Raw genomic sequence first — 128,508 nt, forward strand, 5'->3', positions numbered from 1 at the left:
TCAAGGGCAGGTTTAATTCCTGGCTCCAGTTGGGGCATGTGCAGGAGGCAGCAAATTGATGTGTCTCTCTCACATCGATGTTTCTCTCTCTCTCTCTCTCTCTCCCCCCCTCCCCCTGTTCCACTCTCTCTAAAAATTAATGGCAAAAATATCCTCAGGTGAGGATTAACAAAAACAAACAAACAAACAAACAAAAACATATCATTTTACAACATAATATACTAGAGGCCCGATGCATGAAATTCGTGCAAGAGTAGGCCTTCCTTCCCCCCTGCTGCTGGCACCAGCTTCCTCTGGCACCCAGGACCCAGGCTTCCTTCTGGCCGCCAGCAGGCACCAGGGACCTGGGCTTCCCTCGTAGCCCCAGCTTCATCCAGAAGGATGTCTGGTCTAATTAGAATATTACTCTTTTATTATTATAGATGTTTTACTGATCATAATTATGGCTTATTGTCTATTCTACCACATTCCATCATACCACTCCCTCCACAGTAAGTGTAAGCTCCATGGGGATAGGATCTTTTTGTGTTCACTGATGTATCTATTATTTAAAATAGTGCCTCCCACATAGTAAGCAATTAATAAATATACATTGAATGAATTAATTCATTAATGCCTGTCAAATTTACAACACACACACACACACACACACTCACAAGAGGGTAAAAAGACCAGATTGCTCTCAGGGCAGGGGATTGGGAAGGAACAAGCTGGTATTTTGGCCATCTATCCTATATGATAAAGAGGTAATATGCAAATTGACCCTCATGCCCTCACAAGATGGCTGCCTATGACCAGGCCAGCAGGGGGGTTAGTGAGGGACGACCAAATGACTGAACAGCAGGTTGCGTGGGGCGACCAGGCTGGTGGCGGGGGAGGGGGAGAGTTGGCACCGGGCCTCTAGTTAGGTAATAAGTACTGTACTTGATATTTTACATGCTATCTCACACGGTCTACCCAACAACTTGCATGGTAGGTAATACTATCCTCTCTTTACAGATACAGATTGCCCCAAGGTTCCTAGGCTAGTAAATGGTAAAGTTCAGTTTTAAATCCATGTTTGACTTGAAAACGCTTTATTCTTTCTAGAACCACTAGACTGATTTGCCTCAGGTTAGAAGTACACCAGGTAAGAGTGTTTAGCAAAGCAGATGCTAAAAAAATAAAGCAGGCACATAGTTGCCACCATACTCCGCTAAACACAACTAATTTTCAAAGATTTAGCTATAATTCTTATAGTATATAATGATTCAGGTCATCATAGCTCCATTACTTCTTTTTCTACTGCAATTTAAGATTTATTATAAAGTTACAGTAATGAAGACAGTGTTGTATTGTATAAAAATAAAACAAATAGATCAATTTACTATAGTCCAGAAATAGATCTACACACATATAAACAAATGACTATACAAAATTAGTTGAAGACATAAGTGTAAAACATGAACCTATAAAAGATCTAAAAGAAAACATAGAAGACAATCCTTGTGACCTTGGGTTAGGCAATTATTTCTTAGATATAGGAACAAAAGCACAATCCGCAGAAGAAAACATTGGTACATTAAGTCTCATTAAAATTAAGAACTGCTGTGTTTGGAAGATAATTAAAAATTAAAAGAAAAATTCATGGTTTGGAAGAAAATTATTTTTAACTTAAATTGTTGACACTGTTACAGATGGTCCCACACTCCCTCCCCCCTCCCCCACTTTGCCCACCTCCACCCAGCCTATCCCCCTTCCCTCGGGCCATCACTACACTGTTGTCTGTGTCCATGGGCTATGCACATATGTTCTTTCCCTAATTCCTTCACCTTCTCCCTTCTGACAGCTGTCAGTCTGTTCCATGTGGCTTATTGTCTATTCTACCACATTCCATCATACCATATGGAATTCTTCCTGGGGAGGAGTGAAAAATTATGAGGCACACTACATCATGGTTCTTTAATACCCTCTATTAAAACTTAAGATCTTTCATTAACTAGAGAGTAATTCTTCAAAACTATAGTCATAACTGACAAAAGTTAATTGGAAGTCCTATCTTACATACTCTCTTCCTTTATGGGAATTGTTTTTTAAAAATGTATCTTTATTGTTGTATTTCAGATGTCCTTTTCCCTCCCTCCCCCATTGACCCTCTCCACCCTGCTCCCACCCCCTCCCTAGGCCTTCAGTGCACTATTGTCTGTGTCCATGGGTGATGCATATAAGTTCTCTGATTAGTCTCTTCCTGCCCCTGACCTCTTCCCTCTGAGATTTGTCAGTCTATTCCATGCTTCTATGTCTCTGGATCTATTTTATTTGTCAGTTTATTTTGTTCATTAGATTCCACATATGAGTGAAATCATGTGATACTTGTCTTTCTTTGACTGGCTTATATCGCTTAGCATAATACCTTCCAGGTCCCTCCATGCTGTCTCAAAGGGTATAAGATCCTTCTTCTTTACTGCTGCATAGTATTCCATAGTGTAAATGTACCACAGCTTTTTTATCCACTCATCTGCTGATGAGCACTTGGGCTGTTTCCAGATCTTAGCATTTGTAAATAACATAGCTATGAACATAGGGGTGCATATGTTCTTTCTGACTGGTATTTCAGGATTCTTAGGACATATTCCTAGAAGTGGGATCACAGGTTCAAATGGCAGCTTCATTTCTAAATTTTTGAGGAAACTCCATACTGTTTTCCATAATGGCTGCCCCAATCTGCATTCCCACTAGCAGTGTACTAGGTTCCCTTTCTCCACATCCTTTCCAGCACTTGTCATTTGTTTATTTATTTATTTTTGATATGTTGATGGCAGTCATTCTGACAGGTATGAGGTGATATACCTCATTGTCTTTGAATTTGTATCTCTCAGATGATCAGTGACTAAGCATTTTTTCATCTATCTCTTGGCTAATTCTATGTCTATGTTGGAGAAGTGTCTGTTTAGGTCCTTTGCCCACTTTTTAATTGGATTGTGTTCCTTTTGTTAAGTTGTATGAGTTCTTTATATATTTTGGAAATTAACCCCTGATCAGATGTATCATTGCCAAATATGTTCTCCCATGAGAATTGTTTTATGGCAAAATCAAGACTCCTGTTAAAGAAGAGAAGGCCAGAAAGATTGTACCTTGACAGTTCCTCTTCGGCTTCAAGGGCAAACGACACAGAGGGAGCCAGGCATCTGGCAGCCACTGGAAATGGGTCGTGTAAAGAGCAGTAACATACTCTCTGTCCCCTTCCATGAGAGGAACACATTCTGTGAGTTGACTTAATGCCCTGGCAAGAACAATGGCCTTACTGCTCAGTGAATTCCTGACTGACAGTGGAGGTTGCTATTTCAAAGCAGAAGAGCAATGAAGGGACTGATGCAAAGAAAGAACTTCTCTTAATTTTCTTTTTAAAATGTCAGAGAATAGAAAAATATTCCAATTAGCAAAAAGAATAAGTGATACATTTTAAGAATTTTTATCTTTCTAGTTAGTCAACATGGCTTACTGGCTTTACCTGGAATCTCAATTCTCAAGCATAATATTTACACATTTAGGAACTGGCTAAAATCATAATTATTTAATATATAAGAAGTGTCTTATTTTCCTCAACATATTTATTATAGAAAATTATGTAATTATATTGGGTTGTCCTTTGGTGTAATACCACTGCAAATATTTTTGAAAAAAAAATTGTTAAATAATAAACCTTTTTCAAACGAGAACTCTGTGCCTCTTGACTAGACTCTCTTTTCAGCCATTGTCTTGAAAAGTCAGTACATGAGAATCTATCTTCATTATGTTTTATTGATTGCTTTTTAAAATTATAAAAATCATAGAATTCTGTCCCTGGTCAACTCAGTCTGGCTAGAAGTTTATCAATTTTATTAAAAAAATATATTTTATTGATTTTTTACAGAGAGGAAGAGAGAGGGATAGAGAGTTAGAAACATCGATGAGAGAGAAACATCGATCAGTTGCCTCTTGCACACCCCCCACTGGGGATATGCCCGCAACCAAGGCACATGCCCTTGACCGGGATCGAACCTGGGACCCTTGAGTCCGCAGGCCGACGCTCTATCCACTGAGCCAAACCGGTTTCGGCGAAGTTTATCAATTTTATTAGTCTTCTCCAAGAATATGCTTTTGTGTTCATTGACTTTCTCTCTTGTTTTTCTGTTTTCTATTTCATTGATCTCTGCTCTGCTCTGTGTTTCCTTTTTTCTGCCTACTTTGCATTTTATTTTTTTTTTTTAGATATATTTTTTATTGATTTTTTACAGAGAGGAAGGGAGAGGGAATAGAGAGCTAGAAACATCGATGAGAGAGAAACATCGACCAGCTGCCTTCTGCACACCCCCCATCGGGGATGTGCCCGCAACCAACGTACATGCCCTTGACCGGAATCGAACCTGGGACCCTTCAGTCCGCAGACCGACGCTCTATCCACTGAGCCAAACCGGTTTCGGCCTACTTTGCATTTTATTTGCTCTTCTTTTTCTAGTTTCTTAAGAAGAAAGCAGAGGTCCTTGGATTTGAGATCTTTCTTCTTTCCTACCATAGGCATTTAGTGCTATGTATAACTTTCTCCCTACGTGCTACCTTAGCAGTGTGTTGGGCGGCCCTAAGCCCACCCCTGGGTCCAGTGATTCACTAGAAGGATCCACAGGACTCCGCATATAGCCGTACTCAGTGTTATGATTTATTACAGCAGGAGGATAGCACAGTCAGCACAGGGGTACGTGGGGTGAGATCCACAGGAAGCCAGGCGCAAGCTTCTGAGAGTCCTCTCCCCGTGGAGTCATGAAGATATGCCTAATTCCCCAACAAGAAGTTATAACAAAACATGTGAAATGTTGCCAAATAGGGAAGCAGTTAGAGGAAACACCCGGCTTTTTACTGGGGGTTGGCCAAGCAGGCACCCTTTGCCTGGCATATACCCAAATTCCACAGTGACCCACTCATAGTAGTTAGGGAGGTGGGAAACACCCCTCCCCTACTCTGCCCCCAAAATCTAATTTCCCAGATTCTAGCCAAGGATAGCAGTGTCAGGCTTGCTATGTTAATTTCTTTTTGCACGAATTCTAATATGTTGTGCTTTCATTTTCATTCAGTTAAAAATACTTTCTATTTTCCCTTTCGAATACTTCCTTAACCTATGGGTTATTTATATTCAAAATTATTAAGGATTGTTCCAGAGATCTTTTTGCTATTAATTTCTCATTTATTTATATTGTTGCCAGAGAGCATATTTTGTATGACTTTAATTCTTTTAAATGTACTGAGTCTTGTTTTATGACCCAGATGATGGTCTTTCTCAGTAAATGCTCCTTGTGTACTTGATAAGAATGTGCATTCTGCTCTCATTGGCTAGAATGTTCTATAAATGTCAATATGGTTAAATTAGTGAATTATGTTTAAGGCTACTCTTATCCTTACTGATTTTCTATGCAGTTATTCTATCAATTATTGAAATCTCCTACTATAACTGTGGATTTGTCCATTAAGCATCACTAAATGTTAGTACCAAAGCAATTTTTCTTTACGCAATCTAATTAGTTCTACTATAAAAGCTCTGCATCCACGATTTTCCCTTCTGCATGATTATTTGACCTACAGTTAACTTTCTAACCTTGTTTCCTCCTGGAAACTTGACTAGCTGGTAAGTTGATTTGGTAACTATGAAATATTTTTAGGTGAAAAATAACCCTGATTGCTCCTGGACTGGAACAAACCATGAATAAACTAGAAATACCCAATAATGACAGCACAGTTTTGGCTGTAAGGGCACAATTAGGTCAGACTGACAACTCCAACTTTTGCTATTTATTTATTTATTTATTTATTTTTTATTTTTTTATATATATTTTATTGATTTTTACAGGGAGGAAGGGAGAGGGATAGAGAGCTAGAAACGTCGATGAGAGAGAAACATCGACCAGCTGCCTCCTGCACACCCCCCACCGGGGATGTGCCCGCAACCAAGGCACATGCCCTTGACCGGAATCGAACCTGGGACCTTCCAGTCCGCAGGCCGACGCTCTATCCACTGAGCCAAACCGGTTTCGGCCAACTTTTGCTATTTAAATAAAGGAGCATATTTGGGTTCCCTTCAGCACCCAGATCAATGCATTAGGAATACCAATGAACTCTTGGCAAAAAACTTCAGGCAGAATTAGTAGTTACCTGAGCCCTTTAAAACTAATCTTTTGTTGCCGGGTGACCCCCAGTCCTGTTGTGCTTTCCCCATGGCATTTATCATTATCTGGCAGTCGCATTTATGTATGTGTTTACTTTACTGTCTGTCTTCCCCTCTACAGCGTAAGCTCCATGAGGACAAGGACTTTGTTCTTTGTTGTCAGTCCACAGCTCCCCTCCCAGTACTTACAACACTAACTGCTGCACAGTAGAAGCTCAGCAAGTATTTGTTGGATGAAGCTCCTACTAATGCATGGGTATCATCTGACTAAAATTTACTGAGCACCTACTATGTGTCAAGCCCTATGCTAGTCAGGAGTGATGGCAGAGTAGTTATTGTCCATGACTGTATGAAGCTAAAAAAAATCACAGATAAAATTTCAGATAACTTTCAACTAAACAGAAATTTTCTTTATTAAAGTGTATAATTTCTTCTACATGATTCTACATAATTTAATTCATTTAGTAACACTTTATAACAAAAGTTTATCTTTAAAATGCTATACACTTATCCCAGCATCCCAAATACTTCACAAACTACAATTACTTTATAAAAAAACATCCCTGTTCCTCCTAACTAATCTCCACTTTCAAACTTCTCTCAGGTGCACTCCTTTGGTACTTTACCACAAGTTTTCTCTTTAATTAAAAAGACTGCTGCCCTGGGTGGTTTGGCTCAGTGGACAGAGCGTCAGCCTGCGGACCAAAGGGTCAAGGACGTGCACCTTGGTTGCAGGATACTCTCCAGCTGGGCCCTGGTCGGAGCACGTGCAGGAAGCAACCAATTGATGTGTTTCTCTCTCATCAATGTTTCTCTCTTGTCTTTTCCTCTCTCTTCCAATCTCCCTAAAAATCAAAGGAAAAAATATCCTCGGGTGAGGATTAACAACAGCAACAAGAAAAAAAGGCTGCTAATTTAGTCTGCTTTTTAAGAAAAAAGCTGAGCGTTTCTTTCCTGACTATGATATGGTCATTGAGATAATCAGACCTTTTGAAGAATCACACACCAGTTCCCCTGGTCATAGTAGCTTTGCAGAATGCTGACATTATTCAAAGTCTGGCAGGCAGCTTCCAATTCTCCCTCACAGAACACATGGTAGTAACGATGAAGCACAGGGCCTGGGTCATGGGTTCCTGCTGGACCAAACGGCTCCGTAGGTTTTTCTTTACTTGCATTTCCCTTAAGGTGCCAGGGAACCAGTAAGTCTTGAGAATGAAAAGAAGTCCTGTTAGTGTGAATAGGCAGCGTGGAATTAGCAACTTCCCTTGAATTACATCTTCCTTTCTGAAAGTCATTAATGGAGGGGACGGAACATGCTGAATCTTGATGGTCCGTGTCAGGCATTGGCTCCGCAAACAGCTCCTGCGCTGATGGGTCACTGCTGATCTCTTGACTTCCTTGATTAGATCTGTTTTCTCTGAGATACTTAGACTTCTTGTTCTTATACTCTTGTTCCATCGCCCACACATAAATGAGTGCCTTCCCACCAGGTCTCAAGAGTCGGGCAAGTTCTTGAAGAGCTGCCATTCTGCGCTCCTAGCAAAAAACATGTTGCCATTTATCAACCAGGAGGAGACAGAGAGAAAACAAAAATACAACTGACTGTAGGACTGCTCTCAATTAAGATAAATGGCCCAGAAAAACCTAACAAAATATCTTCTATAAAACAAAAAAGGGGGGAAAAAGGTAAGGGGAATTTTGTTCTGTTATTGAGTGGTTAAAAAATAGTGTTGAAGAAGGAAAAGGAAATTTTCATTTCTGTTAATAAAATAGAGGCATAGAGTGTTTTCCATTTTGTTTTGTTTTGAATTCAGCTAAGGTTTAAGGTATACTAACTAAAATTGCTGGAGACTCCAGCACAGGGTGATCTATAGAGTTACTGCTTAGATTAGGGGAGAAATCACTGACACCCAAGAAAGGGGATTTTTTTCCTATAAAAAATAAAAAATTCGCTTATTTTAAAATTAGAAATATGTGACTAATTAAAGACATAAGTGACATACTACTACCAGTTACGTACCTTACTTTATATATATATATTTTTGTTGGTTTCAGAGAGGAAGGAAGAGGGAGAGAGATAGAAACATCAATGATGAGAGAGAATCATTGATCGGCTGCCTCCTGCATGCCCCCTACTGGGGATCGAGCCCACAACCCAGGTATGTGCCCTTGACTGAAATCGAACCTGGGACCCTTCAGTCTGCAGGCCGATGCTCTTATCCACTGAGCCAAACCAGCTAGGGCAAGTACCTTATTTTTTAAAAAAGAATAGGGAAAAAAATAGAATGGGAAGGAAGTGCAATTCTGATGTCAGGGATGAGTGAGAGTTGAGAAAGAAAAATGGAAACAGAAATAGAGAGGAAGCTCAGAGGCTGGGGAGAGAGTCTACTCAAGAGGCACAGAGTTCTCTTAAAATCTTACAGCTAAACTTTAAAGATGAGCAGGCTGCTGTGGACTGAGGCCGCTGGGGTCTGAAGGATCATAAGATTGCTGGGCAAAAATCTGCTCTAAAGGACAATGACTGGGTAGCTTTTGGGGAAGATCACACCCCAAAACCGAAGGCCATTGCTAATTCCTTGAACTCCTGAAATGAGACCCTCACCTCCAGGTTGGCCACTCTACCTCAGAATCTACCTGCTAACACTTGCTACAAGGCCAAGGTAGCGAAGGCTGGCTTGGTAGGTGACTTTGAAAAGCTTAATGCCCTGAAGGTTCCTGTGCCAGAGGACAAATATAGTACCCTGGTGGATGGTGAAGAAAGAGCAGATGTGAAAAGTTGTGTTGAGTTTTGGTCTCTCTTAACGGCCAGGATTGAGCAATATGGGAAAGAGCTGGAGAAGATGAAGAACATAATTCCATTTGATCAGATGACCACTGAGGATTTGAAAACTAGACAAGAAGAGGCATCCCTACTGGCCTCCCAAGCCAATTGAGAATTTACAAACTTAAGTCTAGGAGACAGTACTGGCTCTCATATACAAACTCGGACATTAAAAATGATCAGATGGTGAAAAAAATTTAAAGATGAGTAAGTCTCAAGGTAGGAAAAAGGCAGAAACATGCAGCAATAACAACATACAGTCCATTAGGCTTCTGTTTAACTAAGTACAACTCCCATGTAACTCATCTCCCTTCCACAGGCTCTCTTAACAAGTGGTGCAAAATGTGACAAGAGAATGGAAAGAAAAGAAAAGCTAATACAAGTCCCAACTAGTAAAATCAATAAACATTTCCTGCCACTTTAGTTACAAGTTCTGGGAGAGAGAAAGACAGTACTTACTGCTGTCGCAAAATGGTGAATAACAGCAATGGAGATGCAGGCATCACAAGACCCACTGCGGACTGGCACTGACAATGCATCACAGACAAAGGCCTGAAACTGCTTCTCTCGACAAATGTCCACAAGGTTTTGGCTACGATCACAGCCAATCTATAATAGAGAAAGTCACAACATCTTACTTAAATGGCATGAGAAATTAAAAGCAATGGATTTACTCCTTACCGTAAAGTTATGAGACAGATTTCATATGGTGAAATGGTCTAAGACCATGATATTATCAATTTTTACAGTCAGTACAAAGTCAGAACATATAATTCACTGGACAGCATTTATTACCTTAACAAGTATCAAACAGAACTCAAATTAGTGAATGTAAACAAATGACTAGAATAAAAATGACAGCAGTGGGTATGTGAGACCCTAATGGATACCTAAGTGATCACCATTCAGAATCTAGATCTCTTTGTAATATCACACACTTGAAAATGAAAACTATCCCATAAACATAGACATTCAGTCTTTTGAGGGAGCTACAATAAGAGGATCTAAGGTATCTGTCATTACTAATAAACTATACTCCGATGGTCCAGAGTAGAAAAGTAGCTGATTTTTTTTTCCTGCTTTATACTTACTTGTGCAATCAGAAAATAAAATCCCCAAATAATAAAAAAGTAATTTATTTCATTTTTTTAGTTATTGATTTTGTTCTGCTAAACACCTAATCCGAATATATAAAAAGCCAGGGTCCATAACATCCAAAACAACTGAAGGCTTGACTGAACACCGAATGTCAGTCCTGCAGTCATTGCTGCCGCCGGTGTGGGTGCATTGACCCAGCACTGACTGTTGAGGGGGCTGTGGATCAGGCCCGGAGAGAGGCCCAGAGAAGCAGGGTCTGATCCACAGCCTCTGTGGCAGCTGTTGATCAGCCGTTGCCTCTCTCTTTCTCTCCAGGCTTCACCAGCAGCCACACCTCTGTTTCTCTCTGGGCCTCCATGGGGGTTGCTGATCAGCCCCACCTCTCTGGTCAGGCCCGGAGATAGGCCCGGAGATGCTGACTGGCATAGAAACCAACCAATCAGAACCAAATCCAGGTGAACTGTGAGGAGCCAATGACTGCCTAGGAGGCGGAGCTTTTGACGCTGACTGGCATAGATACTGACCAATCAGAACCAAATTGGCCAGCAGGAGAGGGCAGTTGGGGGCAAGATCAGGTCGGCAGGGGAGGGCAGTTAGGGGTGATCAGGCAGGGAGGGGAGAGCAGTTGGGGGCGAGATCAGGTCGGCAGGGGAGAGCAGTTAGTGGCGATCAGGCAGGCAGGCAGAGGCAATTAGGGGCAATCAGGCAGGCAGGCAGGTGAGCGGTTAGGAGCCAGCGGTCCCAGATTGTGAGAGGGATTTCTGATTGGAGAGGGTGCAGGGTGGGCTGAGGGAACCCCCCACCCCATGCACGAATTTCATGCTCCAGGCCACTAGTCTATATATAAGAATGAAGTGCTGAATTCAAAATTTATAAAATGATATTTAATTAAACTTTTCAGTATAACCAAACCATCCCATGGGAATGACAACACTGAAGGCAGCTAGCAGCATCCTTTCATCCTCCCCAGCAGGTGAGGTCTAACATACTTAGTGCATGTTCTGTGGGAAGTGTTTTGGGGTTGGGACTGGCTATTTTCTCTCTATTTTTGTTATTGTTGGACAGAGCTTTACTGTTTAGTACTAACAATCTTGTGTGTGCTGGTGTGGTGTGTGGAAGAGAGAGGAAGAGAGAGAGAGAGGGGGGAGGGGGAGAGAATGCCTGAGCACATGTAAACTGAGGAAAGAATGGAAGGATTTAAGAAATTTTAAAACACTAATTAATAATTATGCCCAAATATTTCTTCTTAACCCAACCTCTACATTAGAGAAAACAGAAGTAGCCACCTCAAGTTTCTAGTTCTTCACTTGAATTTGTGATGTAGTATTCGGGTTCCCTCAATCCTTCACAGAATAAAGAATATGAATCTTCATGTCAAAGCAATTCTTACTGAGTTAAATCACACTGCCATAAGAGTCATACTTAATATGAATATGCTCAATATCTAAATGGCATTAAACAGCTACTTACTCTAACTCAGAGCTGCATTCGTTTCTGAGGTATAATACCAGGTACCAAGCTAAAGTATAGCAATTTCCCTCGGATGTTTTAAGATGAAAAAGTACTAAGGGCCCATTAATGACAACAGTGGCATGATTCCCAACTAATTGCTCCCTTTACCAGTGTAAGGTATATAACTGGCTTATTACTTTTATTTACTTCCATCCATATTTTGTGCCACTGAGCCAATAGTCACATCATCAAGGTAACACTACTAATCCAGTAACATGTACATTAGATTTTGGTGCTTGCTAGCTTTTGTGACAATAAAATTCAGTTCATGGGAACAGAAGTTTCAAGTATGCCCAATTCTGACAGATGGCTGTACTTTGCTAAAAGTCAAACAGGAAGAAATCCAACTTGCCTATAAAACAAGTCCCCAGGGATAGAGCTGCATAGTTACTCAAAGGAGGAAAGTTACTATTGAGAACCACAGATAAAACAGAACTAGGAGAACAGCAGCCAAACAAAATCAGAGAAAATGTCCTTTCTCTTCACCCCTTTTTGCCAACAGGAGAGCAGGGGCAATTTTAGTCGTAAAGCACCAGGTCTACTGAAGGTCCCACTGACTGATGACCTGGCCATGCCTGGCTCTGGGCTTTCATTTATTTTTTATTTATTTCAGAGAGGAATGATGAAAGAGAATCATTGATTGGCTGCCTTCTGCATGTCCCCTACTAGGGATTGAGCCCACAACCTGGGCATGTGCCCTTGACCCAAGTCGAACCCAGGCCCATTCAGTCTGTAGGCCGACGTTCTATCCACTGAGCCAAACTGGCTAGGGCCATCTCCCACTTATTTTAACTGAGTCTTCCATATACAATAGTTAAAGCATTGCTATTTTCTTCTCTTCCCTGTTTTTAAATTACAAGTGTTTTTTTTGTGTGTGTGTGTTTTTACCAAGGACAATACCAGGTACTTTAACACATTAAGTGCCATGTCAGTCACTGGTGACTGACACTATACTTTCCATCCGGACCTCGTCAGTCATTGGTGCCGCCAGCAAAATGGTGAAATTGGGTATCGCGGGCTAAAGGAAAACAGGCTTGGCACTTAACGTGTTAAATCTCCCTAATAATACTGTATAATGTCAAGAGGACAGAAAATGTCTTATTTAATTATTTATTTATTTATTTAAAATATTTTTTTTTTTATTGATTTCAGAGAGGAAGGGAGAGAAACAGAGAGATAGAAACATCGATGAGAGAGAATCATTGATTGGCTGCCTTCTGCACACCCCCTACTTGGGGGTGGAGATCGAGCCCACAACCTGGGCATGTGCCCTTAGTCAGAATTGAACCTGGGACCCTTTAGTCCACAGGCTGACGCTCTATCCACTGAACCAAACCAGCTAGGGCAAAAATGTCTTATTTACAAATATTCACAGATATAATAAGACTCACACTTCTGTGTGTTGGATGGAGATCAATGACATAAAAACTCAGAGAGATGGGCTTTAAATGGATAATTATACTCCTATATAATTTATGTAAAACATAGACATGTAATTCTGAAAATACAGGTAAAAATCCTATATAATAAAAGCCTAATATGCAAATCAACCGAACAGTGGAATGATCTGTCACTATGACGTGCACTGACCACCAGGGGACAGACACTCAACGCAGGAGCTGCCCCCTGGTGGTCAGTGCGCTCTCACATGGGGAGCGCCACTCAGCTAGAAGCCGGGCTCACAGCTGGCAAGCGCAGTGGCGGTGGCGGGAGCCACTCCTGCCTCCGTGGCAGCGCTAAGGATCAGCGCTAAGGAGGAAGGGGTCCCAGACTGCGAGAGGGCACAGGCCGGGCTGAGGGACCCACAACCCCTAGTGCATGAATTTTGTGCATGGGGCCTCTAGTGAAAAGATAATTAACCGAGTAATCAAAGGTGCAAACTAAAAAAGTTTCCATTTCTCTCCCATCAAAGTATAAAAACATTTAAAACCTAGGTGATAACAATGTGATAAAAATTACTCTCATAAAGTGTTGGTGACAATACAAATTGGCTCACCCAATTTTAAAAAGCAATTTGGCAGCCATATTTAAAGGAAGATAGAAAATCTTCACAACTTTCAACTCAGTAATTATTCTTCTAAAAATTTATCCTAAGAAAACAATCCAAAATATGGACAAAGCTAAACAGGCTAGTATAATTGCCTTTTACTGAATACCATTATGTATTAAAGCAGTTTCTTTGTAGTAATGTACTAATCCTCATAACACATTTTGAGTTAGGTTTTATTACCACCATATTACAGATGCGGAGGCGTCATCTCAAAGAACGCAAGTACTTTGTTCCAAGTTGAACAGTAGTTAAGTGGTAGAGCAGGAATTTAAACCTAAGTCTTTCTCACTCCAAAAATCCATATTCTTCCTTTTTGTCACATTCATTTTCTGAATTGTCGCTATATTATTTTTATTCCTTAAAAGTTATATTTTTAAACTATTAACAAATATGCAATTATAGGAAATCAGACTGGTAGCCTAAAGTATAGAGAAAAATGCAAAGACAGTAAAGTACAGTAAAAAGAGCATACTAAAATACAGATTTAATTCTGGCTTTAGCAATAGCTGGCTGAACCACACAGGAAAGCTACTTAATTATCTGAGAGCCTCTTTTTCCTCATCATAAAAATACCTACTTCTCAGGGTTAATATGAGAATCAAATAACAATGATGTATAATATTTCACTAACCATAAAGTGCTATGCAAATGTTACTTATTATTAGTATATGAAGAAGGGGTGGCCCCAAACCCTGTCCTGCAGTCTAGATATGAAGAGAAATCCATGAACCCAAAGGTTCCTTACTCTGAGTGAAGGCCCACCCACTTGCGGTTGTCGCATCTCCTTCAAGGTTGCAGAGCACAGCACTGTGCATATTGCGATTTCATGTAAGAAACTGAAGATAAACTTACATTCAACAATTAACAAATAGGCTTCTGTTATTTGCTGAGTAAGTGGATAGTAAAACAGACACGATTCCTGTCAATCTGAGGTCACAGCCTGCGTGTTCTCTGTCACCACAGCTAGCCTTTAGTCTGTCTTGGCACAGCACCACGGAGTATGGCCTTGGGAGTCGGAGACGATTTTCTAATATTTGCCCTGATACCATTTAACCTTGGGCATGTCAAACCTGAACATCAGTTTTCCTACCTGTAGAATGGAGGCAATAACACCAACCTCAGGGACTATCTATGTGAGAAAACACAGCACAGCACTAGCACACAGCAGGTACTTGACATTGTTAGCTTCCTTTCTGTCCTTTCCTTTACTGGGGTAGTCAACAATTAAAACACACACACACAAGCACACAACAGAAATGTACAATATTAACACATCTCCAATTCTTACAATTATAAATAGATTCCTGACATTATCATTATGTTTATAATGTCAACTATTTACAGCAACCAAGAAAGTCCATACCACATATTAAGTAACTGTCTAAGAAACACATTTAGACTGAATGTGTTTTGAGATCAATGCACAGAAAAATCACTTAGAGGATGAGGCGGATTACAGACATCTCATCTATTATGGGTGCTACTATAAAGGGAGTAAGTGCCTTGAAAGTATAAAATCTTTGCTTATAAAATTTATCTCTGAAAATAAAGCCAAAAGTTAGTTAGATAGAAATGAAGGGTAACTGAGGAAGTCTAAAAAAGAAATGGTTCTTAGTCAGAATGTAAAAATTTTGAATTAAAGAGAAGAGTAAGCTCAGGCATGGTTGAGATCAGATAAGAACAAATTCAACACATATACTTCTTACAGAAATGGAAAGCAGTTCATCAAACTATTTCCATGAAAGCCCAACCTGGTATTTTAAAAATGCATTGTTAAAGAAATCTTACCTAATAAAAGAGAAACATGCAAATTAACCATCACTCCACTACGCCCACAGCCAATCAGAGTGAGTATGCAAATTAACCCAACAAAGATGGAGGTTAATTTGTATATGCAGGCACGGAGCAGCCGGGAGAGGCATGATACCTGCTATGAGGGGAAGCGGGGTGGCGGAGGGAACTACTGGAGCCGTGCTTCGGACAGAAGGGAGGACTTGCTGGCTTCCCCGGACTTGCAGGCTCCGGGCGGGCCGGGAGCGGGGACATGCCGGCTCCTGGGTGGCCAGGGAACGGGGACTTGCCGGTTCCTGGGTGGCCAGGGAGCGGGGACTTGCTGGCTCCCGGGTGGCCAGGGAGCTGGGACTTGCCGGCTCCCGGGCGGGCTGGGAGTGGGGACATGTCGGCTCCCTGGTGGCCAGGGAGCGGGGACTTGACAGCTCCCGGGCGGCTGGGAGTGAAGCCCCGGGAAAGAAGGCCTATTCTTGCACAAATATCGTGCAATGGGCCTCTAGTTATATATAAAGTAAATTTGTAATTTTTTCGATTCTATGATTATCCTACATTTGAATACCCAGAATGACTGTCTCAGGTAACATCCCCTGAATATCAAATGCACATATTTTCACATTTGAAGATGGCTGTTCAAAATACTCAGGTATTATGGCTACATCCAAGTTGAAGCCTCAGCAGCTTAAAAAAGCAGGCTTCACGCCCTGGTTGATTTGGTTTTGTGGTCAGTGTCCACCCTCAGGCGGGTTCAATCCCTGGACAAGGTCACATACCTCAGTTGCAGGTTCGAGCCCCAATTGGGGCACATGTGGGAGGCAACCAATCAATGCATCTCTCTTGCAGGAGGTAACCAATTGATCTCTGTCTCTCACTCTCTCTCTCACCCCTCTTCTTCACCCCCTCTTCCCTCCCTTCCACTCTCTAAAAATCAATGGGAAAAATATCCTCAGGTGAGGATTAAAAAATAAACAAGCTTCATATACAATTCAATTTCTGGTAAAATAAAAATGAGAACTACAAACAGACAAGCAGGCTCCAGGAACAATAGACAGAAAGGAATACATGCAGACAGGAGGGGATACATGACTAAGGTTGCAGGGCTAGACCCAAGATATGCACCCACATCTTGCCTGATGCCAGAGTTTTCTGTTTTTAGTAGCTGTAACTTCCTTTTCTATGGACCACTTTTTTTTTCTTTTTTGCTGTGCTAGGAAGTAGGAAGTTCTCCCTGCACCAGAGCATTGTTGCAAATACTCATGTATACTCTTCTCTGTGAGGACTGGTTATAATTTTTCTGCAACCTAAAAAAAATCATTGTATCACGGGGAAGAAGGTGATAATAACCTTACAAATAAAGTGGAAAGAAAGCCAGAAGCAACAATTACTTGCCATATATAACTCCTTGTTTACGCCAAGATACTTTCCATTTCCACATCCAACATCGGCCACTAAGGAACCACTTGGCAAGGCTTTCAAAAACTCCACAATGTGTGGCCAAGGAGTATGTCTCGTGCTGCTGAAGTGCCCAGCGATCTCGTCATACACTTGATGGACATATTTTTGCTCCAACTGTGAGGCTTCTTTATCACTCTCTGGAAATGATGGAGGAGGTTCCTTCATTTGGCTGTCACAGACCAAAGGGTAACCTAATGAAAAAATAAGGTAATATAAACCGTTTCTTTTTATCCAAATGATTCATAAGATTTTTATGCTTCCTTAAAAGGAAAAAGCAAATCAGTTCAAATTTGGTGACAAGGGATAAGAAGCCTCTGATTTATCAGTTAAAAAACAAGGAAGAAAACCCATTTGCAACAAGACATGACTGCAATTCTGCATGTCTTAAAATGAAGATGCCTATTTCACCTTTGGATTAAGGGTCCTCATTCAGGAAAGCATCTTGATGGGCCAGGCCTAAGCAGAAGATATTTAGCTATATTAACAAGATTTAGGGTGAAAGTGATAGAAGTTCTGGGGGCACTAAGACTCTTAGAAGAATGAAACCTAGAAGCAAAATGTCATTAGGTAATAATCACAAGTATTTAATAAACACTATCAGAAGCAGTTTATATATGTCTCGTCTCAATTCTCACACTATAAAATAGCTACTATTACACCCATTTTATAGATGAGAAGCTGAAGCACAGAATGTTAAATAATAATCCCAAAGTGACAAAGACAGTAGGTCATACAGCCAGGAATTGAACCCAGGCAGCGGAGACTCTATAGAGTCCATATTCTAAATGACTACACTTCTTCAACAGAATCGCCTTCTTCAATAGAATGAGCAAAACCAAGTAGAGGACGTGACAGAGGAAATTTAGGATACAATGTCTCAAATTAATTTTGAAGTTGTGCTCTGTCCTCTGCAATAGTCTAATACTCATTTTAAATCCTTGCCCATTCTGTACTATGCTATAATTCTCCTTTGTCTTCAGCCAAAGTTTGTGACACACATCTTTTATAGGGTAGTATTCTAGAGAGTGAAAGAAGGAGACAAGACTAAGACAATAATTAGAAATAGCATTGGACTATAGCACTGATGGCTTCAGAAACCTTCCCTGGATATAACTAGCGTATGCCAAACCTTGAGAAAGCCTAAAATGGGGGTGAGAGCATCCAGTCCTTACCAATGTGTCAAGGGAAGCTCTAAACATTTTAAGTGGACATTTAAGAAAAGGGTGGCCCCAGAAAGCTCGAGGACTACAAAACATATATGTGGAAACAGGTTACATTATGTTGGTTACATCAGAATTGCAATCACTCTACAATATACATTATAGTTATTCTAAATTGGTTTTAGTAAAATTTTACTCTCTTGGAAATTATGAAGATCTAAGTTGTCGAAAGGGAATAGCAACCCTTATCTTTAAAAATCTATAAATTTGTACCAAAAAGTATCCAAAAGATGGCCTTGAACTTTAAAAAAAAAAAAAATCTGTGAACTGACTATACAATCAGAACTTTTTATAGGATCCCTTACATTGAATTAATGCCCACAACAAAGAAACATTTGCATAAGAAAACTAGCTTGTCTGTCTAACTAGACTTCAAGTTCCTTTAGAACAAGTGCCATAGCAGACATTTCAAGTTTTCTAACAGGAAACTTGTAGTTATAATAAAGGTTTTTCATTTTAAATGTTTTTAAGATTATGACTAGATCCAAAAGCAAATCCTAGATAACTCCCATAATTAAAACCCGCAGGATATAAATAAGATCTTACATCACTGTCTTTAAAAAATTATTTGTAAAATGAATAAGGTTTTTAGCTATTGACTCTAAGAAATATAGGTCATGGCATACTTGTAAAGACAGCTCAAAATAGCATCCTCTTGACAAAGTTTCTGAGTACTTTTTTAAAAAAATATGTTTTTATTGATTTTAGAGAGGAAAGGAGAGGGAGAGAGAGATAGAAACATCAATGATGAGAGAGAATCACTGATTGGCTGCCTCCTGTACACTCCCCACTGGGGATGGAACCTGCAACCTGGGCATGTGCCCTGACCAGGAATCGGACTGTGACCTCCTGGTTCCTAGGTCGATGCTCAACCAGTGAGCCATGCTGGCCGGGCTTTTTGAGTACTTCTTTTATTCTTTAATAGATTTCCAAATTGACATAAACCACTGTTCGTCCTCCTAGTTATCTCCAATTTCTCATATCCAATTTCCCCTTTGGATTGATGAGGAGTAATTTAAAAGCTTCACAAGCTGTTTCCAACAAAACCTAATTTTATGGTATTTTAATGTGCTATAATTGTAGCACGCTTAACTGTGACTTCAATAAAAAATATTTATTTGGCATCCAACTATGCTCAAGTACTATTTGTACAAAATAAACATGAATTAGGTGGAGTCCCTATGTTCAAAGAATATAAACTCATTTTAATGAGGGTGGTCAAGAAAAATATATGTAAATATATTTTATATTTAAAAATGTCTGTAAATAGTAAGCAAAATGTTGGAAATGCCATTAATAAGGTTAAAGCAAAGCTCTCCTTGGCTCTGTTTGGACTTTAAGAAATTTTCATACTAGATTTATTCCATTTTACAATAAAATCAAAATTATATACTTACTACAGTCACAAGGTGTTTGCCTCACTTTCCTAAATGTAAATGATGTCCGTATTCCCCTCTTGCTTAAAGTTAAGTCTCCAACATCACCAGTGATAATTCCACTTTTGTGACCCTTGGATGCTTGAACAGTATCAAATTTTCTTGGTGTTATTCTAAAAACAACAGTCGAAATAATTTATTTAACATGGCATTCATAAAAACATTTCAGGTCCTTTAAAAACATTAAGGAAAATCTAGAAGAATGTATTGCAAATATCTGTGGATTCCCTGAATTGTTAAGCAGAAGTAGAAAAAACAAAGAAATAGAAGTCTATGTCTTTTAAGAGGTTATCTTCAAGGTAATCATATTAAAAGAATGTACAGCCTTGGCTGGTGTGGCTCAGTTGGTTAGAGCATTGTATCATGCACAGAAGGGTCATGAGTTCATTTCTCAGTCAGGACACATATCCAGGTTGCAGGTTCGATCCCTGGTCAGGGCACGTATGGAAGGCAATCTATCAATGTTTCTCTCTCACTGATGTTTCTTTCTCTTTCTCTCTTTCCCTTCATCTCTCTCTAAAATCAATAAAAAAAACATATCCTTGGGTGAGGTTTAAAAAAATAAAAATAAGAGTTCCAAAATGGTGGTGGAGTAAGTGGAAGCTACACTGGTCACTCTCCCTGGACCAAACTGGAATTACAACTAAAATATAGAAAAACCACTCTGAATAATCAACTGAAGACTAGCTGGAGAGAACCATGATAATCAGGGATGGAAAGTGGAGACTGCATAGGGACTAGTAGGAAGTGTAGAAGCATGAAAGGGCTGGCCAGGCTCACACAGCAGCTGAAGTTCCAGAGGGATATCTCAGCTGTGGGGGCCTCCCACTGAGAACTCTGGGGTCTAAACCTCAAGCTGGGCTCCCCAGCCCAGAGCACCAGAACTGAGAAAGGTGCCCAATAACATCTGGCTGTGAAAAGCAACAGAGTTGCTGTCTGCCAGGGAGAGACAGCTGGTAATGCAGGCACCCTCTTAAAGGGCCAATGCACAAAATTACATGTGCAGTCACTCATCTTGGGCTCTAGCAGAGGGAGAGCTGTGTGAGCAAAACCCAGAATTGAGGGCTGGTTAGAAAGGCAGCCACCCCAGTTTCCTTTGCCGAGTCATTCCCTCACACTGCAGAGGGCATATTTCTCCAGCAGACCTTTACCATCCAGGCAGCTTTAGACTGGGGGGGGAAAGCAATTGCCCCACCCTGTTGGAAAACTCATCCCACCCTGTAGTTGATAACCTGAGGCAAATGAAAACTGAAGGAAAAAAAAAAGAAAAAGAATCAGTCTGCAGGGAGAGATGGATCTCTGGAGTCCTTGCCTGATCTCCTTCTGGGTCTGGGCTAGGAAAGGCAGACACTGGTGCACATCTTGGCCTTTCCCAAAGGCACCCAGCCCCGGCAGAGGGAGCCACAAGCCGTGGATTGCTGATAGCTCCTAAAAGGGTAATCAGGGCCAGTCACAAACAGTGTCTGACATTGTCCTGCACTAGAGATTAGGAGTTGTGGTTGTTCTGGTCATTCTGCCATTTCAGTCGCTGGGCTTTTATTATATAGGATAATACTGTATTGTATATTTGAATGTTGCTAAGAAAATAAATCTTAAAAGTTCTCATCACAAGAAAAAAAAACTGTAACTGGTGGTATTAAATAGACTTACTGTGATGGTCATTTCACAATACACACAGAAATAATCATTATGTTGTGCATCTGAAACTAATACAATGTTATATGTGTGTGTTTGTGTGAGAGTTAATTCTCAATTTAAGAATCAGAATTCCCAGGCTGATAGTTTTTAAACCACGCCACAACTACCTAATTAATTCAGAGTAGTGAAAAGAAGTATTTTACAGGTCTTGATGTTATTTTAAAAAGCATTTTTTTTTCATTTTCCAAAAAATTAAGTGTTGAATATTGACCTTGTATACTACCACCATGCTATGTTCACTTATTAGTTCTAGCACTTGTTTTGCAGATTTCCTATACCTACTAGAGGCCCAGTGCACGAAATTTGTGCATGGAGGGTGGGGGTAACTCAACCCGGCCTGCACCCTCTGGCAATTAGGGATCACTCGCCTGCCTACCTGTCTGATCACCCCTAACTACTCTGCCTGCCTGCCTCATCACCCCTAACTGCTCACCTGCCTGCCTGATTGCCCCTAACTGCCTCTGCCTGCCTGCCTGATTGCCTCTAACTGCCTCTGCCTGCCTGCATTATCGCCCCTAACCACTCTGCCTGCCTGCCTGATCACCCCTAACCACTCGCCTGCCTGCCTCATCACTCCTAACCACCTCTGCCTGCCCTAACCACCTCTACCTTGGCCCCCGCCACGGAAGCTTTGTCCGAAAGGATGTCTGGAAGGTCGTTTGGCTGTCCGGTCTAATTAGCACATTATGCTTTTATTATTATAGATAATCATGAAGAGTTTTACTTCTTCCTTTCAAATCCATATTACTTTTATTTCTTTTTCTTGACTTATGCTGGCTAAGACATCCAACATAATATTAAATAGAAGTGGTGAGAGCAGACATTCCTGCTCACTTCAATATTTTAGGAAAAAGCATTCAATATTGCACCATGAAGTCTGATGTTAGCTGTGGGTTTTTCACAGACGCCCTTTTATCAGATTGAAGAAGTTTCCTTCTTATCCTAGTCTGCCAACTTTCTATCATGAAGGATGCTGAGTTCTGTCAAAACATTTTCTGCATCAATCAAGATGATTATATATTTTTCTCCTTTGTTCTTTTAATGTGGTAAATTACATTGTTTGGTTTCCAGTTGTTAAAGCAATATTGCAATCCTGGGATAACCTCCACTGAGTCTTGATATATTTTCCATATATCATAGGACTGCATTTTCTAATATTTTGTTAAATAATTTCTGCCTCTCTGAGAGAAACTGGTCTACAATTTTTTGTTGTTGTAATGTCCCTGACATGTTTGGTGTCAGGGTAATGCCGACCTCATAAAACAAGTTGTGAGAATGGCTTTTTTAAAAGAACTTGCACTAAAGTAATTTTTTAAGAAGTAAAATCAAGCAATTATTGTCTGAAATTATATGCTTGATAGCTTAAAATGATTAATACTACAGTGCTGAACAAAGTAAAGATATTTCAGAACAATGAGTATTTTGAACCTCTTATTACCAAACAAATTTCTCTCTTTGGGACTAGTTCTCTATGATGGTTCTCTGAAGTCAATTATTTCACTTGCCTAGAGTTAAAGGTCAAGATGTATGAAACTACTCTGACACCAATCTCAGATGTTTAGGAATACGTAAATCCATGTTGAGAATAATGAATTCTTGCCCATCGGGCTTGGCTCAGTGGTTGAACATCGACCTATGAACCAGGAGGTCACAGTTTGATTCCCAGTCAGGGCACATGCTCGGGCTGCGGGCTAGATCCCCAGTAGGAGGTGTGCAGAAGGCAGCCGATCAATAATTCTCTCTCATCAATGATTCTCTCTCATCATTGTTTCTCTCTCCCTTTCCCTTCCTCTCTGAAATCAATAAATACATTAAAATAACAATAATAATAATAATGAATTCTTTACACATCTCTGAACATCTTTTATTCCTCCCTGCACTCAAATTATAATCTAGTTAGGAAAATATTAAATAGATAAAAACATTTCTTATAAATTAAATGACAGTTTCACATAAAAGACATTGTATGAGAAATTAGTCTTAGGAGTTAAGAAACAGGAGAAATTATTTCAGGCTAATGTAGTCAGAAAAAGTTTTATAAATTAAAAAGAAAGTAAAAGTTGAGCTGTATAGTATCTTTAAAAAAAGTAAATGGAAAGGAAAAGGAAATTTACTGCATTAAGAGCTGTCAAAAGTATGAAGGCTAGAGGCACCTGTAAATTCAGAGGAAAGGGAGCAAACGAGGTTAGCTATCACATGGTTAAGAGGAAAGACTCTGAAGCCAGGCTGCCTGGCCTCCGATCTTGGTTCTGCCACTTACTGGTTTGTGACTTTGTACAAGTTATGTAACCTCTTTATGCACCAATTTCCTTTAAAAATGGGGACAAGTCATGGAAGAAACTTTCTACTCTGTGAGTTAAATGAGTTAATGTATGTAAAGCTTTTACAATACCTTGCACAAAGAAAATGCTCCAAAAATAACTTAAATTCATGAAATAATGCCTCCCAAGGCCAGTCAAATAACATAAACGAGTGAAGCAGATGGATCTATTTAGAAATACATTGTTTGCCATTAAACACATAGGGATAGTCTTCATTTCAAAAAACCAAAGTGTTCTTTTTTTCTTAAAATACACAATCCCGCTCATTCTAGCTTTTCTTTTCCTACTTTTAATACCAACATGAGTTCAAGAAATATTTAATTTTCCATTTAACTCTGACATAAGATAAAAACAATAGTACAAGCACAGTGATAAGTGACAAATTATACTGAGCCTTAGTTCAGGGAGTCATAGAAAGTGGTAGGAACTGTAGAGAACTTGAAAATGTTGGCCTCATCAAAGAGACCATAGATAGTCTTGGCTACTGCTGCCCAATGATACTGTGGCCGTGTTGTCAGACCTCCCCAATTTTCAAAAGAAGCAAGACATTCAGATTTTTATGTAAAACTGTTCCTGATTTTTACATGTAGGCAATTTTTTACAAATGCTCCATGTGGACCACCACTGCCCCTGCCAAAAAGTCTGACTGCTGCGTCTGACCCATGCGTTTCCCGTTTTCCACCTTTGATTTAGGGCACAGCGGCTAGAAATCTAAACTAGAACTAGATCAAATTAAAAGTGTTTGGAATATTACAGGGCCATGTTAACCAACGTTCTTCAGTTCATATCCATCAACAGTGCTTTCTAGTGTTTTTTATAGTACAGAGATAAAAATATTCTTTTAAAAAAGATTTTTCTTGATTTCAGAGAGGAAGGAAGAGGGAGAGAGAGAGAGAGATAGAAACATCAATGATGAGAGAGAATCATTGATCGGCTGCCTCCTGCATGCCCTCTACTGGGGATCGAGCCTGCAACCCAGGCATGTGCCCTTCACCGGATTCGAACCTGCGACCCTCAGTCTGCAGGCCGATGCTCTATCCACCGAGCCAAGCGGCTAGGGCGATATAAAAATATTCTTATCGCCCTGGCCGGCTTGGCTCAGGGGATACAGCGTCAGCCTGTGAACTGAAGGGTCCCGGGTTCGATTCCGGCTAGGGGCACATGCCTGGGTTGCGGGCTTGATCCCCAGTATGGGGCGTGCAGAAGGCAGCCGATCAATGATTCTCTCTCATTATTGATGTTTCTATCTCTCTCTCCCTTTTCCCTTCCTCTCTGAAATCAATAAAGAAATATATTAAAAAAATATATATATATATTCTTATCAAAATTTATTTCCTATAGTTCATACATACAAGGTGAGGCAAAAGTATGTTTACAGTTGTTTATATGGAAAATAACACAATAATTAATAAATAATACTACAAGAATAAACTGTTTCGTATACTCACAACTGTAAACATACTTTTGCCCCCCCTGTATTTTTAAGTGTATTAAATGTGTTTACAATTTATTCTCCCTTCCACACAGAGACTCTGGTGAAGAGCTCAATAATTGGTATATCATTTGTATGGTCAGTCGCTCTCTGTTCCTATCTCTCTATCTATGCCCCATTCCCCTTACACTCCTCCTCCTCCTTGCTCTCTTCTTAAACACACACACACACACACACACACACACACACACACATGCTTACACACTCACATTACAGGCATTGAGTATCAATGGAATACTGAGGGTTTTTACCCCCTGAAACTAATGTAGAGAATTTTGATTCAAGTGAGAGATTTAAAAATAAATATTACCTGCAATTCAATCTTATAGAGATACTACTCACAACATGCTTTAAACAGGAGAATAATGTGATCAAAATGAGGTTTAGGAAAACTAATCTGTACCATTACCCAGAATAAACTAAAATATTTTCAAAACATAGGCCTAAAAAAAATAATTGGTTATTTTGTATTTGCTATAATACCATTACTCTTAAGTTTAAATGTTACTATGCTTGATCCTAAAAAGAAAAAATATATATATTCTCTTTTAAATGGCCATGAACAAGAGTGAGGCAGATGCACAAGCCTCAGTGCACAAAATTTGTTTTTATGGTTCACATTTAGGTTCAAATTCATTTACATGCTCATTTCCCAGAATTCTTATAAATACATCAGGTTATAAGCAGAGAATTCAGCAGTATTTACAGCAGCAAGAGAAAAGCAGCTAGTAAGAAGAAGAAAAAAGATCAAATATATCAACAATAAAATGGCAATAAATACATATCTATCAACAGTTGAATCTAAAAATCAAAATAAACAAACAAGGAATCTAATGAACAAAATAAAATAGAACCAGAGGCATGGAAACATGGAACAGACTGACAAATCTCACAGGGAAGTGGGGAGGGGAGGGCAGGAAGAGGTTAACCAAATAACCTATGTGCATATATGCATTACCTATGGTCACAGACAATAGGATGGGGAAGGCCTGGGGTGGGGTGGGGTGGGAACCTGGTGGAGTGGGCAGTGGGGGGAAAATAAAGGGACATCTGTAATACTTTCAACAAAAAGGATTTTAAAACGAAAATAAAGTATATGTAAATTTTAGCAGTGCGATGCTTCCTTCTCAAAAGGCTGAAGATGCATTTCTGCCAAAAGTGCATAATCCATTTCTTTCGGATTAGATTCAATCAAATAAACTCAAATTCAGGGGCACTCTAAAAAACACTGGCCTCCTTAAAAGTGTCAATGTCATGAGAGACAAAGAACAGTTGAGGAATTATTTCAAATTAGAGAAGACTAAAGAGAACTGACAACCAAAGGTAATGCAGGATCATGGACAGAATCCTAGAAGAGAGGGAAAACTAACTATGCACTGCCAACAATGATTCTCTGCTTGACCAAAATTTAATCAGACTCCTCTGAGCCTGACTAGGCTCCATATTTGGGCATGTCCTCCAAGAGCCCAATTTTAACGAGATTCCTGCTAAGTCGTTTTAGCCAGAATCCCCCATCTTTGATGGCTGATCATCCTTGATGTCTGACCAATGTCCTCATTTCCCATTACCCCCCACTAACTGGTCACCCTGACTTGCCTTCAGCACGAATCCTATGGTTTTTTGGACAGAATCCCCCCTTCCATCCACCAAGCCGCATCCCCAACCCTGGGCTTCCTGGCTATAAACCCCACTCTTCCTTGTTGTATTTAGATTTGAGTCTAGTTCTCTTCTCTCATGTTGCAATAGTGTCTGAGTAAAATCTGGTTTTAACTCCTGATAGTCTCTGGTTTGTCTGTGACTATAAAGTACAACTAGCAAAAGTTAAAAATTGATTGCCTAAGAGTATTTTTATCAATATTGAATTTCCTGAATTTGAAGATTGCACTGCAGTTTTATAGAACAGGGGTTAGCAAACTTTTCCTGTAACAGGGCCAGACAGTAAATATTTAGGCACAGAGGTCCACATACATTTTCTGTTGCATATTCTTTGTTTCTGTTTTGGTTAATTACAACCCTTTAAAATGTAAAAGCTGTTGTTAGCTACTAGTACAGAGCTGTATAAAAACAGACTAAGGTCTGAATTTGGCCTATGAACCATAGTCTGTCAACCTCTGATACAGAAAATGTCCTGCTCTTAGGAAATATGCAATGAAGTAACTTTCCTTCATAAGATTCAGCAACAGTAATAATAATGATAACATGTGAGAGACAAAAAAAACACATGGCAAAATGTTCACATTTGATAAACCTAGGTGAAAGGTGAAGATAGTTCACAGGACTAGGCTTGCAATTTTCTTTAAATTTTAATTCTTTTCAAAGAAAAGGTTAATATTATAAAAAGCGATTTAAAAAGTTTTAAACCCAGAGGACTCAATGCGCAGGCCTGGGGCATGGTTCTGGTGGCTCACAGGAAAGAATGAGAACTCTCACAAAGCAAAGGGTATCTGTGGTCAAGGTCATTCCAATACGTACCCATGGGTCCAAAGGTATCTAGATTCTCCTGTCATCACCAGCAAACTCCGACGAGGCAACATGACTGGCACTGTGACACCATCTGGGTGCTTAAAATCCATGACGATCTTGAAGTAAAGGAAAAAGCATAAAGATTAACCCCAAGATGCACTCCACGGAGAAGAATGATTCACTGATTCTGACTATCTTTCTAGGCTAACAGAGATTAAAACGTGACAATGCTTAGAGAATTTATGAGCACTCAAACTTTGGTGCACATAAAACTCAACTGAATGACTAAAAAACATACTTCGTCCATAGAGACACTCAGCAGGTCTAGGGTGAGAGGCTCAGGAGTTGGCATTTCTAGCAAGCACCCCAGGAAATTATGATGCAGGTGGTCCGAGGACCATACATACTACACAAGACACTAGGCTAAGTGGTGCAATGCAACGACTGTGGAGCTGAACCTTCATATCTGGGTTCTTCCATTTACTAACCAGGTAACCTAAGAGACAAGCAAGCCCTTTAATCCCTCTGTGCCTCAATTTTTAATAAATTATAGAATAAATTAAATATATAATAATATAAATATAAATATACTGGCATACAGTAAATGCAAAAAATACTGGCCATTATTATTTTTAGTGACCATTATTATTAATAGAATTATAATAATTAATAATCCAAGGAGAAATCAGTAATAGTTACAGATTCTCATATAATCCATTTTGCCCTTAAAGTCATGCACCATTTTGAATATTAGAGGCTAATTTACAAGAGATAATCAAAGAACACATGAACATTTTCAATCACTCTTCACAGGTGTGCTCAAGTATTATTATGAATAGCAACTTATAAAGAGACAATACTCAAGAAAATGTTTTGTCTCAGCACCCAACACCAAACGAATTCAGTCTTAATATAGCAGCAGCTGATAACTGTGAATTTAAAAGGCATGCCACAGGGTATAAATATGTTATTAAGTGAATAAATCAATCCATTTGAAAAATATCAGTGGGATGAAGAGAATTTAGCACAGTACTTTTGTTAAAGGCAAACATAACACAATACCTTCCATGAAGTAAGCATTCAATAACTGTTAGCTAGCATCTATAATAATAAAAGTGTAATATGCTAATTAGACCTGGCAGCTGAACGACCTTCCAAATGACATTCCTGACGAAGCTGGGGCTGCGAGGGCCAAGCCACTTGCACGAATTTCGTGCATTGGGCCTCTAGTTAATAATAATAATGCTGTATCAAATTAGATAATGCACATGAATTTTTTTTGAAATATAAAGAATTATACAGGTCTAAGCTGTTTAATACTTTTCTTATCTGACCTTCCAAGGGGAGGAGGAGGGTGGGGAGAAAAAGGGGACATCTGTAATATTTTCAACAATATAAATAAATTTTTTAAAAAAGAGAAGAAAGCAAGATGATACACTTTAATTTTCCAACAATTATCTGTTCCAAATTACCACAAATAGTCTTACTCTAACAGTATTCTATTTATAAATGTTGTAGCTGAAGTCTAAAGTTTATACTGATGCCTGCAACTTGCCCAAGTGTATGAACAAAAGAAGATAAATATTGCTAAGACAGATATTTGATAAAGCATAAATGTTAAAATGTTAAGTGTAGGATCCTGGTGGTAGATATATTCTGTATGAAAATTTTCATAATGAAAAGTTGGGAATAAAAATCAAATGTGGTCCAATTTTTAAAATCATTTTTTAAAAGAATAATTTATTGATTTTTAGAGAGAGGAAGGGAGAAAAGAAACACTGATGTGAGAATGGAACATCAATTGGCTGCCTCCTGCACACCTCATCTCTACTAGGGAATGAGCTCCAAAGGGGGCATGTATCCTGACCAGGAATCAAACCAGCAACTTCTCAATGCACAGGACACACCAATCAGGGCCTGTGGCCCATTTTTAAATCAATATATATAGGTCTCAATTTTCTGAATAGATGCTGAGGTCCACACATAGGAAAGAATAATGAGCATATTTATTAATTATTTTATGAAAGATATTTGTTTGTAGCTTAAAGGGATGAAAATTGTTGATGAGAAAAATATTCTGAAAGACTAGACTCTAATTCATTCAGTATACAAATACAGGGCAAAAGTAGGCTTAGAGTTGTGAATATGTGAAACACAGAGTTTATTCTTGTATTATTATTATTTCTTAATTATTGTATTATTTATTTGTATTACAACTGTAAACCTACTTTTGCCCATGCTGTCTGTATATATTGTGTGAGGCATCAAAGGCTGCAATAGTGAATAAGAGACATGTTTTCTGCCCACCTAGAGATTACAGTTTTTGGCTAATTAATAGTCAACATGTTTTGCAGATACACAATACCTACATATTTGTTAAATTCAAATACATTCTCTCCTATCAACAGAGAGTAGTGATTTCAAAATAGGAAAATCTCAATTTCAATAAATGATCAGAACTGACACGGAAGTGTGAACACGACACTAATTAATTTGGAAACACTTTACTTACCGTTTACCAGTTTACCGACAGGATATCACAATGGATAAAATAAACATCCAGATGGACGAGGTGCACAGGGCAAGGTATGTGGGAAGGAGCACAGAGCTTCCATGCTGCTCTGAGCACACCACTCTCCCAGCACCTCCAAGTGGTCATCACCTGGAAGCTCTCCAAACCCCATACTATTGGGATGTTTGTGGAGGCTTCATCACGTTAACCAATTATTAGCTCCATTTCCAGCCCCTCTTCCCTATCTGAAAAATGAGGGCAGGGCTGAAAATTCTAAGCTGCTAATCACTGCTTGGATTTTCTGGTGACCAGCCGCCAGCCAGAAGCCCAACAAGAGTCATTTCATTACAAAAAGGACATTGCTGTTACCCAGGAAATTCAAGGGGACTTAGGAATTCCGTGTTAGGAACCAGAGTGAAAGACAAAAATATTAGAACAAATGATGCTCCTAGGCTCTAATCACTTAGGAAATCATATGGTTTTAGAAGATCTGTGCCAAGAACCTGGACAAAGACTAATATATATTTTTTCTATTATCTCACAGCTATATAATGTGAGAGTATAATTTTTAATTTAGAAAATAAGTTTTACTTATGAAATTACATGTATATTTTCTATGAAAGTTTTCTTAAAACATCCCATCACAAAAATAAAGAATTATCAGTATCATCATACTTAAAGTATCTGTATCTTAAATAATGATAGTGAAAAAATAAACAAAACAAAAAAGAAGATTGAAAGAAAATTCACTAAAGATTCACAATCGGTAATGCTCTGCTGCAACTGCTGACTCATTCCGCCATGTGCTAGCCCTGCTCCACAGGAGTTTTTTCCAATTATTCGTTTTGGCTTTACCTATTTTCTTTATTTTCTGAGGTGGCAGAGTCAATAAAGATCAAGTTTACAGAAAGTTCATGGGGCATGACTGAGGATAATGTTCAGTTCAAAGCAAACAAACATAAAACCCCAGACATTCTGATCTTATAAAACCTTTACACATCCAAAATACAATAGAACAAAGCCCCAGACACAGCTATCACTCTATCACTCAAATAAAGATAAGATTCATAACAAACAATCTCCATGTTGGCCCGAACAGGGAATCGAAGAATGTATTGCTCCTAGGAACACTTCTGAGAAAGAAGACAAACTTAATCCTGAACCTTTTTGGTTAGAAGTAGGCTGCGATCATTAACCTTTTGAAATCCCAAAGAGGATATAGGCAAGAGACCATATAATAAGAAGAATGGTATGTGATTCATAGAGAATGATGAAAGCTGAGAGGACAGAAGTGACGATAATGCAGAAAACATTTCATAGCTAAGAATTTAGCAGAATAGACAGTGTCTACCTGTTTCCTATAGCCTGCCAAATATAAATGATTTGCTGTTGCACTAATACTTTCACTGGTCTCAAATGAAATGAATTTACTTTAAAAAGCAAACAAGTGATTCCACATACCTCATCATGGCCATGTCTACTATGTTTGAAAAAGTGGGAAAAGAAAGAAGGAAAAAGGGAGACAGATCCACAAATGCAAGGACACAAGAGTGAAGCTACACAACATTTAAGAAGAAATACAGCAATGTGAACAATGTCTGTTTATATACTTTCTCTGGGTTTACAAATGTAGAATCCTACCATGTCATGAGATAATTAGTCTATTTTGGGGGAGAAGAGGAACTTTGAAAAATTTTAGTAAAACAAATATAGTTTTCTTTCTCTACAAAAGAAGCACACTTTGCTAAGTTGATAAGTAGCTGGAAGAGAAGCTTGCTGGTATGCCATATTTTTCTGAGAGAGGAATTAATATAAATTTTGCCTAGGATACCTTAGAGACCAATGGCTAATGTCAGTAATCCTTAAATCTATCTATCCTATCTAATAAAGAGGGAATATGTTAGTTGACCATCACACCCTCACAAAGATGGAGACACCCAAAGCCAATAAGGAGGGAATATGCTAATTCACTGCCACACCCTCAAAGATGGCGGCACCCACAGCCACAAAATGGCAGTGCCCAGTCCTCTCAGCCCCGCCAGGGCGCCTGCCTCCAGAGTCCCCAGTCCCCTCAGCCCCCCAGCCGCCCAGGGCCAGCCCAAGGTGCAGGCAAGCCTTGGATGTTGACTGCCTAGCTGCCCAGGGCCGGGCCGAGGTGCAGGCAAGCTTTGGATGGCAGCTTCCCAGCCACCCAGGGCCGCCTGAGGCTCAGGTAACCAGGGCCAGCCGAGACTTGCGCTGCCGGCAGTGGCAGCAGCAGAGGTGTGATGGGGGCATTGCCTTCCCCTGATTGCCAGGTCGCCACCCACCCATGAGGGCTCCCGGACTATGAGAGGGGGCAGGCCGGGCTGAGGGACACGCCCCCCCCCAGTGCATGAATTTTCATGCACCAGGCCTCTAATACTTAATATGATAGCAAAATATGGCCAAATTAAATAAAAGCTTAATTTACTTTACTGAACATCTGTGGTTTTGGTGGTTTATTTTTGTTTCTTCTTTAGACTGGGCTTGAAGATTCAACTGTTTAATTGTAAGAAGCTCATTCTTTTTAACATTTATTAAAAACTGTATGTTAACTTTGGGGGAGCTCAAACAAATAGGAGCTCAGACTATTTAAAAGGACAGATATCTACAATAATAAAAGAGTAAGATGCAAATTGACCGTATTTTCGCGATGCCCACCAGCCAATCAGAAGTGAGTATGCAAATTAACCCAACAAAGATGGTGGATTAATTTGCATATACAGGTGCTGAGCGTCTGGGGGCGGGGCAGGACGCTTGCGTTCCATACCACCCCAGCCGCTCGGGGCCTCTGGGCAGCATGGGAAGGCAGAAAGGCGGCTCCGGGCCAGAGCGAAGGCGGTGCCGGCAGCCAGGGAAAGGAAGGCCCATTCTTGTACGAATCTTCGTGCATCGGGCCTCTAGTCCCATATAAGCCTGCTTAGTTTCTATCCTTGAAACACAAAAGTAAAAAACTACCAAGCCAATATCCCTTACCTCACTTCTAACAAAGTATGTTTTAAAACAATAACAAAAACAAGAGTCTTGAATCCATTTGCTAAATTTCTCGAAAATGGAATCCTGTGAAACTCAAAGGGAGGATACAATGTCAGCAATACACCCTGAAATCAACATACAGGACACATGACCTCCCGTTTGAAATGACTAAACAAGCTCTGTTCCCTTGTTCTGCAGTGAGAAGCGCTTCCATAAAGTAGAGGCCTTAATAGTCTTATCATGAAGGGGAAAAAGTCTCACATTGGAACATGAAGATGAGATGGTACCTTATGACACAGAAGAGTGATCCAGCAAGTAGTAACTGCAGCAGCTAAATACCACTGTAGCCCAAAGAAACTTATTTTCCATTGCTTTTGAGAGAGGATGGAGAAGCAGATCACTATTTTGTGTTTCAGGTGTGAAAATTTTCCTAGTTGATCAGGTACCATGAGCATTTTTAGGGCACACCTGGGAACTTGTCTATAGTACTGCTTATGTGAAACAAGCAAAATTAGATTAGGCTAAAAGTTTAAAAGAAAACATCGCAAACAAATCTATTGTATAGCACATGTCAGCAAATTCTACCTTTCAAACACAACTCCGCCCAACAAAACTAGGTCCTAGCTGCTGAATGAACAGATGATTTTGAACTGCTTTATCTGGCTGAGCTCAAGTAAATCTAAAATAATAAAGGCATAATTGCTAATTAGACCGGATATCCTCCCGGATGTCCTTCTTTCTGGACAAAGCCACAGCAGTGGTGGGCGGGGGCCGCAGTGGCGGCAGCAGAGGCCCCCAGCCACAGTGGCGGCGGGCAGGGGTCAGGGCCAAAGCCCTTGCACAAATCTCGTGTTTCGGGCCTCTAGTTATAAAATAAAAAGAGAAGGAATCTTTTATTTTGAGTCTAAACACATTGCCAAAAGGCACAATAGAGAGCAAAATCAACATTGTGTAACAGAAAAGTAAGCTGGTAAAGAAGAGATGCTAAGTTGGAGACACTTTAGCCACCACTAAATACTCAATATTCAATATGTATAAAGCTAAGCTTAAATGCCTATGAGATAATACTATCATGCTCATGTGTTTGCACTCAGAGACTTGCTATCAGCTCTTATTTATCACAATGTAGTTTCATTTGTTTGCAGGACCTGTGAAGTGAAATCCACCATCATTCAAAAAATGGACTCTCAAAAGTCAATCACAAACCACTTTAGTAAAATTAAAGTTTTACTTTGTCTATGATAAGGCTACAGAGATTGAAACACTTTCACTTAAAATTTCTTTTAGATTTAATTCTTATTTACTTGTTAGATTCTGTCTAGTAGATTATACTCAATAAATATTTTAAATAAACAATTTGAAAAAAATACACAGAAAAGGTAAATGAAGAGAGAGAATGAAACAGAGGCAAAATCTACAGAGATAATGGATGAGAATTTTCCAAAACTGATGGAAAAAAACAATCTATCGATTCAAGAAATCCAATAAATCCTAAACAGAATAAACAAACCCATCAAAATATGCAAAATAACCTAGAACATCAAAATAAAACTATGGAAAACAATAGATAAACAATATTAAAAGAAGCCAGAAAAATAAAGGCCACTGTCAAAGGTAACAAGGGCAATAATGTAATACAAAACAGTGCACTGAAAGAAAATAACTGCCTCCGAAACCGGTTTGGCTCAGTGGATAGAGCGTCGGCCTTCGGACTCAAGGGTCCCAGGTTCGATTCCGGTCAAGGGCATGTACCTTGGTTGCGGGCGCATCCCCTGTAGGGGGTGTGCAAGAGGCAGCTGATCGATGTTTCTCTCTCATCGATGTTTCTAACTCTCTATCCCTCTCTCTTCCTCTCTGTAAAAAATCAATAAAATATATTTTAAAAAATAAATAAATAACTGCCAACCTCAAATTATATAACCTGTGAAAATAGCCTTGAAGAATAAAGGTGAAATAAAGACACTTACAGACCAAAAACAAAATTGAGTTAGCCATCTGCAGACCTAGACTAAAGGAGATTTAAATGCTGTAGATTATACAAAAGGAAAATGATCCCAGACGGAAGGTGTGAGATACAAAAAAGAAGAGCAAAGAAGAAGGTAAGTAGGTCTAAATAAATATTGACTATATAAACCAAAGAAATATCTTTAAAAATTAAGAAAATTCAAATATACAATAGGATATAAATTAGAAGGGAACAATAGAGTTAAAGTGTACTCAAGTTTTATATTATTCGTGAAAAAACTAAAGATAACAATTAAGCTTAAACTTTAAATGAATCTCAAATAATTTTGTTGAATGAAAGAAGCCATACAGAATATTGTATGATTCCCGTATTTAAAAATTCTGGAAATACTAAGTTGTTGAGGAACAGAGGGAGATGAGAAAACCTTTGAGATAGGGGATATATCATTGTCTTGAGGGTAGTAAAGATTTAATGAGAAAGTATTTAATATGTGCAGTTTATTTTATAATATGACAATTATACCTCTAGAATGTTGTTTTTAAAAGAAAATGGTGTGAATATAGTTAAAACAGTGCTTGAGAGCAAAATTTATAATCTTCAAAATACATGTCAAGAATATTTCTCAGGTTTTAAATTAATCAACTGGTAGAGATTTAGCCAGAGCTGGAAACCCAGAAATAACAAAATGTTGTTTTGTTTTGCATGGAAGAATAGCAGTGAGTGGTAAATGGCTGAAAATGAAAGATAATAAGTTTTGATTTAGAGGAGAGAAAATGTCTTTTAGAGTTGGACATACTCAGGTCCAAACTCTGAGGAGGAAAATAATCAAGGCTGGAAATGTTTGTATCTCCCACATTGCGTGAGACAATGCTCATCATATAAATAAAAGCTCGTTTTACAAACATCCATTTAACCAATCATATGCTCCATTTCTTCGGTAGAGCACATTCATGCCCTAAATGTTTATGATAATAGGCAACTCTCCAATATGTTCAGGTACTTCTCCTCTCACTGAGCTATATACTTCACAAGATAATTGTGTATGTTCCCCAATCTCTCTGTGCTGGCTACACTTCTTTTGCAATTATTTAATTTAATTTAATATTATGTAAACTAATGAAAATTGAGTACGAAAAATAGGGTTTTTTCTATATAAACTAAATTGCATGTTGTTGAAAGACTCAATGAAAGTGAACAAATTAATAAACTGTTGTAACTGATGCAATTCAATAATAAAATCTTGGAAATACAAACAAAAATTTGGATATCTTTAAGCTTTTGTTTCACTTTAAAGAAATCAAAACTGAACAGACAGGGCAGACTGTGGACCCTCACAGAAAGAAAGGCTGTACATCGAAATATTGGTAAGTTTATTGTAAGTTAACATAAAATGTTTGAAATCTGCATGTATATTTTACTATTATTATTCTCCAAGTCAAGTGACTTTTTAATTAACAACCAACCACTGGTTCCAGCTACATCTCCTATATGGGCTTTCACTGTAGTTTTCTACATTCAAATGATAAATTTTATTCTAGTTCAACAGTATAGGTGGGGTGGTACAATGCCGCTGACTTGTTACAAAGTAAATGCACAAATTCTAACTGACAGAAGAATCGGTACTCTGAAGGCTCCAAATAAAGCAAAATGTTCTATCTGATGGTGCTGCACTATGAAGCAGACTGTACTGATTGCTGGCTGAAATATCTCTGCCATTATCCTCACTGAAGGAGCATGAATAAAGATCTTACTCCATATACGGGAGATAAAGAGGACACTGTAAGAACCGCCAGCAGAATCTCAATTGTCAAGTTTACACAAAAGGGAATTTTAGCTTCCAAGAGAGTTTGAAAGATGAGAAAATTATACAGAAACAGGAGATCATCAGAACATAACTTGGTAGGGAAAATGCTGAAGAGTGAAAATAGATTCAATGTACAAAAGTAAACATCCTATATAATAAAAGCTAATATGCAAATTGTCCCCTCCACAGGGAGTGTGACCGGGAGTTCGACAAGGGGGTGTGGCCAGCTGGCCAACCTCCTGGGAACCCCCAACACACGAATTCATGCCCCGGGCCTCTAGTGATCAAATAAGGTACAGCATTTATTTCTGGCCCACAAACCAACAGATCTACTTGTCCACAGAAATTTTGAGTGTTTAAATTTTGAGACCTATTGGATAAAAAGGAAAAGTTTTCCCAATGCCGTGTTGATTGTATTATGATGCAACTAAATATCCCATATCAGAGTTATGCTTTCTTTCCACATCTACATCAATATATACAGTCACATAGAAATAACCAAGGCAGATTGAAAGCATGTGCATTGCACACACACAAACAAATGCAAAAGAAATATACTCCCACTAGAGGGGCAGGTCATTATCCTTTAATGGTAAGGGCTCTACTGGGATGTTAGAAATGATCACAAATAAACTATGAAGGATAGAGAAGGGAGATCAAAGCTACACAGCAAGGACAATCCATTTGACAGAATTTCAGAAATGTGAATATTCGAAGGACTATCAGATAAGATTAAAGTCTGGGGCCTGGAGTCAAAAATAAGAAGGCGGCTGTAAAACACTGTATTGCTTATATGAAAATTTGAGAGCTGAATCTGAGGTTAGAGATGCGGTCAGTATGTCCAGGGTCCAGACTGTATTTGTTGTTTTAAGCTCTATAAATAAAATAGGTGTTTTTTTTTTCCCCCAATGTGTGCTGAATATCAGAAAATAACGAAACATTTGTCTGTTAAAGCAATGTACTCCTAAAAGAGAAGTACTCTGCCCTAGCCCGTTTGGCTCAGTGGATAGAGCATCGGCCCACAGACTGACAGGTCCCGGGTTCAATTCCGATCAAGGGTATATACCTTGGTTGCAGGTTCCGCGACCCTGGTCGGGATGCATGCAAAAGGCAACCAATCGATGTGTCTCTCTGTCTCTCCCTCTCCCTTCCACTCTCTCTAAAATTCAATGGAAAAATATCCTCGGATGAAGATTAACAAAAAAATTAAACAAATAAACAGGAAGTACTTTGTGAGTCATTCCTGACAAATAGGAATGATGAGCATCTGAACACCTCTGGAGTAAACTATACAGAGATCAGGCTCAAAAAAGCCCAAAGAAGTTATAAAACCATTCACCTAGCAGTAGAGAAACTGGGTAGCTCAAGACATTTTACAAAGAACTTTTATTCAATGTTTTATTTTGGGAAATCAAGCAGGACTCAATAACTACTGCATGAGACTGGAGAGAGAACAGGTAATATAATGAAAGATGTAGACCTCTAGTAGGCATTCAATAGACAAGAGTCTTCATTAGCAAAATACCTAATTACCCTGGCCACTCAGTGGCAAAAGTCATAAGAAATATTTATTGATGAACCAACTTACAAAATTAGTGTTTGCCCAAATATTTCTCTGTTCAATACCACCAACTATCTCTACCCGTTATGGTAACTCTTTTGGTCAGTCTTTCGGTGTATCTTGATGCTATAAGTATTAGCCAATGCAATGCAAATACAAAAAAAATTGAAATCACAATTCTTGTAAAAGATAGAAAACTTCCTAAATTTGATGAAGCACTTAACATCTGAAGATCTGGCAGAGCCAGGGCTTTTATAACTGAAGAAAAGAACAATATATTATCGGTGCTTCAAAATGAAATAATTTGGATTATTAAAAGATTAAGAGAAACTTTGGATAAACTGATAAAAACTATAATAATTTTTTTGTGGGGGACAGGCTCTTTATAATCAAATCATGAAAGTTAACTGCTATCATATTTTATCAGAAAAACAATACTAAAACAAAGGTATATGACTCATTCTCTGTTCAAAAAATTAGTGCATATTTGAAATATAATCTAAATGTTAAATTTTTAAAAATCTAAACTATCTTCATAATTTTTAGATTAATTTTTCCAGATAAGTCTTAATTAAAAGAAGTTTTTCCTTATTTACAATAAGTTTGTTCCTGGTTTTAAGTATATACACATTAAGTAGTCATTTCATCCTTAGCTGACCAAGTCTTATGGTACTTGCTGAACTAATTATTTGTCCAATAATGTTACTAGCTCACCATCACAAGGATGTTTATGTCAAGGGTGTATCTCTAGACATGCATGTGCAAGCAAGGCAGGCTGCATTTTACAGCAGAACAAACCTATCAGAGATGGAGTACTTAAAAACAAAAGCCCACCTGACTTCACAGGATGTACATTATTCTCTCACATCCTGATGCATCCTACCCCTGGTTGGATATTTCCCTATGCTAGTCCTTAAGTAGGGAAGCAGTGAGCATTTGAGAGGGAAAGAACCTGGTTCCTTGATTAAATCACTTACCTAAGCCAACAAATTGAAACTTTGGAACTAGCCTTCTCTAAAACATCTTGTTATATGTTTTAGATATTAACTTGTTTTTGTTGTATAATCATTTTATTTGGATTTTTTTGCTGTTATTGCAAGGAAAAACCTAACATATACATACCATCTTAATAAAGAGGGAATATGCTAATTGACCCTCACACCACACCCACAGCCAATAAGGAGGTAATATGCTAATTGACTGCCACACCCTCAAAGATGGTGGCGCACACAGCCACAAGATGGCAGCGCCCAGTCCCCTCAGCCCCACCGGGGCCATGCGCCTGCCTCCGGAGTCCCCCAGTCCCCTCAGCCTCCCAGCAGCCCAGGGCCAGCCCAAGGCGCAAGCAAGCATTGGATGGCGGCTGTCCAAGCCGCGAGGGCTGCCCGAGGCTTGTGCTGCCGGAAGTGGCAGCATCAGAGGTGTGATGGGGCATCACCTTCCCCTGATTGCCGGGTCGCCTCCCGCCCCTGAGGGTTCCCAGACTGTGAGAGGGGGCAGGCCGGGCTGAGGGTCCCCCCACCCCTTCCAGTGCATGAATTTTCATGCACCGGGCATCTAGTATAACATATATACATGTATTGATAATACTTTTGGAGGCACAAAAGCATTATATAAGATTACAATCTAACTGTAGAGGAAAACTAATAAACTTGAAAATCAAATTTGCAGTATATTTTAGATGAACTATTAGTGTATTAAGAAGAATATGCTCAGTTAAAAAGATAAGGCATTCAAGTAGTATTTATCTAAAAATTAATAATACCACATGGAAACACCTTATATCAGAGCATTTAAGAGTTAGAAGATCTTAGAAATTTTGCTGGAAAAGTAAGAAAGTAAATAAACATAACCACAAGGATTTCAGCCATGGAGAAAAAAACATAACAAACTCTAATAACAAACAAAACAATGATGCCACTGAAAAAATATTATAATGAAGTGGAAGCCAGAGTAGATACTATTGTAAATTTCTTAAAACAATTAAGGGGGTCAAGTCGGTTCTGGAGTGATGGTGAGCTCCAGGCCCAAAGATGGAAAGGTTGGCTGATGAGCCTGCACAGTCTCTGGTGGAGGAAGTGTCACCTCAGGGTGCTTTGCAGGAGCTGCATTTGGCTGCAGGGCTGTAGTACCAGTCTCCAAAGTAGATTCTGGAGTGATGGTGAGTCCCAGGTCGAAAGGTGGAAAGGTTGGCTGATGAGCCTGCACAGTCTCTGGTGGAGGAAGTGTCACCTCAGGGTGCTTTGCAGGAGCTGCATTTGGCTGCAGGGCTGTAGCACCAGTCTCCAAAGTAGATTCTGGAGTGATGGTGAGTCCCAGGTCCAAAGGTGGAAAGGTTGGCTGATGAGCCTGCACAGTCTCTGGACGTGGAAGTGTCATCATAGGGTGCTTTGCAGGAGCTGCATTTGGCTGCAGGGCTGTAGCACCAGCCTCCAAAGTAGGTTCTGGAATGATGGGGAATTCCAGTTCCAATGGTGGAAAGGTTGGCTGCTGAGCCTGAACAGGCTCTGGAAGTGGAAATGTCATCCCAGGGTTTAGTGGAGGAGCTGCAGTCTGCTGTACGGCTGTAGCAACAGCCCCCAAAGTATGTTCAGGAGTGATGGAGAGTCCCAGGTCCACAGGTGGAAAGGTTGGCCACTGAGCCTGAACAGGCTCTGGAAGTGGAAATGCCACTGCAGGGTGCTTTGGAGGAGCTGCAGTCTGCTGCAGGGCTGTAGCAGCAGCCTCCGAAGTAGACAGAGCTGGGGACTCCTGCTGGGATGTAGGTTGTTCTTCTTTGGTAGACATTGCATGATGATTGGAGACCTTGCTAGTAGCAGATAGTGCAATCTTCTTAAGGGGCTCGGAAGTTATCAAAAGCCCCAGGTCCACATCTTTAACACCGATAGGCAAGAGTCGATGTTGAACTTCACCCCAATCTGGACGTGAGTCTGTTGCCTTCTGATGTGAAGGCTGAACTTGAACATCCACAGAAGACTTTGGAGGTTGATGTCGACCCTTCCCATGGATTTGCGAAGTTTGTATATTGGGAAGAGGCACGGGAGGTAGAGCTGGGGGATGATGCTTATGTTGAAGTCCTTGGCGGTCGTCGAACAAAAATTTCAATGGCTCAGAGGACACGGTAGACTGAGTTGAGGCTTCTTGTTGGGGTGGAACCTGAGCTAAAGCCTCCTGAGGGTTCGGAGAAGGGGACTCTGAAAGAACAGCTGAGGCATCATGGTTGAGTGAAGAAAGCTCAATATTTGCAGGATTTTGCTGATCCCAAGACAAGGACTTGGAGGGCCCCAGGGGGATGGAGGTTAGCAGGAGAGAGTCCATAGCCAATTCCGGAATCGGAGCTGCCTGGACCTGCAGCCACAACAGCTGCCACAGGAACAGAAAAGGTGGGGCCCACATGTGCAGCCCGGACATGACAGGCAGAGGTCCAGGTCACAGTGAGTCACCAAGGCAGATGGGGCAAGGAGAGTGACCCAGGATACTGGGGCACAATGAGCGATCCAAAATACTGGGGCACAATGAGCGACCCAGGACACTGGAGCACAACGAAGGATCCAAAATACTGGGGCACATACAAGCAACCCAGACAAGTGGGATGCAAGTACCATGCGCTGAGCAGGAGCCCAACAATTGGCAGCTATGTCACAACTGGCAGCCCTGTCACAATTGGCAGTCCTGTCATGCATGTGCCCCTTAGCAACCAAGCACCCCTCCCCCACCTCAGGTTCTAACCTTTATTATTCTTGGGCCAAAGTTTCTATAGAAGAGTGAGCCTTTTCCCCAGAATCACCAGGGATCACATGGTTCCTTTCACCTGCACAAAAGATAACTATCTCCCTCTGGGTCTCCCCTCACCACTCACAGTGAGGAATGATTTGGCCTGCACACTTGGGTGGCCCCAGAGCCCAGAAATGGTGGGATGTGGGGAGGGGGTGTAAAAGAAGGTGGGGCGTTGGGAAGTATTGAAGAGCTTTCCAAGAAAGCCACAGGGCCTGGCATCTCAGGAAATTCAGAAGAGCTAGTCTAGACTGGCAATCTGAGCTCCTCTTCAAAGCTGAAATCTGAGAGAGTCTTCTTCCCAATAGGTCATATTGCTTCCAGGAAGAGTAGCTGACAAATACTTGAGGAATAGGAGGCCTTCAAATGAATCCATGTGAATTCTTTCAAATTTTTTTCACTGAGAATTCTGGAGAGCTGCTGTAGGTGCTGAGCCTCCTGAAGCTGCTTTCCTTGCAGTCACTGGCCACATCGTCCTCTTCCATCTCCTCCGGATAATGGGAGTCCTCCTTGTCCTCTCCCCCTCCTCTTCCTCAGTGTCCTCAGAATCCAGGGTCTCCTCTGCGTCGCGGTCCTCCTCCTCCTCCACTTCTCCTCCAGGGTCAACGTACACCACACACCACGTGGGTCTAACCTATGTTCCCCTTATGGCCCCAGGCGCTCGGGGTCAGGTCGGGGTGAGGGTGGTGGCTGCCACCTCGGGTTACTGCTGCCCCTGCCGCATCTAGGTCTCCGCCTCCACCTCCTCCTTTTAAATATTTTTTCAAAATTGAAAAAGAGTCATTTCCACTTAAAAGCTCTTTTATTTTTGCTGTCATTTTTTTATTTGACAATCTAATGGAAAAGATATCAGTGCCTCAACTAAATAGACAGGTATTGCATGTTTTAAAAATTATTGTGGCACACTGGCTTAAAATTGCTGGTATAGTGTATTGCAATCTTATTTTGTTTTGTTGTTTGGAAAGTTGTGGGTGTTTTTTTTTTTTAACTTTACTGTTGAGAGTATTACAGATGTCCCCCCTCCAACAGGTTCCTGCCCCACCCCAGGCCTTCACCACCCTATTGTCTGTGTCCATAGGTAATGCACAGATGCATATAAGATCTTTGGTTAATATCTTCCCCTTCCTTCTCCCCTTCCCCTCTCATATTCATCAGTCTGTTCCATTTCCATGCCTCTAGTTCTATTTTATTCATTATTTTGATCATTAGATTCCTTGTTCATTTTGATTTTTAGATACAATTGTTGATAGATACATATTTATTGCCACTTTATTGTTCAGATTTTTCCCCTCTTCTTCCTCCTTCCTTCTTCTTCCTCCTCCTCCTTTTTCTTTTTCCTCTTCTTAAAGAATACCCTTCCCATTTGACCCAGTAATCCCACTCTAGGAATATATCCCAAGAAATCAGAAACAACAATCAGAAAGGATATATGTATCCCTATGTTCACAGCAGCACAATTTACAATAGCTAAGATTTAGAAACAGCCTAAGTGCCCATCAGCAGATGAGTGGATTAAAAAACTGTGGTATACTACACAGTGGAATACTACGCTGCTATAAAAAAGAGGGAACTCTTACCATTTGCAACAGCATGGATAGACCTGGAGAGCATTACACTAAGTGAAATAAGCCAGTCAGAGAAAGATAAATATCTCATGATCTCACTCATTTGTGGAATACAGGGAACAACATAAACCGATGAACAAAAATAGATCCAGAGACACAGAGCATTGAACTGACTGTCTAACCTCAGAGGGAAGGCAGGGGAGGGTGGGAGGTAACCAAAGGACTTGTATGCATGCATATAAGCATTGCCAATGGACACAGACACTAAGGGGGTGAGGGCATGTGCTGGGGGGTGGGAGTGGCCAGGGAGAGGTCAATGGGGGAGGGGGAGAAGGAGACATATGGAATACTTTAATCAATAAAGAATTAAAAAAAATTTTTTTAAAGAATACCCTTCAACATTTCATGTAATAATGGTTTAGTGGTGATGAACTCCTTTAGCTTTTTCTTATCTGTGAAGCTCTTTATCTGACCTTCCATTCTAAATGATAGTTTTGCTGGGTAATCTTGGTTATAGGTCCTTATTATTCATCACTTTCAATAATTCTTGCCACTCGCTTCTGGCCTGCAAAGTTTCTATTGAGAAATCAGCTGACAGTCACATGGGAGCTCCCTTGTAGATATGTCTTGGTGTGGGCCTCTTTGGGTTCCTCTTGTTTGGGACTCTCTGCGATCCCTGGACTTTTAAGTCTATTTCCTTCACCAGGTAGGGGAAGTTTACTGTCATTATTTTTTCAAATAGCTTTTCAATATCTTGCTCCCTGTCTTCTCCTTCAGGCACCCTCATGATGTGAGTGTTGGTACGCTTGAAGTTGTACCACAAGCTCCTTATACTATCTTCATATTTTTAGATTCTTTTTTCTTTTGGCTCTTCTGATTGGTTTCTTTTGCTTCCTCATATTCCAAATATTCCAAATCATTGATTTGATTCGTGGCATCCTCAACTCTACTGGACCTTTCTCATGTCTTTCATTTTCAGTAAGATCCTTGAAAGTCTCACTAAGTCCCTTGAAGCTCTCATTAAGATCCTTGAACAGCCTTATAACCATTGTTTTGAACTCTGTATCCAGTAGTTTGCTTGCTTCCATTTCATTTAGGTCTTTTTCTGGAGATTTCTTCTGTTCTTTTGTGACATGTTTCTTTCTCTCCACATTTTGGCTGGTTCCCGGTGTTTGTTTCTATGTATTAAGTAGAGCTATGTTTCCTGGAATTGGTAGAGTGGCCTCGTATAGTAGGTGTCCATAGGGCCCAGTGACTTAGCCTCCCCAGTCACCTGAGTTGGACACTTTAGGTACACTCCTGTGTGGCCTGTGTGAACAGTCTTATTGTAGTTGAGCCTTGATTGCTGTTGTCACTGGGAGGAATTGACCTCCAGGCCAATTGGCTGTGAGGACCAGCTGCAACTACAGTGGGAGAGCTGCTGTGCAGGAGACACCCTTATGGAGCAGGACTTGCTTCAGTGGGGCTTTGGTGGTCACTGAGTCTGCTCCTTGAGTGTGTTGCTTGTGGATGTGTAGAGTTGTAATCTGGTATGGTCTGAAGCTGTTCACTGGGTACACTGGCTCTGGGGCCTCCCAGGAGGTGCAAAGTCAACCACTGCCTTCAGCCACCCGGCAGGAACTACAGAGAGATCTGCAGATGGCTGCTGTTTGTATTGGGCTTGGAAGTGCCCAAGAAAGGCTAGCTGGAGCTAGTGTCAGGTCTTGGGCCTCTTGCTGACTCCAGCCCTGCTTATTTGAGAGATTTTAGGAATGACTGAAGCCTGAGCCAGGACAGGCTATTCATATGGAAAAGCCACTGCAAACAGTTTGGGTGTGGCTGCAAATTGGGTGGGGCGTGGTCTCAGGGAATCACCAGGTTGGAAGGAACAGTGTTTGCCACATTGATGGAAATTGGGATATGGGTGCCAGGCAGCTCTGCAACATGGGAGGTCTCAGCATAGGAACAATGACTCCTGCGAGCACCCCTGTCTGGGAGAAAGCCACCCCCAAGTTCTTTCTCTGATGCCAGACAATCCAGTTCCTGCCTGTATGTCCCTGATTCCCCCCACCCCAAGCTGTTGCCCTACTGCTGGAGCCCAGAGGGATTGAGTCTGAGTAAGTCCATGCACTGGCCCTTTTAAGAGGAATTGCCTGGGTCTCCAGCAGCCTCCATGTCACTCAGCCACAATCCCCGCTGGTTTTTATAGCCTGAAGTTATAGAAAACTGGACTGGGGGGTGGGGAGGAGTGTGGAGTTGGGACCCCCTTGCCTTACACGGGAGGCCTTCACAGCAGAGAAACTCCTCCCAATTAAAAACACACCACACACCTCCGTCCCTCCTACCAGTCTCAATGTACTTTTTATTTTTTACTTCTCTAGTTGTAGAACTCCCATTCAGCCAGATTTCAGGTGGTTCTGAATGATGGTTGTTCTGTATTTTAGTTGTAATTTTGAAGTGGTTGTGGGAGGCAGTGAGTATCAGTATCAGCATTTACTTACGCCACCATCTTGGTTCTGAGGTCAAAAGCTCTCTTTTATAAGAAAACTAGAAGCCCGTTGCACGAAGTTTCGTGCAATAGACTTTCCTTCACCTGGCTGCCAGCACCAGTTTTCATCTGGCCACCCGCTGATCGGAGCGCCTCCCGCCAGCACCAGTTTTCATCTGGCCACCCGCCGATCAGAGCGCCTCCCGAAGGCTGAGGGTGGGACTCGGGAGGCGCTCTGATGGGGGGGGGGGGGGGTGGCCAGAGGAAAACTGGTGCTGGCGGAAAACTGGTGCTGGCAGCCACGCAATCGGCCACCCTGAGTTCCGCCACCAGCATCTTCCGCCGGCCCCATGGGTCCTCCTGCAGCGCTGGCCGTTTAGGCCGGTGGGAGGAGCAGGGGGGGCGGGGACTCGCGAGTCCCCGCCCCCCCGCTCCTACCACCAGCCAATCGGCCACCCTGAGTCCCGCCCCTCCCCCCCCCCCCCCCCCGTGCCTCCAGCCGGCCCAATTGTGGGCGTAGCGGAGTGATGCAATTTGCATATTACCTTTTTATTATGTAGGATGTACTGTTCTTGTCATAACTTATAGAATGCATAGTTTCCTGCTATTACAAAGATGGCTTTAACCAAAGACTCTATAATTCAAATTGGCAGCTAAAAATTCCATGCCTCTAGAGACACCAAATGGAGATCACGATTACAGCAGATTTTCAGTGCAACTAAAGGGTAAGTTTTCCCTTCTTTACAACTTTTAATTAAAACTACATAATGACCTTGTAGGGTGGGGGAAGAACCCTTAGTTCCCTTTCCTCATATGTCCCTAGAAGGAGAGAGCACTTCCCTAGGAGTGAAAGTATAGATAGGAAGAGCACCTCACTTTTCCCCACTCCTTCCAGAAGAGAAGGCATGCCTTCGCTGATTGGTCACCCTGAGGCCAAACTGGCTTGGCTGAGCCCTTTCCTCTTTCTCTTCAGATCCAGCTGGTTTGCAGAAGCCCGTATATGCTCCCTCCTGTCCTGTGTGGTAGGGGCAGCCTCTGACTCTATGAGGGAAGTCTCCCATTGCCTGCCTGTGTCATTGGTGAGCTATGAACAAGTGCACTTGGCAACAGATCTAAAGCCATGCTCTTTCATGTCTAATGTAGTTAAGCTGACACTCTGACCTCCATTTATCTTTTGTCTCATTTCTTGAGAAGAAAAAACAAAGATTTTTTTTTTACTGGCCCTTTAAAACTACAAAGCAGGACAAGAGGTAAAAGGCAAATAAACCAGACAGAGAAGAGCTCTTTCTTTTTTCTTCCCATCCACATTATTTTTGAAAGCACTTAATTAGAATTCACACATGTAGTTAATAAGACAGTTTTGTCTTTTTGAACAAATAACACTACTCTTTAGTCATGTTATCATTATGATCGCACAAGTTCAGCAAAGGTTAAAAGCCAAAGCACTGAAGGCCTAGTGGTGGAAACTACACAAATACAAAAAAGTATATAATGAAGTAGTAGTCACCCCTAGGAACAAAATCACATTCTGAAGCAACTCTAGTTAGATTAGAAGATCTCACATTGGATTCTTCTAGATTTAAAATTCTGATTTCTATCTAAAACTGTATATGCAGCTTGCATAGATAATTTAAAATCATGTTTTTGATAGCGTCTTTTTTTTTGTTTTATTGGGCTGACATTAGTTAATAAAATTATATAGGTTTCAGATGTACAATTCTATAATACATCATCTATACATTGTATTGTGCATTCTCTACACCAAGGCAAGTCTCCTTCCATCACCATTTATCTCCCCTTTATCCTCTTCTACCTCCCTCCACCCCCTTTCTCTCCGGTAATCACCATACTGTTATCTGTCTATGAGTTTTTTTGGTTTTTTTTTGTTCATTTTTGCTTTTTAGAGCTTCTTTAGCAGTTCAAGTAAAGTTCAGCTATAAAAACAAGTCAATGAATAACCATGAATATCTTACTCTTCATATGTAAAAATAGGCATTTCCCTACACTACTCAAGGTTTTTGAAGGGACTGGATCAGGTAATATATGTGAAAAAGTTTATCAAAATTCAGGCATGCACATTTTAGTTGTTTCCTTTTACTATAGCCTGCAGCTACTACCTTTAGCCACTAGATGGCAATGCTGCTCCAGTAAATTACTGCACAAGGGAAGTCTAGATTTTAACTTTGAAAAGTAAAATGTGTGTCCTAGCCGGTTTGGCTCAGTAGATAGACAGAGTATCAGCCTGTGGACAGAAGGGTTCAATTCTGGTCAAAGGCATATGCCCGGGTAAAGCAGCCAATTAATGATTCTCTCTCATCACTGGTGTTTCCATCTCTCTCTCCCCTCTCCCTTCCACTCTGAAATCAATAAAAATATATTAAAAAAATGTTTTAAATTAAAAAAAAGTAAAATGTGCCAGACCCAGTGTGGCTCAGTGATTGAGCAACAACCTATGAACCAGGAGGTCACGGTTCAATTCCTGGTCAGGGCACATGCCCAGGTTTCAGGTTTTATCCGCTGTGGAGGTTCATGCAGGAGGCAGCTGATAATGATTCTCTCTCATCATTGATGTTTCCATCTCTCTCTCCCTCTCCCTTCCTCTCTGAAATCAATAAAAATATATTTTAAAAATAAATAAATAAATAAAATACAAGTAAAATGTTAGAGGTGGAATAGGCGGAAGTGGGCAAAGTAGGGCTATATGGAGACAGAGAGACTTTACTTTGGACGATTCACAATGCAGTGTGCAGATGATTTTTTGGGGGGTGTATAAGAATGAGTCTTTATTGTAGAAGCCAGAGGCCACATAGTGATATTTTATTGTGTATGTGAAACCTCTATAGTTTTATGAACCAATGTCACCCCAATAAATTCAATTTATAAAAATAAAAAATAAATGTGTAAAAAACTAAATTACAGGGCTTTTCTTGGCTTTTGATGAGCTTATAGATAAAACTTTCAACATCTAAAAGAAGCTGTGATAATTTCACATTCTGCAAGAAATAAAAGTGCTAATGGTGCCTTTACTTACCATTTAAAAAAACCTTAATTCATTTGAATTAACAAATGTGGGAAATCCTATGAAAAGGGCATTGTATAAGGTAAGACATTTGTTGATAGCTAATAAAAATGTCTAAATATTTACCTCTGACCCCAAACTGAGAGAAATGATCTCATCCTCAAAAGCAGAATGTGTGTCAATATGAGCAGGAATTCCTGAGATGGAAGATAGGAAAACACGTTAGTTCATTTTTCCTTTCAATAGATTCAACACAAGTCTAAATATAGCCTCACACTATTATGGTGAAAACATATTTTGATTATCAGGAATTAGTTAAAAGGAAACATTTAGGGTCAATGTGACTAAATAAAATTAAACTAAATCTACACTAAAAATCTCTCAACTGCATGCTCAAGTGCTATTGAGACTTGATTCTAAAATCAAGACTTGAAAGTCACTGCTTAATTAGGACATTTACTCAACCCCAGTCCAAGAAGAAGATATGAAAGATAAATAACAGTCATGTTTCCCCTTAAACACTGGATTCCCAAAAACAAACAATAGCCAGATGTGAAGGCTAAGTATATGAATAATTAAGATATGGTCTCTCCCACCAATCTCTCAATCTATGTTAACTGAGCATTTCTTAAGTGAAAGGAACTTTGCTACATGGTGAGAGTATATAAAGCAAATAAGATGGTTCCTGTTCCCAAGGAGCTTACAGATCAATGTTAAGATTGACTGGTAAATAGGCAATCATAATACACTAGAGGCCCAGTGCACGAATTTGTGCACTGGTGGGTTGCAGCCGGCCCACCACGATTGGGGCCCATCAGGACCAGGCTGGCCTGGGGGCGGGGGCCGTGGGAGGTCGGTTGGCCATTCTCCCCTCCACCCCAATCAGGGTGGGAGGGGCCGATTGGGGGCCACAGTGTGTGTCAAAGCAATGGTTCTGGTCATTCCAGTTGTTCCGGTCGTTCTGGCGTTCCGGTCACTTGGCTTTTTTATATATATAGATGGTGATAAATGCAGGAAAAACAATCCAGAACCCTTGCCATTAATAACACTTTTAAGATAATTCAATAACTACAAATATCAGATGAAGATGCTGCTAACAAGTGTAAAAAAATCAATAACCTAAAGATTTTTCCATAACATGTCATCCTAGAATTGTCTTCTACATTCTCAACAGAGAAAAAAGAATACAATCATCCAACCAATTAGCCTTCTTCTCTGTGTAGGCACAGCTCAATTCCAGACCAGCACAATAAAGTATCACAATAAAGTGAGTCATAATCTTTTGGCTGGTGGGGGGAAATTTCACACTATCTATTGAAATTTAATATGTGCAATTTTGCCATGGCAATTCTGCTTCTAGGAATTTATGCTATAAAAATTTCCATAACTATGTAAAAGTACAGTGTTTATAATAACAAAAATGTCCAATCTAAATTCCCACCCTTAGAAAAAAGTTTGTACTTTTTAGAATATACGTGCACAATGAAGTTTAAAAACTCAAAAAACAAGCCCAACTGGCATGGCTCAGTGGTTGAGCGTTGACCTATGAATCAGGAGGTCAAGGTTCAATTCCCGGTCAGGACACGTCTGTGTTTCGGGCTCGACCACCTGTGGGGAGCATGCAGGAGGCAGCCAATCATATCTCTCATCACCGACGTTTCTCTCTCTCTCTCTCTCTCTCTCCCTCTCCCTTTCTCTCTGAAATCAATAAATATATATATATATTTTAAAAACCCAAAGAACAAAAACAAAACAAAAAAATTGTGTAAAAAGTACATTTGTAATGTGCAATGCAATAAAACGAAGCGCAGTAAACAAGGTGTGCCTGTATTTATAAATTATTTGGTTTCTTCCATTATATATGTCTCCTATGTTTTTAATGCAATCTTCTCCATCTCTAAATAAAATATTGAGAGGGGAACAAAACAGAGTCATGAATAGCAATTGTGTCAGTTTACACTTTGAGATGCAAGTGTCTGAAGAGAGTGTCGTAGATTTGCAAGGCATTAAAGTCAATGCAGCAAAACATAAGCAGTTACTATAAGAGTTTGATATTCCTGATATCAAAAAATGATATATTTGATCATAGAGAGTTACATAACCTACTTAGTTATGAAATTTGACTGTAATTTTAAAAGAAGAAATACTCACCATGCCCAGGTTCATACTGGTTCACAGTCAACTGATCAGGTTTGTGTCTAATGAAGCCTTCTTTCAACCATTTCTCCAGCATGCTATCACAAATGTCAGGAAGACCTGAGGTAATTTTTTATAAAGGTGAAATATATCACAGTATTTACTTTGCATGTTTTGCCCAAGAATAAAAACATAGTCACTCTGATAAAAATCATACAGTTTTTAATTTAGTAGTCAGATCCAAATATAACAATAAACACACAAGCAAAGCAAAATATAAAGAAAACCTTCCTAAGAATCTTTTAAAGTTATTATATAGATTTCATCAAATTAAATATAAAAAATAACAATTTGGCTAACCATAATTTTGGTATTTTGCAAAAAAACAATAAAATTATAAATTTACTATATTCTATACTGGAAATTAACATCACTTTCCTTTAATTTAAAATTTTTCAATTTAGAAGATGGCGGCATAGTTAAACAACTAATCTGCTGCCTCACACAACAATTTCAAAAATACAACTAAAAGACAAAAACGTCTACCACCCAGAACCACGGGAAAGCTGGCTGAGTGGAAGATTTACAACTAAGAAGAGAAAGAAGCACAATCGCTGAAAAGCTGAGGTACGGAGGCACGCGAATCGGGCCGGCGGAGGGCGGCTGGGTGCGCGGCTTTTCTTCAACCCGCAGGGAGACAAGCTCCCGATCACTCTGAAATCCAGTTTCTGGGGACACTCGGGGGACCCAGGCACCTACGGGGAGAAGCTGGACTCTCGGCCATCGGGTCGGAAAGTGAGAGTGACTTTTGCAGTGGTGCGCCCAGCAATCATTGTTTACTGCACTGGAGCTCGGGGCGCAGGGACTTGGAAACGTGGAAAGGCAGAGACGGCTGACGGCAGCCATCGCTGTTGGCCACGCCCCAGCCTAGTGACGCCCTGAGACCCCACCCAGCCCTGAGGCCCCGCCCTGAGGCCCCGCCCCGCACATTCTACAAACCCGCCCCGGCTCCACACAGCGGCTTTTGCATATAAATGGCCTGTTCTGGAGCAGCTTAACCAACTGCAGCTCCAGTCAGACTGCTCCAAAACCGCCCAAGTAAAGGAGGAGAAAACTAGCCCTTGCTGTAGCTCCTGCTGGGGGACACACAGTACACAAGGGTACACCAAGAGCGTCCACCTCAAGTAACTGGGAGGCTGACCCGTTGAACCAATAGGACACCTAGTACACAAAACTACCCTACCAACTTAGGGAAGCAGAGAATATGAGAAGGCAAGGAAACAGATCACAAACCAAAGAAATGGAGGAGAACAAGCGACTGGACATAGAGTTCAAAACCACGGTTATAAGGTTTTTCAAGAATTTCATGGAAAAGGCCGATAAATTCAATGAGGTCCAACTAGAAATTAAACATACACTGACTGAGATAAAAAATATTATACAGAGACGCAAAAGCAGACTAGAGGATTGCAAGAATCAACTCAAAGATTTGGAATACAAAGAGGCCAAGGACACTCTTCCAGAGAAGCATGAAGAGAAGAGAATTCAGAAAGTTGAAGATAGTGTAAGAAGCCTCTGGGACAACTTCAAGTGAACCAACATCAGAATTATGGGGGTACCAGAAGAAGAGAGAGAGCAAGATGCTGAAAACCTATTTGAAGAAATAATGAACGAAAACTTCCCCCACCTGATGAAAGAAATAGACTTACAAGTCCAGGAAGCACACAGAACCCCAAACAAAAGGAATCCAAAGAGGACCACACCAAGACACATCATAATTAAAATGCCAAGAGCAAAAGACAAAGAGAGAATCTTACAAGCAGCAAGAGAAAAACAGTTAGTTACCTACAAGGGAGCTCCCATACGATTATCAGCTAATTTCTCAACAGAAACCATGCAGGCCAGACGGGAGTGGCAAGAAATATTCAAAGTGATGAATAGCAGGAACCTACAACCAAGACTACTCTACCCAGCAAAGTTATCATTCAGAATTGAAGGGCAGATAAAGAGCTTCACAGATAAGAAAAAGCTAAAGGAGTTCATCACCACCAAACCAGCATTATATGAAATGCTGAAAGGTATTCTTTAAAAAGAGGAAAAAGAAGAAGAAAGATAAAAATTATGAACAACAAATACATATCTATCAACAAGTGAATCTAAAAGTCAAGTGAATTAAAAATCTGAGGAACAGAATAAACTGGTGAACTTAATAGAATCAGGCATAGAATGGGAGTGGATTGATAACTCTCAGGGGGAAAGGGGTGTATGTGTGGGGAGTATGGGAAGAGACTGGACAAAAATCATACACCTATGGATAAGGACAGCGGGGGTGGGGGAGGTAAGGGAAGAGGGGGGGGTAGGAACTGGGTGGTGGGGAGATATGTGGGGAAAAAGGAGAAACAATTGTAATCTGAACAATAAAGATTCATTTAAAAAAAAATAAATAAATAAAAATAAAATTTTTCAATTTATTTTAAATCTAATTATTTTACATTATTTTTCTTTAAAATAAACACACACTTCTAAAAGTGGAACTAACTAACTTTCACTGGAAGAAACCCTTAAATAGGACCAAAGTCATAAAAATACAGATAAATTAAACTCAACAAAGAATTTTACCAAAGGATTAATATCTATATTACATAGTAAATTCTTATTAATAAACTAGAGGCCTGGTGCACGAATTCATGCACGGGTGGGGGATCCCTCAACCTGGTCAGTGATTGGGGCCAATTGGGGCCCGTCTCACCCAGTCCTGATTGGGGCCAGCTGGCCAGGGGGAAGGGACTGCAGGAGGTTGGGTGGCTGTGGGAGCATCCTGACCACTAGGGGGCAGTTCCTGCATTGAGCATCTGCCTCCTGGTCTTAGCGACCAGTCGACCAGTCGTTTGGTCAACCAGTCATAACGGTAGCTTAGGCTTTTATATATACAGAATATATAGATTAGACAACCATTAGAAAAAACTGGTAACAGATATGAAAAATAATTCACAGGAAAAGAAATACAAATGGCCAAGCTCACTGCTAATCCGGTAATTATAAGGTTAAAATTTTTACAATTACCATATGTTGGTCAGGGTAGGGGAAGCAGTACACATTTGGTAAGAACATCATGGTATAGTTGTTTTAAATAAACATAACTTTACACAATCCTAATGTGCTAATCTCCCTTTAGAAACTCTTGCTTTGTGCATGAAGAGGCATGTACAAAGGCTTTCACTGAAGCACTACTTGTAAAAGCTAAAAACTAGAAATAAATGTTTATCAAAAGGGAACTAACTGAATAAGCTATTATCATCATTCAAAAAATGAAAAACTATATAAGATCTCTAAAGGGACAAGAACAAGATGGAGTAATACATGTAATATATTAAACAACATAATACTCATATTAACAACTATACACTCTTATATTTGGATGTAAACTCACATAGTAAAGGTTTGGAATAATATATTCTAAACTGTTAATGGTACTACCATGAAGAAGTATGGTAGTACAGATAGTGTTCAAGAGAAACTTTAGCTTTATCTGTTTGTATGAAGTTTTTTAACACAAAATTGCACTATTTAGTTAATATAAATGTAGTTTAATCAACTGTTTTGAAAGTTCACCTAAAAATGACAAATGAAATACCCTCAATTATGATTTACTTCTAATACATTAAATCTTTTTTTTTCTGAATCAACATTTATTAACAATTACTTACCTCCAGGTAATGGTTTATCTTTATGTACATTGTTATTATCATAGTGGAATTCATAACCAAAATGCTTTACTCTTCTGTGTTTTAAGGATTTTTGAACTGTATGAAGAGAATAAAGTACACTATTTGGGTAAAAAAGAATTTCATTCCTTCAGGTATTTCAAAATTAACATTATGAGTAAGGATTACATTAGTAATAGTAACTTGTTAACTGCTAAGTTATTGTCTTTAATAACATCAATATTCTACCTTATATCTGCTGTTCTTTTAAGTCTAAAGTAGTAACAAACACTTAAAAAGTTCCAATCAATTTGACAGAGCTAACTAAACACAGACATTGCCACTCACAGACTGCTAATGACCTGGAAAGAGTCACAGTAACTAATTTGCAAATATCTCCAGGAGGCTCTCACGACATGATGATGGTATGGCAATGAACTGCTGATTCCTAAGAGGAAACCTGCCTTACGGAGGAGAGGATCATATAAGATGATGTATGTAAAAGGGCTTATAAATGTTAGGTCTACAAATGTGGGCTAATCAATATCAACCAGTTTGGAGTTTAAAATTAATAGCTATATAAATGTTATTTATTATTAATACTACTAAGATTTGTCAGTGCGGCTTGTCTAATATTGGATCCAGGCTACTTTAAGTAATTTTGAGGAACTATCAGTTTTAATAAGCCAAATGGGGAGAAGAAAAGAAGGACCAGTAACAAAGCATTTTGCAGACACTTTTAAAAATCACATTTTAAAGTTTTTACTTACAATTTGGATTGTCTGTATCTTCTGTCCAGCTAACACTTTCCAAAAGCAGTTTCTCATCCTCAGAAGAAATAATTTCTTCTACTACTTTGAGGCCTGGAGGTAAGGCTTGAAACCCCAACTCTTTCCACTGTGCTATGGAAAACCAAATTAAAATAGTCACATACAAAACTTAAAGTTCCTATATCCAAACAACTCTGTCCAATAGCCATTTATCCGTTCAAAAACTCCCAATCCTCATTTTATGAAATAAGAATGCCAAAAGGCACAACATACTAAAAGGGCAAAACAAAGACCAAGATAAAAATTATCATAGTTTTATCCACTGCATTTACCAACAGCAAATAGAATAGCATTTACTTAAATATTCTGTTTGAACATAATGGAGTCATTTTTTAAATCTCACTAAGAAAATGTTTTTCAGTTTCAGTTAAGATGAAGGCATAGGTGAACGTGGTACTTGAATCTTCCTATAACCACATCAAAATTACAACTAATCCTCAGAATAACCATCACTCAGAACTGCCAAAATCTAGCTGAACAGAGTCCTACCACTAAGGATATAAATAAGAAGCTACATCAAGACTGGTAGAAGGGGCATAGTCATGGAACGAGCTGGACCTACACCCACAGTGGTAGTTAAAACTGGGAGGGACTGAGAATCGCAGAGGGAAAGGGGAGGGGGTGGGCAAGGGAGAAGGAGGGGGGGGGGAGAAGGAGTGCAGAATGGGAAGTCATTAACCAAAGAATTAATATGCATATATGCATAATCCATGGACACACACACACACACACAAAAAAAAAATTGGGAAGGATATCTTGGCTGCAGAGGTCCCACCTTCACACCAGGCCCCCAGCTCAGGTTTCCAGTGACAGAAAGAGAAGGGCCCATAACTTCTGGTTGTGAAAACCAGTGGGGATTGTGGATGAGTGAATGGAGGGCTGCTGGAGTCCCAGGTGTTGCTCTCATAGGGCCCACATACAGACTTACTCAGACTCACTGGCTCTGAGTTCCAGTGCTGAGGCAGCATTCAAAAGGCAACAGAGACATATGGGGAGGAAGTGAATTGTCCTGCATAAGGGCAAGAGCTAGAGTGGCAGCTTTCTCCCAGTAAGAAGTGCTGGCAGAAGCCATTGTTCCTTTTCTGAGCCCTCCCCCAACAGAGCTGGTAGATGGGCACCATATCTGAATCTCCATCAACCTGGCTAACAATGATGGCCCCACCCTGGAGATTCCCTGAGACTCTACCCCACCAAATATTCAGGCCCACACCAGCCCTTTCCAGGGGCTTTTTTATACAAACGACCTATCTTGACTCATGCTCCAGACTTTCCTAAAATCTCTCCAACTAACAGCATCTGGCCTTAGCATACCCTATACCTCTCGCTAAGTGACCCCAGGCCTGACACAAGCAACAGCTGGCCTTGGTTCTCAGCTTGGATTCTCTGGGCACCTCCAAGCCCAGCACAAGCAGCAGCCATCTGCAGATCACTTTAAAGCTCATGCCAGATGGCCCAAGGGAGAGCACAGGTGGCAGCTGACGTTGGCCTGCATCACTCCGGACGCTCCAGACCCAGTGACCCAATGGATGGCTTCAGCCAATGTTGAAGCAATACCTAACCACCTCCATGAGCAACACAAGGGGGGAACTCAGCAGGCACCAGATCCCCACTGAAGTAACTCCTATTCTGTGGAGTGGGCCCCTGCACAGTTGATCCTCAATCACAGCTAAGTTCCTCCCATTGAGATGCCAACAGCAATCACAGCTCAGCCATAAAAGGAGTGTGCAGACAGCCCATATGGTGGGAGGTGCACCTGGAGTGCCCAGCTCGGGTGATCAAGGAGGTTGTGCCATTGGACCCTACAGGACACCTACTATACAAGACCACTCTACCAAGCATGAGAGATTTAGCAGCTCTACTTAACAGAAATAAACACAGGAAGGCTGCCAAAATGAGGAGACAAACAAATCCCAAACGAAAGAAAAGAACAAAACTCCAGAAAAAGAACTGAACAAAATGGAGACAAGCAGTCTGGCCAGTGTGGTTCAGTTGGTTGAGCATTATCCCATACACCAGTAGGTTGCCAGTTCAATTCCCAGTCAGAGCACATGCTCAGGTTGTGGACTTGATCCCCAGTAGGGGGTATGCAGAAGGCAGCTTATCTATGTTTCACTCTCATGGATGTTTTTATCTCTCTCTCCCTCCAGCAATCTACCCAATGCAGAGTTCAAAACACTGGTTATAAGGATGCGCAATGAACTCAGAATAAGAGTAGATGAACTTAGTGAGAACTTCTACAAAGAGATACATAAAAACAGAGATAGAAAACATAAAAAAAGAACTAGTCAGAAATAAAAAGTACATGAACTGAAATGAAGAAAACATTATAGGGAATAAACAGTGGAAATGAAACAGATAATCAAATCAGAGATCTGGAAGATAAGGAAGCAGAAAACACTCATTCAAAACAGCACAAGAAAAAATAATCCAAAAATATGAATATACTGTAAGGAGCCTCTGGGACAACTTCAAGTGTACCAACATTAACATCGTGGGCATGCCATCGTCGGCATGCTCTCTGTGAGGAGAGAGCAAGAAATTGAAAACCTATGTGAAAGAATAATTATGGAAAACTTCCCTAATCTGGTGAAGGAAATAGACATACAAGTTCAGGAAGCACAGAGAGTCCCAAATAAGATGAACCCAAAGAGGCCCACACCAAGACACATCATAATTAAAATGACAAAGATTAGAGACAAAGAGAAATCTTAAAAGCAGCAAGAGAAAAGTAATTAGTTATCTACAAGGGAGCTCCCATAAGACTGTCATCTGATTTCTCAACAGAAACTTTGCAGGCCAGAAGGGACTGGCAAGAAATATTTAAAGTGGTGAAAAGCAAAGACCTACAATCAAGATTACTCTACCCCGCAAAACTATTACTTAAAATCAAAAGACAGATAAAGAGCCTTCCAGACAAGAAAAAGCTAAGGAGTTCATTAGCTTATAAGAAATGTTAAAGGGTTTTCTTTAAGAAGAAGAAAAAAAGGATTAAAAATATGAAAAATAAAATGGCAATAAATACATATCTACCAACAATTACTTTAAATGCAAATGGATTACATGCTCTAATCAAAAGGCATATGAAGGCTGAATGCATAACAAGACCTTTACATATGCTGTCTACAGAGACTCACTTCAGATCACAAGACACACAGAGACTGAAACTAAAGGGATGGAAAAAGATTTTGTGAAAATGGAAACAAGCTAACAAAAAAAGGGGTAGCAATACTTATACCATACAAAATAGACTTTAAAACAAAGGCTATAACAAGAGACAAAGAAGGACCCAGCAATTTCACTTCTGGGTATTTATCTGAAGAAACCCAAAACACTAATTGAAAAGACATATACTCAATGCAGCATTTACAGTAGCCAAGATAAGGAAGCAATGTAAGTGTGCATCAATAGATTAATGGATAAAGAAGAAGTGGTGCATATATACAATGGAATATGACAGCCATAAAAAAGAATGTCTTGCCATATACAACAACAATGGATAGACCTAGAAGGTATCATGCTGAGTGAAATAAGTCAGACAAAGGAAGACAAATGCCAGATAATTTCACTTATATGTGGAACCTAAAAAACAAACTAAATGAATAAGCAGAAGAGAAACAGACTCTTAGATACAGAGAACATTTTGACGGTTACCAGATGGAAAGATTGAGGGGATGGATAAAAAAATGTATAGGGCTTAATTAAGATGTACAAATTGGTAGTTATAGTATAGTCATGAGGATGTGAAGTACAGCATAGGAAATATAGTCAATAATATTGTAGCCCGGTCTGTGTAGCTCAGTGGTTGAGCGTCAACCCAGAAACCAAGAGGTCACGGTTCAATTCCCGATCAGGGCACATGCCCAGGTTGGGAGTTCAATCCCCAGAAGAGGGTGTGCAGGAGGCAACCAATCGGTGATGTTTCTCTCTCATGGATGTTTCTATCTCTCTATCCTTCTCCCTTCCTCTCTCTCTAAAAAATCAATAAAAACATATTTTTAAAAATTATATTCTAATAACTATGTATGATGTCAGATGGGTACCAGATTTATTAGGGCGATCACTTAGTAAGTTATATAAATGTCTAATCACTGGTTTGTACACCTGAAACTAATGTAATATTGTACATGAACCGTAACTGAAAAAAATATCTATAACAGGGGTCCTCAAACTTTTTAAACAGAGGGCCAGTTCACTGTCCCTCAGACCGTTGGAGGGGAGTCGGAGAGTGCGGCGCACATTCAACACATGCACACTGCAGGGCCAGGACGAGTCGGCTGCTAAGCAGGACAGGCAGCGGAGGCAAAAACACCCGGCGGGCCGCATAAATGTCCTCGGCGGGCCGCGGGCCGTAGTTTGAGGACCCCTGATCTACAATATGCCCCTCTATAAACAAGTCAGATTGTCTGTACAAATTAAAATCCCAACTTCGATATGAAAAGTAAACTCAAACAAAAGCAAGAACTAGTTTGAAAAAGATACCTGTATGATAATACCTTTTTCCACAAAATTCAAGTACAGGATGATCTTTTGTCCTAAATCATCCACTATTTTTTGTCCATTGAGGGTAACATAGGCTTTCTTGGATTCCTCTATAGTTTTGTATGTTACAAATGAGTAGGGCTTATTAGGTGGCATTAAGAGAGCATCCACCTGCCCGAGTTTCTCTAACTCCGGAAGCAGTTGGTTCCTACTCACACCGTTACCCAAACCACCATTGGCAACAACCAGGATCTTAAAAAAAAACAAAAAGAAAGTTAACATGAACAATTGATATCAACCTGTTTCATTTTTAAAAATCTTTTTAAATAAGATAAAATAAGATTATTTTTAAGTAACATTTCTTCAAAGGTGTAATTATGAAAGAAAAAAGGGTTTCCTTATAGTTGTTATTTGGTTTTCTAATTTCAATGTAGATCAACTTACTAAATACGGTATTTTGGAATTAAAAAGTATTCCTATGTTGTAAAAATATTGATTTTGAAATAGTCTTTTCAGTAAAATATTAATTTCTTAATGACCTACATACAAATTAAAAGATAACTTTTACTGTTCATAAATATAATTAAACATAATAAAAGGGAAAGAAAAGGGAGAAAGGAGAAGGAACAAAGAGTTACTGATACTTGCTTTTTGCCAGACACTGGCTATATGCTTTTACCTACTTAATCCTCATTAACATAATCTTCACAACAATTCTATAAAGTGGATAAAATTAGCCCCACTTCATCAAGTAAGAAACTGAAGATGAGAAATACAGTATTAGGTGAAGGCAGTGTTTAGGAGGAGCTGGGTTTCAAACTTATTTCTGTCTGTTTTCAGAATTCACTTTTGGTATCACCACCATACAGTGTTTACTAAAAACTAAAAGTAAAGGCAGTGTCTCAAAGAAAACCAATTACAGATTCCTTAAATATACAATAGGAAAATTTTCCTCTGTGCCTGAGCAATTCATCCATTTTGTAAATTTTTTTTCTTTTTAAGTTTCATGCTGACTTCCTGTCATTTACAGTCCTGCACACAATTTTATTCAAGGAATTCTGATGATTCTAGTCTTTGTACTTATAAACATCCTACATGGTGTTAAGATCTTTATGATTCATGACTCCTAAAAATTTTATAGCATAATGAAAGTAAACCACTGATGGCATACTCTCATCAGTCCCATCATCTATAGCAGATATTGGCAAACTTCTGAAAACGGCCACATAGTATATATTTTAGGCTCCACAGGTCATACAAGTCTCTGTCACATAGTCTTATTTTTATTTAACAACCTTTAAAAATGTAGAACTCACTCTTGCCTCACAAGCCAGAGGACAGTAGTTTGCCAATGTCTGATTTATACTAAACTGGAGACTGGAACATAATATACTAATTCCATATACACAAAATGGGGCTATCTAGAACCTTGTTTTAAAAAAGTATATAATAAAACTAGAGGCCCAGTGCACAAAATTTGTGCACTCGCGGGGGGAGGCGTCCCCTCAGCCTGGCCTGCGCCCTCTCGCAGTCTGGGAGCCCTCAGGAAGTGGGCCTAAGCTGGCAGTCAGACATCCTTAGCGCTGCGGTGGAGGTGGGAGAGGCTCCCACCACCCACACTGCGCTCGCTAGCCGTGAGCCCGGCTTCTGGCTGAGCGGCACTCCCCCTGTGAAAGCTCACTGACCACCAGGGGGCAGCTCCTGCATTGAGTGTCTGCCTCCTGGTAGTCAGTGTGCCTCATAGCGACCGGTCTTTCCTTATTAGCCTTGTATTATATAGGATTGTTATAAAATTGGATAATAAGAAAAGTAAAGTTTTGTTTTTTTAAGGGACAGCCAATACTTTAAATATTCAAGTACACACATTCACATAATAAACAAATGCACTAAAACAATACGGTATAAAATTTAGCCTCAGATGGCTTGCCCTGGACCTCACTCAGTAAGGTTTATAATTTAAACTATCAAAATAATCCTATATAATAAAGAGCTGTCATGCTAATGGTTGTGACGCCATCATGCTGTAACAACTGATCAGCAGGAGGCTGCATGCGCAGTGAGGTGCACACGAGGAGGCAGGGTGCCTCCTCACAGCGGCAGGAGGTGGGAGGCGGGTGCCTCCTCTTACGATTTCAATCATGCACTGGGCCTCTAGTTTGGTTATATGCAGCCATAGTTACAAAAACATTTCCATATTCTCAAATCTAAGGAACTGCAAAGGGTTTATAAATGACCAGGGTCCACTGAGGAACTGAGGAAGATGTGAGGTGTGACTTGAAGAATACTAGTGGTCCTCAAAATGCTAAGTTCAGTGGAGATGGAAGGGAGGAATTTATTTCCTGTTACATGTGAGTTATACAATATAATTAAATGTAATAATTGTTTTATTTATAATTCCAGCTAAGCAATTTTCCCAATGATATGAAGTAGAGAATTCAAAACTTTTTAAAGTTATTTTCAATCCTGACAATTTGAGGATCACTTCTCTAGAAAAATCTCACAGTGGCTATAGATTTTCACAAAGCACCCATATTTATAACACCTGGTGAAAAGAGCATTTGTTCTCCCAGGGATAGATAATATATCATTAGAAGTCCGTCTATAATTTTATTACTTTCCCTTAAAATTATTGTGGAGAAAAATATCAAGCCTAAATAAGATGGCACTTTGGAAGGCACAAAGGTAAGAATAAAGCTTCTAGAGATCCGAATGAAAAGACAGACCCAAACAAAAAACATGCTTCAGAGGGAGCCCATTTCTTTTCTTACCACTTCTCTTTGTGTTCCATGTAAGGAAAAGAGAGCAAATTACACTTGGGAAGAAATGAGAAAAGGGTATAATTCTCCAAATGCTGCACAGCCTCTGTGGCTCTTGGCAGAGAGCGTATGCAGACATTTTAACCCTAATATATTATCTATCCCAACCTTCTTAAAGGTATTTGACTTAAATTCTCTGAAGTCATTAATATGTAACAAAATCTAAGTAAGGGTCTTTACCTGCTAAATTTCAATCGCCCTCAATAGAGTAGCCATTCCTAAACTATGGTGCAGCACATAGTTTAGGAATGGCTTCCCTTATATACGTGATATAAGGGAAGAGTATTGGTCTGAAAGTCAATCCCAGCTTCACCTTCTCAATTGTTTGTCTTTGGCCCTCAGTTAAATGATGGCTAAGCTTCCTTTCAACTCTTATAAGAATACTTCCTATCCATATGGTACTTAAATGACTAATAAGTACTGTAAAATACATGTTCTCTTTAAAATCTAACAATCCAATGGGATAAAAAAGTATGCATTGCTATGTCCTTACAAATGAAAAAAGCTAAGATCAAAGGATGCTGCTCATGTCCAAATAAGTGGAGAATCTAAGAGTCAAAGTAAGGTTTTCCTAATTCATAGGCCAGGAAGTCTCACAGTCCCATATGTATAATTATTGCCATAAGATAATGAAAAGGCGTTGTAAATAAAAATCTAATAAATAAAAAATGTCTTATAGCATATAATCAAAATACTTTATAATACAGATGAAGTTAGGAAGAAAAGAAAGAAGACTACAAAAAATCTATCTTTAGGTTCAACCACCAAAATGTCACTGGACATATCACAACCACTCAAAACCTTAGTTTTCTCATCTATTTCATAAAGATTTTTTTAGGTAATTAAATATAATAATGAATATAAGTATGCTATATAAACTGTAAATAATGTATAGTTAATATTTACCCACAATTTCCTCTAGTTCAACCAACACAATCAATGGAGATTCAAACTACACTAAGGCTATGTCCAAAAATAGAAAGTTAGCAAGTATATTTAATACAGATATAATACATGACTGAACAATAACACCCCTCTTCTCTGAGCAATTTTTAGCAAATATTACTCTAGCACGTTAACATGACAATACGTTTACATTCAAATGATGATAATAGTTTTAGGTCACCTGAGTGGCATAGGATACTGTTTCAATGCCTTCATGTCTCAGCAAAGTATGCCTGGCTTTAATCTGTTTCCTTAAGAACTTCTTCTCAGTTTTACTGAGTTTACCATTACTTTGATGGTTGCTATCCATGGCAATACTGGAAGAAAAAAAAAAGTCAACTTTAAGAGTCCTTAAGGGATAGTTATAAAGATATTATTCATATATTCTATAGTTTATAAATAGTTCTATGTGACAATTCTTTTAAATTCTTACTTGACCTTTTACCAACCAACAGAAATGAGAATAAACAGGTGCATGGACAATAAAGAAATACTTAAGAAGATTACAGAGAAGCAAGAACATCTAATAGCATGTCTTGGAATTCTACAAAACATCCCAAGGCTCTACCTCTAATAAATAAGCTTTTTTACTATAGGTAATGTATTCCTTTACTTATGAAGTTCTAGGTAAAATGTTGCATAGACAAATTTCACAAACATAATGTTAGGAAAGAAAAAAGGAGAAACAAAACAAATATTTCGAAAAAGAATATACAGTACGATTCCATTTACATACAGTTCAAAATCCAAAAGTAAGGCATATACTGTTTAGAAATACATAGCAAAATGCAAATAAAGGCAAGGAAATGATTAACACAAAGTTCAGGAAAGAAGTTTATCTGGAAGGGAAGAAAGGAATGTGATGTGAAAGGGACATATAAAGTCATCAGTGGTATTTCGTAAGCCATGTAGTGTTCAAAGGAGAGGACATGCTGGCCAATGCAGCTCAGTTGGTTGGCACATTGTCCTGTATACCAAAAGGTGGCGGGTTCCATTTCCAGTCAGAGCACAGACCCAGATTGTGGTTTCAATCCCTGGTCGGGCATGTGTGGGAGGCAACATCGATGTGTGGGAAGCAACATTGATGTTTCTCTCTCTCTCTCTCTCTCTCTCTCTCTCTCTCTCTCTCTCATTCTCTTCTCTTCCTCTCTCTAAAAATACAGAGGAGAAGGTTTCAACAATAAAGATAAATTTTTTGAAAAGGAGAGGAAATGAGGTTAGAAAGTTTTAGGAGTCATCATTAGACAGGAAGGGGATGATAGCTAAATCGATATTTTTAACATTATACTAATTATAATGGCTTATTCTAATATTTGTCCCCTTCCATTGAACTATGAACTCTTGAAACAGGGATTAAATTGTATTTTTTTGTCGGTTTCCCCAGGCCCCCTGCAATGCTATGAGACAGTGTTTAGGGGTCTAGGTTCTAGGTTCAAATTTCAGCTCTAACACTTAAGCAGACCCTGTGTGAGTTAATTATTTATTTCTGTGCTTAGGTTTCTTCAGCTATAAAATAGGAATAGCGCCTATTCTTGGCACATAACTCCATCCAAACACTGGACTAAAAAATGTCACCAAACTGTAGTGTGGCTTCTAGCAGCATAAAGCCATGTCCCTAGGATGACCCATTTAAATGCCTGAGGAAACTCAAATGCTGCCTGGACATTTTACTATTTACTCTAGCAACACCTGACCATAGGCCCCTGACCTCCCTTTCTTAGAGCACTTACTAAAAAGGACTTACGATTGTGAATATGTATCTCTGAGAGCCATTCCTTTGAAATGTAATCATTAGGAGAGATGGGGCCTGTCTCCCAGTCTCTGTGTCAAGACAGAATCCAAACCTGATAACTGCCAGTAGCAAACAAAGCTGGCCTAGATGCATGTACTGACCAACCTCTTGTATATTTTCACTTGTCTGACTCTACTGAGCCGTTCTATCCCAACCCCATCCTCCCTTTAAAACAGCCCTACTGTCAGTAGTTACTAAATAAAATGTTCTCACTGCTGTCACTAATGTCTGGCTGTGTTAATCTTTGACACTATCTCATAACTTCGTTACAAGGATTAAATAAGTCTATTATCAAATCACTGTCAATTTCCAGAAGAACCAGGTTAGAATAATTTAAGAAGAAATGAAAAGGCGAGACTTTCAAAGGAACTATCTTACTGTCATTCCATTCCAAGGTCATCACCTTTGGAATGGCATCTTTGCAGTACGCAGTGGAGAACAGGGGATAAATGCGCTGAGAATTTTTTTCTTACTATGTCACATGAGCGAAGACTGCAAAGTGGAAGAAATGAGAGAGATGCTGCATGTCTTTTTAAAAGTCTGACATTAAGAGTCCAGCACCAGCAGATGGAGCCTCATAATCACATTTCTATCATTCCCTTTCCCTTCCCCTTACTCAGTCATGCAATGTTACTACTACATGTGAAGAAACAAAGCCAGATAGCTCTGGATGCTCATATGTTCCCTATTCCAGTGACGTGGCAATGGACTGGCCCAGCAGGTCTGTCACCTCAACAAGGAATAGGCTGTTGAGGTTTGGAGGTGCCCCCTTTCTAACAAGGCCACTTCCCTGGCCAAGGAATTTCCACTATTGCACAAAGGCTTGGATGCTCCTTGCCATGTTACAGGAGTGCTATGGGATGTTACAGAAGTGAGGTCACTTTGCTAGAATACTAGTCATGAAAGTCAAGTCTAATCAGGCTCAGCCTACGCACACTCCTTGGAGGATAACAAAAGTTTAGAGATCATACATGCTCTGCTAGTAAGTTAAACCCCAATATATCCAATTGGATATTGCCCTAAATGGTAATAGTAGTATATGTTTCCATACCCTCCTTAAATAATAGAATACCTATAATGAACAAGCATTATAAACAAATGTTCCTGTGCTTAATTTTAAATTATACTTAATTAATAGCAAAGATTAGAAAGAACTAAAATTCCTATCAAATAGGCCTGATTATGAAGTATAGCACAGAAATACAGGGTATACATATAAATCTCTAGGACATACAAGTAATTAGTGATACAGGTTGCCTCCAGGAAGGGGAAATGGGTAGATCGGCATGGCAATGAAAGTGAGCTTTTCTCTTTTGTAACCTTTTAATTTATTTATATATTTTTTAATATACTTTTATTGATTTCAGAGAGGGACGGAGAGGGAGAGAGATAGAAACATCAATGATGAGAGAATCACTGATCAGCTGCCTCCTGCATGCCCCCTAGTGGGGTTTGAACCCACAACTTGGGCATGTGCCGTTGACCGGAATGGAACCTGGGACCCTTCACTCCGCAGACTGACGCTCTATCCACTGAGCCAAACTGGCTAGGGCAGTAACTTTTTAATTTAGTGGCTATTCAAATTGTATTACCTATTAAAATTCTTTAAAAGTTGAAATTAGGAAAAAAAAACTGACCCCATACTCTTCCTATCAACCCATTTTAATTCTTTGAACACCTACGCTATATTTTTATGCCCTCATTAATTTGTTTATTCTCCATCTTATTTCTCTAATTGATTACAAAGTAAGCTCTATGAAAGTAGAATTCTGTCTGGATTTTTCACCTGGTACTACTTAGCACCAAAAACAGGATCTAGCACCTAATGAAGATTTATTGAGAAAACCTAAACTTATTAAATTTACTAACCCTGCCATCTTACCTCCTAGACCTCTTCTTCAGAATTTTGGGTTTGGTTAATGTTTTCACTAATACTTGGTGTACATCTCTATCCTGTAGTTGTCACACCGTGGCATAATTTTACCTGTTTGTGTGTTGTACTCATCCCTAAGGCTGACATCTACTTGAGGGCACAGCCTTGAATGCCTGGCATATAGCAGAACTGAAATCACTGGCCCAATGGTCTCGGATTACTCACTCAAGTAAGAGCACAGGAAGAGAGGACCCAAATAAACAAAATCAGAAATAAGAGGTGAAGTAACAACCAATCCCGCAGAAATACAAAAGATTATGAAAAAATACTATGAACAACTCTACTCCAACAAAATGGACAGCCTAGACGAAATGGACATATTCTTAGAAAAATACAAGCTCCCAAAAGTCAATCAGGAAGAATCCAAAAACCTGAATAGGCCAATAACTACTGAAGAAACTGAAGCAGTGAGCAAACAAAAGCCCTGGTCTGGACAGCTTTACAGGGGACTTCTATCAAGCATTCAAAGAACTAAAACCTATCCTCCTCAGACTATTCCAAAAAATTCAAGAGGAAGACACACTTCCAAGCTCTTTCTATGAAGCCAGCATCACCCTAATTCCAAAACCAGATAAAGACACCACAAAAAAACAGAACTACAGGCCAATATCCTTGATGAACATAGATGCTAAAATCCTCAACAAAATTCTAGCAAATCGGATTCAGCATTACATTAGAAAAATCATACACCATGATCAAGTGGGATTTATTTCAGGGATGCAAGGATGGTACAATATTTGCAAGTCAATAAATGTGATACATCACACACAAAAATTGAGACAAAAATCACATAATCATATCAATCAATGCAGAAAAAGCACTTGACAAAATCCAACACCCTTTCTTGATAAAAACTCTCAGCAAAGTGGGAATAGAGGGATCATATCTCAACATAATAAAAGCCTTATATGACAAACCTACAGCCAACATCATACTCAATGGGCAAAAACTAAGCTCGTTTCCCCTAAGAACAGGAACAAGACAGGGATGCCCACTCTCACCACTCCTGTTAGATATAGTACTGGAAATGCTAGCCATAGCGATCAGACATGAAGAAGAAATAAAAGGCATCCACATTGGAAATGAAGAAGTAAAACTGTCTTTATTCGCAGATGACATGATACTATATATAGAAAACTGCAAAGACTCCATCAAAAAACTACTAGACCTAATAAATGAATTTGGCAACATAGCAGGACACAAAATTAACACCCAGAAACCTATGGCTTTTTTATACACCAATAATGAACTCACAGAAAGAGAAAGGAAAAAAACAATCCCATTTACCATTGCACCAAAAAAATTAAGATATTTAGGAATAAACTTAACTAAGGAGGTAAATGCCTGTACTCGGAAAACTACAGGACATTGAAAAAAGAGATAGAGGAAGACATAAACAAATGGAAGAGCATACTATGTTCATGGATTGGTAGAATCAACATCATTAAAATGTCTATACTACCCAAAGCAATCTACAGATTCAATGCAATCCCCATTAAAATACCAACAGCATATTTCAAAGATCTAGAACAAACTCTCCAAAAATTCATCTGGAATAAAAAAAAGACCCCGAGTAGCCACAGCAATCCTAAGAAAGAAGAACAAAGTTGGAGGGATCACAATACCAAATAGCAAGCTATATTACCAAGGCACAGTTCTCAAAACTGCCTGGTACTGGCACAAGAACAGACATATAGACCAATGGAACAGAACAGAGAACCCAGAAATCGACCCAAGCCATTATGCTCAATTAATATTTGACAAAGGAGGCAAGAGCATACAATGGAGTCAAGACAGTCTCTTCAATAAATGGTGCTGGGAAATTTGGTCAGATACATGCAAAAAAATTAAACTAGATCACCAACTTACACCATACACAAAAACAAACTCAAAATGGCTAAAGGAATTAAATGTATGGGAAACCATAAAAATCCTACAAGACTCCATAGGCAGCAAAATAGCATACATATGTCGTAGCAATATCTTCACCCGCACAGCTCCTAAGGCAATGGAGACTAAGGAGAAAATAAACAATTGGGACTACATCAAAATAAAAAGCTTCTGCACAGCAAAAGAAACCATCAACAAAACAACAAGAAAGCCCACTGCATGGGAGAACATATTTGCCAATGATATTTCAGATAAGTGTTTAATCTCCAAAATTTACAGAGAACTCATACAACTTAACAAAAGGAAGATAAACGATCCAATAAAAAAAAAAATGGGCAAAGCACCTAAATAGACACTTTTCAAAAGAGGACATACAGAAGGCCGAGAGACATATGAAAACATTCTCAAAGTCAATAATCATCTGAGAGATGCAAATCAAAACGACAGTGAGATACCATCTGACACCTGTCAAAATGGCTATCATCAACAAATGACAAGTACTGGTGAGGATGTGGAGAAAAAGGAACCCTCGTGCACTGCTGGTGGGAATGCAGACTGGTGCAGCCACTGTGGAAGACAGTACGGAGTTTCCTCAAAAAACTAAAAATGGAACTCTCATTGGACTCAGTAATCCCATTTCTAGGACTAAATCCCAAAATAAACAGAAACACCAATCAGAAAGGATATATGCACCCCTATGTTCATAGCAGCACAATTTACAATTGCTATGATTTGGAAACAGCCTAAGTGCCCATCAGCAGATGAGTGGATTAAAAAACTGTGGTACATCTACACAATAGAATACTACGCTGCTATAAAAAAGGAGCTTTTACCATTTGCAACAGCATGGATGGAACTGGAGAGCATTATGCTAAGCGAAATAAGCAGTCAGAGAAAGATAAATATCACATGATCTCACTCATATGAGGGATATAATGATCAACATAATTTGATGAACAATAATAGATCCAAAGACAAATGGCAGGGGAGTGCAACCCAAAAGGACTTTTATGCATGCATATTAGCATAACCAATGGACAGAGACACTGGGGCGGTGGGGGCTTGCCCGGGGTGGGTTTGGGAAGGAGACACGGGGGTGGGGTGGGAGGGGGGACGGTCAATGGGAGGGGGAAAGGAGGCATATATAAAACTTTAGGCAATAGTAATAAATAAAAAACAGCACAGGAAGATGCAGCTGTGGGAGTGACCAGACCTCCAGCAATGCCTTTCCGTCGCTGGATTGGCACGGGTGGGAAATCCCAAGAAGCGCCGAACTAACACTCCCCAGGCTACAACCGTCAGTTGCCAAAGGAAACCTAAGACTGACACAGACACCACGTGAGCGTCCGCGCCAAACACAAACACAGGCCCTTCAAACACTGGCAGGGCCACCCAACGGTTCAACCTACGGCCCAGGGACCGCAGCCGGAAACGCTGGGGACAGCCCTCCTCTCCCTGGGTTCTCAGCCCAGCGCGGGGAGGCCGAGCGAGACCCGCACAGGCCCGCCGAGCGAAAGCGACGATGGCAGTCATCGTGCCCGCCAGTAACAAGGGCCACACACCTCCGCCTCGGCTCCGGCAGGGCTCCCGCCCCGCGAGGGCTCTCTCCCTCGCCCGCCTCTCCCATCTGGTCCAGAAAGTGCGGCGGGTACTCGCGCCTCACCTCACCTGGGCGCGGCCATGTTGGAGACGACCGCACTACATTTCCCATGAGCCTGCGGGCGACGCAGGGCGCTCCCACAATCCCCTTCGCCTCCCTGAGCTCCCGATCCCCGCTTTCTCAGCAAAGAGGCTTTGGCCAGTAAATCTTCCTCCGTGACAGTGAACATTCTTATTTGGGGAAATAGTAAGGGTTGGGAGAGCAGCTTATTTGGGGTAGCTCCCGAATGGGCACGGTCAAGCAGGTTTGTGTCCCTGGGGCCCTGGGGTCTGAAAGATAACCTCGCATGAGGGAGGGAGGGAGGGAGGGAGGGACGGATGGACAGGAGATGCTCGAAAGCGCCAGGGGAATGGTGAGTACCGCAGTGATGGAGGATGGGTGGAAGAATGTGGACACAGGTGGGACAGGAAAGGTGGGCTGTGCCAGATTGTAGAAGACTTTGCATATCGTTATTCTGTAGGCTAAGGGGCTCCCTGAAAGGAATGGAGTAATAGGAGCTTCTCGTGGAAGGTGGAAGGAGAGACTACAAGTAAAGGGACCAGCCCCGCCCGAGTGGCTCATTCCGGTCAGGGCACAGGCCCTGGTTGTGGCCTCGGTCCCCCGTGTGGGGCGTGCAGGAGGCAGCCCATCAATTATTCTCTCTCATCATTGATGTTTCTAGCTCTCGCTCCCTCTCCCTTACTCTCTGAAATCAATAAAAATATTTTTTAAAAAAAATAAAGAAAAGTAAGGAGGCCATTTAACAGGCTGTTGCAATGGTAAAGTGAAAAGTAATAAATTATTAACTGGGACACAGCAGTGGCAGACAGAAAGGAAAAACATTTGAAATAAAAAGACGCAGGAGAGGGTGATGATTAGCCATTGATCCTGCTCCCCTGTTATTTGTGTGTGGTATAAATATAATCGTTGTGCCTGCATTGGATTATGAGCTACTAGTACACAAGTGCAGGGAAGGAAACTTGGGAGTGGAGAGGAAATACTTCCCTATATGTTGATACAATACCCCTAGTCACACCCCCACAACAGTGGACTATCAGTAAGAGTTAGGGCTGGCTGGCCAGCACAGTGCCATGAGTGGCACTGAAAAGAGACTTGTTTGGAGGAATGATTTGTATGAAGAACAGGTTAGAAGGAGTAAAGAACAGAAGTTGGGAGGCAGATAGGCAGCCATTGCAATAGTCCAGGAAAGAGCAGTGAGGTTAAAACTGAATAGCCAAAGTGAAGAAGCAAGTGCAAACTAGAGAGGTCAGATCCACCAGACTATGAAAGTTCCGAAGAGGGCAAAGTGGAAACACGTTCACCCATCATGGTCTTGCTCCTACACTACTAGATGCTTTCAAAAACATAGTCTGGTAGGACTTCCTGTGATGATGGGAATGTTTTATAATATGAGTTGTCCCATATGGTAGCCATAGGCACATGTAGCACTTGAGCATTTCAAGTATAGCTGATACAATTAAGAAACTGAAGTTTGAATTTTAAAAATTTAAATAGCTTCATGTGGCTAGTGTCTACCAAATTGAACAATATTAAATATCCCCTTATCTCCTATTGGCCAAATTCAATTATTTTATTTCTGTATCCATCCTACTTGAAGGTACTTTTAAAACTTTCGAAATCCTTAGAGTTCTTGAAACTACTCTCTCTTAATGTTACCGGGAAACCCCTAGGTGGGCTCGGGCTGCCTGAGGCTGTGTCCAATAACGAAGGCAGGGTTGAATCGTATTAGGCATTTATTGTGAAGGCTAGCCAATCAAGGAGACAGGGCGCTTACAAGCATCAAATCCTGTCTTCCAGCAAGGTGCAGGGGACAGGATTATAAAGGGAAGGAGCTAGAGTGAGGCCAGGAACAGATGTCAGCTATTGTCCTTTAGTCATCAGGCAGTGAGATGATGTTGATGAGATAATGTTTTGACTCCTGTTGGGTCAGTCTGACCCTGCTTATCGGTTCTGCTTACTGGATTCACAGCTGAGTCACCTCCTCAATAGCTTTGCACAGGCCTTGAAAAAGAAACTTAAGAAAAACTTAACCCCCTATTCACATAAGTATATGTGTTCTAAGATTTAAAATAATAGGATTAGTTTTCAGATTAATTCAGGTGCTCGATCTATCAGGTTATAGCCCTCCCCCCCCCCCCCCATCATTAACTCTCTTCACACATTCTCATCACTTGTTTTCAGAATTTTTCACTAGCTTCCCTCCCTCTTTCCACAATTAAATGCAGGCAATACTTCAGGTTTTGTGTTTGACCCTTTCTCTTATTCTACAGTCTTTCCCTGTGTGCCTCCTGGAGGTTTAAAGAGATTTGTGAATCATTCTCTAATCTTTATTTTCAGGCCTGACTTCTGTTTGTTCAGCCCTGGCTCCCACTTAAGAGGCAGTTTGGTTTAGTGAAAACAATATGGGCATTAGAATATGACCTGAAGTAGAAACTGCAAAACAGCATTTACCTTTAGGGATTGATGGAATAATTACCACTCATAAAGTAGCTGTTAAATGGTTGTTCATTTCTGAGTTACAGGCCCAAGTTTCCAACAACCTGCTGTCTAGCCCTGCCTCTGTGACATTAGGAAAAGGTGGATACTTGTATAATTTTGCATGCAATTCTTTTTATGCAAGTCTTTATCTTTTCTCTCAAAGAAGATGACTCCCTGAAGCAATTTTCAGTTACATTAAGATCCCGTTTGATTCATTTTTTAATTCCAGTGTCTTCCATAGTCTTGTAATAGGAATTCAATAAATATTGAACTGAAAAGAAATTTAATTTGAAGATAGAATATATCTTCACCTGTGCCTCAAGCTTTACATGGTGATCTGTAATAATTTTTGAAAGGTATTACATGCTCACCTAATAACTTTTCTTAGTAAAATCCTGGTCTCTGCTTCAGTCCTATGTGCAACTAGTGCAGGGTTGGCAAGATTTTTCTATGAAGAACCAGATAACATTTTCAGCTTTGTGGTCACACATGGTGTCTGGTCACATAATCTGTTTTGGTTTTCTTTTCTTTTTTTTTTAACAACACTTTAAAAATGTAAAATTATAGCTTTCTTAGTTCCCTTGGCGTATGCCAGCAAGATTTGGCTCATGGGCTCTAGTTTGCTACCTCTGAACCCTATAATATTGAGCACAGTGTCAAGGTAAAGCTAAGATTAGCACCACCACTGAAGACATTTATTATGAACTGGAAGGCTGGTGCATAAATTTGTGCACAGGTGGGGTCCAGCTGGTCCACCCAAATCGGGCGATGGGGGGCAGGGCCGGCCAGGGGGGTGGGGAGGGGCCGTGGGCGGTTGGCCTGCTGACCCCTGGTCAAACTCCTGGTTGAAGGGACAATTTACATATTAGCCTTTTATTATATAGGAATACAGTATAAATGAATTTAGTTGGATTAGCTAACACTACATTTTAAAGCATAGAAAAGCTGAGGTCTGCCCCACAGTCGAGTCCTAGAAATTAAGGCTAAGATCAGCATGTCATTTAGAATTGCTTTTGGTTGCCAGTGATGGAAAATTGATCTGATTATTTAAATAAATAGCTATTTTTCCTCAAATGACGAGCTATCAGGCAAAAGTAATCCACTGGCCTTAGTTTTGCTGTTCAAAAACGTCATCAAGATATTTCTAGTCTCCTGTTCCACCATCCTTGGTATATTAACTTTTTATCCTCATTCTTGATTTTTTATCCTCATTCTTGATGTTTGCTGGTTATGAGGTGGCTTTTGCACTAGGATCTCTAGCTGGAAAAAAGCAGCAGAGTCTCCATCTTTTCATCCAAAAGATGAATCTCCAGATGGACACCCCTACTTTGTTACTTTGATCACACATGGATTGCATACCATTATAAGCAGAATAATGGTCCCCAAAGATATTCACACTCTACTCCTTGGAACCTGTGACTATGCAGATATGGTATAATTAAGTCTGCAAAAATTTTCTAGGGGCACAGTACAACCACACAATTTTTTAAGAGCAGAACATTTACTCTGGCTGGAGCAAGAGAGATCAAGCAGAGAGATTCCAGGTGTGAAGGATTCAGCACACTGTTATGCAAAGTCCATGTGCAAGGACTGGAGAAAGGATTCTGTGAGCTAGGGCAGCCTCCAGCTGATAGCCAGCAAGGGAATGGGGACCTCTGTCTTGCAACCACAAAGAACTGGATTCTGCCAGCAACCTGAATAAGCTTGGAAGCAGATCCTTCCCAGAGCATCTTGATAAGAGCCAGGCCAGCGAACACCTTGATTCTGTCCTTATGAAACTCAAAGCTGAGAAACCAAGCCAGCCAACCCAAACCAGTGACCAACAGAACTGTGAAATAGATTTGTGCTAATTTGTTACAGCAGCAATAGAAAACTATTACACATGTTTTCTCTAGAGTCTAGACCAGTCACTCGCTAAAGAGATTAGAATTGCTTCGACTGCTTAGGACAGTCATGATTAATTCCATAGGTCTGGGCGGAGGCCGATCCCTGAGATCAAAATACTTTGATAGCCTACATTCTATCTGCAGAAAAATAAAATTAGAGTTCTATTAGCAAGAAAAATGGGAGAATAGTTATTGGGTAGATAATTAACAGAACGTTTCATAAGGGGGTTGAACAACATGTGTCTGGATTATCATAATATGATCTCAAAACCTAAGAGAAGGATTCTAGAAGGATGAGCACTCCCATAACCAACAAAGCATTCAAAGCGAGACTTCCAATAGCTACTATATTTCTACTTCAAGATTCGTCCATCAGGAGAGATCCGAAGTGTTCCCAACAACCCTTAAAAACTGTTATATTTTTACTCTGGTTCCAAAGTGTGATACCTTGGCACTGCAGTGTCAAGTTCAATTCCTACACTCATGGGGTTTCTAATTTCCCTTCCCCTTCTCAACCCAGATCATGTTTGCTTTTGGCTACCTTCTGTTTTTCCCCCCACTTGTCCCCAGCGGCAAGGGTACTAATTTTGCTTTTTTTCCTATTTATAGTTTAAAAATAAAACATTTTGATTTCTCAGTTTTCCTCTCCACTTATTATTTTGCTACTTATTTTATCCCTCCTGGGTAAAAGAAAACTAGTATTAGATTTCCTTTTCAAACTTTGGTCTTCTCTGCTGCTTCCCTGGATTGTTGAGCTTCTTGAAACTAGCAGGAATGTATTATGTAAAACCATTTGATATTCACTGCGACATTTCGAGACTCAATGTATTATTCATGCTTTGGTGATGAAAATTCAGTTAAAAATTTGCAGTTTTACTAGCCATATGGTAAAAGTAGTCCTATGCAGTAATTAGAGGCAAAATAACCAAATGTATGTATGAAAAAAGAAAAGGGGCCAGCCTTATAATTTGTAATACAAAATATAAAAAAACTCTGCTTTGAAGATTTTGTTTTGGTCAGTTCCAAAACAAGATTTAGCTGTAACTCATTAACCCCTCCCTCAAAATGGTTTATTCATTCTTGAGGCTGAAGACCTGCTTACTTCACAATAATTTTTTCTGCAACATACTTTCAAGTAGAAATGAATAAAGAGATAGACAACTCAGGATGCAGGTGAATCTTTGGGGTGGCCAGAGGAGTGAGATTTGTGGATTTTTAAAGGTTATGATGAAATAGAACAATTTTTTAAAAATGTTTTCTTTAACTCTACAAGAAAGAAATCTATTAAAAATTTATAAACAATTCATTAAGCCCTGGCCAGTGTGGCTCAGTTGATTGGAACATCATCTGGTACACCAAGAGTTCATGGGTTCAATTTCCGGTCAGGGCACATACCCAGGTTTGCTCCCCTGTTGGGGTATGTGCAGTAAGCAATCAATCAGTGTTTCTCACATGGATGTTTCTCTCTCTCTCTCTCTCTCTCTCTCTCTCTCTCTCTCTCTCTCTCTCTCTCCCCCCTCTCTCTCACCCCCACCCCTTCTCTCTGAAAATTGATGAAAGCATGTCCTCCAGTGAGGATTAAAAAAAAAAAAAGTCTTAGCTACTTTGATGGCTTCATACTGTCTTTAATCTCTCAAAGATCCCAAAATGCAAGGAAACAGTGTGGTGATAACAGGCAGGAAATGGATGGGAGGAGGTGGAAGAGGGAATAGAGGGAATAAATGTGATAGGAAAAATTAAATTAAAAAAATACACAAAGATACTTGCCCAAAGAAGCAAGCTCCTAACTATACTGGATGCCAATTGTTATTTCATATCTTCATGATCTTCTCTAATTTGGGGAGTTAGATCTGATTAGATGGTCTTAGCTTTTACTAGTACTTACATTATGGCTAACTAAGACCTCATTCTAGGAGCATCAATTTTGCCATTTTCTATTGGTCATTTGTACTTGAATTATTATCTTTATTCATCTTCACTGTAGGGAATTTAGAATTTCCTAACCTACTCGTCCTTCTTGCAAAAATAGTTTTTTATTATATAAGCACTTACCAGACACAAAAATGGCTTACTTGAAGCAAAGGAGGGAGGATGCCAGAGGCAGTTCCCCTGCCTACGTACTCCCACTCCACTCTTCTTTTAGAAGTCCTCTTCAAGTCTGTGACATGTGACAATCAGACACGCAGACTTAATGAGCCTCCAGTACACTAAATGTGAGTGGAGATTAATTCCAACATATTTTTTCCAGATACCCAAGTTGTGTATGCTGCACATTAGAACACTGGCCAGAGTGGCACCTGACTTTTTAAAAGTCACTTTGGAGCAAATATTCCTATCTTTTGTCAGATCGGCAAAAAATATATGTTTTGGTGCCACGCAGAATTTTAGTCATTAGATTATGTGTGCTACGAGATGAAAAGGTTGAACATCGCTGGCTTAGGAGACTGAGCAGTTAAAAGGAAGCTAACTACACTAGAATTTACTTTTCAACATCTCTAGGAAGCCTGTTGACATTCTCAGGATGAGGAATTAATAATTAATTAGCATCGATTATGGAACTCTTCATGAAATTTAACACACCATAATGGAAATAGATAGCTTTGAAAATCATTTGAAACAAGAAACTTGGTGAAGTTGAATTATTGAAGTGGTGATAAAGGTAGACCATGATCTCAAGTTAAAAAAACTATTTTCCATGTCTATCAAAATAATTGGTTGGATTTCTGAGTCTCTGACAGATTCCTTATGTCATCCCCTTTATTATAAATTCCTCCATAGTTTTAAATGCTCTTTCAGTTCAGTGAGTACAAATGTTACTGTGACAGTGGTTTTGTGTTCATTGACTCTGATCTAACCCAAGGAGACTGGGGAGGGGTGAGGCAAATAGACAAGCCTTGCCTGAGAATACAGAAAACAAAAGGGGTTAGGGATAAACTGATAAGAAATGGGGGTCTAGGACCTAAAGAAAAACAGTAAGTTCATAGGCACATTCCTTTCCATGTAGCAGGCACCTTGGACCAGGAGGTGGCAGCAGTGGAAGCAGGAACTTCCAGAAAAAGGCATCCTGGGCAAGTACCAATACGGGGAAATCAGAATCCTGCCTCAAGAGCTCTGAATCACCAGAGGCAGCTGGCTCATGTGGAAGCCCTTAGAGCAGTGGTTCTCAACCTTTCTAATGCCGCGACCCTTTAATACAGTTCCTCATGTTGTGGTGACCCCCAGCCCATAAAATTATTTTCGTTGCTACTTCATAACTGTAATTTTGCTACTGTTAATGAATCCTAATGTAAATATCTGTGTTTTCTGATGGTCTTAGGCTCTACAGCAGCAGTTCTCAACAGGTTGAGAACCGCTAGCAGGGTCGCCTAAGAAGTAGCAACGAAAATAATTTTATGGCTGGGGGTCACCACAACATGAGGAAGTGTATCAAAGGGTCGCGGCATTAGAAAGGTTGAGAACCACTGCCTTAGAGGGTACCACATCACTGACGTCATTCCAGGCTTCTCCCAGTCTGAGTGCAAACAGGAGTCTAAAACTAAAGTCAAGGGGGAGGAGTACTGAGCACATGTTACAAAGCCTTGGTAACAAAGGATCACTCAGAAGTCAGTCCAGTTTACACCAAGAAAAATTAACTAGAAATTACAGGATCCAAAGCACTACAATAGGACACAGGAAGTTGAACGGGCTTTAAAGGAGCCACAAGGTCACAGAGCAAATAAATTGAGTGGGAACAAAAAATTTGACACAGTGGCCAATGCCAAAGATCTAAGCTGGGTCCCTGGTTCTGCCAATTAATAAAGTAGTGGTGGGGAGCAGGCCTCCCTAGGGGGGCTGGGGTCCAGGCTAGGAGGTTTTATGGCAATGGGGAGCCATCATGTATTGGGGGCAGTCCTTGGGCCACACTGAAGGTGTTTAGGAGAGCAGCTAAAATGGAAGGGTGTCGGTCACCAGTGCCCCTTCCTTTCTATTCTCTGTTAACGTGAACACAGTGATGAAGACTGAAACCAGGGTGTCAATTAGAAGTTCAATGAATGATTTTCCCAATATATTAAAGAGATGGGCCGACACCGGTTTGGCTCAGTGGATAGAGCGTCGGCCTTCGGACTGAAGGGTCCCGGGTTTGATTCCGGTCAAGGGCATGTACCGTGGTTGCGGGCACATCCCCAGTAGGGGGTGCGCAAGAGGCAGCTGATCAATGTTTCTCTATCATCGATGTTTCTAACTCTCTATCCCTCTCTCTTCCTCTCTGTAATAAAATCAATAAAATATATATTAAAAAAAAAAGAGAGATTGTTGGAGGGCAGGAATCAGACCTAATCTCCACAAGGAGAGGTATTGCAGTAAGGAGTTCACTTCTAGGACAGTGCTTGCATTCTTGGCTGTGCCGTTTTAAAAAGTAAGGCTAGGTTTCAAGACCTAGGACTCGGCATCAGATGCACAGCTCGGTCCAAGACAGTCCTCATCCTCCCAGGACCCAGCTCGTACTCTCCTGGTCAGATCAGGTTTGGAACAAGTGTTTGGCAGAGATTGTCCCAAATTAAGGGGTGGCAGGCAGGCAAAATCAGAGTTCCCCACAGCCAGATACCCTGATTTTTTTTTTTTCTGACACAAATGGCACAGTCTGATAAGAAGGAATTCCTAAAGGATTTGGATTTCAGATTTTGATCACCATGATCTAAGCCTGTGGGCCATAGAAACCATGGTGAGAACACTCCTTGTTCCCAAAATCCTGAGTGGGAGAGTGAGAATATTGTCCATGCTGGTCGCCACACTCAAAGGCCCCTAGACCATGGAAGAGGCAGCATTAAGGAAAGCCCAGTGCTCAGGTACATCAGGTTAGCTATAGACTCTCGATTCCAATAATTACAGGCTGTTGTTGTTCCTTGTGATTAAGCCCCTATCCCAGGGATCGGCACACTCAGTCAACAGAGCGGCAAACGGCGGCTCGCGAGCTATACCACTCCAAATAAGCTCTAGCGCATGTGATGGACAGAAGTGCCTGCAGGTGATTGAGGCTACAGCCAATCAATAGTCCTATCACTGAACAGTTAGTCAAGATTGATAAAAACTCAGCCCTACTGGGGCCTGAAAAGTGCAACCCCTATTTCTCTAAATAAGGTGGATTCCATAGCAAGCCCTGGTCAGGAAGTCAGAGCTGCAGGCCATGTGCAGGTGCTGGGGGCGACAACATAAAGCAGCCTTTAATATGGAATGGAGCCACCCCACCCTCGGTGTAGCCGGGGACACAGCTGGGAAGTTCTCATACTGCCACAGCCGACAGGTCTGCAGTAAATGGCTAGGGTGTGGCGCCTCTCTGCTCTGACGCACTTCACTTTCCCCTGGAAAAAGACTTCTAGCCTGGAATTAAAAAATGGTTTACTGCTTCCCTCTCACGCCACCACTGTTTTCCTCCACGCAGGTTTGTCGGGCTTGTCCATCAATGCTGTCGTGGGGGCCTTACACAGCAGGTTGCTTACCTCTTAAGTCGAATGATCTTCATCTTGATTCTCATGTGATCAATGGATGAGATCATGACTAGGTTGTAGGCTGTAGAAAACTAGTAAAAGGTAAGTCCACACCACATAACTAAACAGGACTTCTGTAACTCCTCCACACATGTCAAACTGTCAGTAATGTGGGCCACACAGTATGACACATCGCACATACTAGGTCTTCAAGAGTGGACCCTCCTCAAGGCCTCAGAGCAACATTCTCCTCCAGCAGCTCCTGGCCTAGCTGCCACAGAGCCACAGCAGTACCAGGGTGAAGTCAGGGCCTAGGAGGTGCAGGGAGGTTGTTAGTTCACTCATGTTCCCATTTGCAAGTCAGGTTGTCAAAAACAACTCTTCAGCCCGGCCGGTGTGGCTCAGTGTAGTGTCCACCTGTGGACCAGGAGGTCACAGTTCGATTCCCAGTCAGGGCACATGCCCAGGTTGCGGGCTCGATCCTGGTAGGGGGAGTACAGGGGGCAGCAGCCAATCAATGATTCTCTCTCATCGTTGATGTTTCTATCTCACTTTTACTCTCTGAATTCAATAAAAACATTGAGAAGAAAAAAAAACAAAACAGTAACTCTCCAACCCACCTCCTTAGTGGACAGAAAGGCCTGAAAGAGACATATGCACTCAGATAAGGACAGAATATATTCAGTCTGTCTGATGGCAGCCAAGATGAGGAGAAGTCACCAGAAAGAGTCATGACCTCTTCTTTGTGAACCCAAAGGGAAGGTGCAGAACTACACATAAAACCAATCTACCACTGCTGCCAGAAAACAGTACACCCAGGAAGCAGAACAGACTTGGACTTGACGTGCAAGCAACATAAGGTAACAAAGTCATCACCAAACACGTTGACAAAGAGTAAGAGAGGTCCAACAGCAGGCAATTCTTGAAATTCCAGCAAGCATCTTCAGGGAAGTCCACCAGGAGGTAAAAGGCCTCAGTCACCAGAGTTTCAGGGCCGGAGAAGAACACACAGAAGCAAAGCATGGTCTCACTTCTCAGGGAAGGCAAGTTCCCACGACGGGCTCAGAAGCAGTGGGCAGAAAGCACTTCCGGAGAGCTCATTCTAGTAGACTAACCCTGAGACTGAGAGGCAGGAAGGAGGCCTGTGGGGGCTTTAAATTCTTCCTGGGGGGCAGCTGGCGCAGGTTTGATCCTACAGATGAGAAGTCAAGGAACTCCAGATGTGCTCAAAAGGTTCCTACTGTTGGAAAAAAACAAACCCTCGGGAACTGACCCGTGGGGCCTGATGTATACCACTTCCACAGTGGCCAGTTAGGTCCCACCTCCTAGTCTCTTTCAACCAGTCAACTTATATTGTTAATTCAGCTTTTTCTAATTAAGCCATAAACTCTTTGAAACCCATACTTTTGTATGTGTACTATAGCAACCAGGATCAAGTACTGCACATAAATAGTACTAATACATGCATATTTGTTGATTTATTCTGTTCCCTGGTTTAAAAGCATGGCCCTACAGAGAACACACTACACCGGATACAGGCAAGGGGTGTTTCCTTCTTGTCACCTCTCTGCACCTCAGTCGCTTCTCTGTAAAATGAGGCAGTGGGACCAAAATGTTGGTTCTTAAATTGTGTTTCTTTGAGCCTTAGGGTTTCTTAGAGATGCCTCAAATAGTCACGATGCACTGTGGGAGTGGGGAGAGGAGAGGGACGCTGGTCCATGACCGCTTGGTTGAGAGCGATGTTTCATCTCTCTTCCTCCCTTCCTCCCTCTTCCTCTCTGTCTAAAATAAATAAGAACCTATTTTTAAAAATAAATAAATTACCTGATTCAATTATTTCAAAACTCCCTTTCATTATAACATCACATGATTTTGAAATTCCATTTTTACTGCTTTTCACACATAATACGTATTTTTTTAACTTTTTTTACTTTTCAATTACAGTTGACATTCAATATTATATTTGCTTCAGGCAAAAAACAGTGGTTAGATGTTGGTTTTGTAATTCCATTGACATTTACGTGGGACAAGTGTCTTATTAAGTAATAGCCCCTCCCAGTTTAAAAACTGGGTGACCCTTTGCCCTCACAAGCCTCTGGTGGCATCTCCCACTTTGGCAAAGAGGAAATAAAGATAGCTATGTTGTTTGTGTCTAACTGCATACCTCTTTGGAACTTCTCAGCTCAGTCATTTCAAATGTGCCATCTTCTCCCTTTCCTCCAGTATTCTACGAACCTAACTTGTGTCCTGTTTGTTGGGAGAGCCACCTGGGACACCCCTCCTCCCTCAGCTTGGATACATCCCTGGGTTGTTTTTGGCTTTTCTCCTCATAGCATTCTCACTTCATACTTCTTACCATTCCTTCTTCACCTGGTATAATGTTTGGCTCTCCGCCCGCCCCCCACCCCCCCCCCCCCCCCCGTACCCCTCCCCGGCCTATTATACCCGAGGTTTCTTTCCCAAGAACACTGAGAAATTTCTGTGGATGATGTCTTTAGACAATGACCTAAACAATGGAGAAGGAGAAGTGATGGAGAAGAAGACAGGGAAAAGAAAAGGTAAAAGGAGAGAGGGAGAGCAAGAGGATGAAAGAGGAGGGAGGTGTGTCTGGTCTCGGCATATGGTGATATCCACTCCTCTTCCCCTTCTCTAAAATACATCCCAGTTGCCACTATGCACGGGGCTGCCTTTGACTAACAGTCTAGTAAAACACAAAACAATAAAACGTGCACTCCAGCCCTTCTCACCAAATAGCAGTCAATTACTCTGACTTTGAGACACAGTATTCCATAGCAGTTCCAATGTGGGCCCTGCAGCCCGACTGCCTGGAATCATGAGAGCTTTGTGACCGTCATTACTAGCGTGGTGACCTTGACCTCTCCGTCTCAGGTCTCTCGTCTTTAAAGTGGAGATAATAACAGAATCCACCTTTAGGGCTGTTGGGAGGATGAAACGAGATAATGCAAGTAAAGTGTTCGGCATCAGGCCTGACACAAAGTAAGGCTCTGTAAATGTTATTCTTAAAAATGTTTTGCCTTAAGAGCTTTGCCCCATCGCTATCTGCTACATCATGTTCCTTTGTAAATGAATTGGCCCAGTCCCTTGTGGTCCTACCATGCTGACCACAGACTAATACATGTGAGTGGCAAGCACTCTCTCTGTGGAGTGGCTAGTAAATACTCTTGCTGTTGTGCTAGTAAAGCACTAGGTTCACTTAGTCAAAGAAGGGAAATAATCACAACGTAGTCTATTCACAATAGGCCTGTTTAGAAGGTTCAGATGAAAGCAACATAGAAATTTTTTTTCATTTTGTTGCAGGAGTATAATAAAATATGAAACAAATGAGCTGCAGTTGATGTTTTTTAGAACTTGGCTTATTCCTGTGTGGTTCTTAATCAGCTGTGTATATTAGAATCACCTGGGAGAATTTCAAAATCCCCGAGGATTCTGAGTCACTCGTCCTAGGACCTAGGTAACCTAGGTGATGTTCTGGCATGTTTATTTGGAAAAATGGTTACCCAAGTGATTCTTAGGCAAAACTACTGTTCCAGGTATTCCTCCCATTCCCTGAAAATCAGTTTCAATTAGAATGTAAAGACCGCACACAATTTTGATGGCACTCTTCATATAACTAGGTGTACCAGAAATTCCTTAGCATATTCTTTTTTTTTTAAACCTCACCTGAGGATATTTTTTCCATTGATTTCTAGAGAGAGTGGAAGGGAGGAGGAGAGAGAGAAAAAAACCCTCAAAACATTGACGTGAGAGAGACACATAGATTGGCTACTTCTCACGCTCCTACCAGGGCTGGGGAACCCGCAATCAAGGTACATGCCCTTAACCAGGCATCGGACCCTTCAGTCCACGGGCCGACGCGCTAACCACTGAGCAACCGACCAGGGCATCTTTCCATATTCTTCACTTACAGAAGAAAAAGTCTTTAGTTCATGCTCATAACATAATCACAAAATTATAAATTAAATTCCACTAGAATTGAGCTACCAGCAACTAGTGGGTTTTTCTGCCATTTTAATGAAAGAAACAAAACAACATTTGTGGATAATTTTGTGACTCACTTTCTTCACCTGAAGCTGACTCTACACTGGGATGTTGAAAGCATGATGGCATTGCTGGTGGAATTTTTCTTTTTCTCTTGAATGCTTTTCCTCTACTTTCTTATTTTTGGGTACTTGTCTACGTCAATAGAGGAGGCATCCTAGCCACTCAGCCCTTAAATCTAGAGACGAGAGCAGAACAGGAAAAATATAATTGAATCCTGTTCTATTTAACTTTTTAGTTTCATAAAAGGGTAGATGTTATAAATAAAAGGACACTATTTCACCTTCTTGTGGCTTCTGAGCCTCCAAAGTTCTCCCAGATATTATCGGCTGCTCCTCTGCCTTTAACATTTGTTGATAATTCTGCCATCCATCACAGCTCCTTCTATACTTGCTCTAAGGAAAAAACTGGCTGAAGTGATCTAGCAAATAAAAGGGGGATTTTGAAAGAGGACTTTATCCTCTCACACATTCAAACACAATTTTTCATCTCCTTTATTCCCAAGTCCAAGGAAATTGAAGTCAGAGACTTGTGAGAGCCCCCATGTCGTTTCCGTTGAATTAATGTATAAAGTGTTTACGACAGTGCCTGATACACAGTGGGAGCAATGTGGAGGTATGTTATTTTCATCATTATTTTTTTATGGTCTTCAGTTGTTCTTATTATTATCCTTGAGCTACGATTAATTTTTAGGACCTAAATATGTGGAATCTTCCCTAGAAATGTGTCTTGTTGTAGTGAAGGAAGTTAATGGATTGTGAATATAGAAATAATGTTTTTTAGTTTCCAAGATGCTTCGTAGAAGAAATGCCCTTTCTACAGTAACAAAAGAAAGAATCGGTACTTTAAGCCTGGCTGTTATGCGGAATTTCAGGAGCTGAAAAGTCAAACTTTCAAAGGCACATCACTGCAGGCTGTTCTTACATTGTAACTATGTAATACACTTAAACACGTGGTGCATGAAATGTAAAGCAACAGACTTTGACCTGACCTGCATACCTGTACTGGGTGAGTGACAGGGCACTGTACTGACAAGTCACTGTGCCAAGAGGAGACATACTCCTCGGTGGAATATTTTCATTGTGTGTAGGAGACTTCTGGGCATACTAGAGAAAAATATATCACAGACACTCTTCCTAGTGGGTTCCCATCAGAAATTTGTGCATCCCTCCAGTGTAACACTTACTCTCTTGCATTAAATTTACTTGTTCCTGTGACCTTTTCTGCTAATAGACTGTGAGCTTTTTGAGGTCAGCCTCCACATTATTTTCCTTTATAACATCACAGCCCACTCAGTAAGACTGAATAAAGACGATGTTACTATAATTTTAATCTTTTTCAGTTTTCATATTAAATTAGCAGGAGAAATGTCTCCATATATGTTCTCAGCAGTCTTTGATGCTGCCAGTTAACATCTTTTCTGTGGGGGAAAAAGAACCCTGACACATCATCTGAAATACAATTTGACAATGAGAGTAAATATTTGAAATGTGGATAGTCTCAGAAAATTCTGGACAGATGAATGCCTTACCCATGTTACTCATTCAACATCCTTTCCTCCCCTCCATCTATCCACTCATCCATCTACTTACCTATCCACTCATAAATCTATTCATCTTATTTATTAAAAGCACACTACCAACTCACCCTTCCAAAATTGGGTAGGGGGTGTGTGTTTGCTTTATTAAGATAAATGCATAGTCTCTGGGATTACTTTTTTTCCCTAGTGATAACTACCCCTTTTTCTAGGAATGGAGACTTCTATTCCCAGTGGATTAGAAAAAAAGAAAATACTTCTTTGCCTTGCTGGCTACAGCCTTCCTGACTGCATCCTCCAAGTCAAGGCCAGAAGTGACAGGGAGACGAATGTCCTTGGGTGTGGCCTGAACTCCTGGACGTTGATTTCTTCAAGCCTGGCCACCAGAGCCAGGAGTTCTAGTTCTCAGCCGTCTGTGATGCTGCCAGTCAGCAATGGCAGGACGTTCCACCTAAAACCATGTTGAGGGTGGTTTCAACCTTAGGATCACCCACAATTTAAACATTGAATACACCTGAGCTTCCCATATACAATTACCAAGGTCAAAAAAGTTGGGTGGGTTGAGGGAACTTGACATGGAGTCATGTCTAACCCGGCACCATTCACAAAGCAAGTGGCATTCCCATTTAGTGTATGTATTTGAAGTCATATATGGTGACTTCATTTTCAATAGAGGCATTTTTTTATTTATTGTCCATGGCAGATATGTATTTTTATAGGCATCTTGAGTTGTCCTCAAATGTATCAAAACAGATAACTTGTCCTTCCAAAGTTTCACCAAAGCACTTCACTTCAATCTAAGTAACATAAATTTCCAGGAAGAAATGATATAGCCTCTTAGTTTGGTTCACAGCCTGATTTTTATAGATTCATAGAAGCCTGAATTTTCTCTCATCTACTAAACTTGACTGTTTTTCAAGACAGCCTTCAAAAATGTAAAATTTGCTCCTTAAAAATGTGTTTTCTGATACAGTAGCTGCCACCCATTAAATGTCAATGCCCCCACCCTGGAGACTGCTCATCAGGAAAGGCCATTGCAGTACGGGCCCATTACAATTTCCAAGCAGGAGAATCATACACAGTGTCAGTCACAAAATATTTGCACTCTTACCTTGTTGTCTGACACCATTTTCTTGCTCTGGGATTGTAGCAGAATCACACTTGTTTCGGAGATTACTAAGACACCTCAGGCTTAGCTGGCAGCAGTGGGACCCTGAGCACCAGAACTCACAGATGATTTTGGCCTGCATTGTCATGGGGGAATGATCAAAACCAGACACAGAGAAATCAGACTGGGTGATTGACATGGGAGGAGGAGGAGGCTTAATACAGATTTACTTCTATGTTGGAAAAAAAAGCCTGGAGAAAAAGCCCACAATGTTTGTGACTGTGTATATGTTTGCACCTCCACCTAGAGATGAGTTCCTCAAGATTATGGACAGTGTTTCACCTATCTTTGTATTCCCAGTATCTAGCATAGTGCAGTATCTATACTAGTTGCTCAATAAATGATTATTAAAGGAACTGCATTTTGGACCAGTCTAGGTAACTGCAAAGCCCTCTCTAGTTCACATTTTGAGATCACTGCCACAGCTGCATGTCTGAGTCTTAGTTTATTTGGTTTGGTTCTCTAGCATGATGATTAACTCTTGTGTAATCCAGTCATAATTATATCAACATAGATATTAATAGGCATATGGGATCAACCACCACTTGTTTTGTACACAGAACCCCATAAGCCATAAAATTCATGCTGTTGGAAACAGGGTGGCCTTGTATATTACTTTTTAAGCTTTACGCAACAATTAAGCAAAATGAGACAAGGCCTAGTACTCTTTAGGCCTAGTTTCATTATCAAGTTAATTCCTATAATGCACACATGTCCTACTACCAATTCTTCAAGCCACAACACCTAAGATCAGATTAAAAATAAATGAGTGGGCCATGACTTCTACCCCACCCACAGGATGACCTAGGCAGAAAATTCCGCCCAGCTCATTGCTCAATTTAACCTTGCTAAAGAAAGAAACCTCTGGGTGGGGAAGTTTTTATTCAAATAAATTCCTAAGGATGACGTTCAGTGAGAGATGCCTTGAGCAAGGCAGCATACCCACCCATGTGTCTGGAAAAGACCCGAACCCTGTGTCACTTGTAATGGGCAGTGAGGAGTCCAGGTAGATGATAGAGTGCGGCATCTGCTAGGTCTGTCCTTCCTCCGCAGCTCCACGGCTGTAATTGGGGCAGGATTTGGAGGCACAAGTTCCTCCTCCGTGGATTCTCTGCTCAGTACGTCTGAATGCTACATCAGGTGATCTCCGTTTCTTAACTACCCCATCTGTTAATCTCATGGTATTCTGTTCAATAGGCTTCTTATCCAGAAATATACAGCTGGATTCATGACTAACATGGCATAGTAGGCAGGCACTGTGCCAAGTATTTTACAAATCATTATTAATTTAATCCTGCCAGCAACCCTATAAGGTAAATGTTCCTATTATCATCTTTGCTTTAGAGATAAAACGGAAAGAGGGTAAGCCCACATCCCTTAATTTCCCTGTTGGTGCTTTCACATTATGTAACATTGCTCTAGCACATGTCACCAAACACTTTATTTCCCTCCTTCAAACAAAACTAAACTGCTTCCAAACTATTAGTTTCAAACTGGATCCCTGCCAGTTTGGGAGCCTGTAAGTGACTTCTTGGATTAATCCAAAATTACACTAGTCTCCCACAAGTCTATTACCTGAAATTCTGAAAACCTGTCTATGTGTCATCCTACTAGATTGTCTATGAGTTGTATTGTTTCAACAGTGTTTATTAACTGGTGAGAAATGCTTATTTGTTTGCTGGCGTCAAAGGTGCATATCAGAGTAGCTTTCTCGGACAGTACCTAGTACTCTAAAAGATAAAAGGTGTTTGATCATGGGTGTATTTAGGAAGTGCACTTCAGGTTAGTACAGCATGAGGTCACACATCTGTGTGTACATATAAGATCAGCAGATGTAACTATAGCCATGATGAAGCACAAAAGAGATGCCTGGTGACAGGAGAGGGCCAATGAGTTTTCTTTAAGGGGACCCCTGAGAACTCTACACTAGGTAGTTTATTTTTAGACATATTAAAACAGCGTAAGGGTCAAGTCAGCTTTCCTAACAAACTCTGAATGTTTATTAGAAAATGGAAGGTGGTTGAGAGAAATGAAAGAAAACTTGGTGATAGCCAGAAGAGAGGGACTAAAGATAGACAAGAATAGTCTATTGGTATAGATTAGCATTCAAGAATAAAGACAGCCGAAACCGGTTTGGCTCAGTGGATAGAGCATCGGCCTGCGGACTCAAGGGTCCGGGGTTCGATTCCGGTCAAGGGCATGTACCTTGGTTGCGGGCACATCCCCGGTGGGGGGTGTGCAAGAGGCAGCTGATTGATGTTTCTCTCTCATCGATGTTTCTGGCTATCCCTCTCCCTTCCTCTCTGTAAAAAATCAATAAAATATATTTTTAAAAAAAGAATAAAGACAATTATCTATTCTACTGAAATTAATAAAGAAGAAGAAAGAAAGGCTGTGGAGGACATATTGAACTAATTCCTTGGGTGGTAATACTTGATGGTCTCTCTTCTCTGGTGCAGTGGTGAAAGGCAGATGTACATTGTTAAGAGCATGGTGGGTGGGAGAGGTGGAAAAGAAGGATAAAAATGAAGATAGCTGCTGTGGATTGGGGGAAGATAATTGCTGTGGATTGGGACACTGGCTTGTAGATGATACAGTATGGCTTCAGCTGACACACACAAATTTGTAATGAATGATGGCTAAGATTTTCTTCCACAATACTCTGTGGACCCTGATGTGTAGAAATCTGTGGGTTTGTGGCTGGAGGGAAATTAGTAGAGTAGGAAGGGACAAAACTGAGCGAAACCCTAGAGTTATTAAGAAGATCAATTAGGAAATAACTATGGTCTGAGAAAGCAAGAAGGAGTGAGAACCTGTATACATTCATTCACTCATTTCACAATCTTTTATTGATAATCTATTGCTTACTGGTTGTCTGCTAAGTTATGTCATACAAGGATGAATGAGACTCTGCTCCGGAATTAAACATTAAACCATGGCAAGGTTGTCACTAATTGCTATGGAACACATGTGTACAAATATGCTTTGGAAAAGTAGGTTTTAAGTGGTGCCAAGTATGTCTCACACTTGGGCAATAAGAGAAACTGAGAGAAAAGCTTAAGTTATTCAGACAGTAGGTGGATCCAAACAATCAAATGATATACACTGAGTGGCCAGATTATGATGATCTCTGAACGCATAATAATCTTGCCACTCAGTGTATATCCTATATAATAAAAGGCTAATATGCAAATTGTCCCCTTGACCAGGAGTGCGACCAGCAGGCAGGCTGGCCAACCACCCATGTCCTCTCCCCCTGGCCAGGCTGGCCGGACCCCACCCGTGCACGAATTCATGCACCGGGCCTCTAATATACATATATATTAGAGGCCCGGTGCATGAATGTATATAACAATATATATATATATATACACACACACACATACACACTGAGTGGCCAGATTATTATTCATTCAGAGATCATAATAATCTAGCCACTCAGTGTACAACAGAGAATAACTATTGACATAAATAGTGGCCAAAGGTGGTAAGTGGGTGAGGGTTTGGGAGTAGTGCATGATTCTGGAAGAGATATTTGGGATGCAGGAGATCTGGGAGTCCAGGTTGAATCTGGCCATTGGAGAAATGCTATTCCTTGAGGTTAGAGAAAGGTTATAATTTGGTGTGGGGGTTAAACTCCCCCACCAGCTTCCATTCATTATATGGATTGCAGCTACCTATCTAGAGCAGTTAACTGAGAGAGTCAGGTAAAAGGATTAAAAATCATTAGTTCAGCAATAAACTGGAAGGGACCCAAGTCCATGCAGTTTGGTTGGCCTAGGACCAATATTGATATTTTATTGATGTGTTTGAAAGGCTAAATCATGACCATCTAGATTAACTTGGTGAATAACACAAAGACCTGAAAGAAATACCTGGCTTGTGTCCTTGGTGATTATTTATTGTTTAGGTGTTTATTGTCTATCTTCTTCCAACTAGATTCTAAGTTCCATAAGGGTAATGACCTTGTCTGTCTCGTTCCTTGTTTTTCCCAACACCTAGAACAGTACCTGCACATAGTAGTTGCTCAGTAAATTGTTTTCTATGGATTATAATAAGTAGGTTGTAATAAGTGCCGACTGCAGTGTGCACTAGTGCTATGGCAGCAGAGCATTAACTCAGTTTGGGGTTGGGGAGGCCTTCAGAAAGAAGGTGGCGTTTTAGTTTGGAGAAAGGAAGGACTTTGTGAGGTAGCAGAGAAAGAGAAGAGTATTCCAGAAAGGGTATAACACCATAAATAAAGGCATTGTATTATGAAGAGCATGATATGTTTGGCAGATGGTGAAAGTTTGTTTTTTGAGCATCGATACTTTAAAACAGGGGTGGGGAATGTCCAGCCCACGGGCCGTATGAGGCCTGAGAAATCACGTGCTCTGGTCTGCCAAGACCTTAGGGATGAATTAATTAAATGTTTGACCAAGCATAGCAGGCTAATTTTTAAGTTGATAATTGTGTATGGCCATGAATGATGTTATAAATATCCAAATGGCCCTTCCCCACCCCTGTGGACAGTATTAGTGGAAAGTGTTTCCTTGCATATAAGCATGTCTTACTTTATGTAGTAGTTGTGAAACAAGGACCACCGGGGAATACAACACATTAAATTGCTTTTAAAAGACTATGAAGTGAAATTCTTTTGTCATGTGGATAAAACAGCCCATAGAGACTCTCTCCTGAAAAGCTTTTTCCTCCAAAGAGGACCGATAGATAGCCTTAGCCTCGCTTTTCCCAAGAGATTTATTCAAGGAAGTGTGAAGAAACTGGTCAGTTGAGGGAAAAGGCATTCGTGGCCAATGCTTTTAACAATGATAAAAAATTAGATCAAGGATTTAAGGTTGTTTAATGTGAGGAGGGAACTCGACACATTTTCACCATTTAAGGACGGATTCTCACTAACCCAATCTTTCATAAAAACAGAATAGTGGAGGTGGCACCTGCAGGGACTTTTATTTCGTGAACATGTGCTATGTAACAGGTGCTTTGCAGAGATTGCCTCACTCCTTACAGCCTCCCAGAGAGACGGAGGGGAAACAGGTGCAGAATAGCGAGGTAGCCTACTGGGGTGGTCAATGACACTGAAATCAAGGCTGACCTCTGAGCCCATCCTCTTTCCCTGACCCTAAGCTGCCCTAACTTAAGAAGCTCTGTCAGTAGATAGAGAGAAAACGTTCTTCATCAATATGAAATACAATAGCAGGGAAAGGCCCAAGTCGCCGTGTGTGTGTGTGTGTGTGTGTGTGTGTGTGTGTGTGTGTGTGTGTGTGTTAGTAAATGAGTTTTGGCCCAGGCCTACTGCACTGTAAAACAATGCTTCCAAAATAGCCCACGCCACGCTGTCTATAATTCATGCATTATAATTAACCCCGGGGTCAAGGCATGGTTTCTGAAACCCTAGTTGACATGCAGATATGTGACCTGGGAAGACTGACACGATCTCTCAATTACACCTAATTAACGTGCTGGCTCTTTGAGAACTTGACCCGACTGGCCCAGGACTCCAGCAAGGCGGGGGGGCTCCCGGGCAGCCTGCGGGGGGGAAGGCCCCGGGCACAGGAAAGCAGGTGGCGGGTGGGCATCTGGGTTGGGGGAATCCCTCGGTGAGTCTGCAGAGGTTGGGACGAAGCTAAAAACAAACTCTGACTTTCGTACAAGTCTCTGGGGAGGGAGAGAGGAATACACCTTGCCCTCTCATTTCAGGACTCCTCTGGAGTCCCATTGACAAGTAAGTCTGAGGTTCACCATCTTCAGTCCCCCTCGCCTCGCCTCTGGGGTCGACCCAGGAGCAAATAAACTGCCCCCCCCCCGACCCCTCCCTGACCACTGCAGCCGGGGCCGCAGATTTCACCCTCCCCCTCCCAGCCCCCTCCCCCAGCCCCAGACTCGGGCGCGGGGCATCGCGACCCCTTCTGCTGCGCCGCGCCCGCCCGGCTCGGGGACTGGGCATGCTCAGTCGCCGCCCGTGGCGCGCTCCCACGGAAACCTCTGCGCGCCCTCCCGCGGCTGCCCGCTGTCGCCGCCTCACCGCCAGCCGCCCCGGGTGCATCCCGGCTTGCTTCGCTCCACGCGACCCAGATTCCTGCCGGGTCCCCGCCCTCCCGCACCCGCAGCCAGTGCGGCAGCCGCGGCCACCCCTGTCCAGCTCCGCGCCGGGGACGGACGGCGTCGACCGCCTCTGCGGAGCGCGCAGCCCGAGCCTGCGAGAGGCAGAGATGGAGAGCCGACTGCCTCGTGCCAGGACCTGCTGAGCGCTCTGCCGCCGCCGCAGCCAGGTGAGCCGCGGCGCCTGGGGCCGAGGGGCCGGGGGGCGAATGCCCTTGGGGAGGAGAGAGGTGGCGGCGAGGATGCGAGGCGCCGCGCGAGCTGCGCCGCGTCCGGGGCGCAGCAGAAACGTAGGGCTGTGGACCGAGAGGGGACTTGAATGGAAGTGCACGCTCGCTCAGCGCTGGGGCTTCGTGCCTCTTAGGACAGCAATGCCCCATCCTGTCCCTAAAATTAACACCCGCGGAGCTGCAGGTTGGCACGCGAGGATGTTTGCGCCTCGGTGCCCGGAGCGGGTCACCTAGCAACTGAACGCCCAGGGCTCTGGAGGAGGCATTCCTGGCCCAGGCCAAAATGGGAAGCGAGGACGAAGGACGGCCTGGCCGGGTCCTCGGGTTCCCCTGCCCCGCGGCCCTCGGCCCTCGGCCCCAGGCTCCGCTGCTCACCTGGGGCTGCGGGTGGGCGAGCTGCGGGGCTGGGGTCGTCCGCGCTGCGGGCGCGGAGAAGCGGCGTGCCGGGCCGACCGCGGTTCCTCCTCCAACTGCTGGAAACTCCGCACTCATTCGAGCCCCTCTCTTTCCTGGGCGGGGGGGAATCGAACAGGCTGATGGGGAGTTGAAAGGGGAACAGTGGAGTGAGGTGGTGGGTGTGCTGTTGTGAGTGCCTTTATTTTTTTCCCCCCAAATGTGGGTGCGGGCTGCTACGACTCACAGTGTTTCTGTTCCACCCCAAGTGGCGAGTCCGGTAACACGCCTTATGAATATTTCAGGAAAGACCTCGCAGGCTCGCTAGCTTCAGATCAAGTTTAACGAATATGTTTGTCAGCCTTTCTGCTCTACACAGACAGGTGGAAGCCCCGCGCTCTGAGCTCTCCAAATTTCACCCCTATCCCACGCCAACCAGGCAAAGACGCCGCTACCCGCCCCAGCGGGCTTTGGATTGGGAACATAAATTGAGGCTGTCATTTGGAGAGACCGGTTTTGGGCAGGCATCCAGGCATTGTTCTGCATCTCCGCAGTGTGTGCGTGTGCGCGGGAGCTTGACAGCCGTCCTCACTGGGGCTGCCAATATGGTGGAAAGCAGGTGTGCTGGTGTTGGGACAAACGCCCTAATTCATTCTCATCTCAGGACACCAGGTAGTTAGGGCGGACTTCGTCATTGTCTCCCTGGAAGTCATCTCTGAGACTAGTCTAGTTGAAATTTGAGGAAGGCACACTCTTGTCTCCCTCTGCATTGGGAGGTATCTGTTTCTAATTCATTCTTTCGTGGAAAGGAGAAATGGATGTCTTTGCTGTAATCGCTGTCAAGATCACTGAAAGAATGTTTTCATACAGGGAACTTCCAGGACTGGAGCAAGCTGCAGGGCATGTTTCCTTCCACTTTGGGTTATAACTTCTATTTGCACCACCAGCATTAATCAGTAAACCGGCAGGCACAGCAGTTTTTACTCTGAAATGGTACCCCCCTTGCAGGAGAAACCTGCTTTTCCCTCCATTAACGAGACAGGTATGTCTCCGAACAACCTGTGAGGAATTCCTCTCTGACCAAGATTTCAAGCCTCCAGAATGTACAAGGTTCTAAAAGAGGCAGCTGTTCCTCTTGCCCTCCCATACACAGTAACGCTGAAGCACTTGGGTTTACAGATGCTTCACATTCAGGAAGGCTTTGCCAACAAAGACCGATGGCGGTTACATCACAGGCTCCACCTTTGCCTGCCAGGCTGCCTCTCCCCAACCTGTTAGCGAGGACTGTATGCCCCCCTCTGCTCTTTTAATGCAGAACGGAAATTCCAGAAGGAAAGACTTGTTTATTGTGTTTTGCTGGTTTAATTAAAAAATATGAACATGTCAAAAGCGGTTTATTATTAGTACACGTAACCAGGACTTAACTGAGGCATGGTAATAGCTCTATAAATATCAGCTTTCCAAGAGATATTGAATAACATTACAGTATTCTTTTTGCTAAAATTATTGATAGATGGTATTGAAGGGAATTCTATGAGATAGCAAAATAAGTGAAAATTGTACATAATAAACAGCTTTTCCTAAAAGATGTGACTGGGATGCTCAGGGAGATACTCAGCTGCATTCACAGACATAACATCTGGCCAGTTGTGCGGAGTTTGGATGTACACTACCAGGAGCTCTAAAGCAGTGTTCCTTGAGACCTCTGAGAATTTTTAGAGTCCCTGGCTGAGTTGTGAAATTTAGCAAATAAAAATACAGGTTGCCGGTTAAATTTTATTTCTGATAAACAATAACTAATTGTGTTTACTAGAAGTATGTCCCATGTGCTATTCGGGGCTTGCTTATACTAAAAATAATTATTTATTGTTTATCTAAAATTCAATTTTGAATGGATAGCCTGTATTTTACCTGGCAACTCTAGTCACCAGAAATGTCTTATTTCTCTGTTTTGGGGTCACTTAAGAGTTAAAAAATAAAGTGGAGCAGAAATCATATGCTGGTCTGTAATCTGGGACAAGCTCAATTCTGGCTCAAGCTATTGAAAATAGCTCATGCTTAAAAGTAAGTAGTTTCAGTGTAACATATTTCTTGAATATCTTTGCTTGCTAGGCTTAGTGGGAGGTGCCAAAGATACAAAGATGAGTAGGAAAGGGAGAGGGTTTGCATTATAAGACGTGCCAAGTATCTGTGGGGTCCTCAGGAGCTTGGGAGGGACACTGAATTCTGCTGGGCAGCTTTTGACAGATCTGGCATTGAAGAAGAAAGTGAGGTCTTATCCTTGGAGGAAAGGAGGGAGAAAACCCAGGGATTTATACTTCATGGAGTGGAACTGGAAGTTAAAGGATTTTACTGGATAGCCTCAGTCAGAGGACAGAGAATGAGAGAAGTGAGAAAAGGATTCTAAAGAAAGGTTTTAAATAGTTGCTGTTGGGAATGGAAGAGGGAGCTGAAAAGGGACAAGTGCAAGGATTGGCAAATGAGTGAATGCATCTCACTGCATTTTAAAAAGTAGCTGTTCTGCCCTTGGACTAATACCCAAAGTTTTCCTTTACCATTCTGTTGCCATCCTGGTTTCTTTAGGTAAAGGGTCAAACAATACTGGAATACAGTATTTGAAAGTCTTACTATCCTAATATATAAAAACCCAAGATCCATAATGACCAAAGGCTTGACCAAATACCGGAAGTCAGTCCTGCAGTCAGTGCTGGGTTGCCATGGTGACCCAGCACTGACTGCCGCAAGGGCTGGGGATCAGGCCCGGAGAGAGGTCCGGAGAGAGAGACAGGGTCTGATCCGCAGCCTCCATGGCAGCAGTTGATCATCCCTTGCCTCTTTCTTTTTCTCTGCTGATCAGCCCCGCCTCTTTGGTCAGGTCCAGAGATAGGCCCGGAGACACTGACTGGCATAGAAACTGACCAGTCAGAACCAAATCTGGGTGAACTGTGAGGAACCAATGGCTGCCTAGGAGGCGGAGCTTTTGACACTGACTGGCATCAAAACCAACCAATCAGAACCAAATCTGGGTGAAGTGTGAGGAGCCAATGGTTGCATAGGAGGCAGAGCTTCTGATGCTGACTAGCATAGAAACCAACCAGTCAGAACCTAATCTGGGTGAACTGCAAAGGCAGAACCTAAGGTGGGGACTGAGGAGGGGTTTTAAGGGCAACAGCTATCTGGTGTAAGGTGTAAGAAAGCGGTTCAATTTTTTAATGACCAGTTTGGCAGTGTAGTGCATATGGCTGGCTATCAGTCCAGATATAGGAATTATGTATTTTTGTGTGCCAAGAGCATCTCCTCCTGCTGAAAAAGGTGTCCCCTCCCCCGATTTAAGCAATCCTATCCTATATAATCTATCTATACTAATAAAAGAATAATATGCTAATTAGGCCGGGTCAACTGGCCATCTTTTGGATGTCTGACTTCCTTCCGGACAAAGCCATGGTGGTGGGGGCCGAGGCAGAGGCAGTTAGGGGTGATCAGGCCAGCAGGGGAGGGAAGTTGGGGGCGATAAGGCAGGCAGGCAGCGGGGTTAGGGGCAATCAGGCAGGCAGGCAGAGGCAGTTAGGGGCAATCAGGTAGGCAGGCAGGTGAGCGGTTAGGAGCTAGAGGTCCCAGATTGTGAGAGGGCTGTCCGACTGCTGGTTTAGGCTCGATCCCCCAAGGGGTCCCCAGTTGGAGAGGGTGCAGGCTGGGCTGAGGGAAATCACCCCTCCCCCGTGCATGGATTTTGTGTACCGGGCCACTAGTTTTTATATAAAAGTAGATGGTTAAGTGTAATGTTTGAGGTACTGATCAATATATAGTTGCTTCTGGCACAAATTTTTGAAATAAGATAAGCAGATGTTTTGGTTTTAGCAAATCTATTTCTTTAAGTAGAAAAATATGTTAAATTGCAATCACCTTCTGAATTGGTCCAGCTATCCTTAAGGAAGCAGATTCTGAAGATGGAAGGAATGTAGATTTTACAGAAATAGCACTGTGTGAAAATGACCATATGCTTGTAGTACCACAGAGTACTTACTCAGAATGCTCCAAATGCAATTAATTCCAAAAGATTGCACACCACTTACATTTGTGTCTTTGAAGACCCAGCAGATCCTTTCACTGCTGGTCAGCATAGGAAGTTTCCAGGGGAGTTGAAGATCAAACCAGTGCAGTCCGTGTAGAGAATGGTTCCTCGTTTCTTGAAGATTCCAGTGTGCCAATCTCAAGCAAATGAAAACAGAATGCCATTCTAGATTGCGCTTCTGTCCACAAACCTTGTTATCTTAGGGATCATCTTCAGAAGAACCTCATACAGTTGAGTGTCTATATGTACGGTTAAATTTCTGCTTCATATTTTACAATAAGTGCTTAAAACCACGAAAATTACTCTGCTAAAATGTATAATGAAGTAGTTAATTAGGGTTTCTCTTATCAAATTATTATCCTTCAAAATAGAGAAGGAAACAGTTCTATTTCAGGTAGTTATACAGTCTTTATAGTGTCTGCCAAACATGTCCTGCCTTGTAATTCTGGTAGTACATATCATTCTGGTAGTATATGAGAGAAAAAAATGAACTAACATGTTGAAGTTACTAAAAATTCAAGGCAATTACACTGTAGGTTTTAGTTTTAGTGAGATTTCACCTGGATATGGCTTATTAAAGAAAGGCTTACTGCAGTGATCTTTAACAACAGCTTATGGACTATCACCCAGAGAGAGCCTTAACTGAAATTGTGTGCTCAATTCACATTCTAAGTCCTCAGTAAATACCCTGAATTTAAAGAATCCAAACACAGTATGTTCTCCCATCCCAGGAGCTTTTTTAACCCTTTAGCTCACATATGCTAACCATGAGCCAGTTTTATTAAACCTCAGTTTCTGTGTTATAAAAATGAAAGATAGGCACATTTGAGAAAAGAATATTGTGCCAACTCCAATCCTCTATGTCTATAAAATTAATTGGTACTACCGTTCTAAGGGATAAATAACTTCATTCTCAATGTAATTAGGCAATTTGTATATTGTCTGTGTACTCTCCATGATGTTTCAGATACTATAGAAATAATTCACAAGTTACTATATTTGCGCTTTTTTTTTTTTTGCCTTTTTAGTACAAAGCCAGATGATTGTTGTAAATGCTTAAGGAGAGCTCAGTAACTCTTTTAAATATCAGTCTCAAGCAAGCTAATGCCTGCAGATTCAAAGGTCTTTACATAGCTTTTAAATATAGTTTCCATTGTAATTATTGGGATTAGGACTTGGTTAATTAGAATGTTGGTATAAGAGCTTATTTCAGCTGCTGTAACTCTCCTTCCTCTTTCTCTTGTACAAATACATGGTTAAAAGCTGCTGTATGCTTTAAAGTCATCATTCATGGTGAAACCAATAATTTATTCTCCCACAGCTGTTTTTTCGTTTAGCAAATATCATCAATGACATTATAAACTCTGTTCCCTAATTTTTATATCTCCAAATTGGCATGATGAATATTTTAAGTGTGAAACAATCTCTGGAATGTATTTACCGTGCAAGTACATTTCTTCTTTTCCCCTTTAGAAGTAGAATAAGAACGTTCTACCCTGCAGAATTTGGAACTCAGCTTTACTGAAGATTCTATAATCCAATAGAACATTTAGATTTTAATTTCAGATTTTCTTTGGTCTTAGAATCCAATTAAATTAGAATGAAACTTAAGGCAAATGTTTTTAATAAAAAAGTTCAATCATACATTTTACTTAAATGAGTTTAAGTAAAATGTATGATTAAAGGGATATCAAGTTTAATCAAAGATATTTTAATTAAAATATATATTATGTACATAATTAGTCATAATTTTAAAAGCCTATATTAAAATACCTAGCATAGAATTTTTATTTTCATATTATGTCTCATGGATATTGTGTCTGTAGCCCAATATGTGAAACCAGTATATGAAAGTCAAGACTTACAAAATAGAAGAATTGGGTTAGTGGTTGGCAAACTCATTAGTCAACAGAGCCAAACATCAACAGTACAACGATTGAAATTTCTTTTGAGAGCCAAATGTTTTAAACTTACACTTCTTCTAACGCCACTTCTTCAAAATAGACTCGCTCAGGCCATGGTATTTTGTGGAAGAGCCACACTCAAGGGGCCAAAGAGCCGCATGTGGCTCGAGAGCCGCAGTTTGCCGACCACGGCCCTACGGTATTTAAAATAGAGTCAGACTCATCAAATTTTTACATCTACACAATCTTGGGGACACATCTATCAAGTTGGCTCCTGAGTAAGTTGCAAAAAGGAGGTCTGGGACATGCTGTAATACCTGGATTGATCAGCTGTACCCACAGAATGTTCAAAAGTGTGGGAGCCAACATGGAAGGTGGTTTCTGTTGGCCTGTTTTCATAGCTCTTCCCTCCACCCTCACATTTCTACAATTTTGTTAACAACACAGATACACTTAGATCGTACATATATCAGGTTTATTGATAATGCAAAGCTCAAAGCAGTAGTGAATTTGGATGACAATCAGGATTAAACTTGATATCCCTTAGCCCAACGCACGGGCCAAAACTAAGATTATATTTAAAAAAGAATAGATGTTGACTTGGTTTAGAATCTAAAATCAGTTGCCCAATGACAGGGAGTGGCAGCCTAGCTTAACAACAGTTTAGACTGTAAATAATAATTTTAGTTTGCTTGAGTGCTAACCAGCTGTACAGAAGAAATCAACACTAGCTTAGGTTGGATTCATAGATGAATAGAGTCCATTATCAAAAAGCTCAGAAACAAACCACATAACACACTCCACTGACGGTGGTGCATTTTGGGCCACCTATCAAGAATATAATAAGGAGGAATACTGTTATTGGGTAGGAATTTGGTGCCCATGATCTTAAAAATACCTCCTAGCCCTAGCCGGTGCACTCAGTGGTTAGAGCATTGTCCCGCACACTGAAGGGTGGCGCGTTCGATTCCTGATCAAGGGCACGTACCTGGGTTTTGTGGGTTCAATTGCCAGCCCCAGGAGGCAACCAGTCAATGTATCTCTCTCATCTTTCTCTCGCTCTTCCTCTCTCCCTTTTCCTCTTCCTCCCTTCCATTCTTTCTAAAAATCAATGGGGAAAATGTCCTCTGGTGAGGACTTTAAGAAGAAAAGCCTCCTAAATCTGATTGTACAGTTTCAATTGAGCTCCTGGGCACTTACTAGTATACACAAATCTGCCGATGTGCAATTCACCTTAGTAACATTTATGTAACAAATAACTATTTTACATCCTTTCTTTTATTTATAATAAATATCCTTTTTTCTACTTAATACTTATTCCCTAGAAAATGAATCAATAATTAATTTAAATAAATGCATCTAGCCCTAGCCAGTTTGGCTCAGTGGATAGAGCAGCAGCCTGTGGACCAAAGTGTCCCGGGTTCGATTACGGGCAAGGACATGTACCTCAGTTGCAGGCTCCTCCCTGGTCCGGGCCCTGGTCAGGGCTTGTGCAGGAGGCAACCAATCAATGTGTTTCTCTCACATTGATATTTCTCTCTGTCTTTCCCTCTCTCTCCCACTCTCTAAAAATCAATGAAAAAGTATCCTCGGGTGAGGATTAAAAAAAATAATAATAATTAATTAATAAAATAACTCATCTACTCTGTGACCACCCTTGGGTTGAATTAAATAGCCTATTTCCAGGTTTTCCTTTTTTAAAATTTACCTTTATTGTTGAAAGTATTACAGATGTCCCCTTTTTCCCCAACTGACTCTCTCTACCCCGTTCCCGCCCCCTTCCCAGTCCTTCACTGCATTATTGTCTGTGTCCATGGGTTATGCATATCTATAATAATAAAAGCATAATATGCTAATTAGACCAGACGTCCTTCTGGACGAAGCTGGGGCTGTGACAGAAGCCCAGGTCCCGATGCTACAGGGAAGCTGGTGCCGGCAGCAGCCAGGAGAAGGAAGGCCTACTCTTGCACGAATTTTGTGCATTGGGCCTCTAGTTTGCATATTAATTCTTTGGTTAATCTCTTCCTGCCCCCCCCCCCCCCACACACACACACACACTTCCCTCTGAAATATGTCAGTTTGTTCCATGCTTCAATGTCTCTGGGTCTATTGTTCATCAGTTTATTTTGTTCATTGAATTCCACAAATATGTGAGATCATGTAATACTTGTCTTTCTCTGACTGGCTTATATTCTTTAACTATCTAAGATTATGCTTGAAATTCTTAGTTCAAAACTATAAGTATTTTGAATAGCAATAAAATAGGCATGTGTCCAGGTTCTAAAATAAAATTGCATAGTACACCTAATCAAATTAGACAAAGATGAAAAGCAGAAGTGTTCACTCTGCGCACACTCTGTGTACTCTATTACTCTGAACTTTGGCTTTCAAATGTATTTGTTTATAGTACTAAGCGGACACCTGGCATTCCTTTTGAGCACTGCCATCTGAACCCCTTGTCCATGTTGGAGGGTCTCCCACATTATGAGGCAGAGCCCACTCCCCACTATAAAATTGCCAGGTGCTTTCATTCCCAGACATCCTTGTATCATAGGCATGGGCCCATGCCCCAGACTCTGCCCCAGATATTCCAGTCAGCAGCGCCCCTTTGACCAGTGCTGGTCCAGCTCCAGAGTCTGGACCTGGTGGCGGCAGGAGAGGTATCTATTCTGGACCAGCTCTGTGTCATTGCAAGAGTTATTTTGGGGCTACACAAGCTCTAAACCCAGTTTTCCAGCCCTCCTGGAGATTCTGTGGGTAACCTTTACAACAAAGCTTGTTTCTGCTTAAATAGGCAGAGCTAGTTTCTGGGGGGTTTTGGTTTTGGTTTTCCAATAATAAACCCTGACTGGTACAGGGTGGAAATCCATGCTCCCATTGGCATGTTGGTCACTAGGAACCATTGAGAACAAAGCACTTAGAAAGGCACAAAACATGTTTATCCATCCTCTGAGTGTTTCTGGAACAAGTCACTCTGCGTGGCCCTGGACAGGACAGGCACACAGGGCTGGTGTTTTCAAATTAGTGCTTATGGGGATGAGGATGAGGAGGTAGGAATACCACTGGCAAACAGGTGTAGACAGATATCCTTATGTGGTTTTCTTATTCTAAAGATTGATTTAGTGTAGGGATGAAGGGTTGGAATAAGAAAGGATACTTTTGGAGAAAATGCTGTCTTTCATCAATTTCAAGAGACAAGTTTTTTTCACTTTAACATTTATGAAATTCGAACACACTGTTAGAGTGTGTCATGTTTTAATTAACACCTTTTTCTCCTCAACCTATCTAACATCTTTCACCAAATCTAAGATTTCACTGATATACACCATTACATTTTTTTTTTACCAGTTAGAAAAAATCTTGGCAAGTAATTACTAAAAACTGACAGTGCCTAATATTATACTGGAGGCTCTGGAGTAGAGACTTTAAAAAGATCCTAAGAGAACTAAGGCAATCATGGAAATAGTGTGGATTAAATGCCAAATACCTGTTCATTGTTGTTGTTAATGACAAAGCTGTTGAATGGCAATAGATTTACCTCTAACTTCTGTTATGAACAAATTCAAATGCTGATCATCATGGCCTTGTTTGTCTATAAAAATGCCTATTATGCTTACTGTGATTATCAAATTTGTGAATGGAACAATTTTTTGGTAACTTTTTTATTTGACAAATTTCAAATATATACAAAAGAAGATAGAATGAGCATAATGGATCCCAATATTCAATAATTATCAACTTATGACCAGTGCTGTTTGATTTCTAATCCAATATTCTTTCCAACCCATTTTATCGTGGAGCAAATCCTAGACACATATCCTATCATTTGTAAATACTTCAGTATGTATTACTAAAATATAATGACTTTTCAAAGACACATAATCACAATATCATTATTACATTCCTGAAAAATGTATCTATAATTTGTGGCACTCTTTTAATAAGCAAATTTTGCCCCTAGCTGGTTTGGCTCAGTGGATAGAGCATCGTTCTGTGGACTGAAGGGTCCTGGGATGATTCCAGTCAAGGGCACATGACTGGGTTGCAGACTCGATCCCCAGTGGGGGGTGTTGTAAGAGGTAGCCGATCATTGATTCTCTCTCATCATGGGTGTTTCTATCTCTCTCTCCCTCTCCCTTCCTCTCTGTGAAATCAATAAAAATATACTTTTAAAAAAATCAGCCCTGACTGGTTTGGCTCAGTGGATAGCGCGTCAGCCTGCGGACTGAAGGGTCCCAGGTTCAATTCCGGTCAGGGGCATGTACCTTAGTTGCGGACACATCCCCAGTGGGGGTGTGCAGGAGACAGCTGCTCGATGTTTCTCTCTCATCAATGTTTTTAACTCTCTATCCCTCTCCCTTCCTCTCTGTAAAAAATCAATAAAATATATTTTTTAAAAATCAGTGGACACCAAAGTGGACATAAATTGCTTTTCTTTTTAAAAACCTCCAAAGACCTAATTAAATGAATACAACATTTGTCTTTTTTTGTATATATCTATATATATATCTATATATATATATATACATATATATATATATATATATATATATATATATATATATATATATATAATTGATCTCAGAGAGGAAGGGAGAGGGAGAGAGAGATAGAAACATCCATGATGAGAGAGAATCATGCCCTGACCAGGAATCGAACCCTTGACCTCCTGGTTTATGGGTCAATGCCCAACCACTGAGCAAAATCAGCCAGGCCACTGATTTTTTTAAAAGAAATTTATATGATGATGGTAAGTCATATTGCAGCTCTTGATGTTCCATTCTACACCTTTCTTTAGAATATGTTCTCTAGTTGAGGATTTGCATAAAGAATATATTGCTGTTCTTGCTGTTTCCAAAGCAGTCTTTAGAGAAGTCATATCTATCCCTTTATTACTTTTGTTCGCAAAGGGAGGATTCATAATTGCTATATCAAATGATTTGGACATTGTTAGATAATGAGTACACACCACATTGAACCATGTCAACATTTGTTAACTCAAACTGTTCCACTTTCCTATTAATAATATTTCCAGTGCATCTTCATCTACGTCAAATTCACACACAACCTGCAATGCATGGCCTGGTTCCTCACTATTCTTAAAGTAGTGTGGGCTCTCTGAAGCCATTCACTTGTTACAGGCATGACTCTCTGGTTCTTTGAGCCTTAGTTTTTCTTTTCCTTTTTATTTTTTAAATGTGGGTTCACAGTGTTTAAGGGCACTGAACCTCAGGCAGCTGGAAGTACCACCCTGTCCGTGTCATCTTTTTGAAATTTAAGTTTTTGTTTTTAGCAAAGTTATACTTACACATCGTTTAAGACAGCATACAGTTTAAAAATATGATGATGAAAAATAGCAGTCCGCTTGCTCTTATCCGTCTCCATTCCAGATTTGTTTCTAAGAAACATGCACTTTCATTCTTTTACCTGCTTCTTCTGGTGTGTCCTACCTTCCTTCTAAATATTCTGCTTATACTGCTGTTTCTCAATATTTTTAAGTATCAGATCCATTGATTTCGCTACTGTGGAAGTGGAAATTTAACTTTCATACTTATTCTCGCTCCCTTATACACATATACTTCTCTTTCCTTAATTCTCCCAACATTACTATATTTGGTTAAATAAATATTTGATGTTTAATTTGACAATATAAATTTATTAACAGATATATTTTATTTTTGTACAATTTTTTCTTCCCAATAATTAGTAATTGACCTGTGTTTATTTGCTCATTTTTCTATTATCTATATCACAGAACTATCCCCAAATGAATAGAACTTTAAACATTTTCTCCATACATTCATATACAACAAATAATCTATCAGAACCAGTTTTTTTTTATGGAGATGTTTTTTTAAGCCTCATTCACCATCATTCTGAGAATCCCTTTCACCTTTCCCCAACATGGAATCTTCTGATTCCTGGGCCAAATGTCTTTCTCACTTTCTATCTTCATTTTGGTGAAATGCTTCCTTCAGAAACACCTAGGAAGGTGTGCTTGGAAGGTATATGGAAGGTTTTGTATGTTGAAATTTTCTTCATTCTCCCCTTATACTTAATATTTTGGCTGGGTGAAGAAATCTAAGTTGGAAAGGTTTTTTTTTTTTTTTTCTCTCAGAGTTTTTATTCTTGCTTCCATGTTCCTATGGACACATTGGATGCTTCTGATTCTTATCCTTCTGAATGTAACCTGTTTGTTTCCTTTCCCGCTCTGGAAACTTTTGTTGTAAAATTTCATCATGACATGCTTTGATGAGGATCTTTTGTTATTCCAGGAGCTGGTTATCTGTGGGCCCTTTAGATCTGGAGACTCGTGTTCTTTAGTTCTTGGAGTGTTTCTTGTAGAACCTAATTATATGACCTTTTGAGCAAACTATTTCACTTGACACATACTACTATAAATAATATGTATCCCCAGTTGTAAAAAAAAGAGTGTTTCATACAACCAGTAATCAAAATGTTGTAACATATCTGTGAAGAGTCCATAAATCTGTGACATGTTAGGTAGGAACCCTTGCCTTGCAGTATGGTTCAGTGTGACATGGCTGAAATGTGTTTTCATTTGAGACGGCTCAGATCGTCTACACTGGCTTCACAATGGCACTAGATTCCATGTATTAGATCTGCAAGATTCCCCACTCCTTGAGAGCAAAGGCTATGTCTTACTTATTGTGTGTCTCCAGTGCCTAGAAACATAATAAGTGCACAATGCATGTTTATTGACTAGCTGAGGTCTTTTCCTACCAACTGGATGCCTAACCGTGGACAAGTCATTTGTTAGAAAAGGTTGAGCTGGAGTGACCCAAGAGAGAAATTCACTTAGGAGAGGTGTAGAGAAAGGAAAGGATCAACAGTGGAATGTTGTGGCACAACTACACTTCAAAGGCAGGCAGGGGAAGAGTGGGAGATAGATGGAAAACCAGAACATGACATCATGGAAGCCAAAAATGGGCCTTTCCAGAAGCAGTATCACATGAAATCACATCAAATAAGGACAGGAAAATGCAGCTTGGACTAGACCAGTGATGGGCAACCTTTTGAGCTTGGTGTGTCAAACTTCACCAAAAAACTGAGCATAACTTGGGTAGTGTGTCACTTTGAGGAAAAAAACATTATTTTGCAAATGTTTCATCCTCAGGAGCAGCAAATGTTTCATCCTCGGCATGCGGCCACCTCAGTGGCCGTGTGTCATCAGAAATGGCTACGCGTGTCAGTGCTGACACACGTGTTTTAGGTTCGCCATCACTGGACTAGACCATGTTCTGCCTTCAACCAAGCATTTTCATACTCACTCTTGTGTAGATAAGGAGCAGTTACCACGCCCGAGATGTTTATGGTTAGAGCTGTCTTTGTAGTATAAGGAAGTTGTCTTGAGCCCTGTGATGTGTGAGAATGTGCGTGTGTGTGAATTGTGTATGTTGTGTGTATAATGGAGACATTGTGACAAGGGAAGGGAACCAGAGTCCAGAGACTATGCAGTAAGCAGTTGGGAGGATCTGCTAAGAAGGACCTGAATTGATCATATGAAATCAACCTTTAACATGTCATGGAATTACTTGATTAACTTGGCTTGAATATTGAGTCGGAAAAAGAATCTCTTTGTCACCAACCACTGGATTCTTCTACAGAAACAGCATAGCCTAGAATTTGGAAATAAGTAGGCTTTATTCTTACTATATTTCACTGATTCTAAGTTCCTTTTTTTTACATCGCTGAAACAAGATGCATCATGGTTTAATTAGCAGCATTTTATTCTACTTTAAGGGCTCATGACATACATGGTGCATTTTAGCATTGATGGCACTGATGAAATACCATTGGAAAGAATAAAATAATATTCACTCAGGTTAAAAATATTTTTATTTGTTTAGCATGAGTTGTTGCAGAAGCCTGACCTAAAAGGTCTGCTGCTCATAAGTGAATGCTGTATTCTCACCTGTAAGGTCAGGGGCAGCAGTTACCTTAGAACAGGGTCCCCTGTTTGCGTCCAGGCCCCTGGAAATGCACCAATTTTCTTGGACATTCCTGGCAAATGTGTTTAGATAGATGACCTCACTGTGTTCTGATTCCATGAAAGTGAAAATTTTGCAGAAAGTGTCAGTTTAGATTGGTAAAACCATGTCCATTTAATGCTTATTCAGATGTAAGTGTACCATTCTTTTAAACTAAATTTCATCATTGAGAATGTACAAAATCTAGATTGAGGATTTTTGTGGAAAATGTACTAATATTTAGATTTTGAAATTTCCTTATTCTTTTATAAAGACAAATTTCAACAGTCTTATTCTCCCCACCTTTGCTCCCTCCATGAAAACAGTACACATATGCAGGCAAACACAGTGGAAGGCAGAAAACCATGGTACCTTTAAAGCACATCATAAATAGATTTGCAGGCAGCCCTGAATTCTGTGGCTAGCATGGACCTCCATTGCTATAAATCACAAAAATAAACGCTGGATGAATGTTTTATCCCTGAAGAAGAGGGGTGGGAAACCTCCTTAGTTGTCATTATAGTGACTATCAACAGAGCATTGTTCAAACTAATCACCAGAGAAAGAAGAAAGGAAAGTTCTAGAATGTGGCCTCAGGGAGATTGTTATACATGAGCATTATACCTCTGCTATGACATGCTGGATAGCATGTATGAAATGTAAATGCATAATTTGAAAGATTTTTCATTTCTCTGGAATGGTGAATTTACATATTGTTTGTTCTCTCCCGTCATGTGCATACTCGTATGACAGCAAATTTTAACCTGTTTCATCTTATGGCATGCCTAAACTATTACTAAAAATTCTGCAGCACACCCAAAAAATAGGTGTAATTTTTATTCATTCACACTGGGTGGCTATTGTTGTGTTGGCTGTTGTCATTTTTTAATTTGACAATCTAAGGTGAAAAAGATCAATGCCCCTGACTAAATAATCAGGTATTGCATGTTTTAAAAATTCTTGCGGCACTCTGGTTGAAAATCACTGCTTTGTAAAGTCAAACATTACATTTTATACATGCTTCAAATGTTCATAAAAAGTCTTAGATTGATCTCTTCCCCTTCCCCTCACCCTCCCTTACCTTCCCTCTGAGGCTTGATGGTCTGATCAATGCTTCTCTGTCTCTGGATCTGTTTTTGTTCATCAGTTTATGTTGTTCCCTATATTCCACCGATGCGTGAGATCATGTGATATTTATCTTTCTCTGACTGGCTTATTTTGCTTAGCATAATGCTCTCCAGCTCCATTCATGCTGTTGCAAATGGTAAGAATTTCTTCTTTTTTTACCGCAGTGTAGTATTCCATTGTGTAGATGTACCACAGTTTTTTAATCCACTCATCTGCTGATGGGTGCTTAGGCTGTTTCCAAATCTTAGCTATGGTAAATTGTGCCGCTATGAACATAGGTGTGCATATATCCTTTCTGATTGGTGTTTCTAGTTTCTTGGGATGGGGTAAGGGGGAGAGATCAACCAAAGGATTTGTATGAATGCATATAAGCCTAACCAATGGACACAGACAACAGGGGCGTGAGGGCATGAGTGGGGGGGTGGGCAATGGGGCTATAAGGACACATATATAATAACTTAATCAATAAATAAAAAAAATAATGTTAAAAAAATAAAAGGTATTTGCAGAGAGAAAAATAAAAATAAAAGTCTTAGAAATTTTTCATTCCTTTTCTTCTCTCCCCTCCCATTCATCCCTGTCATGTCTTGTGGTGAGTTTGATTGTATTATGTCCTTTGAAGACTGAGTCCCTAATCTGTTTAGGTTTCCCTTGCACTGACACTGTGGTCCCTAGGACCTGACAAAATATGGAGCATGTGCATAGTTAACCATTATCTGAATTTGCTCCTGCAGATTTACTGATATGCCTATTTTGAATCTGCTACTTGGCCCAGCTGATTCGAGAAGACTGACCTCCTTGTGTTATTTTGTGGGCCAACCCAGCCAGCGCTCGGTCCCTGGCAGGTGGTTACTAGCTACTCCTTATCCACAAGCCACCTGTGCCCTTGCCTGGTGTTCCCACAGAGACGTGCATCCTGATGAGAGGTCAGGCTTGTTTTAGAGAACTTTCTCTAACTTCTTGAAAACCATCCGCAGGCATGCATACATGCAGAGCATAATAGAGAATTAATGGGAGCTGTAAACGGAATTAATCTCATCTTAAATCACCTTGGCTTCAGTTATCAGTGAGTTTTGGTATTTATCAGAATAGCTGCCTTTCTCCTCCATTTTACCTTCTCCACCTAATAGAGCCACAGCTGAAAAAAGAGATGCGTGTATCTGTCTCTCCAACAGTCCCAGATTTCTACCTGCCTGACTGAGGGATGTCACCATCACGATTTCATTAGACTCTAGCAGGGCACAAGGGCATACCGTGAGACCATTGAAAAGGCAAACTGAAATTTCCACATAGGTTGAGATAATTAATTTGGAGCTTATTGTCATCAGGAAATTTTCTCAATTGCCTTTAGAAACTACTTAAAGTGACATAGTATATAATAAAGACACAGAATAAATGGAATTGAACCAATTTCTTCTGGTACCCAAAGCAGCTTTGGATCAATCTGATTTTTAGGAGAAAACTATAAAAATTACTATTTATGGATCTTATGGTTCCACATATCATTGTTTTCTTTCTTCTTTCACCTGAAAGAAGAAAGAAAATAGCCCAACCTGAGGAAATGAAATCAATGGCAAATAATTTTGATATTGCTGATCATGAATTTATCACCTGCAGAGTATAGCTGTGTGTGTGCTCCCCTCCTGGAACTGCTAAATGAAACCTTTTATCTTTCAATTACTGCTAAAAAAAATGTTGAAAAATGTTGCCCAAATTTTTACTTCTTAATCTAGATTCAGGGGAAGGAGAGTGGGAAGTGTTTTCATCTTCTGATTATCATTAATTACAATAAGTTGTATTTTGAGATTGACCCATTTGATTGCTTTTTTTTTTTCCTCCTTGTGGTGTTATAGCATGAAAAGAAAATAGTAACAACAAGAGCAATTAGGATCTCTGCTCATAACTAGCAGGCTATATGATCCAACTTTCTTCCTGTGTGTCTGACATATGAGGGTCATTTGTTCATGTGAATTCACCAAGAACAGTATTGGTCCAAAATACAAATAATGTCAGGCAAGTGGAAGAGATAACTTATATCCAGACCTATTTTCCCAAGATGAATGCTATTTGTATCTCATAAGAAAAAGTCACAAGGAGAATTTCCTGGTATTGATTGTGCCAATAGAATGAGAACAATTCATTTTGGGATTGATTACTACAACATCCACTTTTTACTCCTATACTTGTGTTTGTTAAGATGTGACTGTAATTTTGATGCTAAAATAAATGATATCTCTCTTCAAAAGAAAAGGGTAAAAAAGAAGCATTTAGGGAAATCTAAGAGAAAGTGGAGTTTATTTTGCTTTTCAATTAATTCAAGAAGACTCATTCAAGTTAGTATGTCTTCTAGGTAGATTTGAAATATTCTACCAACCATTAGATATATTTTATGTTTCCTTAAACAAAGTAAGCAAATATTTTTATCTACAAAGGAAAGGTGTAATGTATTATGAAAGCTAAAATATGGAGGTAAAATGAAAAAAATAAAAACAAACGAGGGAAACTGCTGATTTGAAGGCCCTGTCACACTGACTAATGCCTCGGAGTAATGTGGGGAGAATAGCATCACCACACAAATAGCAGAGTGGACCAGGAGCTTGAGTGTCATTAGATTTTCTAAACCCAAGGGACCACTAGATTTACATGTAACATTTTTTTTTTTTAACATCGATGAGAGAGAAACATTGAACAGCTGCCTCCTGCACACCCCCTACCGGGGATGTGCCCGCAACCAATGTACATGCCCTTGACCGGAACCGAACCTGGGACCTTTCAGTCCGCAGGCAGACGCTCTATCCACTGAGCAAAACCGGTTTCGGCTACATGTAACATTTTAATATTAATTATTTCAGAATTATACTGCCAAGGATTCTTATCTCCTTTGAAATGTGACCTCAATAAGAATATTTAAAACCAACACTTTTAAGCTCTGTTATATACATTCTTCCCATAACATTTTCTTGTTTAAAAAATTTCAGATTTCTAGTGCATTTGCTTTGGGAAAGGAAAGAGGTTAATTTTCAGTGACAAAGTAACCCTTATTAGACAAGAGCCCTCCAGCTAGCTCCCAGGACACTCCTAAATTTTGAGGGGCAGGTGTACATCCAGGCCTCAATTATTCCCAACTCTGTAATTTAGTTTGAATTGAATATACTATTTATTCTCTTCATGCTTAAGTCAGCTCAGAATTTTACCTCTGTGTCTTCCAGAGGCAGCACAGGAGAGAAATAATAGCACTGCCTGGGAAGCCAGGCTTTGAGGGGTTGGGTCCCAGCTCTGCCAGGTACTAACACCTTGGAAGCTTGCTCAGTTTTCTCAGCTATAAAATGGAGATAATTTTTATTCCCTTCATGGGATGCCTGTTAAGTGAGTTTTAAATAAAGGCCATAGAATATTGCCTGGCACAAAATAACCACTGTGTAAATATTAGCTATTATTCGTAAGACCTTAAGCTGAGACTACATTTTTTAGATTAAATTTTATTTAAAAAATTATCTGTAAGACATTTCTATATAAAATATTTTTATTGATTTCAGAGAGGAAGGAGGAGGGAGAGAGAGAGAGAAACATCAATGATGAGAGAGAGAATCATTGATCAGCTGCCTCCTGCACACCCCCCCACTGGGGATCAAGCCTGCAACCCGAGCCTGCAACCAAGGCATGTGCCCCTGACCGGAATGGAACCTGGGACACTTCAGTCCACAGGCCAACGCTCTCTCCACTGAGCCAAACCTGCTAGGGCTAGAAGACATTTTTTAGAAAAAAAATGGGATAATCCCAAGTTAGGCACATTTTAAGAGTAGACTAGAATTTCCTTCATGGGTTGTCTTTTATTGATCATATTAACATTATGAGTGCACAAGCATTTTGCTTATTACAGTTAAAATTTGAAGGGGGCTACATAGAAAATAGCTTTTCTCATCTTGTGTAGGGATTAAGATTTTAAAGAAAGGCGTTCTATCCCCTCTAGTTAAGTCTCTAATTCATTCCAGGGGATGCTCAATAGATAGGTCAGCTTCTAAGACTTAGGGTCATCCTGTGGTGCTTGACAAAAGAGCTGTCGGGGCCTCTTGCTCAAAGGAGGCAGTGCAGGTTCACTGGCTCCAGGCAGAAAGGGTTTTCAGAAGTAGCAGCCCACTCCCCCCTGCCCCTGTCCTCCCAGCTGGAGAAAAAGTACAAGGGGCAACAACCCCACACACAGCACGGAAGTGCCCATTGATCTCGGGAGGTATTTGATCCATCAAGCACAGCCATTTGATCCTTGCCTTGGGAACAGGTCAGGGCAGTGTCCCATATGCAGGGAGATAAATTAGTGCAGATAGGCTGAAAGTGTCAGGAAACCCAGGATTGCGACCATATTCTTTATTTTGCTTAAAAAGGAGAGCCACATGGGTTTTTTTGTTTGTTTTTTTCTTCCAGTAGGGCGATTTTTAGTTGGTTTTATCAGTGTTGTTAAAAAGGTGCATTTCTCAAAAACTATGCAGAGTTCATTTCAGCACATCTGAACTGAGCCCTCAATTTGCCAGGCATTGTAGCAGGCCCTGGGCTTCCCAGGTGCCCCGAGGAGCATGTGTGCAGAGGGGAAGCACGGCACAGGTCATTTTAGAACAGCAGCAGAGATTTAAATCAGAGCAGGTAGTTCTGATGTCCGCGCCGTGACAGGCCCCTCTGGAGAAGCAGTTTCAGGGAGGGGCAGCACACAGTGTTCATGTTCTCCTTGCCTGCTGTGAAGCAGGGGGCACTGAAGTCACTGTCTGACCAAAAATAAAAAGCTAAACTTTATGTAAAAATACCTCAATAAATCTGAATTTAACCCAAAATAAGTTTCTGCATTTTTCAGTTAGGGAGACATGTAAACAAGGCCTTTGATCCAGTTAGCATCGACAGGCTGTGGGTAAAAACTTGAGCCGTCTATCAGGGCTACGGTTTTGTTAGAGCGTGGTGCAGACAAGAAGCAAACTCAGGTTTTGCCGACCTTAGGCCCTGCCCAGCTGCTTTGCCTACAAAGGAGGGCTAACACAGAGAGATTACCTCAGCACCACTCATTAAAAAACAACTCATAGGGCTTTTCTTATCAATAGTGCGTGGCTCACAGTATCACACGTTGCATACCAGTTCTGATTTGTTGCAGGTTCCTGTCTTTTACACCAATTATCTAGTTTGCAGTAAGTAGGACATTAACAAGTATGCCTCTTTTAAAACAAAGCTAGATTTTAAAAATATAAAGTGAGCAGTAATTCGTTTTATTTTTCTATAGAAAACATTTAGAGAAGTTACTTAGTACCCAGTGAGCAATGATGGTATTAAATAGTATTTGCAAAGTCTTTCTTCTACCACCCAAAGCCATTTTTGGTGTGTGTTCTTTGGGGGACAGATAATTAGAACTCATTGTTGTCTTTGTTTCCTGTTTGGGAGACAGATAATTGAAACTAATTGTTATTTTCTTTCCCTTGACTTTTTCCACCCGATCAGTAAGTCCAAGTGATTCTACTTTCCACCTCTGTTCACTTCTCTCCATCACCACTATCATTGTTCCAGTTTAAGTCACAACTTGTCAGAATTTATTTTAATAGTCTCCAAACTGATTCTTCACTTAAGCAAATAATCTTTTACTTTAGAGGAGTATAGAATAAGAATGACAAAATAATACTAATAATGAGTACCACTCATTGACTGCATATTACATACTGTAATTCTTAGAACAATCCTACGAAGTTCTCCTTTTAACAGGGAGAAAACAGAACCCTAGAAAGGTTAAGCAGCTTGTCTAAAGCCACTAGGCTAGGGGTAGATCCCAGATATGAACTCTCTGTCTCCAAAGCTTGTGCTCTTAACCACCATGCATGCTTTCTGCCATATTTGCCAAGTTTTTCCGTAAATTGTAATGCTCCCCTGTAGTATCCTATCTAATAAAAGAGTAATATGCAAATTGAACATACCTCCGCTACACCCACAAGCCACACCCACCAGCCAATCAGGAGCGAGTATGAAAATTAACCCAACCAAGATGCTGCAGCCACGGAGAGAGCAGGAGGCTTGGGTTTCCCCGGCAATGGAGGAAGCCAAGCTTTCTGCCTGCCCTGGCCTGTCTTGGCCTCCGCTTAAGGCTACAAAGTTTCAATTATAGAAGATAAATAAATCCCAACAAAAATGGCGGCAGCCACAGAACTGGAGTGAGCAGGAGGCTTGAATTGCCCCCGGCAATGGAGGAAGCCAAGTTTCTGCAGCCCTGGCCTGCCTTGGCCTGCGCTTAAGGCTACAAAGTTTCAATTATAGAAGATAAATAAATCCCAACAAAAATGGCTGTGGCCACAGAGTGAGCAGGAGGCTTGGCTCCGCTCCAGGCTACAAAGTTTCAGTTGTAGAAGATAAATAAACCCCAGATACCAGGGCCTCCGCTTGGGTCGCCAGGGGGCATGGACGGCCTGCAAACCACCAAAGGCCCCTCACCCAGGCCATCCCATGCCCCAAGGGAACCCCCACCCTGATCTGGGACACCCTTCAGGCAAACCAGCTGGCCCCCACCCGTGCACCAGGCCTCTATCCTATCTAATAAAAGAATAATATGCAAATTGACCATCACTCCAACATACAAGGTGGCTGCCCCCATGTGGTCAAAGATGACTGCCCCCATGTGGACACAAGATGGCCACCACAAGATGGCCAGCAGGGGAGGGCAGTTGGGAGGGACCAGGCCTGCAAGGGAGGGCAGTTGGGGGCGATCAAGCCTGCAGGGGAGGGCAGTTAGGGATGATCAGGCCTGCAGGGGAGGGCAGTTAGGGGTGATCAGGCCTGCAGGGCAGGGTAGTTAGGGGAAAACAGGCTGGCAGGGGAGCAGTTAGGCATCAATTAGGCTGGCAGGGGAGTGGTTAGGAGGTGATCAGGCTGGCAGGCAGAAATGGTTAGGGGCAATCAGGAAGGCAGGCAGGCAAGTAGTTGGGAGCCAGCAGTACTGGATTGTGAGAGGGATCGGGCCTTAATGGGCAGTCGGACATCCCTCGAGGGGTCCCAGATTGGAGAGGGTGTAGGCTGGGCTGAGGGACACACCCCCACCCCCCGTGCACGAATTTTGTGCACCGGGCCTCTAGTTAAACTATGTTGTGTTACTCAGCATAATGCTGGGCACATAAGCATTCAAGAAGGTGTTTTTTAATGGATAGACTCAGGAACCTCTATGTAGAGGGCAGGAAGCTGCAGTATTATATTACTTTATTTGTCCCACATCATTATGAAATGGGATTTTTTTTTTTTTTTAGGTAAACTGGTTTTCTATTTAATTAAAATGAAACCATTTAAAGATTCCTTTAAATATTGGTAAAATCTTTCTGAAATGCATTCCATTCTTTATTGCCTTCTAGTATGACAATTCTAATTTAGTATTATCCCAATGACAAAGAACTAGTGTTATGTACAACAAATGTTGTATATGCTACTTCTTTAGTATTTCCTTCTGGGCTATGGTTTTAATTACCATCTATATGCCAATGAAGCCTAAATCTTTGTCTCCAATGGGAATTTCTCTCCTGACCTTCAGATCCAGGTATATCCATACTACCACTTGACCCAGCAAGCTCAAAATCCCCCTCAAAGACCTCCAAACACACCCAGACCCCAAAATCTCCTCCAGAATTCTGTGTCTTAATGAAAGAATCTACTGTCTCCCCCATCTATGCCAGCCATAAACATGGGCATAATGTTTGACTCCTCCTTTTCCTTCACCAACCTATTCCCTAATCAATTAACAAAAGTTCTATTCGTTTTACTTTCTGAATATCTCTCAAACCTATCACAGTTCTGTCTCTGTCAATTACCTTCTCCTGCCATTATTATTTTTGCCTGGACTATTGTAATAATCTTCTAAATGATGTCCCCTCCAACAATTTCACCACAATCCAATTTATTCTTTATACTACAAGCAGAGAGCGTTTTTAAAGCTAGAAATTGGATCATCTCATATCTCGGTTGGAAGACTTTTAATGGTTCCTCATTGTTCAGACTTCTTTAATATTGCTTACAAAGTCTTAGACGATCTGACCATCTCTTGGTTATCCAGATCTTACCATCCCTGTTTTTACCTGTCCGTCTTACCAAGCACCAGGTCACTAGGTCATGTTGAACATTTTCCCCTCTACACATTGTGTATTCTCTTGCTCCTAGGACTTTGTATGTACTAGGGAACCCCCTGACCCCTACATCATAAGATAAGCGTCACTATCACAGCACCCATTTCCACTTGTAAAAAGTACCTATTTGTTTCTCTGTATCATCTCTATAATCCTCCCTCAAGACTTTAGCGTCTGGAGAATGGAACCCATGCCTCTCGTGTTCATCCTGTATTCCTAATGCTTAACTTTGTATCTAGAACATATTAGGCGTAAATATATTGGAATACATTTTTAATTTTAGAATAGCTTAGATTTACAGAAAAGTTACAAAGATAATACAGCATGTTCCTTTATTGGCATCCAGTTTCTTATGTTAATATGAACATTTGTCACAACTAATGGGCCAATATTGATACCTAATTAACTAAAATCCATGCTTATTCAGATTTGCTTAGTTTTTATCTAACATTCTCTTTCTGTTCCAGGATCCCATCCAGGATACCACATTATAATTAATTATCATATCTTCTTAGCCACCTCTTGACTGTGATAGTTTCTGAGACTTTTCCTGTTTTTGATGATCTGGAAATGTTAAGGAGCACTGGTTAGGTATTTTGTGCAATATCCATCAATAGGAGTTGGTCTGATGTTTTTATCATGATGAGACAGGGGTAAAGGTTTGGAGGAGGAAGACTATGGAGGTAAAGTGCCATTTTCATCCCAGCATATCAAGAATGTACTCTGTCAGCATGACTTACCACTGTGATGTTAACCTTGATCACCTAACTGAGATAGTATTTGTCAGGTTTCTCTACTGTAAAGTTACTCGTTCCCCCCTTCCACACTATACTCAGGAAGTCACTGTGTCCAGACAACATTGAAGGGATTAAGAATTCTGCTCCAGCTCCTTGAGGGCAGAGTATCTACATAAATTATTTGGAAGTCTTCTGTACAGGAGGTTGATATAGTATTCTCTGTTTATTTATTTATTCAGTCATTTGTTTATATCACTATGGAATCATAGATACTTACTTTATACTTTATGGTATAATCCAATGCTACATTTATTACGTTACACACATTGTCCCAGTGTTGGCCATCAGGGGCCCTTGCAGTTGGCTCCTGTGTTTATTGGGCATCGCCTTCACTGTCTGCCCTTTGAGCACATTTCTGGCACAACAAGACATGTCAGGCTCACCTGTGTGTTCCCTGCCCTATCCCTAGACTCAGCCACTCCTCCAAGGAGCCTTGGTTCCTTATCTTAGAGAACATTTTACAAACCATAATCTGGGCTTTGGGTAGACACTAATGCTTTTCAGTTAAAATTTGGATTCATTTTTAAAAGCCACAAAAGTACAAAGAATAATATATATTCCCACCATGTAAAAAGGACACAAGTTGTTTTCCCCCCCTTTATTTTGCTTGGGATATGTTTTAAGAAATAAAATGCTTATCAAGTTGAAGGTCAGTTTTTCTTCCCCAATCCTAAACCTCTCCCTGTCCCGCCAGAAGCAACCACAATCTTGGTTGTGGTTAAATTGATGTGTACACTTTCTTTTTCAAGCATGCATGGAGTATTTACAGGGGAAAAAAAAGTGTTAAAGACTGGCTTTGGGGTTGAGTTGCCCACATTTCTGAGCTGTTCTAGTAGGTAGTTGTGTCTCTTCCCTCAGCCACTTGTCCATCCACTCAGTTCCTCGTGTTGCTGTTGCAGCTGGTGTTCCATTTATCACTCCTCCTCTTCGGCAACGTCTCTCCACTATTGTCTCCAGCCTCTCCCTTCTCTAGGCTGTTTCATCCCCACTTTGTAGGCAGCTTCTGCTGCCCTCCTTATAAGAAGGAAGAAGACCAATAACCTAGTATTATAGACTTTGTTAAAGCAAATTGTAAGCTGGAAAGTGCTAGACAAATATAAAACCTCACTGTTCTAGACAGAGTGCAAAAAAAATGGGGGGGAGGGGGATATGGAGCATATTGTTCACTTGTTTGGAGTAATTGGCTCTTTAACGCCTATATTTTAAAGACATTACCAGCTGCTTCTAGTTATTTTTTAGTTGTACTTCTGAGAGGTTGGGGCTGCCAGATTTCAGACCATCGGCTATCTGGAAATCGGGATAATTTTATGGTTCTTCATTTAAAAAAAAAATACTCTTCTTCCAAATGTAGAAATGCCCAAAATAGAGAAAAAGCTTACTATTGCAAAGATTGCTGATGAAACTAATAATTTCTCCAGCAAGTGACTTAAAATGAAAGACTAATTGTTAATGATAAAACGAAAGGCTTTAGCTATAATCTCCATCCATAGACTTGAGTTGCTTCGTGGGCAGTTGGGTTGACAATGCTCCGGGTGCCATATAATATTGTCCGCTTACTAAGGTAAGCAGAACTCTGGGGGTGGGGTTTCCAGCACCCTTAGTAGTAAATACATCTATTTTCTTCCCACAGCTGGCACTTATTTTGACAAAGGCCAACTGGAAAGCAGTTACTTGAGGACAGTTTGGATAACATCTGGATAAGCAGAACAGGCACGATGAAGCACTTCCTGAGGTAAGCATTTCTAGTTTCCCGGATGAGCCCTTTAAAATGAGAAACTTCCTCTCCAATTAGGATAATATTTTCCTTCACCATTTGTGATACGGTAACCATGTCGCACGTTGTACTTCAGCTAAGAATAATTTGGTCACAAGATTCCTCTGCCAACCCTATGTGCACATTGATGCTAAAAGAGAACGTTTACACGTGGTAGATTACAAGCAATGACAAGACAGCATGGGTGCAAAAGCGCGGGGCAGGGAGAACTTTGGACAACCTTGATGCTTGTATCTGTAGAGTGGTATGTATGTTGCTGGCCTTCAAGTTGAGGTCTGGGGATTGGTAGCCAAAGAATCAATATAATTTGTTTACAATCATTTTCCTAATATAAGTAATTTTAAATATCCCTTCATTTAGATTTTGGTTGGGTGGCCAATTCCTACAGGTATTTTCAAATATTCCTTTTTGTTAAAAATATATATCCCAAGCTTCTGCTCTTCCTGCCTCAGTGATGTCCCCGGAATCTGCATTAATTGTTGATTCCCTGAAGACTCTGCTGTATAGAGCACTGTGTATGTTGGTAGGTTTGGGGGTGATCTTGTTTTGTTTTGAAAGCCATTAGGCTTGACCTGTAATTGTTTTCAAGAGTATTGACTGTCATTTACAATACAGTAATGGAATTCTTGAAGAAATTTTACATCATATTAAAACATGACAAAAGTAATGTCAGTCTAGCTCTGAAAATTAGAAAACAAAGCACACTCTCCCTCGAGACGGTGGCTTACCTCTGTACACATGCGTGTCCCTTGCTCTGGCTTCTTGTCTCTGAAAAATCAGTGGGCTTGCTTCCTTTAGGAAATTTAATTCTTTCAGTGGCTGCCATTTGCGATTTTCCTTTCCCCACTGGTGTTGTTCGCACCATTGTTTCTGGAGCACGGAGGTCGATTTGTGTGGGAGTCGCTATGTTCTGCTGCAGCTACTGATGTTTAGTGGATCTTACAACTGTGAAGACCTCCCTGGAGGTCACTATTTAACTGTTCACAGGCATTAGCATTTATAGGCATACTGCTCATCCGTTTATCTTGGCCGAGTAAAAGGATAGTATTTGAAAAATCACTAGGAGATTTGCCAGCAAAGTATTTGATCTGATACATGTTTTGGGTTGCCATGGTAATAAACCCATCTGTTTCCACATTATGAGAAATTGGTACTTATGAATCCCTCCTGAATAGCTCTTAGTGGTGGAATCATGTTAACAGAAAGCTGTAGTGTGAGATGAAGCTCAGACATCAGGAGCTCCTTTTGTGAAAGGAGAGGCAGAAGTGGTCAGGTTTGTGCCAAGATTGATGGCACTGGATTTCTTCTTCACGCTCTTGCTGGTTTTAGAAAAACTTGAGTCACCTCAAAACCAGCCATTTTAGGAGAAATAGGAGCATTTGTGTTTGTTACGTTTTTTGTTCAATTGAGTAGGTGTAACATTGTGTTTGGTGCAGATGATAACTTTTTAAAACTAAGTTGTATGTGATGATTTAGAACTGGTATGGGTAAACTCGACCACTGTAATTTCACACAGATGAGTACGAGGATAATGGAACCAGCACATCCCTGTCAGTTGTGTGTTCTGATGCAAATTTTTCTCTTTTAAGTTGGCATATATATTTTATAAATATTACTTGACATTGGTTATTTATGTGAAACTGAGTCTAGGATAATAGGTTCCACATCAAGGAAGATACTTGAGGATTTCCATTGACCATAGGTTTTGATAATGAAAGCAAATTCAATCATTGCCCTTCATTGGTTGATTTTTGCTTTTGGCTTTAGTTTTTGTTTTGAATGCTTTTATTAAGTTATAATGAGTATGTATTCATTATATGTTAATGTTTATGGAATTTGGAAGGCTAAGAGGGCAGAGTAATAATCCTGCATTACAACTCTATCATTTAAACTGCCTTTTACTCCCTGTAGTCTGTGCCCACAGATGTTGGACAATTTGGAAATCTTTTTATTTGAACCAAAGAGAAGGTTATGTACACATTGCCTGAATAAATCAGGTGTTAATTCCTGAGCTCAACAAATATGTAGAATAAGGAGTTGATTTTCATTGAGAAAAATTCAGCATTATTTAAAAGCCCCCAGAGTGATTGATTTGCCAACTTCTGAGTTGCTGTAGAATGAAATGCTCCATGTACAGTCTCAGAAGAAATGAGGTTAACCATAAAGAATCCAGGTTGAGGAAAAGAATGGATTTTAATCCACATTTAAGATACATGGGACCCACACTCTGCTCTCTCCAGCTTACTGCTACCATCAACTATATTAATGGTGTAACTACTCAGAGTATAAAGGAGTGAGGAAATATTTGATGTTTGTTTTTAAGAAATTACATGAGAAGTTAGAAACAAATGCTATGGATTAGTACACTCAACTGAAGGATATGTTTTAAATTGAGATTAGATATGGGATATTATATAAGTATATCATTGTCACCAAATATGACTTTTTCCAAGGTCTGCATTAAAAGAAAACCAGAGATTAAATGGAGAAGAAAGTGTGTCTATGTTTTATCAGAGAAAGAGAGGGCACTTTCTGAGCCCCAAATAGAACTGAGGCTTAGGGTTTAGTTTATACACTGAGTGGCCAGATTATTATGATCTCTGAATGCATAATAATCTGGCCACTCAGTGTGTGTGTGTGTGTGTGTGTGTGTGTGTGTGTGTGTGTATATATATAGATATATATATATATATAGATATATATATATTAGAGGCCCGGCACATGAATTTGTGCATAGGTGGGGTCCGGCCAGCCTGCCCAGGGGGAGGGGATATGGGCGGTTGGCCGGCCTGCCTGCTTGTCGAACTCCTGGTCGAGGGGACAATTTGCATATTAGCCTTTTATTATATAAGGTATACACTGAGTGGCCAGATTATTATGCGTTCAGAGATCATAATAATCTGGCCACTCAGTGTATATTATACAAGTATTTCATTAACTTTAATTCAGTTGATGTGTGTAATAAAGAAGGCCTAAGACTTGGACTGAACATCTGTTGCCTTGCTAGGATTTACTTGTTGAGATGATATTTTTAAAGTTATCAGGCATTATTAATTCTGAAATTTTCTAATACAGGGAATCTTTTAAGGCATCCCATGTAAATAATTGCTTCCAACGTTCCCGGCCTCAGGATCTCAGTGTCTTGGCCATGGACTTCATTGCATATTTTTCTTCCCGAGACAGGAGAGAGGAAAGGGAAGTGTCTGCCAAACTCAGACCTCCACGGGAGACACTTGGAGCAGCACAGCAGAACCGCACCCAAGTTCTGGCTGTGAAGCAATTGAGAGGGAAAAAGTATTTAACACTGTAATTAGGTAAATAAAGGCTTCCAATGAGCAAACATATCTATAAATTGGGTTTTGTATATAGGTCCTTCACACCTGATTAATATATTGGTCCACTAACTCATTTAGTAAACATCTACTGCTAACAATTGTAGTACTATGCCACATTTTAAATTGCTTTCTATAAATAACAATTGTGATTAAACAAGAATTAATATCCCATTTTACAGTGCAGAGCATGAAGGCTTGACAAAGTTAAGTTACTCACACAAGGGCACACTGTTATTTGGGTATGTGTCCTGACTGGGAATCGAACCCACCACCTTTTGGTGTACAGGATGTATAGGATGACGTTCCAACCAACTGAGCCACACCAGCCAGGGGCACACGGATATTTGAATGCAGGCCTGTGACTTCCAAGCTGTTTCTCATAGTTTCTGCATTGTGTTACTCCTTTGGTGTATGTCTACTGTGAGCCGTTGTGGGTGATACAAAAGTGAATACGGTGGTCTCTGCTCCAAAGTAACATACCATCTGGTGAGGAGCTGAGGCATACGTGGGCAAAACTAAGATAAAAAAAGGAATGTGGTCAGTGACATGCTACAGGCATTTTGTGACAAATGCTCAGGGATGGCTTCACTGGGGTGAGATAGAGGGGAAAGGAGGATGAGGATGCTCCTATCCTATATAATAAAAGGGTAATATGCAAATTGACCCTAATGGTGGAAAGACCGGTCACTATGATGTGCACTGACCACCAGGGGGAAGACGCTCAACACAGGAGATTCCCCCTGGTGGTCAGTGAGCTCCCACAGGGGGAGCTCCGCTCAGCCACAAGCCAAGCTCACAGCTGTGAACGCAGCAGAGGTAGCAGGAGCCTCTCTCGCCTCCTCAGCAGTGCTCAGGATGTCCGACTGTGGCTTAGGCCTGATCCCCCTGGGAATGGGCCTAAGCTGGCAGGTGGACATCCCCTGAGGGGTCCCAGACTGCAAGAGGGTGCAGGCTGGGCTGAGAGACCCCCTGAGTGCACGAATTTTTGTGCACTGGCCTCTAGTTTTTAAATAAGGATAGAGGGTAGGGGAGGTGGAGAAGATGCTGTGAACAAAGTCCAGAAAGTGTGACCAGCTGCCACAAGCAGCAGGTGGTCCAGATGTGTTGGCGGTTGACCCTGTGTAGGGTGGGCAGAAGATAAGCTGCCAAGGTAAAGTTAGGGACAGTTCTTGGGCACCTTTGCAAGCATGGTGTAAAGCACCCCAGAAGCATGGTAACATTTTCACTCAAACCTAAAGTTAGACCTCAAAGAGAAGGGAGAGTCAGACAAAAAAATCTCCTTCCCTTGCGACACATATCTAGCCTTCCCTTAGAGCTAGCAAACTAAGCCATTCCCTTCGCCTTACAGATGGGAAGGCAGAGGCCCAGAGGGGCAGAGTGGCTTGTCTAATGTCAAACAGCCCATTGTAGCAATGGACGCCAAACTTGAAGTCAGACTTCCAGACATGTCCCTTTTTAGCTAGGCAGTATTTCCATTCAGCACCCACCAATGTCCAGTGCTCTGGAGGGGCCAAAGGTGCAAGGTCATGTTGTTGTCCCAGAATTTGATTACCATTGCTTGAGGTATTGACTGAGCTTGTCAGAAGTAGAAGCTAAATCCCGAAAAGGGGTTTACAGCCTGAACATCCCACTGTCATTGTAGTCTGGCGTGTTTAGCCATAGTTTTTTCCTTTTTTAAGATACACATGTACATATCATGTATATCAATGTATACACAAACATACATGTATATACACATATCTCTATATATAAAAGCCTAAATGACCATTGGACTGTTCGACGTGCACTGAACACTGGGGGCAGATGCTCAATGCACAGGCATGGAAACATGGAACAATTGATGTATCTCAGAGGGAAGGGGGAAGGGAGGAGGTTGGGGAGAGATTAACCAAAGATCTTATATGCATGCTAGAAGCCTGGTGCATGGATTCTTGCACTGGTGGGGTCCCTTGGCCTGGCCTGCGGGGACCAGGCCAGAACTGGCAGTCTGACATCCCCCAATGGATCCCAGACTGCACTGCGGGAGGGTGCAGGCCAGGCCGGGGGACCCCACTGGTGCACAAATCCGTGCACCGGGTCTCTAGTGTGTGTGTGTGTATGTGTGTGTGTGTGTGTGTGTGTGTGTGTGTGTATGTATATATATACAGTAGTTCCTCAGGTTACATAAGAGATCCATTCCTATGGCGCGACGTAACATGATTTTCACAGTAAGTCGGAACCCACCTACATAAGCACCTATGTCACTCACATGGAGCACATACACAGCAGTAATGAAGTGAAACGGTAAAAATAAATTAAAAGAAAGATAACAATTCCTGACCTTTACTTGTGGTAAATAAATAATAAAAAACATAAAGCACATGTACATACGTCGAAATGACGGAACTTTTTTTTAATAAATAAATGGGAGATGGCGACGTAACCATGAAACGACGTAATGACGTATGTCGAGTCCAACCTAACCCCAAGACTCCATATATATATATATATATATATATATATATGTATATATACACACACACATATATATATATGTATGTATGTGTATATATATATATATATATATATCATGTGCTATAGGAGGAGCATATATATACACACACACATATATATGTATATATATATATGCAGTATACACACAAATACACACACATATATAAACATACATGTATTTTAACTTACTTTGATCCCTGCATTAAAAAAATACTTGCCACACCTTTGTTGAAATAGGTTAACCTGAATGCATAGTTTTCTAGGCAATATTCTGTGACACCACCTTGGCCTGCCCATTGCCATCAAGCTGCCATCAGAGATGCATTTAAGGCTTCATCATCGGCACCCAGCTCTTCTGCCCCTTGGTTTTCCCTCAGCTTTTCAGGGGCAACCCTCTGACACCTTACTGTTCATTCAGCTCCTCCTATAGAGCATGAGATAAATGAAAGCCCTAGAACAGTGGTCGGCAAACTCATTAGTCAACAGAGCCAAATATCAACACTACAACGACTGAAATTTCTTTTGAGAGCCAAATTTTTTAAACTTAAACTTCTTCTAACGCCACTTCTTCAAAATAGACTTGCCCAGGCCATGGTATTTTGTGGAGGAGCCACAGTCAAGGGGCCAAAGAGCCGCAGTTTGCCGACCACAGCCCTAGACATTCAGTAAATGTTAGGTTTGCATTTCATTCACTTAACTTTTGTATTTTTCACATTTGCTCTGAAGTGAGTAAGGCATGCTGATTTGCCTGTTGTGCTTGCCTCCTTGTCAAGACAGTCAAGAGTTGGCTTTACTGTCCCATCTCAGAGGAAGGTACTTTCTCTCTGCCTATCTAGCACTCTAAGCAATTTCTTTTATAGAATTATCACACTATTTTTTTCCCTTTTGTTTTGATTGTCATTTTCCTTACTAGATTATAAGCTCCTTGTGGACAGGGATGGCATGTGGTTGCAGTGAAATTAAGTTCTTGACCCATTTTTGCTTTTTCCCTTACATAATACCCACACGTTTTCCTACTGTACTATACACCAGTCTTCTCATTTTTTATTTGTTCACTTTAGTGAAGGAATAAGTAAAGTACCTTTCAATGATCACTTTTAATTTTTCTACAGTACATTTAACCCTTTGCACTCGCTTGCTTTTTTCTCGATTCCTTTATTCTAATGCTAACAGTGTCGAGTCACACTCGACATCCGAGTGCAAAAGGTTAAAAACTCTCTCTTTCAACTACTCTAGGTCTTTAACCCAACAGAAATTAATTTTTTATTCATAATACTGAGAATACTCTCTAACCTGGACCTGATATATATATAGTTATGTAGTGTATCTATAATACTAAAACACCTACTGCTCATCCTCTACAGAAGATTTGGGGGTTTATGATGGATAATGACTTTCCCTTATTTTATTTACTAGGGGCCCGGTGCACGAAATTCATGCACTGGAGGTCGGGGGTCCCTCAGCCCAACCTGCCCCCTCTCACATACTGGGAGCCCTCAGGGGATGTCCTACTGATGGCTTAGGCCCGCGCCCCACAGGGAGCATACCTAAGCCGCAGTCTGGCCTCCCTTTGTGGGAGGCAACCAGGCTGGTCAGGGGAAGGCACCAGCCCCATCACCCCACTGCTGCAGCCACTGTCAGTCACCGCAGCTACCAAGGTATTTTCATCAACACGGACTCCAGTCCCTTCACCAAGAAAAAATGACAACTTTCTTTAGGCATTTTCAAGATGTGTCTTTCATAGCATATGGATTTCTTTATTTATTTTTTATCCTCACCTGAGGGTATGTTTCCAATGACTTTTAGAGAATGTGGAAGAGAAAGGGAAAGACAGAGAGAAACACTTTGATTGGTTGCCTCCTGCATGAGCCCTGAGCTGGGCCCCAGCCAGGGAGGAGCCTGCAACCTCGGTACATGCCTTTGATCAGAATCAAACGCAGACCCTGCTGTGGGCAGGCCGAGGCTCTATCCACTGAGTCAAACCGGCTAGGGCAGGATATGACATTTCTTAGCCCTCCAGCAGTGGACCTTCATTTTTTTCTCCAGGAGTGTGGTGGAAAAACCCTAGATCACCTTTTTGGATTCTTATTACCCAAGTTACTAAGAATATTACCAGTGGCATACAGGGAGCTTAGCCAATGTACAGTCAGAAAAGGTGTTTCCTCTATAGTTCACACCAATGGAGGGCTGGGCCCTGCCC

General features: G+C 40.8%; 1 protein-coding gene, 1 long non-coding RNA gene and 1 pseudogene across 4 annotated transcripts; 2 read left to right on the forward strand and 1 right to left on the reverse strand.

Moving 5' to 3' along the window:
- Positions 1-6,556: 6,556 nt before the first annotated feature.
- ALKBH8 (alkB homolog 8, tRNA methyltransferase) lies at positions 6,557-71,388 on the reverse strand. Its single transcript, XM_008156080.3, has 12 exons — positions 71,279-71,388; positions 64,283-64,418; positions 60,355-60,592; positions 55,802-55,933; positions 55,035-55,130; positions 51,343-51,447; positions 49,318-49,388; positions 27,536-27,642; positions 19,514-19,665; positions 16,831-17,087; positions 9,453-9,602; positions 6,557-7,708 (listed from the first exon to the last, which is right to left on the reverse strand). The coding sequence occupies exons 1-12, from the start codon at positions 71,341-71,343 to the stop codon at positions 7,154-7,156; spliced, it is 2,064 nt and encodes a 687-aa protein (XP_008154302.2). The 5' UTR covers positions 71,344-71,388; the 3' UTR covers positions 6,557-7,153.
- LOC114227915 (ATP synthase subunit d, mitochondrial-like) lies at positions 8,489-9,121 on the forward strand (annotated as a pseudogene).
- On the forward strand, positions 42,741-64,696 carry LOC129151264 (uncharacterized). Of its 3 annotated transcripts, XR_008557995.1 has the most exons (4): positions 42,741-42,763; positions 46,826-46,897; positions 47,146-47,251; positions 64,557-64,696. It is a non-coding gene; the product is annotated as an uncharacterized LOC129151264 (long non-coding RNA). The 3 variants fall into 3 exon arrangements; XR_008557993.1 differs by lacking the exon at positions 64,557-64,696 and having other exon boundaries at positions 47,146-47,417; XR_008557994.1 differs by lacking the exons at positions 42,741-42,763; positions 64,557-64,696 and adding an exon at positions 44,300-44,411 and having other exon boundaries at positions 47,146-47,417.
- Positions 71,389-128,508: the final 57,120 nt, after the last annotated feature.

Source organism: Eptesicus fuscus, chromosome 13 (assembly GCF_027574615.1).
Source record: "Eptesicus fuscus isolate TK198812 chromosome 13, DD_ASM_mEF_20220401, whole genome shotgun sequence".
Classification (NCBI taxonomy): domain Eukaryota; kingdom Metazoa; phylum Chordata; class Mammalia; order Chiroptera; family Vespertilionidae; genus Eptesicus; species Eptesicus fuscus.

What these genes read in the sequence shown, in the direction of transcription:
- ALKBH8 (XM_008156080.3), bottom strand. Translation starts at nt 71,343, where the DNA reads ATGGGAGAGGCGGGCGAGGGAGAGAGCCCTCGCGGGGCGGGAGCCCTG. An exon ending in CTTGAATTTTGTGGAAAAAG is followed by an intron (nt 55,934 to 60,354) that starts GTATTATCATAC and finishes GGTTTTCCATAG; the next exon opens with CACAGTGGAAAGAGTTGGGG. An exon ending in TTCACCATTTTGCGACAGCA is followed by an intron (nt 7,709 to 9,452) that starts GTAAGTACTGTC and finishes GTTTTTTGCTAG; the next exon opens with GAGCGCAGAATGGCAGCTCT.